Genomic DNA, 121,896 nt, shown 5'->3' with positions numbered 1-121,896 from the left:
CGTTGATGGTAAAACCTTACAACATCCGCTCGGACCCCAAAACGTTCCACAGGAGGTTTTGCAAGGCTAGCCCCAAAACTGAGGGAGTAGTTTGGGGATGGACAGACACACCTGTTTTATAATATAGATGTTTACCTTGATCCACAAATCCCAATGCCATTTAACCTTGCTCCTCCATGTTCTTCTCCACCACGTCTGATGCCATTTAGATGTTGTAATGGCGACGAAGTGCTCCATTTGAAACGTTTTTTTTGGATGTTTACAGCTTTTTTTCAGGTCCTTCATAAAATGAATGCCTCGGCTCTTGAATAAGAAGATTTGTATTGGTGTCAAATCCAGTGCCCAATTGCAAATTAATTTGGTGGGGGATAATGATTTTAGAAATCGTTAAAAAAATTCGTAAGTTTAGCGCTACTGAAGCACTTATACACCACCCTTATACAATCTAATAAACGACGTTGAGTCACAATTTACGAGATGGAGACTTTATTGATCATCATGGAACGCAGCACCAAACCGGCGTCGTACATGAGCCTTCGACGGCCTCCTCTTCTTCACTACAATACAGCACTCTCACTCTCACACAGGCCATGCCCACTTCCCAGGAGCTGCGTTTGACAGCTCATATTAGTTATGTTATGACAGACACCACGCCCTGTATAACTTGTCCCTGGGGTGTGTTCAGTTACCAAGCAGCTAGCTAGCGCTTGCCAATCCCCCCGTTCCTTATTCATTTGGCGGGCTTGTAGATTGTAATAAATTGCCTTTCGCCTTGTTTTCACTTCGTACCATTTTCAACACTGCAATATTAATCATTATTCATCTCTTTGTACACGACTCTTTAAAATAATGGACTCCTCGTTATTTTTTTTACACAACTGCTCCACAATGATGTCAGTATTTACCCATCTCTTTAAAACATGTATTGGCAACAAAAAAATCAACGCACTGGTTCCTCTGCTGAGACACAGGAAGTTATATTTTTAATCCTTATTTTCATCCAATCTGTGTAGAGACAATCGCCTTACATAAACTACTTTATAATAATAATAATAATACATTTATTTTGTATAGCGCTTTTCAAGAAACCCAAAGACGCTTTGACATAGTACGTAAAACAAAGAAAAAAATACATAATTAAATAACCAAACAGAAAGGAAGGAGGAGGAGAACTTTAGACATTAAAACTGCCGAAAGTGAACAAAGCTCCCGCCGAGTCCATTTTGTGACAACCGGAAGTAGATTTAAGGGCAAACACGTGAATAAGTGAAATAAACTGACAGGAAAAGAGCGGATGGGTAGGAAGCGTTCCGGCGAGGCGCGGGAAGACCCGCAACCGAAGGTGAGCAGATTACGGGTACCTGGACCTGGGCACGCACCTGCACCTGGACCTGCACCTGCACCTGCACCTGGACCTGGACCTGGACCTGGACCTGGACACGCACCTGGACACGCCACGCTCCGGGTTTATAACCACGCCAAGGCTGTGCGCGACGCGTTTGGATCGAAGGGGCTGTGCGTGCCTGGTATGTACCCATGTACGTACTGTATAATGTATTCATAGAGCATTAACGATACAAATGTTCGAATCCCGACCCGACTATAAACTGTCAGATTGGTGCTTCGCAGGCGCGGTGTTGCATCACGAAGCACGTCTCCCTCTCGTGGACACGGTAGACTTTGATTAAGTCGGGTTGTCCGTCTGCTGGTTTTAGTTTAGTCGGTATTTGGTGGACGTTAAAGGTCCCACGTGTTGTGGCGAGCGAGATCAAATTCCTAGCCTAACCTGCAGGGGGCACTGCATGATGGGCACAACGGTGCTCACTGAGCAATTGATGCAGGAGGATGCCATTCGGCCCATCCTGCCTGCCTGACACCAACCCAATCCCAGATACCATCACCCATCCACACACAAGCTACCTAGAAGTCCTGCCAATATCCTTGCCCTTCCCCATCTCCAACCCATTCGATACCCATCCAACTAATTTGAACCCATCTTTCCAAGGAGACCACACTTTCTGATTGAGCCCCTGTCCAATTTGTATTATATGTACGTGTTAACGAATGACTGTTAAAGTGTGTGTGTGTGTGTGTGCAGATGAAGGGCTGGAGGTGGATTGCCACCCCTTTCACCACTGCGTTATCTCAAACTTCCTCGAGGCTGAAGGAGACTTTTTTGAGAACCTCCAAAATGAGTTGCTTTCACTTCCCTTTCGACACAAGTCAAATGATCTCTACAAGTTCCAGCAGGTATTTCGATACATTTCTAAAATTACTGTAGGACTTTTGATTGAAGGGCTTGGATAAATGGTTAACAAGACGATGGAATATCCCTGCAGTTTCTTTGGTAAAGGCTTGTGTCACCTTGTGCCAGCAGATAAGTTAAACTGTGGATTTTGTCATACCACTAAATACCCACTCCTTCATTGAGGTAATTATGGTGGTGGTGAATATCTTGAACAATCCTATGATGTAATGTGTGGAGTAAAAATTGATTGGTAGTTGTGGTTGCCCCCCTCACTCCCCTTCCACCTCCTCATTAATGTTCAAATTTGACCGAAACTGGTATGTATATGATGAGACTCGGTAGTGTAATGGTTAGTGTCCTCACCAAGTAATACCTAAGACTTAAAGAACGGTACGTGCTGCTTCCTTGCTTGACGCTCAGCATTTAAAAGGATAGATCAGGGACAAACACCGCTTGGAGGACAATAGGAAACCGCCCAGCATCACCTTTGCCAAAAAACTGCTTTGGCAGCACCGACACTTTGCAAAAAGTATATGGTACATCAAATCAATATGCATACATTACGCTGCCGTTTGTCTGGGTAATTTCCCCCACCATCAGGAAGTAAGGGTCCAATTTGGCTCCTTGATACGCCAAGCTCGTGGGCAATATTTAGTGGAGATAAGCCGAGCTGTTTTAGATTATATAAGGTGCGTACAGTACATGCATAAGAAAGTACATATGATATCCGACAATAAAGTCCCAGGACTAATCATGATCATCATAATCATTGGGTCGATCTCGATCGGACACTACAGACAATCTTTTTCTGTTGTTCCCTTCTTGCCGTAAATTCAGGGAGGTCATGCCTGTTGATTTTTTGGTGTTGTGTTCCAGTGTATCAATGTAGGTTGTAGCGGGTAATCTTCTTGAGCGGTGACCATGAGAAGGTTCCCAGAAAAGTACCATCTTGGCCATCTCTCGATCACTTCTCCAGCAGTGCCCACTGAACCTGAGACGTTTCTGAAGTAGTCACTCCGATACTCTAGGGATCTTTCCATACAGCTGTTTGTTAGTCCAGTGTGCTCTCCATGAAATGTTAAGTGATGCCCTCAGTAGTCTGGTGTATACACCATCGAGCCTTTTGGACAGAATGTTGGTTATCGTCCAAGTTTCTGCTCTGTGCAGGAGAACACTCTTGACTGTGACATGAGGATTAAAGGATTAAATTAACCTAATTATTTCATATAATTAGATCCCAGGATAAAAGCAATATAAATTTTTTTTTGTAGAGACTGTGATCTCCCTGGGAGTCTATAAATGCTTGCCAACGTCACTGCCATGCTTCAAAGCACCCTTATAAGTCGTTGCCTGAAAGATAATTTAGCTCATTTGTCACAGCTCTCTGGATCTCTTTGATTGATACAAAATGAGTTCCTTTTATTGGAGTTTCGGACGATGGTCAAATCGGACCAACGTTGTCACTCTTTCGACATTTTTGTCTGTTTTGGCAAATGGCGATGGGCGTCCTGACCGCGTGTCATCATTCACCTCCGTTCTCCCTTCCGCAAACAACTTGGCCACTCAAACACACATGATCTTGACATTGCATCTTCCCCGTACACCAGCTTCAGCATGTTGAAAATGTCCATGCCACTTTCATTTAGTTTTACCAAAAACTTGATGATTCTCTGTTCCATAAGTTTTCCGTTCATCTTCAGAATACAATTGCAACATTTGTAATTTCAACAAAACTCCAGTACAGCTACAAAACACAACTGATGGATACAACGGCTAACACAGTACTGATAGGAAGATTATGATGCACATCCAATTACGAAACCCAAGCCAGTGCTGCAACCTCTCGAGAAAAAAAACCATCAGTCCTGGAACTTTATTGTCAGATTTTTTAAAAATTGTCATTATTACCCTCGCCGGAGGAGAGGGCATTGCATTTGAGTCATTTTGTCTGTCTGTTTGTTTGTGTCTGTTTTTCCGCACAGAATAAATATGATTTTCTCTGCAACTGTTGGTCCGATTGACAGGAAATTTTCACCATACAAAGTTTGCCTTCTCCTGTAGAATTTTTTATTGATAATTATGACGTCATAGGTCACATGGTATGGGCGCCATCTTGGAAAAAAACGAAAAACTTTGCACCTCTATCTCTGAAAGCGCTGCATAGAAAAAATTGAGACATGGCTCATTGTAAAGAACTCTAAATGGGGAATAAAATGTTTGATGATGTCATTGGTGCCTCTATTATGACGTCATAATTTGACAAGTACAAAAATTCATCCAATCAAGATGACATTTCTTGAGTGTCATCTTGGGATAAATTGGTGGAGAAAAAAAATGCCTACGTCATCAGCCATGTGGTTCGGCCGCCATATTTGTTTTAATACAAAAGCCTTTAAAAACACGTCCTGGCAAGGGTCTGCAATCTCTGATTGCTCTTTCTTCATCTCGGTGCATCTCGGACCTATGAATTGCTCGGAATGAAAAGTCTATTAATCAATTGGCTGAATTTTGTAAAGTTTGTATTCGATCAAAATGTGGTTATTTAACAAGAGACCTGCATAAGAAGTAACTCATTCGATATGTTTGAATCTTGGGTCTAAGACATGAACTAATTACCCCACGCTCATGAACCGAAAAGTGCGATTAAGCAGTTCGTTCACTTCTCTCTCCTCTCTCTCTCTCTCTCTCTCTCTCTCTCTCTCTCTCTCTGTCTCTGTCTATAAACGTCAGTTTATGATCGAGGTATAACTTAATTTTAATTGAGTGTTATCTTTTTAACACTAATCAGAAATTGAACCTGTAATTTATCAGTTCAGGTACTTTGGCTCTGAATTCATCCCGATTGCACCTGCACAGAGAGGAGTTTAAAAAAAAGAATGATCGTTTTAAGGCCATTTTCCCCACTAGAGCGAGGGTTAGCCTTGCGGGCCCCATGACAATCATGGTTCCCTGTTTGAGGCAATGTTTTTATGGCCGGATGCCTTTCCTGACGCCAACCCTTGGTCGCCTCTTACGATGCGCAGGGATACGGTGTACCTATTCTAAATCGGGGTACTCACCGTGATCATTCATCCCAGCAAGCTGGTACTCAATTTGCCGACCTCGGAAGGATGGCAGGCTTTGAGTCAACCCCTAGGCAACCCCCAGGCTTTGAGATGAGTCAACCCCCCTGGCGTTAATTCAGTGATCGACCGGGATTCAAACCCAGGATCCTAGGATCCCAAGCCGGCACCCTAACCGCTAAGCCAACACCAGGCTATCATATAGTCATATAAAACAATGCAGTGAATAAAACAAAACGAGTGAAAAACACCTCATTAAATGAACAATCAAACACTTCAACATACATTTAATAAAAACTCGTTTAACTTATCTTCATTCCCGTCATCAACAAAAAGAAAATTATTTTTTTCTTTAAATAAACCTTTAATGTCGGTTCATCAGTATTAATAATAAAATGAGAATCTCCAAACAAATCTCTTCAGATGAGATCCAACCCGATCACGTGAACCTTCGTCACAGTTACAGTCTGAGGTCTACAAGACCAGAGAGGAGTGAGATGATCTTTTTACTCTGCCTGTCTGGCAGTCAAACAAGATTGAAAATCATTTCAATCTGGAAACTTGCTGTTTTTAGGTATGTCATAAAGGATGCAAACAACAGGCATAAATAACTAATGTAAAACAAGGTGGTGTAAAAGATGCTGCATCAACGGTGGTGAACTTCCGGAATTTCTTTTTTATACAACCTTTAAAATCTTCATTTAAGTGATTCTTCATCATTGAGAGGGAGGGCCAAAAATGATACATAGCATGATATCTCAAACAGTTATGGATGGATTCGGGTGAAACCTGGTGGATGAGTCGGGTAGGTGACCAGAACAAGCTGCTTCGATTGTGGTGATGGTGCCAGTGCAGATCTGGCCTATGAGTGGGATACAAAACGTAAACTGTTCAGCCTGGCGGAGGTACGCGCCCTACCGAGTGCTGTTCTCGTTCTTTCTTAGTTTACACAGAAATAATAAACCTAAGGCTGAAGGAAACAGTTTATTTTCACTAATGTAGGGTAGGGAGAGAATTTGTAAAATTTGAAAAACTTTATTTTTATTTTTTTATTTTTACTTTTTTTTGTTCCATTTGAAGTTGAAATGTAAAATATAATTGTATACAGTATGTATATTACTCTAATCACTAATGCAATCTCAAATTGTAATGGAGTACTCTTATAGCCGAAAGTGGTCCCTCTGTGCTGTCTTTCCCTCGCGGTCCCTCTGTACTGTCTTTCCCTCGCGGTCCCTCTGTACTGTCTTTCCCTCGCGGTCCCTCTGTACTGTCTTTCCCTCGCGGTCCCTCTGTACTGTCTTTCCCTCGCAGTCCCAACTGTACTGTCTTTCCCTCGCGGTCCCTCTGTACTGTCTTTCCCTCACGGTCCCAACTGTACTGTCTTTCCCTCGCGGTCCCAACTGTGCTCTCTTTCCCTCGCGGTCTCTCTGTGCTCTCTTTCCCTCGCGGTCCCTCTGTGCTGTCTTTCCCTCACGGTCCCTCTGTGCTGTCTTTCCCTCGCGGTCCCTCTGTGCTGTCTTTCCCTCGCGGTCCCTCTGTACTGTCTTTCCCTCGCGGTCCCAACTGTACTGTCTTTCCCTCGCGGTCCCTTTGTGCTGTCTTTTCCTCACGGTCCCTCTGTGCTGTCTTTCCCTTGCGGTCCCCCTGTGCTGTCTTTCCCTCGCGGTCCCTCTGTGCTGTCTTTTCCTCATGGTCCCTCTGTACTGGCTTTCCCTCATGGTCCCTTTGTGCTGTCTTTCCCTCGCGGTCCCACTGTGCTGTCTTTCCCTCGCGGTCCCACTGTGCTGTCTTTTCCTCGCGGTCCCACTGTGCTGTCTTTTCCTCGCGGTCCCTCTGTGCTGTCTTTCCCTCGCGGTCCCACTGTGCTGTCTTTCCCTCGCGGTCCCACTGTGCTGTCTTTCCCTCGCGGCCCCTCTGTGCTGTCTTTCCCTCGTGGTGCCCTTGTGCTGTCTTTCCCTCGCGGGTCCCCCTGTGCTGTCTTTCCCTCGCGGGTCCCCCTGTGCTGTCTTTCCCTCGCGGGTCCCCCTGTGCTGTCTTTCCCTCGCGGTCCCCCTGTGCTGTCTTTCCCTCGCGGTCCCTCTGTGCTGTCTTTCCCTCGCGGTCCCCCTGTGCTGTCTTTCCCTCGCGGTCCCTCTGTGCTGTCTTTCCCTCGCGGTCCCTCTGTGCTGTCTTTCCCTCGCGGTCCCTCTGTGCTGTCTTTCCCTCGCGGTCCCTCTGTGTTGTCTTTCCCTCGCGGTCCCTCTGTGCTGTCTTTCCCTCGCGGTCCCTCTGTGCTGTCTTTCCCTCGCGGTCCCCCTGTGCTGTCTTTCCCTCGCGGGTCCCCCTGTGCTGTCTTTCCCTCGCGGTCCCCCTGTGCTGTCTTTCCCTCGCGGGTCCCCCTGTGCTGTCTTTCCCTCGCGGGTCCCCCTGTGCTGTCTTTCCCTCGCGGTCCCCCTGTGCTGTCTTTCCCTCGCGGGTCCCCCTGTGCTGTCTTTCCCTCGCGGGTCCCCCTGTGCTGTCTTTCCCTCGCGGTCCCCCTGTGCTGTCTTTCCCTCGCGGTCCCCCTGTGCTGTCTTTCCCTCGCGGTCCCCCTGTGCTGTCTTTCCCTCGCGGTCCCCCTGTGCTGTCTTTCCCTCGCGGTCCCCCTGTGCTGTCTTTCCCTCGCGGTCCCCCTGTGCTGTCTTTCCCTCGCGGTCCCCCTGTGCTGTCTTTCCCTCGCGGTCCCCCTGTGCTGTCTTTCCCTCGCGGTCCCCCTGTGCTGTCTTTCCCTCGCGGTCCGCCTGTGCTGTCTTTCCCTCGCGGTCCCCCTGTGCTGTCTTTCCCTCGCGGTCCCCCTGTGCTGTCTTTCCCTCGCGGTCCCCCTGTGCTGTCTTTCCCTCGCGGTCCCCCTGTGCTGTCTTTCCCTCGCGGTCCCCCTGTGCTGTCTTTCCCTCGCGGTCCCCCTGTACTGTCTTTCCCTCGCGGTTGTCAGCTCTTTCACGAGCCTTGATTCAGTATAATAAAAAAAAAAGAAAAAAAAAAAAAAGTAAAAAGTTTGATTGTATAACTTGGTAATGATAATATAATTCAATGTTTTGTAAGTTTTATTTATTTATTTATCCTATTCACCTTCCACACTAACCATGTGCATGTCGGTTCATCTGTGACAGTTTGAAGGGTTTATAATGTATATTACCACAAATTAACCTTTTTCATTGCAGTCTGATGATCTGGGAAAGATACAAGAACCCTGCATTTCCGCACTACGGTACGTTGTTACTTCAGTGGTTTCGTATCCAACAAAACAAACTCGTTGGTTTGATAATTACGGATCGTTTCTCTAAATTGAAGTTCTGCTTACCCGCAGAGTGTACCACAAGGCTAATAAAAATACTACACATTTTATGTTTAATTGAAGAGGCCGTAGCTTCAAAACAATTTTGAGATATCCTCGCAAAAAATGTTGTGTTGCTTGTCAACTTGGTATCGGTCACGAACCTGTTAGGATCACATTATGTATGGTTATAATTTTCAATACCAGTCAGATAAAATCATTCTGAACTTCAACCACAACACATTAATAGGGTACTCAAACTTATAGCGGATAGGTAAACGTTCCCCGTTCATAAAATACTTTTAATATTAAGGAGAGGTTACTGCTTGGACGACGTGTCCCCCGATCACCAGATTGTTTGTATTCATGATAGAGGTTGGGAACCACTGTGAGTTCAGTCTTGGTTCGTTCGGGTCGACTGTCAGGTGGGACATATTTGGAATTTGGCCAGGGTGTTTGGCTGTTTGCAAATTCTCATAAATGGGACACTCGGCTTAATGACCCATCCAAAGGGCGCTGTGCCCATTAGTGTCGCGTTTCCTGAGAAGCATGAGCATGACAGCCTGCCCCAGACTAGATGGTTCAAAGGCCCGTGTGATGTCTCTGATCTATTCTGTCAACTCTACTCATCCATCATATAATGTCACAAAATTAAACACCAACTGTGCTTTTTCAACAATAATCCTTGCACTGTTAATCCAAAGTGGCTTGTATTAGTAAATACCGTGGTTAAAAAATAGATGAAACCAAGTTGTTGTTGTTGTCATTACTGTGTAACGTCGGAGTGACAAAATATAGATTTGTTACTGTAGACTGATTAAAATTAAGTATTTTGAACAAATTTAGATAAATTCCCAAAATTTAAATTGGAATAAAAGATTTTTGGTGTGTTGTCAATACCTGGTGAAAAGTCTTCGTTTGGAAAAATCTGCTGTATTTGGTCTTCATTTCACCCTGTAAAAAAGACTTTCCTTGTATCGGTGCAGACAAATTTTGTACGAAGACTTCCGGTTTTGGCTCTCCGATGTCTTTGGCGTGACTCTAGAGACGACCGTGGATATGTTCTGCTCTAAGTACGAGCACACAGGTATATAACGCTCACTTCCATCTACCTCGTAACCATTTCTGCTTCAATTTTCACAGTACAACCCAGTGTGAAGTGAGTGTCGTGAATACTTCCTTGTACCTGGGGGAGAGTACAGTGCGATAAAGGCTGCAAAGCCATGTTTCTGAACGAAGAGCAGAGTCATTTCAGGTTGTACTGTGTACACAATGTTCCTGCATAGTTTAAAATTTCCGGAAGTGTGCCTCGTGTTTCTAAGGTTTGGCTGTCCTGGCCATTCTCACAGATGTATTGCTGTGCCATGATGATGAATTGGAAGGCAGACGTGTGGCGTACATCCTGTACATGGTGCCTCCATGGACTCGTGAAGATGGAGGGCAGCTGCAGCTGTTCAACGTCGATGGTATTGATCTTTAATTGTAGATTTTTATTGAGGGTACATGCAAACAGCTGTAACGACATCATATGTAGATGCCTCGGCCTATAATTTTGTTGTTTTTTCAAAGGACAACCTGCATATGATGTGTGGTCTGATCAGTTTTGGCCTTGCATGTGGACCGACTCCATTAAGTGCAGTACAGTACTTTAATCTGATGGTGCGTAATATAGGCCATGGGCTACTATAGCTGGCCGTGTACCCCCCCACAAACCTCTGACCCTATATTTTCTGATGCCCTAGAGTGTCCTGAACATGAAATCAAATGTTAACATTGCATACGTTGGGATGAACTTGTCATTTGGGGTCAATGTATGGGGGTACCCTCAAAACGTGACCAATTTCGCTTCGCCTCGTGATCCGTTGGCACATTTTCATATTTTGGTGAATTATGGGGTCATTATCGCAGCTACACATACATATAAGGTACCAAATGAAAGCTGAGCTTGTGTCAGTTCGTTTTAAACCCTCATAAGTAAGTTTCAGACATATTGTTACGGTCCGCGGATAAGGATGTTGTTTGCCGAGCGGAGGCACCGCGGCCGAACAGTTTCCCCGATTCACCCGATCCCCCGAACGTTGGCCGGATCGCGCCACAGATATTCAATTTGGAAACCTCTAAAGCGACCGAATGTAAAGAGGAAGAAGAATACGTACAGAAGAGTAACGGGATTTATTATTTACACACAAGCAAAAGGAGCAGTCAAAGTTATTTACAGGGAACATGGAAAAAGCAGGTGACACAGTGAAAATTACTAGCTTATCTACACAGGCTTAACTTATACCCTTGACAGAACAAACAGAGACGGACTCACACGAATGGGGAATGGAGGCAGGAACGATTGGCTGGACCGGGAGGAAGGTTCAGCTCGGACCACAAGCTGGAAGGCTTTGCAGGGCGCACAGCAAACCGGGCCTCGTCAGGCTGGGAGCGAGCAGGGTGACGTCGTGCACTTCTCTCAAGGCTTCCCCGCGCTTCTCTCGTGCACTTGTGTTAAAGGCTTCCTTCTCGCTTCTCTTCCCTCCTTGCGCACTTCTCTCTGAAGCTCGTCTCTTTGCAGAACTCAGAACTCATCTCTTGGGGAGCGTCCCGCAGCGGGTTATATAGGCCCCGCCCCTCAACCTTCGCGAACCTCCTCGATCGCTCTTCCTCTGCCCTCTCAAACCAAACCCCTCGTTCTTGGTTTGTTGTTCGGGGCTGGCTCACTCCTCCCCTCTATGACGAGGTGGAGACACACCCTTCTTCTCCGAGCCTACCTCGTGGCGAATGGAGTCGCGGAGGGAACAGTTGGCAATTGCGGTTTTTGGGAATGGGAATGAAAGGGGATCTATCTATTTCACTTGGTGCAATGGAGTGTCATTTTAATGGAAGACAAAGCCTTAACCTCATACACAGAATAAGGAAATAAACTACTGAACAAGGGTATTATAGTGTCCTTCAATGTATGCTTTATGGAATTAACTACCGGAACGCCCTTTGACCTTTATACAACAGACTGGAGCAAGGAGGGCTCAGAATAAAGCAATAATTCATAACAATTTACAATGCAATACAATACAATCAGAAAAATACAATCCTCATATCCGCAACACTGCACCCTCCTCCTCTTAGGCACGTCCTGGGCCTATAACTTTAATTTAGTGTGACACGTAGGTGTAGTTCCCTCTACTTTTAACCTGACCCTGAGTGCGACAGTTTTAAAACATAAATAAATATGTCCCGCTGCTCCATTGCACCCTACCTAACAGACTCACGCCCACAGCTAACCAAATTGCGGAATGGTCTTCAAACTATACATTGACAGTGGGGAGCATTATTTACAATTGACGCTACTTTTATTTACAAAACGCAACCCAGGACCTGTGATTGTTCTTTCTGGGGGGGAGACAGTCTGCTCTGCATCGACGCACCATGAAAGCACCCAAAACGCACCAACGCACCAACACACCCTCAAGCACCAATCGGTGCACAGTCATCACTGTTCATCAATAAAAATAAATCGACAACCCCTAACCCTGCAGGTGGTCTCTTGCTCTTCGGCTCCCTCTGCTGGCTATTGCTCTCTTCCAGATGTTGTCATTTTCTTTGCTGGCGGCCTATTTGCAATAAAACTTGCCCAAACGTGTCCATTTTTGTTTTATTTATGGCCCACAGGGGGCCGACTAGTGTGGTTCACCTGTGGGGCATCGGTGCCCTGTGATCAAGGTCCGCCAGCAAGATTTCGGGCCTTCATGGCCGGTTCCAGCAGAGGGGCCATGCTCCAACCCATGGGGTCCATCAGTGGTGCTCAGCCACAGACATGTGGTCCATAATGTGGTGCATCGATGCAGACAGCTGGTTCTGGGAGTTCCGGGCGCACAATGGCGGACTCACGCACGCTCCCCTCGGCACCCAGTGGTGCACAGGTCCTCATGTGGGAGACAAAGGGGGGGAGAGACAGATGAGCGAGGGGTAAGGTCACAAGGGTACACATCAATAAGGCAATGTAAGGCGAAGAGCGTACGGAGAGCGAAGTGAGAAAGCTCGTCCCTACCGTACGTCACCCCCCCTGTCACCTACTCTACCCTTGCCCTTACCCCATATTTACAAAATCTACACATTTACAAATCCGTCGCTACCGTCACGTCTTCCCCATATTTAAAATTCGTCTTCACTCCCTCTATCCAAAATTTGCCATCACCCAATTCATCATCAATCCTCACAAGGAGGAAGAGATGGAACACAAAGCACAATGTCACACCCACGTCATGATGCGTCTCACATTCCAAACATTTGCATCAATAAAAATAATAAAACATGGCATGGTGTGGAGTTACGTCACCTCAGGTGAGTGGATGCAGATGGTGCAAGGAGATTTTCATCCTAACTACTTTCTAAATGACATTAACACACTTTACACTACCCGGGGACTTTCCCTGCCAATCCATTGGCCAACTTACACTATGGGTTCTAAAAACCAATTCCCATTGACCAAACTGTGGTGCTTCTCAATTTGGGGTCTCACTCCCCCGATTCATCTCCCGGTGCCCTTGCACCATTTCTGGGCTGAGACGTGTAGCTCTCCCAGCAGGTCTACCCACCTGCACACCTCCACCACTGTAGTTGCCACCCGAGCTTACCTAGCTCCTCACCCTAACCTAACTAACTGGGGAAGGCCCCTCCTGGCTCTGTCACCCCTTGGTGCCCTCTGGCACTGGGCTACCCGGGTCCGTCCTCCGGATCCTCGGGCCCCATCCACAACTACTAGCTCCCAGAGCCCACCTGCGGCCTCACCTGGCCGACATCCTCACAGTGGTGGAGTGCCCAAACCAACTACACACACTAACAGGCTACACGCCCAGCCATTTCCACAACACTAATGCACCCATCCAAATACCATTCTTTCACCCGCACCACAGATGCCAATATCCAACGACAATTTACCTGTTCCCTCTACCTAACACTTACACTACCCGCCCCGGGTATTCGTGATGGGGGTCCATCCTTCCCCCATTCACACCTTCGCACCATCCACTCCATTCCATAGTTTCCACCATACTCACTCCACGATCATCCATTCCAATACTCCAGATATTCCACACTACCATTTATTCCACACAACCATTCTCCATACACCTGTTGTTGCACACCTGTGCAATCACACCTGGTGCCACCTGCACCCTCCTTCCTTCCTGGACCATTCGGTCAATACAACACTCATCACTATCACTCACTCATACACTGCTCCACACACCTGTTCAGTTGCACACCTGTGCAATCACACCTGTTCCTCACACACTTTTCACAATACACTTCTGGATACACTTCCAACACTCACACGGCATCATCTAATCTACCTGTTGCTCTGCTAACTTAGTGCTCCCCGTCTTCCCTTTAAACTAAGCACATACCACGTCATTATCATCCACTCTAATCTACCTGCGTCCCCACTACAGGTGTCATTGTCACTACCTAATCTTAACGTCACCTAAGGTCATCTTCTATGTCCCTATCATTATATCCTAACCCTCCCGGGCTAGTTTTCACTGCCATAAACCCCATAAGACTAGTGCTCCTTTGCCCCCGCTGTGAGGGATGACAGAGTTGCCATCCCACCACATCGGGCATCTCCCACTACCATCCCCCCAGTCCTCTGACGCTATGAGCCCCCGTCGCAAGAGGTACTGGGTCCTGCCTCGGCATCTAGAGCCGAGGCGATCCATGAGGCGCCTGCTCGCCGGCATAAGGTCTTATCTGTTCGGCATGGACGATCTGAGGGGGGGCCCGTGGCCCCATTTTGATCTTAACGACCACGTCACAGACTTGCGACAGGACGACTCCCGGGCCTTGCCAGGGGGAGGTGAGTTTTGGGCACCTGCCCTTCCGCCTCCGGGGATTAAAGAACCAAATCTTCATCCCCGGAGCGTATTGACTCCCCTGGCTCCGGTCGTCATACCTGCGCTTCATCTTGGCCCCCGCCAGATGGAGCTGGCGGCAGGCGAAGGCATGGACTCGCTCCATGCCTTCCTCCAGGTGACGTGCGTAACCCTCCCTCGGCGGTGTATCCGTGGTGTCTGGCACGGGACCGCATAGCAAGTCGGCGGGAGCCCGTAACTCCCGCCCATACATAAGCAACGCTGGACTGCATGCGGTGGCCCCGTGCTGGCTAGTTCGGTCGGCCATCAACAGGTACGGGAGATGTTCGTCCCAGTCATCCTGACGGGTGGTGGTGAACAATGCCAGTTGTTGGATCAATGTTCTGTTGAATCTTTCCACCATCCCGTCAGATTGTGGCCGCAAGGGCGTGGTTCTGGTTTTCCTAATTGACAGGAGTCTGCACACATCTTTTAATAATTGGCTCTCAAAATTTTGTCCCTGATCGGTGTGCAGCTCCTGTGGAATCCCATGCCGACATACAAATCCTTCCACGAAGGCCTGTGCTACCACCCCTGCTTCTTGGTTTGGGAGGGCATAGGCCTCCGGCCACTTGGTGAAATAGTCCATTACAACGAGGATATACTTATTACCTTGGTGGGTGCGGGGCAGCGGTCCTAGAATATCCATAGCCACCCGCTCAAGGGGGGCCCCCACCTGATGTAATTGAAGGGGGGCCCTCATCCTCCGTGCTGGTCCCTTTTTGGCGGAACAGGCATCGCATCTCCGACACCAGTCCTGTATGTCGCGCCCCATATTCACCCAATAGAACCTCCGGCGGACCCGAGATATTGTCTTTGTCCTGCCCAAATGGCCGCCGGAGCGGGTACCATGCACCTGTTGCAATATGACGTTCTTAAATTTGTCAGGGACTATCACCAGCCAGGAAGTTCTTTCAGAGGGAACCTCCACCCACTTGCGATATAAGATGTTGCCTTTCAACTCCAGGGTCTGCCACTGAGCCCAATACGCCTTTGTTTGCGCCCCGAGGGGGGTGACCTCTTCCCCCTTTGGTCTTTGCCCCAATTTGACCCAATTGAACACCGGTCCCCAGGACAGGATCCTCCTGCTGGGCCGTGCTCCAAGCCAAATCTCCAAATTCCTCGTCCGCGGTTAGTGGCAAAATTGGCCCTCTCACCCGGGTTGCCCGGACTACGAGAATCGGGGCAGAATCGCCCAATTGCTCCCTCTCCTCGTGTCTCGCACAAAATTTGCAGTTTTCCCCCAGACAAGGATGCCGAGAGAGTGCGTCCGCATTACCATGGGCCTTCCCGGCCCTATGGGCCACATTAAAATCGTACTGCTGCAACTTTTCCAACCACCTTGCAATTTGGCCCTCTGGTTCCTTGAACCGAAGGAGCCATTGCAAGGAGGAATGGTCAGTTCGAACCGAAAATTTCCACCCGTACCTGGTTCATGGCAGCCAGCATAGCCAATAACTCCTTGCGAGTGACACAATAATTTCGCTCGGGCCTACTTAAGGCCCGACTATAGTAACCAATCACTCTCTCCACGCCCTCCTGTGTCTGAGACAAAACTGCGCCCAATCCTTCCTGGCTCGCATCCGTGTCCAGGGTAAATGTCCCGTCACTAGTGGGGTAAGCTAGAAGGGGTGCGGATGTTAGACACCCCTTCAATTTTTGGAAGGCCTCGTGGCACTCCCTTGTCCAATTAAATCGCGTCCCCTTCTCCGTAAGCCGGTGGAGGGGACGGGCCAACTCCGCAAATTTCGCCACAAAGCGCCGGTAGTAGGAGCAGAGTCCTAAAAATCCCCGCACCTCTTTGATGGTACGTGGTGCGGGCCACTCCTCTCCCGCTTTAATTTTGTCTGGGTCCGTTTTTACCCCCTCGCGGCCGATAACGTGACCTAGATAGGCCACCTCTCTTGCAAACAAAGTGCACTTACTCAGGTTCAGCTTCAACCCTGCCTGTCTGAGGCACCCGAACACCTGGTCCAAATTAGTTACCGCCTGGGGGAAGGTCTTGGCATGTACCAGGACGTCATCCAGGTATACCAGGCATGATTGCCATGGCATGCCGCCTAGCACATGCTCCATTAATCGCTCAAAGGTGGCGGGGGCGTTACACAAACCAAACGGCATCACAGTGAACTGATACAGCCCCTTACCTGTGGAAAATGCCGTTTTCTCCTTCCCTGTCCGATCCATCTCCACCTGCCAATACCCACTCTTGAGGTCCAAAGTTGTGAACCAATTTGAGCCCGCAACGGCATCGAGGGTGTCATCAATCCTTGGCAGGGGATATGAGTCCTTGAGTGTCACGTTGTTTAGCTGGCGATAGTCCACGCAGAACCGCGTGGTCCCATCTTTCTTTTTGACCAGCACAACAGGTGACATCCAAGGACTTCCCGAGGGCTCGATCATGCCTGCGTCGAGCATTTTTTCAACCTGCTCGTCAGCTTCCGCCCTCTTGCTCAAAGGGAGCCGTCGGGCGGCCTGACGAATAGGCTGGGCCTCACCGGTGTGGATCTGATGTTTCACCAGGCCCGTACGTCCAATATCTTCGGTGGACAAGGAGAAGAGGTCCAAATGGGACCCAACCAGTTTGTGTAAGGCCTCCCTCTGGGTACCTCCCAACTCTATGCTACTCCGATTTACCATCTCGCAAATGGGATCGGGCCAATTCCTAGAACTTATTGAAGGCTCCGCCTGGGGCCGGCTCGGCTGGATGTTCTCGCCCCTCACTGACGCGACTTCTCTCACTGGGGTGCAGCCAGCTACCTTCGTGCCCCTCACTATAGTGCGTGGTTCGGTGCTAATATTAATTACTCGGACGGCCACGACTGGCCCGTCCGTTTTTACAAGGGTGCGGCCCACGATTAAACCAGGTATGGATCGTGCTGCCACCGGTTCGACCAGGCCGCAGGACTCCTGCCATGTCGGGCGAGCTGACCATCGGGCCGGCACTATGGCCTCGGCCCCCGGAGGGATGGTCACAGCCTCAGGAGCCTCCAGCTCCACCCTCTCGGCCGGGCTCACCCCCTCCAATTGTAGCTCTTCCACTCCCCATCGCAGGATCCCCCGGCTCAAGTCAATTTTACAACCGCTGGCAGGCAACAAATCCAACCCTATTAAGCACGGGTCGCACACCTCCGCCACCCAAACCTCTATCTCTTGCTTTACCGATCCCAACTTGAGGGTCACAAAACCACGCCCTATGATCGGAGCCGTTGCCCCGGTAGCCAGCTGCAAACTATGATTTTCCAGACGCTGGATTTTACCCCAGCCGTCTGCACTCGAATTAAGGACCACGGGGCTGATGATCGTGGCGCTGGCTCCCGTGTCCACCACGGCGTCTACCCCTACGCCGGCAATTTTGCACCGAATTGTCAAACTACCTGTTCCAATTTGGCCACAATGAATGACCTGTCGCGTCAACGAGGGCTTCTCTCCATCCCCTACTGCCGAACACCGCCCTGCATGCCCGGCATGTTCTAGTTTCCCGAGCCCTGGCGGGGGGGTGTCTGAGGTCGGCTAGGCCGATCGCTACGGGGCGGAGTTGAGGGCATCGGTTGGCGGGTAACGTCCCGGCGCGGAGCTCGACACTCCCACGCACGGTGACCCATCCGAGCACAATTATAGCACCTCACCTGGTAAGGTGCTTGCCTCCGGTATTCCAAATTTTCCCCCCTGTATGTCCGAATTGGGGTACTCTGTCGGGGACTACCGGGGGCCACCACTGGAGCCGCCTGCCATGGTCCAGGTCCCGCTAGACGCCGATCCACCAGCCTCCGAACCATGCTCTCCAGGTCAGGGCCCCTGTCGGGCTCGGGCCCCACCTGACGCACCGCCACTGCGTGGCGCTCGCCTCCCCGGGCCAGGGGCCTCGCTGCTTCCCAACGGGCTGCAGCGTCGGCCACCTGACTCATGGTCTGCGGGCGCCACATGGCGAGCTGTTGTCGGAGCTCCAGATCCGGAAGGGCCTGGATAAAGTGATCCAGCGCCAGGCTTTCCTGGGAACTCGCTGCCATGTCCGCGTGTGCAATCCCTACCACGCGGCGAATATCGTGCGCAAGTTCCCCGATGGTCTCCTGGGGCTTGCGTTTCCGCTGCGCAAGTTGAGCTTTAACAAGCTCACTTTGCTGCTCGATACCGAAACGATTAATTAAAGCCGCACGGAGAGCTGGCAGGGTGAGAGCACCCAGTGGTAAAGCTGTCAGCACCTCCGCCGCCGCACCGCGCAGTGCCCCTACCAGGTGTACTCCACCTTCGTCCGGATTCCAACCGTTGCCTTTACACACGTACTCAAACCGCCAGGTATGCCCTCAAATCGCTTTTGCCATCATACGGCGCGAGTGGGACCTTGTGGGCGCCCGAAGGTCGGACCCCGCGCGTCACTCCTTGCGGGATCAACGCGGGACCAAACCGTTCGGGCTCCCACAGTACGTTATTCCCGGGGGGCTCCCGCGCATCCCCCGTCCCTCCAAACACTACCCCTCCTGGTGTCGATGCCTGGGCCGCCCTTCCACAACCCGCTACCCACTCCATACCCGCACACCCTTGCTCACCAGCACCCCCCCTCACTCCCCATAGCCAGACCTCCTTGCACACCTCCTCTGTCCATACACTCCGGACCAGTCATACATCTCACCATTGGTCCCTCACGAACACCCGGATCCAAATCAACCCCCAAGCCGACTGAAGCTCCCCTCACATCATATGCATTTCCGAATATATCGCCACTCACCTTGGCACCTCGTCTCCGCACCTCCTCTGCCACCTACAAACTTTATTTGGTTAGTGAGCACATCATCACGATTCGAGCACAGACCTTGTACCACTTCCATTACCTCCTCCTTTATTTCCTTTTTAGTTTCCCTTCGTCTCTTCTTAATTTCACTCACCCCTTCTTCCACCTCCTCTAATTTTTCCTTTACCTCCTTCATCTCCCGGTGCGCCCCCTCTATCTCTTCCTCTAACGCCACTTTAACCGTTTCTATGTGCGTCCTTACCTCTCGGTCCTTCGTCTCCATTACTTCTGTCACCTCTTCCAACTTCTTCGTCAACCCCTCATGTACCATCTGACATTCCTTCTGTGTCGCTATTAATTCTTTTTTTATGTCTTTTTGTGTCGCTTTTAACCCCCCGATTATTGCAGTGTTCTTTTCCACTTGGTCTACGAGTTCCTTTTGTCCCACTGTCAGCTGTTCTACTCCCCTCGTCAGATCCTCTATTCCCCCTTGTAACCTCGCTGTATTATTCCTCACCTCTTTCTCCATACGCTTTTCACCTCGCTTTACCTCCTCGCGTACCCCCGAGACCTCCTCACTTACACCTCGTCGTATCTCCTCCTTCATCTCCTCCCTCTCCTTTGTAGATGCCACCCTCATCTGTCCCAATTCATCCCTCTGAGCATCCAATTTGGTTTCTACCCCGATTTTCACCTCCTCTATCTGGTTCCCCATCCGTTTGATTTCCCGGGCGGATTGCTCCCCTACTTCCCGCAATTTGTCGTCCATTGTGTTTTCTAACCCCCTTAACCCATTTTTCACCCCCTCTATCTGATTCTCCTGGGCAGCCATTCTATTTTCCACCCCCGTTAACCCATGTTTCACCTCTTCTATCCCATTGTCTAACCCCTCAAATTTCTTGTCTAACCCCTCAAATTTCTTGTCTAACCCCTCAAATTTCTTGTCTAACCCCTCACCGGTACCCCTCGCTTCGTCCCTCATTGCCCCCATACTGTTTTTCAAACCTCCAATTTGGTCTCCCAATCGCTCAATTTGGCTCCCCATATTCATCTGTACAGCTGCCTGTAGCTGCGCAATGAGGGCCTGAATGTCAATCCCTCCCACTTGTGCGGCGGGCGCGGCCGCCGTAGCCATGTGCGAGGCGCCATTTTGCGCGCCCGTAACCTCGTGCGCGAGAGCGCCATTTTGCGCGCCTGACACCTCCTCAACCACCTCCTCATTGCCCTCCTCCACATATATTTCCCCGAGGTCCTGGGTCGATTCTACCCCGTCTATATCTCCCACAGACATCCCGTCGCCTTGACCAGCCATGGCGCGATTTCAAAATTCGGGTTTTTCTTTAAAAACAAAACAATTTCCAGCAGCTCGTAATTTTGAGCGCGTTAAGCGCGCTTCGGGTCCGACCCCGCTCCCGACACCAATTGTTACTGCCAATAACACAATTGGTGTCCCAAAATTTGGGCTAAATAAATTTAGTCCCAGGTTCGAATCCCAACTCCTGACTACCAATTGTTACGGTCCGCGGATAAGGATGTTGTTTGCCGAGCGGAGGCACCGCGGCCGAACAGTTTCCCCGATTCACCCGATCCCCCGAACGTTGGCTGGATCGCGCCACAGATATTCAATTTGGAAACCTCTAAAGCGACCGAATGTAAAGAGGAAGAAGACGTACAGAAGAGTAACGGGATTTATTATTTACACACACAAGCAAAAGGAGCAGTCAAAGTTATTTACAGGGAACATGGAAAAAGCAGGTGACACACTGAAAATTACTAGCTTATCTACACAGGCTTAACTTATACCCTTGACAGAACAAACAGAGACGGACTCACATGAATGGGGAATGGAGGCAGGAACGATTGGCTGGACCGGGAGGAAGGTTCAGCTCGGACCACAAGCTGGAAGGCTTTGCAGGGCGCACAGCAAACCGGGCCTCGTCAGGCTGGGAGCGAGCAGGATGACGTCGTGCACTTCTCTCAAGGCTTCCCCGCGCTTCTCTCACGCACTTGTGTTAAAGGCTTCCTTCTCGCTTCTCTTCCCTCCTTGCGCAGTTCTCTCTGAAGCTCGTCTCTTTGCAGAACTCAGAACTCATCTCTTGGGGAGCGTCCCGCGGCGGGTTATATAGGCCCCGCCCCTCAACCTTCGCGAACCTCCTCGATCGCTCTCCCTCCGCCCTCTCAAACCAAACCCCTCGTGCTTGGTTGGTTGTTCGGGGCTGGCTCACTCCTCCCCTCTATGACGAGGTGGAGACACGCCCTTCTTCTCCGAGCCTACCTCGTGGCGAATGGAGTCGCGGAGGGAACAGTTGGCAATTGCGGTTTTTGGGAATGGGAATGAAAGGGGATCTATCTATTTCACTTGGTGCAATGGAGTGTCATTTTAATGGAAGACAAAGCCTTAACCTCATACACAGAATAAGGAAATAAACTACTGAACAAGGGTATAAAAGTGTCCTTCAATGTATGCTTTATGGAATTAACTACCGGAACGCCCTTTGACCTTTATACAACAGACTGGAGCAAGGAGGGCTCAGAATAAAGCAATAATTCATAACAATTTACAATACAATACAATACAATCAGAAAAATACAATCCTCATATCCGCAACAATATGTAATATGAGTTATTGGGGTACATATACACACACCCCTTATAGATATCCGGCACGTCACAAAAATAATCAAATTTCTACATTAAGTTTGTTTGAGGTATATCTGTGAGACTTTATTAGTTCAAATCATATTGTAAACTACACTGGGACCCAAGCGCGACCATTCAATACCACAACTATCATTCTAGGACATAAACTGACAAAGTTATGACAATTTAAAACTTGGCACTCGTTAATAGCGCAAACATGGCAAAGCAAGGACAATACGTTCCTATGATTCAATACATCAATAACTCCTGTACCAATTCTATGCTGTAAGACCCTCTCATGTACCATGATCATAGACATAACTAAATTTGATGCTTTCAAATACAACATTTTAAAAGAGTCCTTACATTCTTATAATCGTCTCTTTGGTACCATCATTTCATCAAAAACATTAGTGTTTGCTATAAAAAATCCGAAAATGATATAAGAATTTACATTCTCAACTTGAAAAAAAAAAAAAAGGTTTAGAAAAAAGTGTATGCCAAATTGTACAACGGGCATTTAAAGGGTTAAGCTGGCCGAATGTAATCATTACCAATATGATCAAATTATCACCCAACAATCAAAACAATAAACGGGCACATTCATTGGTGAACATTGTCATTCTTGGTCACTGTCCGTGCTTTCTCCGCCAAACGGATCTGGGATGTCTGGCAGCTGGAGTTCTGCATCCGAGTCATCCGAGTCCACGCCGTCAGAATCCAGTGGTTCGTCCATGATATCGATGAGCTGCTGTGGCAGAACATCGCCTGTGTACCACAGTGGTTCCAGCTTGCCATCCTTCAGCTCCCATCCATGGCCAACTCTTACGTCAGGAATATCTGGTTGAGCAATGTGAGCCCTCTTCCAGATTCCAACCTGATAGTTCACCCGCTGTATGTGCTGCTCGAGACTTCTTATACATGGGGGCAGTGTTCCCAGATCAACATTCTTTGAAGGATTGAGTTGATTATCCTTGGCACACAGCTCCTGTATGCAGATATATCGCAGCTCATTGACCTTGCGCACTCTAGCGCGACCATATATGGCGCAGGTAAACTCCTCTAGTTCATCAATAAGTTTTTCTGCCACGTCCCACGTTTCTCCCAATCTGGACAGTACAGCGGCATACTTTGGAGTTTTCTGGAGGGTCTTCATTGGGTTGATCTTTCCCAGGCCCTTGAAGGCACTGGTTGTATCACATCCAGTGTATGCATGGAGGCACATGAGTGCTGTTGTGTGTCGCCCTCTGCAAGCTCGGTGATGTTGATCAGCCTTTGCTTATTTCTCGTGCCAGTGTCGAAGAGAATGACTACATTTTCCAAAGTGAGGGCATAGTGCAGCAGGATAAAGAAGACATCGCTGTCTGGGATTTTAATCTTAATGTACTTGTATCCCTTGTCCTTGCCATACATACAGTATAGAACTACTCTGGAATCTGTTTCCTCTTGTGTCGAACGCAGAGTTTCAATTTCCATCTTATTCGTGGTGCACGGCCAGCTATAGTAGCCCATGGCCTAATACTATTTAATCGGAATATTGTTTGAAATTGAACATGGATTGACCTTTTTGAGTTCCCATCTTATGAAGACATGGTCATACAGATGCTGAGATTGAATGATTGAATGAATGAATGAATGAATGATTGTTTTTAAGGCCATTTTTACCCGCTAGAGCGGGGGTTAGCCTTGCGGGCCCCATGACAATCATGGTTCCCTGTTTGAGGCAATGTTTTTATGGCCGGATGCCGTTCCTGACGCCAACCCTTAATCACCTCTTACAATGCGCAGGGATACGGTGTACCTGTTCTAAATCGGGGTACACACTGGGATGTGTGTACTGTATAGTATAAAATACCATATACTGTGTTGATCTGTGCATTTATACACGTGTCCCTATGAATGAATATGAATGAATGATCGTTTTTAAGGCCATTTCCCCGCTAGAGCGGGGGGTGGCCTTGCGGGCCCCATGATAATCATAGTTCCCTGTTTGAGGCAATGTTTTTATGGCCGGGTGCCCTTCCTGACGCCAACCCTTGGTCACGCTCTTACGATGCGCAGGGATACGGTGTACCTATTCTAAATCGGGGTACACACCGTGATCATTCATCCCAGCAAGCTGGTACTCAATTTGCCGACCTCGGAAGGATGACAGGCTGAGTCAACCCCCCTGGCGTTAATTCAGCGATCGACCGGGATTCGAACCCAGGATCCTAGGATCCCAAGCCGGCACCCTAACCGCTAAGCCAACACCAGGCTATCATTTATCACCTGGCTATCACCAGGCTATCAGTCCCTATATTTTGTTATATTATACATACAGGGTGCTTCAAAAAAGTGGACGATTTGAGCAGCCTGATATTCTGTCGTTTCTAATGCTATAACCATCTCTCTTGCAGGTTATGTTGGTATGCCATTTCTAAAAAATAAAAAAAAAGTAGTCGGTATGACCCTACGTCAACTATAGTGTTCACAGTGGAACAAAAAGTGAAAATCATGACTTTGTGGTTTGAGACAAAATCCTACGTACAGGTGCGCCGACTATACCATCAGTATTACAATGTTCACACCCATAATGGACATTCCAATGGGAGCATTCAGTGGCTTGTGGAGCACTTCCAAACACATGGAGGAGTGACAAATCAAAATAAAGGCAACAGTGGCCGCTCACTAAGTGCTACCAAGAACCAAGGGAACATTGATCTTGAGAGATTCTGGTATTGAAACGCCTAAGAAATCCCACCATCGTCATTTTCGAGAACTGGTGATCTCAGCCTCATCTGTGTGGCGCATTCTCACTTCTGAACTCAAACGCTACCCCTACATCATATCTGTAAGGCATAAACTAACTCTACATGACATGGCAAGATGAGTAACAATGTGTGATTGGTTCATTGACCGAATGGAAAGGTACCCAAATTGGATCAACTCCTTGTGGTTCAGTGATGAAGCAAATTTCCATTTGAAAGGGGCTGTCAACAATCACAACAACATCTTCTGGGGTGCTGACCCTCCTGAGGATGTGTCTGAGATGTTTCCCAAGGGCCCCAAGTCCACTTGCTGCTGTGCATTGAATGCCAGATGGGGTATGCTGGGACCATATGGGTTAAAGGACACCAATGGTAAGACGGTGACGGTCAACGGCAAGCAGAACCATGAAGTCTTGCGCCAATTTCATGCTGATCTCGCTCAACTACTGTCTCCAAACCAACTCAGACTTGCATGGCTCATGCAGGACTGTGGCCCACTACACACACACTGCAGGTGAAACCATTGACTTGCTCCACCTGCTGTTTGTAAATTGTGTCATCATATGGGATGTGGGGCGCACATGAGTGTGCGCCCCACAGCCCATATTTGAATGCATTGGATTTTTCTTATTTTGGGGTGCGGCAAAAGGTCAAGTTTACGCCAACAAACCTCAAACTCTGACTGTCCTGAAGCAGGAGGTGGAGGACTACCGTCAGGGCACCACCCCAGCCACTTGCAGACGAGTTGTGGAGAATTTCTTAGTCAGGATCAAAACCTGTTTCAACAGAGGTGGAGCACACATTGAAAATGTTAATTACAAGTGCAGTATAATTATTTATTTGAAAATGGCATGGTATATGCTTTCCATCAATGTATCACTGAACTTGCTACCTTTTGTTATTCTTCTACAACAAAACGTTCAAATGGTTCACTTTTTTAAACACCCTGTTTATTAATGTGTCTTCATAGGAGATTCATAGGAGCCTGGTGTTGTTGGGCTAGCGGCTAGGGTGCCAGCTTAGGATCCAAGGATCCTGGGTTCGAATCCCGGTCGATCGCTGAATTAACGCCAGGGGGGTTGACTCAGCCTGTCATCCTTCCGAGGTCGGCAAATTGAGTACCAGTTCACTGGTAATTCCCTGTGTGTCGTAAAAAGGCGACAAACAGAGTTGGCGGCAGGAAGGGCATCCGGCCGTAAAACATTGCTTCAAAAAGGGGACCAAAAAACAACAACCATGGTCCCCGAAAAAGGCCAACCCCCGCTTTGCGGGGAAAAATGGCCTCTAAACGGTGGTTGGTTGGTATAGGAGATTGGTGTACTCCACCATGAGCTGGAGATAACCATATTAAGAAAATATATGGCAGATACAGAGTCCTAATGATAAAAGGTGTCAAACTATGCTTGACACAGACGGACAAAGCTTTGACGTTTGGTCCAAGATGTCAACTCGAGTAGCCAATTTAGAAACTGCTGCAAGGTCTTTTTGCAAAACGATTTCAAAAGTTATTCGTTTTTTGTTTTTTTTGGTGCTCGAGTAAAACCTAAGATATTATGAGTTGACATGAGGTGGGTTGGTTATTTGATGCGATCATTGCTAATACTCTTTCCTATCCCAAGCATAAGCTCAACCACTTCGCCTCATAAGACGCTTTTCTTCTTTTTTAACTCATCTGGTCATCTCTCCAATACAAGGAATTAGGTCCCCAATGGGAGATCAGATTTTGTGCATTGAAAATGATACCTGTCAACACCTTTACTTCCTTCCCACCTCCTTTTCCCTCGACTCATCCCTTTCCTGCTGCCATTTTCACAGCTCCTCATTTTTGTTGGCTATACACACCTTGTATTGCACATCGAGCTTGGTGTCATTTTTTATACTAGTAAGGAAGATATGAGCACAACTGATGTTATTTTGTTCGATCGTATTGAAACGTGGCTAACCCCCGCTCTTGCAGGGAAAATGGCCTTAAAATGCATGTTGTTGTTTTGAAACGTGTTACAGTCAGATCCTTTTGCATCCTCAGCTCACCTGAATCCCACAGACATCGCCAAATCATTGGTCCCGACAATGAACACATTGATTTTCTTTGAAGTCTCCCCAGTCTCTTACCACCAGGTTGGCTCATTAGAATTACCTTGCTTGCCATTGCAGGTGCTTGTTGTATAATTTGGTGAGCTGATTTTATCCGTTTTATTTTTTATTTTTAAATTAAATTATTTTCTGTTGTCACATGATAAACGACACATTATTATACGAAGGGCTTGGGTATTTGCATGCTAAGAAATATAGTAACAGTGTGCTGTGCTGTTAAAAAAATCTCCCCATGTGCGTCTTGTACAAACTCGAGGGTAGAAGACCAATGGTACATGTCCTCGTGTAAATTTCTCCCACTGCCAGTGAGTTTATAACTTGTCAGACGTGTTGAGCAACACAATACAAGGTAAAACTAATGGTGTAAGACTGTAGATGAAGTCATCAGGTAGTTGGCAAATAGCAACGATGGGTCAGCTTTCAGTAGTTACTTTTATTTATTTTAACTGAGTCTCTGAAATGCTTGCACAAGAAGAATACAAGGTGGGACCTTCCACTGAGAAATGGGGAAATTGTATTTTTCATAAGGGGCCACTTATATACACCATGTTGGTGCAATGCAACCTCTCCCCTCCCCGTCCCTCAGACCCAACCCCCACTTTCACCCCTATAGGCTTTCTCCATGCATTATTTTCTTTTTTTAACCGTTAATGTCCTTCCACCCTCATTTTTAGGTTTTTTTTTGCCATTTTCCCCATGTACATATCCTCAATTTTCTTTATCTTTCTTCAATTACTCGATCTTCTTATTTCCAACTAGCAAAAGTACCTGGGGGAAAGAGAGGGAAAGGGAGGAGGGCAAGGGGGTGGGGCTTGGGTTAGAGAGAGAGGAGAGGAGAGGAGAGGGCAACGGGAGGGAAGTGAAGGCAGCATAAGGAAAGGGGAAGGGGGAAGGCAGCATGAGGGAAGGAGAAGGTCTGGCAGCGCCATAGAATATGAGGGTTTGGCAAACTTAACAACAGGCATACAAAAACAACAACAGGCATTTTAAGGCCATTTTCCCTGCAAGAGTGGGGGTTAGCCTTGCGGTCCCCATGACAATCTTCTCCATTTTGCCCTATTTTCTGCAAAACAGGCATAAAATAACAAAATAATTAATAAAGGATGAATTTAATTATACAGACTTGGCATTTAATATGGAATATTTTTTTTGTGGGGGTGGACTTACTTTTCAAGATGTCTTAGAACCAAAAGTTCATTGGAATTATGTTGAAATTATTCTAGATTTTGTTAATGTGGCCTTTAAAAGAAACAAAAACCACATTTGACATTTCGAAACAAATAAATTGATCCTTGAAAGTGATGTAAACTGATATCGAACTCAATTCATGGACAGTACTGTGTTAAACTTCTGCACGTTTTCCAGAAGTATCTCTTTATTTTGCACATTAGCCAAAATTTTTTTTAACAAAAACAAAAGTTAAATTACGACTGGGATTATGGACAGTAAAATTACAGTTCAGTACTTCGTGTAACCCCCACGAGCATTCAGGAGAGCACGTACACGCGTTGAGGCATGCTGTTCACGAGATTTGCCAAGGGTTGGACAGGAATTGCTTGCCATGCAGTGACAATAGCCTGCTGCAATTCATGCACAGAGGTCGGCTGCTGGTCCAAGTGGTCGATTTGACGTGTTAATTCTGCCCACAAGTTCTCTATCGGATTCATATCCGGGGACATGGCAGGCCACTCCATATGCTCTACACCACGGTCAGCAAGAAAGTGTTGGATCATGCGAGCACGATGAGGCCGTGCATTGTCATCTTGGAAGACAAAGTTTCCTCGAAAGGCTGCACGAGCAAATGGAAGCAATGTTTCTTCCAGAATGGCCCTGTGCTTGAACTGGTTCAGGTTTCCATTCAGGACAACCAGGTCAGTTTTGCCCCCTGCATGAAAAGCAGCCCAAACGGTCACCCCACCACCTCCAGCTTGGACTCTTGGCACTATACAATCTTTGTTGTAGGCTTCATGCACTTGTCTGCACACTCGGACGCGACCATCTTGACGATAGACCAGAAATCTAGACTCGTCACTGAAGATCACGTGATTCCAGTGTCCTGGCTGCCATTGACGGTGCTCTCTGGCCCACTGCAATCGGCGCTGGCGGTGTTGTCTGGTCAGGCGTGGCTTTCTCAGGGGAGGCCTGGCACGATAGCCTGCTTGAACCAGTCGTTGGTTGACTAGCCTTCTGGATACAGGCACATTTGTCAGTTGCTGCCACTCAGCTCTAAGCCAATTAGCTGACTTGGTACGGCCATTGCGGACTAACCGGTGCAGCTGGCGATCATCCCTCCTTGTGGTTCTGCGGGGACGTCCTGGCCTCGGTATTGGAGTAGGGACACCCCTCTGAGCATTTCGTTTCAGGATCTTTGACACCTGACCTTGAGTGATGCCATACTGCTGAGCAATAGCACGCTGTTTCATGCCGTCATTTCGTAAAGCCACCACTCCATGACAAACAGCATTGTCGAGTTGACGGACCATCTCCAGAGGAAGCGGCAATAACTTTTGGAGACGTGCAGCAGTTGTTTTCCACTAATACAGAACGCAACAACCCTTGTATACCCGACTGTGAAGCCAATCATCAAATGCACCTGTCCGTACATTTTGCCACGCCACCTGTGATATAATCCTGTTGTTGACTTCTTGCTGCGACAGACAATCAGTGACATGGTTCTTTTAACAAATAAATCACCAAAGTGTAAAAGAAACTCACTAGATTGATATACTGAGTTAAGAAAGTAAACCTAAGTCAAGAAAAAAGAAAATATTCCATATTAAATGCAAAGTCTGTATATATATATATGTTTCTGTCTCCAGGTTTCTCCGGACAACCCGTTCAAACAGGATAGCAATACCACCGGTCATTTTCAAATAGCATGTACCATTTTAAAAGAGATAATAACATGGGTTTCCCTTGAGGAAAGCAACCTGAACTTACAGCTACCACCATGACATGTATCCAATATGAAGCTGGGCCTCTCGAGGCGAAGGCTACATTTTTAACTTTTGTCGGATTTAACTAAGACAATGGAACACACGTTTAATTTATCACCTTAATATTGTCTTGAATGTCAATTTGTAATTTTTTTTTTTTTAAATGACAAAAAAGTGAATTACAACTCTTCCCGACTCCCACCCAATCCCCTCCCTCATCCTACCATCTCCCTGCCTCTGGACTCCCACCCCATCACTTCCTCTCCCTCATCCCACTCCCTCCTTTTGGGCTCCCACCCTACCCTTTCCCCTTCTTCATCCCACTCCCTCTTTCTGGGCTCCCACCACACCCCCTTTCCTTCCCTCCTCCCACCTCCTCCAATCCCACCGCTGTCGACTGTCTTGTCGTGCAAACGAACAAACATCGAAGAATATCACTCAAAGTTGAGCAACAAAGCCATTCCAAATATTTACGCAAAATGAAAAGTAAAGAAATTGGTGAAATGGGCGTGTTCCATTACCAAGCATATTGCAGAACGCTCGCCAAGCTGATTAAGTACTCGAGCAAGCACTCCAACAAAATGGTTGACAAAGAACGGTTGATGGTATGTGAGGTATTCTTGGCAAGCGATTAGCGATTCGTCCTTGTGAAGAACAAGCATTCAATGATGAATACTTGGAGTTGACTTGTCTTTATGCTTTACTCATTCTAATTGTAACCGCTAGGGTTTATTTGATGGCTCCGTGAAACTACAACATGAGAAACAAACAGCAAATTACTAAAAAATCTCCATAATTGCAGTGCACACATTCGGCTTCAATACAAACAACCATACAGCAGTTTGTCCTTCTGTACGAGAAAACAGCAATGGCGAAATACAAACCGTTTGCAAAGCATTTACCTCACAAAGTGGCAAATGCACATCAAATCCATTTCTTACAGTTTAAGCAGTAAATGTATTATGTATCAAAGAAACAAATGAATTTACATACCAACTTTGGATCTTCAATTTATCTTTTGCAGCATTCAGTGTTTGACCTCTTTACACCGTTTTCATGCGTTCTTCATTTGGGCGTGCTCCAGCTCCCCACAACATGAAGCTTCTAAATACTTCACTAGTTAAAAGATGGAAATAACTATGAAGCCTAATGGAGTTGGTAGACGTTACAAAACAGAGATGCAAATTGCTGTTACGAAAAGCAAGATGTGAACTACCTTTAAAAATAAAACTCCCACAACAGCTACACTGCCACAACCACAGCACGGCAAAACTCCCCCCCCCCCCCAACCCCCCAAAAAACCTCAATTGCCACGAAAACGAATGTGCTCGGCAGCCATTACACCATTACAGTAATCCTCCCATTATGTTAATTGCTTTTTTTAAATTTGATCTTTAATTTGATTTATTTTGCCTTCCTAACTCTAGGGGAGGGGATTCCCCCCACTGAATACACAGGCGTGGCTGCGGCAGCCTTCATGGCGATTCTGCTGATGAATTTATATATTTTTATTGCACTTAATAGAGTTGTACTTTGGGCACATTTTTTGTGATGAGCAACCCTTAAGTGACCTTTAGAATGAGTGTTTAAACACACCCAAACACCCAGTTATCATTCATGCATTTCCTTGGAGTTCCCTTATTGTGCATGCAGAGTTGAGTCTCCTAGGTTTCACGGTTTTTGAGTTATGGAGGGCACATGCACATGCACACACACACAATAACTAACGGACAAACTGATCGACACACATTGCCTTTTATTATTATTATAGATTTGTTCCTTCCTTCCTTACGTTCTTTCCTTCTTATGCATTTAATGTTTTGATGCCCTCCTTAGGTTGCATCAACATGAAACTATTTGGTTAGCCATTAACTTCAATTTTGCTTGATACAAAGTAGAGAAAGGAAGAGGATCTTTTATGGACAGGAAATAAGGCATTGTGATGTTACTCGAGGTATTCAGATGTTCTACGAACGAGATGTTTTTACTCGACCAAGACGCAGCAAAAACAAAATGTTATCTTTTTCTTACTAAAATCATCGATGCTTGGATATTTGAGAACAAAAAAAGTACAGCTTGCCATCATTGCATGAGATTGAGATTTATGAACAGGCTGGTGCCATCTAGTCGATAAAAGGTGGTTATCGTCATAACCGGCAAGGGATTGGGGGAAGCGGGTAGACTTGTGGGACGGAGCATTCTTATAATGATTCATCTTGTGCATATACAAGACTAAGTAATCCCTGCCAAGAAAGGTAAACAGTACAGATACAACTGTAATGTTCTTTACATTTTACACCACTGGGGGTAATGTGTGATCTGTGTGATCTGTGTGATCTGTGTGATCTGTAACCCTCATGGGGAAAACTCTTTACCAGGTAGCTGAGGTGTTGAGCCAGAATAAATGTCGGCTGTCGGTGGGAGGGTGGTTCCATGGCCCAACCCTCCCACGTCCTCCACGGCAACCGGAGTCGACCCTTTCTCTCTGTTCACCAGTTACATCACATGTGAGCTTTTAATAACATTTCTCTTTGACTCTGTTTCCAAGTGTTGTTGTTGTTTAGCCCCGGACATTTCTCTCAAACAAGCCCACGGCACGGAGACAGCTGATCGATCTCACAGGAGCGACCCAGAGATCCCCCACATCCAGCATGGTGTACCCCCACCTTCACAAAGTCGGGGCCATGGCATGGTTAGAGAGAAAGAGAAAGAGAAAGAGAAAGAAAGAGACACACACAAGATGGAAAGAGCCGATCCATGTGGACCGGTTGGCTGTCCTGACAAATCCCAGGCAGCACGGAAGAATGGGGAAGATTTGGCTCCCAACTTGTTGTTGGGGTTGTATAACCACTGTGAAGAAGACTGAGACTGTATCCACATTTTCTTTTGCAACAAAACGTGTCCTTTATATTTTTAACTGTCACCATTATTCCTAAATCTCAGTATCCCAAAATAATATATGCTTTAATTAACAGAAATCACAAGTATTCTAAGCCTATGCCAATTAAACATGACTACATTACATTTTTTCCCATTTCTATCCCGACTGGCATGTCAGCACCTGGAGGTTGATGTTCCTCGGATCGATCGACTGAAAGGCGAATCTCATCAGGAGAGAAATTTACTTGCACGGAATGTACAACGAATAATAAGATGATAGCTCGGACTCCCAATGCACGTGTAACTCCCGATGCACGCCTTGGGAAGTGTCAAAGGTCAGCACAACTTCGAATCAAACCCTCTCGGTGCTCTCCATCTCCAAGTGCTGATATTGCTTGGTTCAGTGGGTTTATGATGTATGTTGTATGTTTATCTTCTGTCTGACTCGCACACTGAATGGGTTCACGATTGACCCGGCTCATGTGAAGCAAAGTACCTCATTGCAATATTCGCCTCAAAAGCCTTAGCGTCAGGGCTCTGGAAAGCCGCATGAATCCACCTGTTTCTCACTCGATCATGTGAAAGCTGAGACATGGCTGAATAAAGTATCATGTTGGCTGAGGAGAGCGTCTTCTGCTCTCACATTGCCAGCCTGCCAACTCACCTGCAGTTTCCACAGGCTGCTCATTGGTCTATTTCCACAGGCCCTCAACGATTTGTGCAACCCTGGTTCCAAAGGGTCATACCTGTACATCGACAAATCTGTTCTTTCCCTTCTCCCCACCTCTACACTCTAGCTGCTCTTCTTTCTTCCTTCACCTTTGTTTTCTTGGTTGTTGAAATGTTTTCCAATGTCTGTACAGTCTTGTTCCTCACCCCCCTCATTGAGTGGTTGCTCACCACCTCCTGTTATCGAGCCCCATCTCCATGTTTACCATTTTTACACCCTTCGTTCCACCAGATAATATCTGCATCTGTATTATCTTTGTCTATCGCTATCCTCTATGAACTCTGTTTGCCCACACGCCAACGTTTTATTTTTCCCTGTACTACTTTACCGATTGCTTTTTTTCTTGCTTCAACCTTCTCCACCCCTCTATGTCCATGTCCACTGACTTCAGCTATATTTTATGAGCCTTGGCCTCTGTATTTCATATTAGTCTCGCCACAAAGGGGAATGCAAGACTATTGCAATGAATGCCCTGTCCGTGTATATGTCCGCGTCCATATATATTTTTGCTTTAAAAACGTTTTTCTCTGCAACGGCTTGTCTGATCGATGCGAAACTTTACTCCATGGTGAATATTTTATTGCTAAGTCTGACATCATAGGTCACATTGTATGGCAGCTATGCTGGATTAAAAGGGGAAAAAAATGGGCATAGTTTTATCTGAAACTGCTCAACGAAAAAAAATTGAAACTTGGCATATGTCATCAACTCCCCATGGGGTATACAGGGTGATAACGATGACTCATCACCGAAGTGGTATTCCAGCCGTAATTGATTGAATTTAAATCTTTATCCGAAACTTCATATATCTGATCGACACCCAATGTGAATGAAGAATTAAATTTATGATGTTCGTAACACATGCCAATAAGCTATGTGTCACAACAGGGTGCATGGATGATATGGGTATTTAGGCCATAATAGCAGTGGGCCGTAATAGTAGCATGTTCAATTAACGATGGTATTTTATATTCAGAATGAACGCGTGAGGCAAGACTTTGTGCTCTACGCGTGCCGTTCTAGTTACCAAAGAAATTTTTTACCGTTTCAAAACAGGAATGGCAAGAAGTGATATTAATTCAAAATAAAGAAGCGTGGTGGAGGAGGATTAAGTGATGTTGATATGAAAGTGTTGAGATCACTTCCTGTGCACTAATTAACTTTTATAAATGTGTGCTGTGCCTTTGTAGGGATGGATTCTGGAAGAATGGGTGAGCCCAGTGTACTTTAGAGCGAGTACCCAGGTGGCAATTCGCAAACGCTTTCAACGAGACTCGGAGATTCAGCTCCACGACTTTCTTCGGGTAGGTTCCTGCGCAAAAGTGACCGACATGCCCAATGTGTTATATAAATAGCATGCTCAACCGTTCAGCCCAAGTGTGATGTGATGTCGTTCCACTGGCATGCGTCGTCAATCTGTTAAGTCGACGAGCAGCATTTTTTGTGCAAGTGATGTAATTTGAGATGCCGAGCGCAAATTCTTCTTGTGATTAGGAAATAATCCCAGTCCTCGTTCAAATCTCAGCCAAAAGTAAACATTTGGAGGTGCCTACTCCATGCCAGTGTAGACATCTCGACAGAAAACATGTTACCAAATGATCCTGCCATCTCAAACGTTTACAAGAGATCTATTCCTCCTCCTCATGTGCTGTCCTTTCCTGCTCCTCCTCCTCATGTCCTCTCCTCCATGTCCTCTCCTCCTCAAGTCCTCTCCTCTCATCCTCATGTCCTCTCATCTCATCCTTAATAGTTACCTTAATTCACAAGTTACCTTAATACCACATCACCTATGGTGGAACTTCTCACTCAGTTGTGACATTGTTTGGTATGAGTTTTAATGTATATACAGTCAAGGCTCGTGGAAAAACTAGTGCACAGAATGGATCCAGACGTAACAGGACAAAAGGAACAGTAGAGAGAGGTGGGAAACACAAAGATGAAGAAGAACCCTCCCCAAACCCACCTCTTTCCAAGTTTCCAGTTTTTCCTTCCTGAGGGTTTGCTTCTGTATCCATGCTGTTCACCTCCTGTGCCTCCTTCAGCCCTCATTGTTCCCCACATCCCATTATTACTCTAAGTCTCCCTCTATTTTGTCCCTCATACCTACTGTTGGTATTTTCCCCTCTTTTTCTACTGTGATGTCTGCCGAGACTTCAGTGTGCCTGTGTTCGGCAAGCAGATACAGACTTGGCATTTATTATGGAATATTTTTTTTGTGGGGGTGAACTTACTTTTCAAGATGACTTAGAACCAAAAGTTCATTGGAATTATGTTGAAATTATTCTAGATTTTGTTAATGTGACCTTTAAAAGAAACAAAAACCACATTTGACATTTCGAAACAAATAAATTGATCCTTGAAAGTGATGTAAACTGATAGCGAACTCAATTCACAGACAGTACTGTGTTAAACTTCTGTACGTTTTCCAGAAGTATCTCTTTATTTTGCAAATTAGCCAAAACAAATTTCAACAAAAACAAAAGCTAAATTATGACTGGGATTACGGACAGTAAAATTACAGTTCAGTACTTCGTGTAACCCCCACGAGCATTCAGGAGAGCACGTACACGTTGAGGCATGCTGTTCACGAGATTTGCCAAGGTTTGGACAGGAATCGCTTGCCATGCAGTGACAATAGTCTGCTGCAATTCACGCACAGAGGTAGGCTGCTGGTCCAAGTTGTCGATTTGACGCGTTAATTCTGCCCACAAGTTCTCTATCGGATTCATATCCGGGGACATTGTTAGGCCACTCCATATACTCTACACCACGGTCAGTAAGAAAGTGTTGGATCATGCGAGCACGATGAGGACGTGCATTGTCATCTTGGAAGACAAAGTTTCCTCGAAAGGCTGCACGAGCAAATGGAAGCAATGTTTCTTCCAGAATGACCCTGTACTTGAACTGGTTCAGGTTTCCATTCAGAACAACCAGGTCAGTTTTGCCCCCTGCATGAAAAGCAGCCCAAACGGTCACCCCACCACCTCCAGCTTGGACTCTTGGCACTATACAATCTTCGTTGTGGGCTTCATGCACTTGTCTGCGCACTCGGACGCGGCCATCTTGACGATAGACCAGAAATCTAGACTCGTGACTGAAGGTCACGTGATTCCAGTGTCCTGGCTGCCATTGACGGTGCTCTCTGGCCCACTGCAATCGGCGCTGGCTGTGTTCTCTGGTCAGGCGTGGCTTTCTCAGGGGATGCCTGGCACGATAGCCTGCTTGAACCAGTCATTGGTTGACTAGCCTTCTGGATACAGGCACATTTGTCAGTTGCTACCACTCAGCCCTAAGCCGATTAGCTGACTTGGTATGGCCATTGCAGAATAACCGGTGCAGCTGGCGATCATCTCTCCTTGTGGTTCTGCGTGGACGTCCTCGCCTCGGTATTGGAGTAGGGACACCCCTCTGAGCATTTCGTTTCAGGATCGTTGACACCTGACCTTGAGTGATGCCATACTGCCGAGCAATAGCACGCTGTTTCATGCCAGAATTTCGTAAAGCCACCACTCCATGACAAACAGCATTGTCAAGTTGACGGACCATCTCCAGAGGAAGCGGCAATAACTTTTGGAGACGTGCAGCAGTTGTTTTCCACTAATACAGAACGCAACAACCCTTATATACCTGATTGTGAAGCCAATCGTCAAATGTACCTGTCCTTACATTTTGTCACGCCACCTGTGATATAAACCTGTTATTGACTTCTTGCTGCGAAAGACAATCAGTGACATGGTTCTTTCAACAAAGACATCACCGAAGGGTAAAAGAAACTCACCAGATTGATATACTGAGTTCAGAAAGTAAACCCAAGTCGAGAAAAAAAAAATTCCATATTAAATGCCAAGTCTGTATAAAGATCTGTCTATTTTATAGCTCCTTCCTGATCCTCGACATTGTATACAAAAAATAAAATTATAATTCCTTTTTCTCAGCATTCGACTCTTGTTTTGTGTCTCAAACTTGATTGGCACCTGCACTTGGGCTCTTCCCAAACCTATTTCATGTTCACCATTGTGCAATTCACATCCTACATAGGCTTCCCTCCTTCTTTTTCCTTCAAGTTTGGTGAGAATAAGGGAAGTTGATCCTGTTTCGTGTGAGTGACCTCATCCCTTGGAGCTTGGTTTTGTGAAAGTCTGCCGTACTCAAACCCCACACAAAGTGAAGTCTCGTGGCATTATCAACGAGAAAATCTGTGCGGACATTCCCTTCGTGACACAATGAAGTATAAGCTGTGACAACACTAAAAATAATATCGGGAAGTTGACATTAACAGAGTTGGATCTTCTGCCAATAATTTTACAAGATTGATTTAAAAAGAGAATTAAATGGTTTATAAATTCGATCGTCCCTCTAGTTCTTGGTGATTTAAATTTTAAATAAAAGTCTGGTTTGTCTGACAAATTGTGATTTTTTTTCCCCATGACTTGTACCTGTGCACGCAGTCAGACAAGTTTGAGCTTATTTGTGGAGCGATGCACAATGCTCAGATCGTCTGGGAACCGTGTGGGCCTCCGAATCACAGGTAACAAACATCTCTCCGATCCTCTGTGATCTCGTGCCACACAATAGAAAAGCTATCCAGAAAGTCATAGAATTAGGCACAATTTTTAAGCGATGAAGCCGCTTCAATATTTGCCTATGCTCTTCCTTCCATCTGTCCATCTGTCCGTCAAAAATGAAGAAGAACCACCTTTTTAACCCACCGTTTTAAATTATAATGGTGTTCGTTTCTAGGCCTTGACGAGCTGCTTCCCTCAGACATGGGTGGGAATTTTTTTTCTTTTTGCAACACCCATGGGATGACTATGTCGGTTTATCTCAGGCCGTATCATCTGGTGGAATACCCCGTGCGCGTCATTTCAGAGGAGTTTGTTCATTCATTTTAGATTTTGTAGGTAATTGGTTATCTCGTGATTTTAATAGCGGCAATTTATTTTCTGAAAAAATATTTTAACTTTGAAGTTTATTTATTGTTTGAGGTTATTTTGAGTACAAAGCCTGAGAGGGTGGAAGTCAATGCCCTGATGGTGGAATAACACATGGATGCAATAAGGATGTATGTTTTGTCCCACAGGCATGGAGGAGGAGGAAGAGAGGACAGGAGGATGAGAGGAGAGGACAGGAGGATGAGAGGAGAGGACAGGAGGATGAGAGGAGAGGACAGGAGGATGAGAGGAGAGGACAGGAGGATGAGAGGAGAGGACAGGAGGATGAGAGGAGAGGACAGGAGGATGAGAGGAGAGGATGAGAGGAGAGGACAGGAGGATGAGAGGAGAGGACAGGAGGATGAGAGGAGAGGACAGGAGGATGAGAGGAGAGGACAGGAGGATGAGAGGAGAGGACAGGAGGATGAGAGGAGAGGACAGGAGGATGAGAGGAGAGGACAGGAGGATGAGATGAGAGGAGAGGACATGAGGAGGATGAGAGGAGAGGACATGAGGAGGATGAGAGGAGAGGACATGAGGAGGATGAGAGGAGAGGACATGAGGAGGATGAGAGGAGAGGACAAGAGGAGAGGACATGATGAGAGGACATGAGGAGGATGAGAGGAGAGGACAAGAGGAGAGGACATGATGAGAGGACATGAGGAGGATGAGAGGAGAGGACATGAGGAGGATGAGAGGAGAGGACACGAGGAGGATGAGAGGAGAGGACATGAGGAGGATGAGAGGAGAGGACATGAGGAGGATGAGAGGAGAGGACATGAGGAGGATGAGAGGAGAGGACATGAGGAGGATGAGAGGAGAGGACATGAGGAGGATGAGGGGAGAGGACATGAGGATGAGGAGGATAGGACATGAGAGGAGAGGACATGAGGATGATGAGAGGACAGGAGATGAGGATGAGAGGAGAGGACAGGAGATGAGGACGAGAGGAGAGGACAAGAGGAGAGGACATGATGAGAGGACATGAGGAGGATGAGAGGAGAGGACATGAGGAGGATGAGAGGAGAAGACATGAGGAGGGTGAGGGGAGAGGACATGAGGAGGATGAGAGGAGAGGACGGGACATGAGGAGGGTGAGAGGAGAGGACAGGACATGAGGGTGAGAGGAGAGGACATGAGGAGGGTGAGAGGAGAGGACAGGACATGAGGAGGGTGAGAGGACAGGACATGAGGAGGGTGAGAGGACAGGACATGAGGAGGGTGAGAGGACAGGACATGAGGAGGGTGAGAGGACAGGACATGAGGATGAGAGGAGAGGACATGAGGATGAGAGGAGAGGACATGAGGATGAGAGGAGAGGACATGAGGATGAGAGGAGAGGACATGAGGATGAGAGGAGAGGACATGAGGATGAGATGAGAGGACATGAGGATGAGAGGACATGAGGATGAGAGGAGAGGACATGAGGATGAGAGGAGAGGACATGAGGATGAGAGGAGAGGATGAGAGGAGAGGACTTGAGAGGACATGAGGAGGAGCAGGAAAGGGCAGCATATGAGGAGGAGGAATAGGTCTCTTGTGAACGTTTGAGATGGCAGGATCATTTGTGGCGGGCCACGTGAAAAGGGGAAAAGGGGGCTTATGGGTGTTCCTTGGGTAAACTGACTTTTCATCGTTTTCTGACCACCCGTAAGCCCCCTTTTTACGTGGCGCGCCACATGGTAACATGTTTGCTGTCGAGATGTATACACTGGCATTTGTTTTCAGACACAGTCAGGCATAACCAAAACTTCCGTACTGGAGGATTTCTATGGAGTGTGCTGCATTCAGGAGCAACTTGGATGGCACCTGAATTTGGCCGATTTATTGCATTTTGCTTGTGGATGTTAAAGGCCCCAGGCTATATTTTCAACGATCATTCTTTGCTGGTATGATGTCATACTAGCTGTATGACAGCTATGTAGCTGTCCTCTCCTTAGAACATACAGCTGTGTCAGTAACGTACAGCAGTATGTTAGAATTCTGTCATTCAGATTTGGAATGGTCATGATTGGTCAAATGGCTTTACCTGTTCCTTAAAGAGCACTTTCAATGATTCCAGTTACTTGTGTGTGTTAATCTGTATAACATTGCTAACCATTTCCCCGATGGCGTATTATTTGATCGTGTCATATTAAGTTTGTATTCGTAAACATTTGCACTAATCAAAGGAATTTTCATTTTTTGAAGTCTCCTCAAAACATGCCTAATAAGGCTCTCCTCGAACGATGTCGGGACGGTCGTTTCGCTGCGATGAGCCGGAAATGAGTCATCAAATATGTGGGAAGTTAATAAAAAAAATTGACATCAAATTGTTTTCCTCAAGTTCAAGAAGTACCATGTCGATCCTGTTGCGTTTGTCTGGAGCTATTTCGGGGAAACCTGCCCGTCAGCCTGCTCGGGAAATAGACTGAGAATGCTGCATTCCAGGTGTGGCACAGACCCGTGTTTCAACATTCTATTTGAATTAAACCCCATTTGAATGACGTGGGTACTGCGTCGTGTTAGTAGATTTGGGTGAAATTCTCCGAACCTGAAGTTCGCTGACAAACTTCACTCTGTGACCTTTCGAGGTCACCTCCGTTGGGAAGTTCAGCACGTTATGCCCGTTTAAGTGACTGTTTTTGCAGAATTTTGATCTTTCGCAAACAAAAGGGTAGAAACGATCATGGTTCTGGATTGGTGACGATCTGAGATGGTGGTGAACAGTTGTCTTGAAGACCTGGAGGGAAGAATGAGATTGAAGAGGATGTGGAAGCTCGTTCCACAGGTGTTCAAAAATAACAAATAAGCAGTGGTTCTGGATTTTTGGAGTTTCGCTAAAAGGGGGTTGATGGCGGACTGTGTCTGCCTTGCAGATACCTGGAGGTGGGGTAGTGGTGGGGGAGGGAGGACAAAGCACGGTGATGGCAGATAGACCGGAAATGTGGTGGAAGAAGACAGAGACCACTGTCCTGTCAGCGACGGCGAAGTGATCGGCCCATAGTCTAAGCTTCATCACGAGAGATTCCAATGATCTTGAAAGCCTTGCCTTCTATGTTGTCAAGCTGAGCAGGATGTGAGGCAGGGGAGCCAGCCCAGAGTGGAGAGCAGTACCCCATCAAGCTGCAGATGAAAGCCTTGCAGGTGGATAGGAGCGCAGGTGTGCCAAGGGAGAACGTTGCACCATGGAGGATGTCCTGCCGAAGACTGGCTTTGGAGGCCAATTTTGAAATGTGGTTTGTCCATTATGCTAAAACTTTTCCATAATCCCAAGTAGTGCATGAAATTCGCATTAATCATCGCTGGCAACGTTGGTACAGCGTTACTTACCAAAGAGATGAATTGGATGCATTGCAGGTCCACAGATTGTTACTTGCAAAATCGAATATTTTTCAAGTATATTGGTTGGTCTTGTGTGTTATTCTGTCTGTCTGTTTGTCTATCGCCTACAGGTTACAATTCTAAACCGATCTTCACGAAACTTCACCAAATGCTAGAATTGGTAATAAGGAAGAAGCCTATTGATTTTGAGGTCAAAGTTCATCTTGAGTTCAAATTTCTAAAATTGTCATTTTTCATACGATTGACTAGAAAGTTGAACAGCATTTGCATATTGTCACTAAATTGGAAAACCAACTATTTTTGAGATCAAAGGTTAACTCGAGGTCAAACTTCTAAAATCATCAATTTTAATCCAATTGACCCGTTTTTTTTTTGTGTTTTTTTTGTTTTTGGATACAAGATCGGGGCTCGTGAAAGAGCTAACATTAATCACACAAAAAGTCAAACCGACACACAAAACACAAAATAAGGGGAGCAGTAGACAAGATGGGGAGAGAGGGGGAAGGATGGACACAAACACAACATTTGAGAGCAAGGACATCGAGAGAACTGTGGGAGGGAGAGGGCTTGGGGGAGGTGGGAGAGGTATAAAACATATGGACACTGCAAGGACTTCCAGGAAAGAAGTTGGAATTTCAAAAAAGTGTATCTGGGGTGAATTAGCGGGGGTAGAAAAGATCAAGGTTTTGGATGGGGGAAGATAAGAGATGGTGGTGAACAGATTTGTGGTGAACAGACCCGAGCTTTGATTAAGATTGTCGATTTTAATATTGATGAAATGGACAATTTGATGTATCCATGGTAACTTTTTATTTTGGGGAGGGGTGAATTTTGCAAGTATTGTCTGCATGACGTCTTCTTCTTTTATTTTGTTCATCAGTCTTTTTGTTGAGCTTTTAACATGATAATTTGCTTATGTTTATCATTCAATTTCCAAGTTAGTCTTGTTGGTCATTCAAGTTCCAATTAATGGCTCCCCAAGAGCACAAGGGCTGGCACCTTTGAACTTTCTATAGTCTGGTTATGGAGTGATTTCTTGCACTATAAACTGTCATCATGGTACTTTGTAGACAGGTGTCCCTTCTGTGTTTAGCTGGTGGATGTGAAAGCTCCTTTGGTGCCTTTTGAAAAGAGTAGGCCAGTGTGTGTGTTGCTAACTTGGCCAAATTGCATATTTTTGTTTTAACCAAAAGCATCCTGGTGTGACGGAGTTGTGAACCATCTAGGGATTTTCTCAGCCACAATTGCTCATGACTTCCTGTTGGCACTCTGCTATATGCGCTAAAGGAGTATGGTCATGGTCAAGGATAGACACAAGCATGCAGGATGTTTCACACTGTGCGGCTCCCCAACCTGCTGTTAAGAATACCGCTTTGTTTAAACGATGCATTTGCAGCCTTGAAGCTCTCTCGCATGATTGTTGTTAGCTGAGATTAGGTTATAAATTAGCAGGTGCGAGGCTAGCAGGGTTTGGTGCAGACCAGCCAAGCGTGCATGTGCTGTCCAAGCTCAACCCTTCTCCCAGCACAGGTAGCGATGCACCACCGTCCAAGCCAATGTGACAGAGGCAGGCATACATCGCAGGTTGCTGAAGGTGCCATTATTTCATATTTTTACATCCATTTGATTTTGTATATATAATCTTGCTCGTACCAACCATACAATTTGTACACTTCATATATGCAAGTTTGTCTTGTTAAAAACATTATAGTTGTAATGTTTATCATGGTGATGGATAAAGTTATCATATTGCAGAAGGTCAGGTGTTTGCACATATGTTTTGTGGTAAGGTATTTGTGCACCTTTCATGAAGGTGTGCGGTATTGGATAGCTGAATTGTGACCAATTAGCTAAATGGCCTTTTAGCCGACTTCCAAGGGTGCTTGGAAAAATGGCAGCGACATTGGCAAGCGTGTATAGACTTCCAGGGAGATTACTTTGAAGGCGACGACAAAACACAATTGGTATATTTACAATAAAAATTTATATTGCTATAATCCTGGAACTTTATTGTCAGACCATTGCTGCTGTCAATAGAGTTCCAATTAGGTTGAAGTCTTGTTTGTAAAATGGCAGAAAGTCCTCCTCGTACCTTGGAGAAAGTCACAAGTGTTTGTGCTCCATCTCCTCCCAAATACCTTTCCGTACCTTCTCCACTCCTTCCATCTTCCTTTTCACAAATTTCTTTTTACCAAATGTTTTTTTCCCCCTTTTTGCATTTGTAAAATGTGTACAATGTATTGGTAGCCATTCTGTTATGTAACATTACTCAGTTTGTGTTTGGGATATTGTACAATGGAAATGCTTATTTTGTAGTTGATATAAACGGACACTTGGTGTAACTTCAACAGCATCGCATCATTCGTTTCTCACGTGACTGTTACAGGTGCTACGAAAAAGCAGTGGAATCCGATGTTCCCGACGTCTTGCGCTCTCTGCTGCACCTTCTGCACTCATCTGTTATGTTTGACCTTTTGGCTCGCCTAACGGGCCTAAAACTTGGAACTGGCATGGCCATGGAAGAGATGCGCCCTTTGGAGAGCAAAGAAAGGATCCTGGATGTAGATGCGGAGAAAGGCGCTATGAAAGTTTTCCGAAGCCCACACGATGACTCGGTTGAGCCATCAAGCGCTGACGATGTCAATACCTTAAAGAGAATGCAAAATAATAATTTTACAACACAAAAAGTGACTCGAAGTAAAGAAAATTCCAGCGAATCCAGCCCTCCGGAGCTTCAGGAAGCTCCTGCTGGTGAGTATTTGGTATCAGGAACTTGTGAAGTTGAGCCTAAAGACCAACAACTGTTTGAAGAATCTTCAAATGATGAACAATTTGATGAGGAGACTACGTCGGACTCCGAGACATCCGAAACATCTGATTCGGACCATGAAACGAGCAAAACAATTGGAGCTCCAGCCTGCTGTGGAGAGGTGCGCCGATGGCGTCATGGAGCCTACACATTGTTACACGATGGAGAAGGCACCAACTCTGATTTTGCTTTGGATCTCATCTTGTACACTTCTTGTCCTGGTATGTGCAACCGCACGGGCCTGAACTTGTGGCTTAGGCCACACCAACTAATTTTTTCTAACAGGATGCAAAGTCGGTTTTCACACATGTCACGTGTTAATTTCACACACTAATTAATGCACTGGAAATATTTTTGCAGTTAGTATTTTAAATTAATTTCTGTAACATTATTTTGACTGCACCAAACAAACCTGGGAAAACAAAAACGAACCTTACTTTATATCATCGGTGTCTTGTGATCATGTTCCACAAGTTTCTTGTAAACTAATCAAAGATGAAGGTCATCCCTGCCCACCGTTTGATTATTTTACCAGTTAAATCATAGCACAAGAACTTCTTCTTTTTTTTGAATGCAGCACAAGCTTCAGGGTAGCATCATCACCTGAGGTTGCGGCTGTGCTGCTGATGCAAATAGGGCACAACGATCGTTATGTGGTGTGGTGGGTGGAGGTTGGGAAAATGGCTATTGTTACTACTACTAATATAACCCCAATTATTTTCACCTTGTGTGGTTGGCCTGGGGATGTTTTTGGCCCAAGTCTTTTACGTACTGGCTGGTTCGGACTGATTGTGATTTGTGCAGGAATTTGGAACTTAGCCAGCGTGCTGGCACAAATGGCCACTGTTGCTTTATTCACAAGGAGTGCTTTATTACCTGTGCTCGTGGAACGAAAAGTGGGGTTAAGCGACTGGTTGGGTGTGTACGTGTGGCGTATGTACGTGTCTGCATTTTAAAAATTCATTTGCTCGGCCATCATTGGTCCGATTGACAGGGTAATTTGCACGATAGGAGCACCTCATCTTGTATAATTTTTAATGATAATTATGATGTTATAGGTCACCTGGTACAGGTGCCATCATGGAAAAACCGAAAAACGTTTCACCTCTATCTCCAAAACTGCTCCATGGAAAGAATTGAAACGTGGTGCATTGCCAAGTACTCTCCAAGGGGTATAAGATATGTTAATGATGATGTCATCGGTACCTTTATTAGGACGTCATAATTTGACAAGTACAACGCTTGATCTGATCAGTATGATTTTATTTATCTGCAACTGTTGGTCCGACGGACACAAAATTTTCACCATAGGAGTGCCTCTCCCTGTATATATTTTTTGATGATTGACGTCATAGGTCATGTGGTACAGGCACCATCTAGTAAAAACCGAAAAACGTTGCACCTCTATATCTCAAACTGCTCCATGGAAAACGAGCGTTACGCCTAGGTCCCCCGTCGGTGAAGTGATGCGAGTTGACAAAGTGGAAGACGCAAGGCGGCCATCTTGGATTTTGACGTGGCGACCCAATTTTCAATAGGGTTCTTCCTTATGCCTAGATACACCCACACACCAGATTATAAGTTGGTACTTCGCTTATTTTTCAAGATATTTCGCTCACAAGGTTCAGACATATATATCGTGGTGGCCATCTTGGATTTTGACGTGGCGACCCAATTTTCAACAGCGTTCTTCCTTATGACGAGATACACCGGCACACCAAATTAGAAGTTGGTACTTCGCTTATTTTTCAAGATATTCATCTCACATGGTTCAGACATACATGGCGGCATCCATCTTGGATTTTGACGTGGCGACCCATTTTTCAACAGCGTTCTTCCTTATGCCTAGATACTCCCACACACCAGATTAGAAGTTGGTACTTCGCTTATTTTTCAAGATATTTCGCTCACAAGGTTCAGACATATATATGGTGGCGGCCATCTTGTATTTTGACGTGGCGACCCAATTTTCAATAGCGTTCTTCCTTGTGCCTAGGTACACCCACACACCAGATTAGAAGTTGGTACTTCGCTTATTTTTCAAGATATTCAGCTCAAGGTTCAGACATACATGGCATCAGACATACATGGCGGCGGCCATCTTGGATTTTGACGTGGGTTGCACCCACACAACAAATTCGAATGCGGTCCTTCGCTTACGCACGCACGCCCGCCCGCACGCACGGACGGACGGACACACGGATGGAGGGGAAAACCATAGTCCCCCTTTCGCTCTGCGGTGCGATGGTGGACAAAAATTAAAACGTGGCTCATTGTAAAGAACTCCGCATGGGGAATATGTGTTGTTAACGATGACTTCATTGGTGCCTTAATTATGACGTCATAATTTGACAAGTACAACGCAAAGTCCGATCAGTTTGAAATTTATTGAGTGTGATCTTCGCAACAATTATATTGGAGGATATAAATTTATGATGCCTTCAGTCACATGGTCTGTCAGCCATATTGGATCAAAGAAAAAAAAAACACCTTAAATAAAAAGAGTTGGCTCGCACCAAGTTGACTGCATGGGGTAACTATTCTGTGAATACCATTTAGTTATTAGTTTTGTAATCTGACCAAATATGGCCGACTGGTGGCCTTTAACTCTGTACAGCAGAATTACTAAAACCACGGGGGCTATGACATTTTATGTCTTTTTCTCCTTATTTGTTGTAAACAAAAATGTAAGTGATTCAGGTCATCTTCATAAATATACGTCTTTTTTTTTCTTGCAGATTGGCCATCTGACTTTGGTGGCTTCACTTCATATGTGGCTAGAGATGAAGATGAGGAGGTGAGTTTAATGTTTATGAATGCCTTTCCACCTTTGTGTTTTATCTAAAAACTTTTACGGAGGGCTGGAACAACTTTACTAACTTTGTAGAGATCACGGTCATAAAACATAAGCCATTTCTCCGCCTGCTTCCATTCATCTTGCTGTGAATGCTGCTTATCTACTTTTGTGTATTTGGCGTCCCTCTTTAGAATACCGCTCGGCATTTGCTGGTCATGTGCTGTGCGATAATTTAACCCTTGCTGGTGAGGACTTGGACATTGTCCTGAAGTTGTGGAAAAAACAAATAATCACAACATTGAGCCCATTTTATGACCTCATCCACAGATGGGACGTACAAGGTCTGACAAAGTTCCAAGACTGATATTTTTGTCTCGAGAGGTTACAGCACGAGCTTGGATTTTGTAATTGTATGTGGATCATAATCTTCCTGTCAGTATTGCTACATTATCCGTTGTATCGATCGGTTGTATTTTGAAGCCGCACTGGAATTTTCTTACAATTGATTATGTCGAGTCTCCTCGGGCAATGATGGCATTGCCTTTCTATGGCTGGTACACATGGGTGTGGTGAGGGGGGGCTGACTTTTTCCCTGGTAAGGAGGGTGGACAGGTACTACACCTTGCCCAGATTGCAGTGTTGCAGTTGTGTTGTGAAGATGGACATTTATGAAACAGAGAATCAAGTTTTTGGTAGAACTAAACAAAATTGACACGGCCATTTTTGACAAGTTGAAATTGGAGTTCGTGGAAGACACAATGTCAAAATCACCCATGTTTGAGTGGGCCAAGGTTTGCAGAAGGGAGAATGGACGCGAATGATAAGTGGTCAGGATGAACTTCGATTGCCAAAACAGATGAAAATGTCAAGGATGAGAATATTGGACTGATCTGATGAACGTTTGACAGATGGATAGCGGACCAGTTGAACTTGAACAGAGAGACTGTTATGTTGATTTTAATCGTAAAACTCAACATGAGGAAGGTGTGTGTCAAGATGGTCTCAAATAACCTGAGCAACGAATAAAAAGAAGGGAGGCTCCAGGTTTGTTCTGACCTGTCAGACGTGTTGAATGTTGAACAAAATAATCACAGGAGATGAGACCTTGGTCTACCAGTACGACCCAGAAACGAAACGCCAGTCTGCAATGGAAAACAACTTCATCCTCAAGACTGAAAAAGCTCATGTCAAAAGTTAAAACGCTGCTGATTAATTTTTTCGACATCAAAGGGATTGTCTCCAAGGAGTTTATTCCTCCAGGCCAAACGGTGAACCAAGTGAGGTTTGTGAAGTTTTGGGAGGGGGTGAGGAAACGTGTTTTGCACTGAACAAGTGGATTCACCATCACAACAACGCTTCCGCACACACAGCACTCTGATGCAATTATTGACAGACAAACAAATCACTTTGCTGGAATATCCTCCCTACTCTCTTGACTTGGCTCCATGTGATTTTTTTGTTTTTGTTTCCAAGACTGAAAACTCCAATGAAAGGAACTCATTTTACATCAATACAAGAGATCCAGAGAGCTGGGACCAATTAGCTCAATGGCCTTTTAGCCGACTTCCAAGGGTGCTTGGAAAAATGGCAGCGACATTGGCAAGTGTGTATAGACTCCCAGGGAGATTACTTTGAAGGTGACCACAAAACACAATTGGTATATTTACAAGAAAATTTTATATTGCTCTAATCCTGGAACTTTGTCAGACCTCGTAGTCTGAGCCCTGTAAGAATTTTGAAGAAAGTGATGGACTAGCAGTGGGCTCGTCGACGAGGATGATGTGCTGCAGGTTTCTAATTGAGCTTTCTGCACCAGACAACTAAGTTTGGTCTTTTAAGGTTACTGCAGCAGTTCAAATCGAGGCCAGACAGGTATGTGAAGGCCTATTGGGTTGTGCTACCATTTAGTCGTGTCCCACCTGATGTGTGGTGCCCTTTTTCAAATGAACGTTTTTCTGACCATAACCCACGTCGTACAATTTGAGACCATATCAAACTTTCTGGCCTGCTGTATTGACAACTATCCATTCTGTTCATTCCCCTCAGCTACTCACCATATTGCCAAAGAACAATGCACTGGCATTGGTCTATCGAGACAGAGAGACACTCAAGTTTGTGAAGCACATCAATCACCGCTGTGTGGTCAGCTGTAAGGTGGAGAATGCAATGCAGAACAATCCCTCATTGACTTTTCATGACATTTCTTTTGTATATTATGAATAAGACAACGGGTTCCAAAGATCGAACCATCTGGGGTAAGTAGGCATGATGAAAGTTCTGATAATTATCAATCAGGTGGTCTTCGGAACGTTTACTTGAAGACAAATCTGTCGGTCTGTCAATAAAAATGAAGATTTTGCTGCTTTTTGTGTTTCATTGTCAAGCCATTTGAAAGGGCTTTGTAAATATTGTGCAAGTGACTGGCAAACACAATTGGAATAAGAAAGAAAATTGGACAATCACAAGTTTACAACTCAAAAAGTTGACAAACCTAGGTTTATGTTGCCAGTTTTTATGGGTTTTCCTCCATTCATGATGGGTTTTTGTGACCAAAATAACTTCAGAACGGCTGAAGGGATCTTAGTCAAACTTAGTGCAGATACAGTATGTATAATAATGTAAAGATTAACTGATAAGATTTTGGGGTCCTGAGGTGAAAGGCCAAGTAAGGTAAAATTGTGATAACTTGTGAACACAACAGGCATTTTAAGGCCATTTTCCCTGCTGGAGCGGGGGTTAGCTTTGCGAGACCCATGACAATTTTCTCCATCTCCTCTGCCCGCATTTCTTCTTCCACCACCTTTAGCCAAGTCTTTCTCGGTCTTCCCCATCCTCTACTTCCTTCTACATTCATTTCCATCACTCTTCTCAACCAGTCACTTTCATCCTTCCTCAACATGACCAAACCATCTCAACCTGTTTGTCTTCACAGGCTCTATTCATCATCTTTCGCAATTCATCATTTGTCTTTCTCGCTCAACGATACTCCGCACATCCACTGAACCATTCGCATTTCCACCCTTCGTTGCTGCTCTACGTTCATTACCCATGTCCCGCTCCCATAAATCACAACACTTCTCACACATGCAGCATACACTATTCCCTTCAGCTTCAAAGACAGCACTCCTCGTCAGCACGTCACTCGGTTCCCAAAACGTCTTCCATGTACATCTCATTCTAGCAACCATTGCAGTGTCTGATCCACCTTCTCCATTCAGCATGTCTCCTAGGTAGCAAAATGTTTTCACACCTTCCAGGTGGAAGCATATCAGGTGACCTCAGTGTTCGTTATTAACTAGACCGGCACTCAGTAGAGAGCATACCTCCGCCAGGTGAACAATTTACATTTTGTATCCGAGTAGACCAAAAAAAAAAAACACTTAATCGAAATACTTATTACAACATTCCACCCAATGTCAAAACATCACCAAAATCTATTCAATTTGTCGTCTTGCACCCAACCTGTCCATCAATTTTTGGCCCAATCTATCCATAACCTTTTAAGATATCCTGCTCACAGACAAAACAGTAGTGAAACAAGCTTTGATGGCAGAGGTATCTGTCTGTGTCCAAGTTTCCTTGTATCTGTCATTGCAATGACATTTATTAATTATTTTATTCAGAAAAATTCCATCAATTCTTCAGTCAAGTTTTAACTACAAATTGTAAGGAAGAATTATCATATTTCTTTGCCAAATAGCACTGATTGTCCTGAAGCATTTACTTACATCGACATGTTTAAAACTAGTTCATATTGGTATGAAAATAACGTTATACTAATTGTACAGTAGCTCGTCATTGAAACGTTATATACAAAAATAACATGTATCAAGTTTGTACAAAAAAATAACATGTATAAACTGCAATTACAATCATTTTCATAATGTGTGCAAATCGTTATAGCAGCGATTTGCGAATTGTCACATGCGAAGGGAAATGCAATTGCAGTTTCACCACAATAACCAAACCTACGCCGACCGTGTTCAACACGCTTCCTGCAAGTCGATTATGGGCTTTCACCACAAAAATAACCAGCAATGGACTGCGGCCTTGTCATTCAAATGGGTAGGATGAGATTACACACTGGACAGAGGAAGTACTCAAGCATTGCAAGACGATCGTGACAGCAGACACCATCGCTAGGAGATAAACCTTATTGGGTTGCCTGTGATTCGCAACTTTGGGGGAAAAAAAATTTTTTTTTTAGGATTGTATGTGGGATAACCAAATTGAAACTATTTTAAAACCACCTTTCTCTATGGATGAGTGAAATTGGTTTCCTTCCAAAGTAAATGGGTTTGTTTGTTTGCTGTGTTTCTGAACTTTGAAACATGCACTTGTTTGTCAATGACATTCCAACATGGATGGATCATAGATGTCATTGTCATACATGTCATGCCGGTGTTGATAGTTTGTCCTCGATAATACCAGATATGTATTGTCCATAAGTGCTGTTGCCTTTCGTTTTGTTTTTTGAACAGGAAACAAACAAACAAAAATTATATATATATATATATATATATATATATATATAATTAAAGGGGCAGGACCAGAGATCCCAATGGTGAGACCAGCCAACCAATTAATGATGATGAATGTCTCAATTCAAAGTGAAAAGTTAATGTTATTGTAACAAAAATAAAAACTTTGGCCAATTGATTTGAGCTTCTGTAGAAAGGAGGGCTGGTGTGACCTGCTTTCAAAGCTGCTTATTGTATTATTCCGTGTTAACCAGGATAAGAAATTCAAAATCCAGAAAGGATTTTGGAAACAGACTAGGTGGCTCCTCTACGCTTCTGCGTTGGACTTTCACCACGTGCAGAATTTCCAATCTTCTTGAGCACCACCTGGAAGGAGATAAAGTGCAGGGGCAGCTCAGTTTATCGTCATCTTGATATACACCAAACATCATAAATGTGATATGGTGATTTACAGGCAAAAAAAAAATGGATGATTTTAAAGTTGGTATTTTGCTTGAGAAAGGCTTCACATCCTTACTTGGGACATTTCACGCAGAACTGCTTTCTCTTTGTCACTCATATCGCCATCCTCATAGGGCTCGAGAATCCTGTTATTTAAATTTGGGCTGTTGGGCACCTGCAGGAGATAGGCCACACGTGGTGATTCGAAATTATACTGCACCACCATGTTACAAAGCAGAAATGAGAGACGATAAAAATAGTTTTAAAATGTGAAGAATAAAATGCAGGTATGATATAAACAATAATAAAAAGGAACATGAAGAACACAAGTTAAACTAGAATGGCACTCGGAGCACACAGTCTCGCCTCACGCTCATCCTAAACAAAAATACCTGTTAACTGAACACAACACGATTGTGGCCCATTATACCGACATCCATGCATCCTGTTAGTCCCATATATAGTCAGGTTCACTATGTTTTTTCGTTCAAAATTTTGGTAGATTAGCAAAACGATACATTTTTGGAATATTCAGAGCATGAGGAATCCAAAAATTAATGTTTACATTTGCGTAGACACCTTTGCGAAAATGACACTCAGGACAGTGATGAAGATCTGTAAAAGCATATTCCTGAACGGTATAGACCTCGTAGATCCTGTGTATAGGACTTATAGTTCAATCTGATACTACCTATAACTTCCTATAACAACCTATAACTTCAAAGGACTTGCAATATCATGTATTATGTAATAGTTATATCACAAATATAAAGACAATGGTTTTCAATTACCTTTGTTTGTTGCTTTTCTATAATCCTGAGCACTATTTTGAGGCCTTTATCGGATTCCTTGACCCAGAAAACATAGGATTAGCATATTTAATTAAGTCTCTAGGTTGACTAGAAGCCGAGATCGCGCAAAATATGTATTTTATGGCGGCCATTTTCAAAATCCAAAATGGCGGCCATGCATGGCTGTGCAAATGCCAACATTGATTTTCAGATTCTCCATGCTCTGAAGATTCCAAAAATGTACAGGTTTGCTAATCCCAAAATTTTGAAAGAAATTATGTTTGTTAACATAGTGAACCTGACTAATATTGCCATTATCTGTTGCTTTATTGATCGATTGCAGTATTAGGAAATTTAGCAACCACTTTTGTACACACAAAGGTTAAATTGCATCAATGAAGATGAATGTGAAAAAAATTTGCCCTATGACTAATCAATCATGTGCATGAAATTTAGTATCGGTACTTAGTGTTATCGGTATTTATCGGTATAAATCGGTATCGGTATAATCGGTATAAAATTATCGGTATATTATCGGTATCGGTATAATTATCGGTATAAGTATCGGTATAATTATCGGTATAAAATATCGGTATTTAGTGTTAAGCGGTTCTGGAGAAGATTTTTATTTCACTTTTTTTTTTTTCAATCTAATATGGCCACCAGACCATGTGACTAAACGTCATACATTTAATTCTTCACACATCAGGTCAGACCCACTTCATATCTTTAAATTTGAAGTTTGATATTTTTCCAATTATGGATTTTGATTCATAATCCATTTATGGCTGGACCAATTATGGCTGGAATATCACTTCAGTGATGACATCATTGTTATCACCCTACAAACCCCATGGGGAATTGATGTCATATGCTAAGTTTCAATTTTTTTTCGTTGAGCGGTTTTGGAGATATCCAAATTTTTCCTCGAATCAAATATGGATGTCATACCAAGTGACCTATGACATCAGAGTTAGCAATAAAATATCCTCCATGTGGAATCAGTCCTACGTTTAAAGTTTCACATCCATCCTTCCATCGGTAAAGCGGTTGCAGAGAAAACATTTAAAAAAGAAAAGCAAATATATGCACATGAACAGGGGCATTGTAATAGTCTCGCAACTCCTTCGAGGCGAGACCAATGTATACATTTCAATTTTGGGAACAGAAAAATGTACACCGATTGACGTTTGGTGATTGAAAACTCAGATGTCGTAACTGGTACATACAGTACATCCCACCATGCACTACCCAGTCTTGTCAAGTTACAAAGTTCATCGAGTCGTGCAATGCTGCTGGCAGGTACATTCTCTTTTCATGTCACTGTCAAACATTTGCCTCACTGTTTACAAGTTAATGTTTTGCTATTCCATGATCGAAATAAAAACTGATCAATATACCGTTTTGACATTCAATACGTTTTTGATTCAACAAATCTGGTAAATCCAAGTGCATGCTGGGAAACCACGTCTTGGAAACCCATGGCACAGAGTTGAGCTTTAATAATAAGTGTGGAACCATTAGCCGTGTGGAAGGGATGAAGTATTTATATTGTATGTTGCCAATAAACAGCAAAATCGCCTCTCCTGGAGTATTACAACATTCCACCCAATACTTATTAGAGGGGAAGGAGTGAGGAAGGCAAGTGGAGGGGGGAGGAAAATAGAGGTGGTGGATGCGGGAGGCAAGCGGAGGTGGATGCGGAAGGCAAGCGGAGGTGGATGCGGGAGGAAAGCGGAGGTGGATGCGGGAGGCAAGCGGAGGTGGATGCGGGAGGCAAGCGGAGGTGGATGCGGGAGGAAAGCGGAGGTGGATGAGGGAGGCAAGCGGAGGTGGATGAGGGAGGCAAGCGGAGGTGGATGCGGGAGGCAAGCGGAGGTGGATGCGGGAGGCAAGCGGAGGTGGATGCGGGAGGCAAGCGGAGGTGGATGCGGGAGGCAAGCGGAGGTGGATGCGGGAGGCAAGCGGAGGTGGATGCGGGAGGCAAGCGGAGGTGGATGCGGGAGGCAAGCGGAGGTGGATGCGGGAGGCAAGCGGAGGTGGATGCGGGAGGAAAGCGGAGGTGGATGCGGGAGGCAAGCGGAGGTGGATGCGGGAGGCAAGCGGAGGTGGATGCGGGAGGAAAGCGGAGGTGGATGAGGGAGGCAAGCGGAGGTGGATGAGGGAGGCAAGCGGAGGTGGATGTGGGAGGCAAGCGGAGGTGGATGTGGGAGGCAAGCGGAGGTGGATGTGGGAGGCAAGCGGAGGTGGATGCGGGAGGCAAGCGGAGGTGGATGCGGGAGGCAAGCGGAGGTGGATGCGGGAGGCAAGCGGAGGTGGATGCGGGAGGCAAGCGGAGGTGGATGAGGGAGGCAAGCGGAGGTGGATGCGGGAGGAAAGCGGAGGTGGATGCGGGAGGCAAGCGGAGGTGGATGCGGGAGGCAAGCGGAGGTGGATGCGGGAGGCAAGCGGAGGTGGATGCGGGAGGCAAGCGGAGGTGGATGCGGGAGGCAAGCGGAGGTGGATGCTGGAGGCAAGCGGAGGTGGATGCGGGAGGCAAGCGGAGGTGGATGCGGGAGGCAAGCGGAGGTGGATGCGGGAGGCAAGCGGAGGTGGATGCGGGAGGCAAGCGGAGGTGGATGCGGGAGGCAAGCGGAGGTGGATGCGGGAGGCAAGCGGAGGTGGATGCGGGAGGCAAGCGGAGGTGGATGCGGGAGGCAAGCGGAGGTGGATGCGGGAGGAAAGCGGAGGTGGATGCGGGAGGCAAGCGGAGGTGGATGCGGGAGGCAAGCGGAGGTGGATGCGGGAGGAAAGCGGAGGTGGATGAGGGAGGCAAGCGGAGGTGGATGAGGGAGGCAAGCGGAGGTGGATGCGGGAGGCAAGCGGAGGTGGATGCGGGAGGCAAGCGGCGGTGGATGCGGGAGGCAAGCGGAGGTGGATGAGGGAGGCAAGCGGAGGTGGATGTGGGAGGCAAGCGGCGGTGGATGTGGGAGGCAAGCGGCGGTGGATGTGGGAGGCAAGCGGAGGTGGATGTGGGAGGCAAGCGGAGGTGGATGTGGGAGGCAAGCGGAGGTGGATGTGGGAGGCAAGCGGAGGTGGATGTGGGAGGCAAGCGGAGGTGGATGTGGGAGGCAAGCGGAGGTGGATGTGGGAGGCAAGCGGAGGTGGATGCGGGAGGCAAGCGGAGGTGGATGAGGGAGGAAAGCGGAGGTGGATGCGGGAGGAAAGCGGAGGTGGATGCGGGAGGAAAGCGGAGGTGGATGCGGGAGGAAAGCGGAGGTGGATGCGGGAGGAAAGCGGAGGTGGATGCGGGAGGAAAGCGGAGGTGGATGCGGGAGGCAAGCGGAGGTGGATGCGGGAGGCAAGCGGAGGTGGATGCGGGAGGCAAGCGGAGGTGGATGCGGGAGGCAAGCGGAGGTGGATGCGGGAGGCAAGCGGAGGTGGATGCGGGAGGCAAGCGGAGGTGGATGCGGGAGGCAAGCGGAGGTGGATGCGGGAGGCAAGCGGAGGTGGATGCTGGAGGCAAGCGGAGGTGGATGCGGGAGGCAAGCGGAGGTGGATGCGGGAGGCAAGCGGAGGTGGATGCGGGAGGCAAGCGGAGGTGGATGCGGGAGGCAAGCGGAGGTGGATGCGGGAGGAAAGCGGAGGTGGATGCGGGAGGAAAGCGGAGGTGGATGTGGGAGGAAAGCGGAGGTGGATGTGGGAGGAAAGTGGAGGGGGTTGTGGAAGGAGATGGAGGGGGGCAAGTGGAAGGAGATGGGGGGGGGGGGGGTGGTTAAGTGAATGGAAAATGGGGAGAAGATGCAGAAGTGGGGAGTCTTTGTAATTGTATTGACAAGTGCGCCATCAATCACTCACCGATTACATTAAATATTAACATGAGAAAGGAGGAAGGAATGTCAACATCCATGGTGCGAGGATGTGCAAATTATTTTTAAACTCTATTTGATAAGTGGCAAATAGTTGGTCATTTTAAACATATTTGATAAGAAAACATTAGGAAAGACTGGGAATTATAGCGAGGCATTAGGAAGAGGAGAGAATCGTTCCATTAAGGGTTGGCCAGATCATGGTATCGGTGTAAGCGATGACCATTTCCGTACAGTACTGGACGACTATGAACATCCGGCACACGAGAAATCAGGCTCAAAGCACCTGCACCGAATATCTAATAATTTCATATAAAAATCATGCAAGGCCTGTCTTCCATAGGTTCTTGTAATGTGCAAGGCCAAATTAAAACAAGTAAATGCTGAAAAGGAAAAGCAGAAAAGCCATGAGAGATGAAACCAACCGCGGCATTCTCAGAGCATTATTTCATTGAAACCGAGTGCAGCACAACTTTGCGGACACGAAGAACAAATACCTTCATTGCATGGACCACAGCCTCAGGTTTCTGTGATACCGCAGGCTTCCTACCCAATGACCCCTGAGGATCACTGGCATGCTTCGCTCCCTGGGGATAATAAAGAACGTGTTACTTGCGACAGCCGGGTACACACAACAGGCATGACGTTTTGCACGCGTCACAATTTGTGCCAATACACATCACGCATGCTCACGTTGTCTGTACACAAAGTACATCCGAAATGGGAGCATCTCCAACATGTGTAATTGCTTCCAAGTCCAAGCTACTCAGCAACGGTCCAATGCAGATAAACGTGTACATGAACATGATCTCTAAATTTTATTCATCTTTTACTTGCTATCTGACTCTCACGGTCAATTTAAATCTATTAACATCCGCATGCCATTGCCTTCCATAATGATTCTCAAAGCGTGGAATTATGCTAGGGTACCAGCATTGAGAGATAGAGGGATCTGTGTCGAGAGAGAGGGATCTGGGAAGTTAGACCGTGTCCTCAATAATAAGTCATAGGACCAAATCCTCTTCCACACAGATGTTGTGGACATCGAGACGTGACTGCATCTCTTTCTCACCTACACAGTAAGCATCTAATATCGTACGCATGTCCACACCCATGGGACACGACCACAATTGGTGGGGATATGGTACGGATGTGTTGGACAGAAATGCCATTTACCTCGTGATTAGGGAGTGCTCGTGTTTAGGGTGTGTACTCTGTTACATGTGTTGCTCACAATACGGTGCATTCACCTGGGGCTTGTCAGGCAGGTTTGGCAGCTTGGAAGATGACAGGGTTTTGTGGTCAGGACGGAAAGCCACCACCCCAGGAGGACGCTATCAAAATGGAGAAGAATGAACAGCATGTGAACACTGACAGAGCAATACATTCCAATCACCTTGTCACGACACCTTCTGCCATGCCCCACAATACCTGCACGTTGGAATTAAACATAGAAAGAAGCATGCACATACCTTTGGGAAAGACTCGATTCCTTCCAGCTGTTTTAGTTTATTCTCCAGGAATTTTATGTACAACATTTCTTGGGAGGGGAAAAACACAAAAACATGAAACGGTAGTGTGAGAACCTGGCATGACTTGTTAAAAACAAACAAAAAGACCCAACAAATTCCAGGTTTTCGCCACAGGCAATTTGGTGTTTAGTAATGCAATTATTCTGTGATTTGCGGAGTGACTGTGCTGTGCAACATATTGAGTGATGCAAATGAGTGGCCAAAAAAATGCAGATTGCTCAATTCCTTCATTCCAAGATTACCCACTTTCTGGATAAGATACCCCTTCACCGTTTCAGTAGGCCTGCTGTTTCACTCTCACGTGGTCCACAAACAGCACTTCATAAACAACTTGGTCTACCATTTGGCTCCTGGAATAGGAGAGCTATCTATTCATGACCATGATAACATCTGGCAGGAAGAATTCAGAGAATGTACATAATGTATGTGGGACAAATCGTTGTGGACCCAGATGGAATTAAAGGAAGATGGAAAAGATATATGGAAATACTGTTGAATGCAGAGAATGAATGGGATGGCAACATAGAGAGTAACCCAGTTTTAGGACCGGCAGAGAAGATAACCGAGAAGGAAGTTGAGGAAGCGATAAAAGCAATGAAGAGTGGAAAAGCGGGAGGGCCGACGGGAGTTTTGGGAGATATGTTGAAGGCAGCAGGAAGTTGGGGTATGAAGAGAATGACAGAGATCTGCAAACTGGTGGTGAAAGAAGGCCGCATTCCAGTGGATTGGGAACCGAGTACCCTCGTCCCTCTATACAAGGGGAAAGGTGACCCTCTGGACTGTGGCTCGTATCGAGCGATAAAGTTATTGGAGCATGGAATGAAGGTATTGGAAAGGGTGTTGGAGAGGAGGATAAGGAAGAAAGTGAAGATCGACGAAATGCAGTTTGGATTTATGCCAGGAAGAGGAACAACAGACATGCTTTCTATTGTGAGGCAGTTGCAGGAGAAGTACATGGAGAAGAGGAAGAAGTTGTTTCTTGGGTGTGTTGATCTGGAGAAAGCATTCGATAGGGTTCCACGTGAAGTATTGACATGGGCATTGAGGAAGTTAGGAGTGGAGGAATGGTTGATCAGAGTAGTGATGGCAATGTACAAAAGAGCACGCACAGCTGTAAGGACGAAGGCCGGGAACAGTGGTGAGTTTGAGGTGTTGGTGAGAGTGCATCAGGGGTCGGTACTAAGTCCACTACTATTTGTAGCTGTGATGGTGCTTGCTCGGAACGTAAAGGAGGGTTTACCGTGGGAGTTGTTGTGTGCAGGTGATCTGGTGTCGATTGCAGAAAGTATGGATGGACTGAAGGAGAAGATGAACAAGTGGAAGGAATGTATGGAGACAAAAGGTCTGAAGGTGAATATCGGAAAAACGAAGGTGATGGCAAGTGGTAAAGCATGTGGTGAGGTGGAAAGAACTGGGAAGTGGCCATGTGATGTGTGAAGGAAGGGTGTCGGAGTGAATTCCATTCAATGTACAATGCGCGCTGAGTGGGTTCATCAAAAGGTAGTGGTTTGAGAGGGTCATTAACCAGTGTAGCAGCTACATTCAAGTGTAAGGTGTGCACAGAGGGAGCTGCAGATGGAGGAAATGTTGAGTTGGATCTTGGAGACGGCATGAAGCTGGAAGGTATGAAAACATTTTGTTACCTAGGAGACATGCTGAATGGAGAAGGTGGATCAGATTCGGCAACGGTTTCTGGAGTGAGATGTGCATGGAAGAAGTTTCGGGAACTGAGTGGCATGCTGATGAGGAGTGTCGTTGAAGCTGAAGGGAAAGGTGCATGCTGCATGTGTGAGAAGTGTTATGATTTATGGGAGCAAGACATGGGTAATGAATGTAGAGCAGCAACGAAGGCTGGAAAGGGTGGAAATGCGAACGGTTCGACGGATGTGCGGAGTATCGTTGAGAGAGAGGAAGACAAATGATGAATTGCGAAAGATGATGGGAATAGAGTCTGTGATTGATGCTGTGAAGAGAAACAGGTTGAGATGGTTTTGTCATGTGTTGAGGAAGGATGAAAGTGACTGGTTGAGAAGAGTGATGGAAATGAATGTAGAAGGAAGTAGAGGACAGGGAAGACCGAGAAAGACTTGGCTAAAGATGGTGGAAGAAGAAATGCGGGCAAGGGGGTTAACAAGGAGAGATGCAGAAAATAGGGCAAAATGGAGAAGATTGTCATGGGGATCGCAAGGCTAACCCTCACTCTTTTAGGGAAAATGGCCTTAAAATGCCTGTTGTTGTACATAACGTATGTACCATACCCGAAAGAGATCATTGATGCTGCCAAAGTAGTCTTGGAATGGGGTATGTTGGTTGTTTTGCCATTGCCTTCCCTGCAGGCAGTCAGGGCAGAAATTTTTTAATTTGGCCAGGGTGCCGGTAATAGCTCGCCTCCTCGAGGCCAAAAGCACTGTGGGATCTTGAACATTCATCAACTAATGCTGGCAGATGGGATATGCCCAATTTAACGTCCATCCGAGGGATGGCACCCATATTGATGCCTCGCCCCACCTGCGAAACACCAGGGTTGCAGTTTGTAGTTGGGTCGAGATTCGGCACCAAGCTTAGACAGCTGAGAGGCGAGTGCTCATTTCCAGACTATCCTGCCAGCTCTGACGGGGCACACTCACACATGAGTGGGGCATGTTTGCAGTCAGCAAGTGGAAAACTAAAGCAATTAAAGGAAGAATGAGTGAGAAGGGGGCACGTTCCGTTAGCCAGTGGCTTGCTATCACTTGCCAAGCAAGCTGTTCTGTGCCAATCGCTTTGCAGGCCGCTTGCCTAGCCACCGGAGGTGATTAAGAGAGGTGCCTTGCGAGGGCCAAGCGAGCTGCTCGTAAACGGAACGCCTCTGGATGTTAGCAAAAATGGCTGCCATAGTAGAATTCAAAACGATTGGTGGCTAGAATCCTCAATTTTGCTATCAGAGGACATTCATATAAAAACGTGCAGTTCATATTTTTGTTACTTCAAATTAAATGAGAATTGTAGTAGATACAGTTTATATAAATAATGAAATACAATACTTAAGTATGCACTGTGACATTTATCGGAGTCAGGGGCGCCGCCAGGGATTTTGGGCCCCATGAAATGATATCACAATCACAATGGGCCCCTATGAAGCACGCGCACACATTTTTCCAAAAGACATTTTTGCCAGGAGATTGAAACAACGCTTATATTTTTGCATAAGGTATGGAATTCACGATTTGATGCAAGACTGATACCCACACAAGAAATGTGCTCAAGGCCATATTTTATAGTCTAAATGTAATTTTAATGGTAAGAATTACAACATACATTACAACATACAGCATTAACCTCTCTTCAATTAAAATAAATTAACATTATCATCTATAGAATGATATAACAAACAAAATAATAAAATCAGCAGCAGAGTATACATACAAGTGTACATAGCAAGTGTAGTGATCCAATATCCATAGCCATGCCATTTAGTCATCACTGGTCCTTGCTCAGCCTCGCACACCAAGAGCCCAGCGCCGAGCCTCGTTGCTCGCAGTCACTGATCAAGTCTTTGAAGTCCAGCTTTCTAGCCAACTGACTTTCAATGGACAGCATGGCAAGACTGCAAAGCCTGGTAAATAATTTAATATTGAGAATTTTTACCTAATGTTCTAATAATTTTTAGGGCCCCTGTCAGTGCAGGGCCCTTGGAATCATCCAAACTTCCCCCCCCCCCCCCCCCCTTACAGCGCCCCCTGACCGGAGTACACCGTAGGTAAACGATAAACCTGGACTTCTTGAACCATGGCGCCCGATGCAAGCTCACGTGACGCAGCATTGTCTGGTCACGTGACTCTCCACCGGCCGATTTTTTCCAGATATTTTCATTTGCTGACATTTTTGTGATTTCTTTTTACTGGAGTATTTGCGTTGAGCTGTACCAGTGTGCAAAGTTTCAACTTTCTAGGCCACCTAAAAATTATTCAACATTTATATCCATGTGCGAGTCAGTGAGTGGTTAAAAAGAGCTTAATATATTACGGTCGATATGTTTTGCGACAAAAACAAACCGGTTGTTGCGAGAAACAAACATCGACATTAGAGTAACAAACTCCCTCTTGCTTTGAATGGAAGGAAGAGTTCATGAAATCTGAATTTTGGTTTTCCTGAATCGGTCTTAGAATGGTCTTAGACTTCCATTTAGTTAACAAATCTTGCCAAGGTGGATAAAAAAAAATAAATAGAGTGAGTTATGGTTAAAAATAAGCAGAAATACAGGATTATTTTGTACATTTTGAGTTCAAAGTCTTCCTGGTGAAACCGAGATACAAGCCTCGGAAGATCTCATTCTCGTACTGTGATTGGACAACTCAGGTAAAACTAGATGGTATTCATAGAATACTTACCCTGCGCAGTCAACTTGGTGCAAGCCGACTCTTGTTTTTGAAGGATTTTTTTTTCACTTTGATCCAATATGGCTGCCAGACCAAGTGAGCGATGACATCATAAATTTATATTTTCTAATATAATTGTTGCATAGATCACGTTTGATAAATTTCAAACTGATCAGACTAAGCGTTGTCCCTGTCGAATTATGACGTCATAATTAAGGCACCGATGACATCATAATTAACATAGCTTATTCCCCATGGGGGAGTAGTTGAAAATGAGCCATGTTTCAATTCTTTCTATTGAGCAGTTGGGAGATAGAGGTGTAACGTTTTTCCAAGATGGCGTCCGTACCATGTGACCTATGACGTCATAATTATGAATAAAAAAATTCTACAGGCTAAGGCACTCCTATGGTAAAATTTCGTGCCAATCGGACCGACGGTTGCCGAGAAAATGAATTTTAAAAAATGCAGACACGTACGCACGCCGTACGTAACCGAATGCTTAACCCTGCTTTTCGCTTCATGAGCGCAGGGTAATTAATTCTATTTTTGAAACATAGAATGCTCAGTTTCTGCTTCCAGCAGGACTGTTTAGGGCTTGGGACACAAACTGTGCGATCGGTGCTTCACAGACAGGATCCTGCAGCACAAAATGTTCCCCCCTCGCTTATATGTTAGACAGGGTAACCGTCTGCTAACAGGTCGATTGACGCCAAAATATCCCACTGTGTCTTTCAAGAGGAGTCGCAGTTATTTCCAGCATCCTGAACAAATTGCAAGTTCCTGCCCAAATCAGCTCCAGTTCAATGTCAAAGCCTGGCCAGCCAGTTCGTGAAAGACAGACCAAAATTCCCCCAGGGCTGATTCCACAAGGTGACAATAAATGGGGCCATTAAAGTAGTCGTAGTAGTAGTAATAATAGTAGTAGTAGTAATAATAGTAGTAGTAGTAATAATAATAATAGTAGTAGTAATAATAGTAGTAGTAGTAGTAATAATAGTAGTAGTAATAATAGTAGTAGTAGTAATAATAGTAGTAGTAGTAATAATAGTAGTAATAATAGTAGTAGTAGTAGTAATAACAATAGTAGTTGTAATAACAATAGTAGTAGTAATAACAATAGTAGTAGTAATAACAATAGTAGTAGTAGTAATCACAGTAGTACTAATAATAATGGTAATAGTAGTAGTAAGAGCAGTAGTAATAGCAGTAGTAGTAATAATAGTAGTAGCAACAGCAGCAACAATAGTACTACTACTACACTGTACCCTTCCCCAGAACACAAACCTACAAGCAAAATAACTTTCTGCTGCAATCCATAAAAGTTCTTCAAATTCCATCAGCTTGGAAATCAGCCAACATTACCGCTTTACACAAAAATGGTGCAAAAACATGTCCTTGCAACGACAGACCAATCAGCCTGCTCCCAATATTCAGCAAAGTCATGGAATACATACATCATTGCTTCGGAAATCAAATCCTTCCTCTTCTCCAATGGCTTGATCTCTGATCATCAATTTGGTTTCAGACCAGGTTACTCTACGCTGGACATGCTGCTTCTGCTGTCTAAACAATGGATGGAGGTCCTCAATGCCAAACAGGAAATCGGAGTCCGTCTCCCTTGACATATCACGTGCCTTTGATATGGTCTGGCACCATGCTCTACTCACCAAACTCTCCTCCTATGGTATCCATGGAAATCTCCACGCATGGCTTGCGGACTTCCTCTCTGGTCGCAGTCAACGTGTGGCCCTGAATGGATTTCTCTCATCTCACCTTACTGTTCAGGCTGGAGTTCCCCAAGGTAGTGTTCTGGACCCTGTGTTTTTTTCTGGTCTTCATCAATGATCTCTTCGACTCTCTGGAAAATGCTCTCTATCTCTTTGCTGACGACTCCACTCTATGCCGCTCCATACCTCATCCCTCAGATCGGCAGTCTGCAGCCTCCTCACTCTCTGCAGACCTGGACAAAATCAGACTGGTCAAACAAGTGGAACATGTCTTTCAATCCTGACATATCTCACACTCTCACCATGTCTCTCCGAAAAGACCGACTGGACAACCCTCCAATCTACTTTCGCAACAGTCCTCTCCAAGAAGTTCTGTCACTCAAACTTTTGGGTCCCACTATCTGCCATGATCTTTTCTGGGAAAACCACATATCCAAGCTGGCCTGCAAAGCCAGTCGCCGACTGGGCATCCTCCGTCGTGCGAAGTCCTTCCTTGGCAAACCTGAGCTCCTCACCACATACAAGGCTTTCATCCACAGCTCAATGCAATACTGCTCTCCCCTCTGGGCTGGTGCTCCTGCCTCACACCTAGCTCGGCTTCACGCTGTTGAAACCAAAGCTTTCAGCATCATTGGAATCTCCCATGATGAAGCTATCTCTGAGGGCCTTTCACTCACTCACCGCAGGCAGCTTGGTGGTCTGTCTTCTCCCGACACCTCTCCGGCCTTGCTTCCCCAGCGCTGTCTGTGCTTTGTCCCCCAAATGTTCCTACAGGTCGCACAAGAGCTGCTTGCAACTCTCTTCTCATGAAACTGCCAAAATCAAGACTCTCTGCTCACCTTCACTTTCATTTCTCTTTTCTCACACCTCTGGAACAAATTCCCTCTCTCTTCAATCCCTCTCCTCCCTCCAAGTCTTTAAAACAGCTGTTCACCACCATCCCCAATCCAAAACCTTGATCTTTTCTACCCCCGTTAATTCACCCCAGATCCACTTTTTTAATAGAAACTTCTTTCCTGGAAGTCCTAGCAGTGTCCATGTGTTTTATCTCTCCCACCCCCACCCCTTCCCACGTCTCCTCCTCCCCCCCTCCCCCCAAGCCCTCTCCCTCCCAAATATCTCCCGATGTCTCTGCTCTCAAATGTTGTACTTTTGTGCTTCCGTCTCTCCCAATCTTGTCTCCCATTCCCTTTATCATATGTTTTATGTGTCCGTTTGTTTTTTTGTGATTAATGTTGGCTCTCACACGAGCCTCGATCGTGTATACAAAAGAAAAAGAAAAAGCACTCTGAAACCCGACAATCAGGAGGGAGATCACAATAATACAAATGCGAAAATTAGAGAAAATTGAGGGGTGACAGTGATTGCAAGGGTAAATATGTGGGTATTTATGATCAATTTAAAAACAAATGCATGTTTGTGTTCAGGACTACTCAGCGTCGCCAATCCAGCTTTAGCTCTAATTGGGAAGACGTTCGTCATTCAACCCGCTTGTTTTTACCCCTAAATGTATCGATGTGAAAAACAAATAAATAAAAAATAGCCTCCACCTATCCACATCTCAAATAATTTCCCCATTCTCCTACCCTTGCTCCGTCCCATGAGGTTTGTCACCACACTTGTAGCTTTTGAAGTTAAAAAGTCTGCAGATCAGAAATTTTCACGTTTACCTTCTTATTTACTGATTATATCTGGCAAATACCAGGTTTATCATGCTATTTGTTTCACTCCAGGAATGAAAACAACATCTCGTACCAAGGACGCGGATGTGGCAGAAAGCTTCAGCGAAGATGAAATCAGAACTCTTGTTAAGTCCACAGTGATGCAGAAAAAAACCAATTAGAAAGCATCCCAAAAATGCAAAGCCCGTCCCCGTATCAGCGCTGTACTCCAACTAAACTTGACGAAAACAACACCTGAGTATGTAAAATGTATTAACTCGTGTTCGCTATATTCTCATGAGATTGTTGAAAAATTGATAAAACCTCAAATGTTAAACGACGAAATGCAAGTGGACAAAATAATGAAACATGAAAGTGACTAATAAATCCAGTCGTCTCGTGCCGAAAAGGTGGCGGATTGGCTGATAAGGACTATTTGTCCTTTATTTATTTCTTTTTTGTATACAAGATCGAGGCTCGTGTGAGAGCTAACATTAATCACCAAAAAAAACAAAAAAACGGCCACATATAACATAATAAAGGGAGCGGGAGACAAGACGGGGAGAGAGAGGGAAGCACACAAGTATAACAGTAGAGAACAGGGACATCGGGAGATCTGTGGGAGGGAGAGGGCTTGGGGGAAGGGAGCAGGGAAAAGGGGGGGGGGGGGGGGCGGATGTGGTATAAGACAAATGGACATGCTAGGACTTCCAGGAAAGAAGTCGGTATTTCAAAAAGGTGGATCTGGGGTGAATTAATGGGGTTAGAAAAAGCTTAAGGTTTTGGATGGGGAAGATAAGAGATGGTGGTGAACAGCTGTTTTAAAGACCTGGAGGGAGAAGTGGGATTGATGAGAGGCAGTTTGTTCCAGAGGCGGGAGTAAAGAGGAATGAAAGAGTGAAGGTGAATAGAGAGTCTTGATTTTGGCAGTTTCACCAGAAGAGGGTTGCTGGCAGATCTTCTGCGACCTGAAGGAATATTTGGGGGACGGAGCACAGACAGAGTAGGGGGGGCTAGGCCGGACAGAAAGACCACCAACCTGCCTGCGGTGAGTGAGTGAAAGGCCCTCAGTCAGCTTCATCACAGGAGATGAAGTTCTGTCAAAGCCATTTACTGTGGCTTTGTCCACTTCCGTTCGAGGGGAAACCTTAAAAGGAACATTTCCGATCAATTGTAAATGAGTCCGAGAATCCTTTGGCCGTACAATGTGATGCAATTGCTAGGGAAGTTTTGAGTTTATCAAGGTTTGTTTGTGTACATTCTTCTGGGGTTAAACCGGTGCAGGATTGGGAATGTTTTACGAACTGGGAAAACGAGGATTGATTTTGGAAGAGAAACCATAGTTCAGCAAGACAAGTAGAGTGCCCGATTATAATGAAAATCGTGTTAATAAAAGGACAATCCTGAGGGATGACACTGTGGGTGGGATGTATTGCATTTTATGAACATGGGTGTGAAATGCTCACAGCATTTCATGAGGAGCACGAAGACGACGACATGCAATGGAACACGGACTAAGTTAGAGTAAATTCGCTTCAGTTGTGTTCATCGCTTCAGTAAATAACTACAGATGAAAAGGCTCTACCTACCAAAACTTGGTAGGTAGAGCCTTTTCATCTGTAGTCATTTTCAAGTTTGCTTGGGCCTTGTTCAAACTTTTACATTGCTCAAGGTATTGTTGCGGAGTTGCAATGGTGAAACAAAATTATGTACTGAAATGCAGAAATATCTACAGTGCCTTCAGAAAGTATTCACACCCCCTTGACTATTTCCATATTTGGTTGTGTTACAGCCTGAATGTAAAATGGATTAAATCGTTTTTCTGTCACTGATCTACCACATAATACCCCATAATTGGGTATTTCTTTTAGACACTTCAACAAAATAATTAAATAAAAAGGAAAAGCTGAAATGTCTTGAGTCAATAATTATTCAACACCTTTGTTATGACACTCCAAATTGAGCTCAGGTGCATCCAATTTCCTTTGATCATCCTTGAGATGTCGTCTACCACTTCATTTGACTCCACCTCTGGCCAATTCAATTGATTGGACATGATTTATGAAGAAACACACCTTTCTATGCAAGGTCCCACAGTTGACAGCGCATGTCAGAGCAGAAACTACCATGAAATCCCAGGAACTGTCGATTTAACTTCGAGATAGAATTGTGAGGAGGCATAGATCTGGGAATGGTATAAAATAATTTCTGGAGCGTTGAAAGTTCTCAAGAGCACAGTGACCTCTATAATTAGGAAATGGAAAGAATATGGACCTACCCAGACTCCACCTAGACCTGGCCGTCTGACCAAACCGGGAAAGAAGGACCTCAGTCAGGGAGGTGACAAAGAACCCAATGACCACTCTGACAGAACTACAGAGTTCCTTGACTGAGATGGGAGAACCTGCCAGAAGGACAACATTCTCTGCAACGCTTCACAAATCCAAGCTTTATGGGAGAGTGGCCAGACAGAAGCTATTCCTGAGAAAAAGGCACATGACAGCACGACTGGAGTTTGCAAAAGTCACGTGAAAGACCGAGCATGAGGTAAAAGATTCCATGGTCTGATAAGATGAGAATTGAACTGTTTGGCCTGAATGCAAAGTGCCATGTCTGGTGGAAACGAAGCACAGCTCATCACCCATCTAACACCATCCCTACTGTTAAGCATGGTGGTGGTGGTGGTGGCATCATGCTATGAGGATGCTTTTCAGCAGCAGGGACTGGGAGACTTGCAAGGACAGAGGGAACAATGAATGTCGCGAAACAGGCAAATCCTTGAGGAGAACCTGCTTCAGAGTGCAAAAGGTTTTAGACCGAGGTGAAGATTGATGCTCCAACAGGACAATGACCCCAAGCATGCAGCCAAAGCAACACTATGGCTTCAGAACAAGAACGTGAAAGTCCTTGAATGGCCCAGCCAAAGCCCAGACTTGCATCCCACTGAGAATATGTGTAAAGACCTGAAGATTGCTGTTCACCGACGCTCCACATCAAACTGGACAGGGCTTGAGCAAATTTGCAAGATAGTATGGGAGAAACTCCCCAAATCCAGATGTGCCAAGCTGATACAGAAATACCCAAGATGATTAAAAGCTGTAATCATTGCCAAAGGTGCTTCTACGAAGTATTAACCCAGGGGGTTGAATACTTATGTAAATTAGATATTTCTGTATTTCATTTTCAATAAATCTGTACAATTTCTAAAAACATGTTTTCACTGTCATTATGAGGTATTTTGTATAGATTGGTGACAAAAAAAAAAAATCTAAGTTTAATCCATTTCGAATTCAGGCTGCAACAACAAAATGTGAAAAAGTCAAGGGGTGTGAATATTTCTGAAGGTGCTGTGTAGGGTTTTGATCAAAGTTTGTGTCCAATTCCCTATTGAAAATTACAGTTTCCATCGCATCGTGTAACCAGCTATGTTGAACGAAAAAAAACAAACTTTGGGACTCAATCTCAACAAATGGACACTTGAGACCAAATGGAGACCATACAACAAATAGCAGCACACAATGGCTTGGTGGACATTTTCCTACACAGGCATGAAATTACCATCATGGATGAAGAAAAGCATCACAGTGTTGATAGAAGGAAGACTTCGCATTCGCGGCACATTGACATGGTTGACATGCACATACAACAATAACACAAGCAGGATACGGGTCAAGAGGGTGATGCTCAACATATTGCAAAGTTGCCCATTGTAGCTGAAGACAGTTGTTTGCATGTGACATGTGAGCAACCTGGGAGCAGGAAGTTGTTTATGGTGTGGCAGCGTGTCAATCTTCCTAAAAGGCTTTCATCCACAGATCGAGTACTGCTCTCCCCTCTGGGTCAGCGCCCCTCTGCCTTACAGCTTGTTCCGCTTGACGCCGTGGAAAACAAGGTCTTCAAGATCATTGGAATCTCCCGCGACGAAGCAGTCTAAAGGCCTATCACTTTCACATCGCAGACACGTAGGTGGTCCGTCTTCGACTGTTGGTCTTGCACCCTTCTGCCCTTTCCATGCTCTGCCTCCCCCCCAACCCCCCCAGGTTTCTATAGGGTGCACACAATCTGCCGGTACCTGCGAAATGATGAAGCTCTCAAAACCCAGAACCGTTGTTCACCTCCTCCACTCATTTGTTCCTCTTTTCTCACCTTTGGAACCAACTTCCTCAGTCTCTTCAATCCCATTTTCCCCTCCATTGCTTCAAGACAGCTATCCACTACCATCTCATCCCCATCCACACTCTTGATCTTTTCTACCCTAATTAACCTCCCTCAAGCCCACATCTTTGAGTTTCTAGTTTATCAGTTGGCCTTCATGAAAAACAACTTGGGAACTTTAACGTTCACAAACGACCAGTGCTGGCGGATCAGGCCTCTGGCTTAGTGTCCATCTATGAATCACCCTGTCTGGACCTTATGTATTAAGATTTTAAGGCAAAAACTTATCAGACCCTGTGTGTGGTTAGAGTGTCCGCTCGGAATCTGGTGGATCTGGGGTTCGATTCTGACCCTGGCAAAGTCGCACGAAAGAGACTTCATAAATTGCACGAGCCGTTTCCCAACATGACACTGGTTCAGCATTCCCAGAATCGAAACAGAGCACCGATAAAACCCCATGGGTTGGCTTGTGGGTCCACTCAGCTTTCCACTGGGAGTGACATTTGTCCTTAAACTTAACTGCTGACTGCAGATATAAAAGCCCAGTCACCAGATTGCATTGCCAGCACCTAAAGAACCCCAGGAAGTTACTCCCACCAAAGTCAACGGCTACATTTGCCTCCTGTTAAAAGTCCTCAAGTCTCATGAGCCTTAGACCATGTAAACAAATAAACGCGTTTCTTTAACTGGGTGCCATGCAGTTTTCTGGAAGGATGCTTTTGTCCGACTTTCTAAGGTGAATGAAAATGATCCGAAACGGAACAAGCAATTAAAGTTCCGACGCTTCACTGACAAAAACGGTGTACTCTTACAAACCACACAAAGCGGTGACGCGTGCGCCGGGTCCATGGTCAACACCGAAGCTGCTGATTTGTGACTAAGTCTTCCATATTTTCAAAACATCACAGTGTTGCCAAAATAATATGCCCAGTGTGCGACATTATTCCTCACCATCAAAAGGTCAAGGTCAAACTCCCGGGATGAAGATGTTTTCTTGGGTACACTGAAAAAAAATCACCCAAATGAGATCCATCCTGGTGCACCTGCTGACGGTACGGTGTTCGAAGTTACCTTTTTGCAGTTAATGGTTCATGTACGGGAGTACAAGTGCAAGTCCGCCACAAAGCCGCTATTCCTAGTTTCTAATCTGAAGGAATTTTATTCCAGACCAAGTGAGATCTAATCCTACGACTCTGGGCTTGTTAGCAGTCTCGGTTCCGAGCACGCCGATCCGTTGGATTATGGTCATAAAATATCCCAAAAGAACTTCCTACATTAACAGTAGTTGTACAGCACGTGTGCCGATATCCTGGGCGTATTCCTAAAGCATCGTCTATTTATTACATACGAACAAGGTTGAGGAGTGTCGATTTGAGGAAATCGAAGTTTTTTGTTTTTTTAAAATTGTAAATACAGGTATCAAAGTTCAACAAGCATTCTGATTATTGCGCTGCAATACATGTCCCCTACTGGCAATCTGTCGTCCGGAATACTGTTGGGGAACTTACCAAAGTTCAAAGTGCCATAACTGTCAAAAATGATCGAAACGTCGTGAAGTTCGAACTTGATCTGTAACTTATCATGAGGAAACCATGTACCAAGTTTGAAATCATTAGCATCAAGAGTTTAGAAAAAAAAGTCCGGAAAGCTGTTCTTTGCGTGACGGACTGACGGACGGAGGGACGGAGTGCAAACCTATAGTCCCCTCCGGTGTACACCGGTAGGGGACTAATAAGAAGCCTGGAGAACAGGTGACACTAAGGTCACAGATACAAAATGGAGTGAAGGGAAAACACGGGAAGAACATATGGAGGCATCACAGCACGGAAGGAGAGAAGTTGCGGGTTAAACTGGGACAGGATGGAGTGAAGCGTAAAGGTAGAAATGGGAGAGACCACAAGGTGGTGATGGGCTTCAGACTTGAAATCCTAGAGGAAAGACCTTGAGGACGACAAATTCAGGAAAACTTCCACAGGCAGAAGGTTGAATGAATGGAACTGCGTGCGGAGTTTAGACTTGGTAAAGCTTACAAGAAAAGGTTTTTTTATTTGTACAAAGTCGAGGCTCATGGAAGAGCTGTGTGATGGACAGTAGAGGGCAACGCACTGAAAGTGGCACAACACTGCGACACAATTAAGGAGAGAGAAGAGGGAAGGAAGCATAACACGTAAGCAGCAACAAAGTGAGGAGTACACAGACATTATGGAATTTTAATAAAGAGGGAGTTGCTGGAAGAATGTGATTGGGTTGGAGAGAGTTGCAAGGCCACTCACTGATCTGCCTGTGGTGAAGAAGAAGCTTTACCTGTCATTGAAAAAAAAAAAAGTGAGAGAAGGGAATGTGGCAGCAAAAAGAAGGGTAGCCAAGGGTATGGCACGGTAGAGGGAGTAGGAATAGTGATTTGAGAGGAAATGTTGTCGTTTCGTATACAGCCTGTGGTTGCATCATTTCTGGAAGCTCAGTTGTGACGCTGATGCAGTGCCCCCTATTATCAGTAAGCTGGTACTCATTTTGCAGACCGCAGAATGATGACAGGCTGAGTCAACCCAGCTGGTGTTTATTTAATGGCATGACAGGGGCTCAAACCCAAGACCCCAAGATCTTAAGGCAGCCACCTTAACCGGTAAACCAACACCAGTCTAGAGGAAATGAATGGGAATGATGCATGCATTCTCAGAGAGGAGGTTCAAATTTGGGAATTGAGCAGTAAAAGTAATAATATTAATAGGGTGAAGGGAAGGGGCACGTTCGCAGCACCTACCGTTACCGTGTAGGTCCTCAGGTGTGACGTCTCGAGAACCCGCGTGGACGTGCTCGGTGCTCAGGTCTCCGGTCAAGCTGCTTCCATCACCAAAGTCCCGCGTTTGACCCCGGAGGACCTCCAGACTCCCAGGAGCGTCCACGTGACCTCGCTCCTCGTCCAGCATGAGGCAGATGTCCGTGAGCTCCTGGTTGTTCCGCAGCACCTGCTCCTGCCGTCGCTCCAGCTCGCGGAGCCTTTCCAATTGCGCTGCGATCTCGGGTCCGAACATTCCGACCGCGTGGCGACCAAAGCGATGCCACTCGGTCGCCGCTTTCTTGCTCTTCTGCCTGTCGTCGTCCAGGAAGCAGCAGAGCTCCCGCAGCTCGTGGTTCTCCCCTTGGAGACGCAGGTTCGCCTCCTTGAGGGCGCGGATCTCCTGCAGGTGCACCTGGAGCGTGCGGTTCACCTCCTTGATGGTGGTTTGCTGACCCACTAGAGCCGACACCTTGCCCATGTCCGCCCGTCTCAGGAGCTTCACCAGGTCTTCCTTCCTCAACTTGACGAGTTCTGCATCGCTCAGGGCCGCCGACTCGTCCCTGGGGCCACCTGCAAATCTCACTGCCATGACGTGGTCTTCACGTCAAAGACTCAGGTAATGACGCATTAGACGCGGACTCGCAAGAAATGGACCGAGTACAGGACGAGAATCCGAAGCAGGTTACGAATCTTAAAAGGTAAACTTGGGTCGTGTTCGAACGTCCGTGATAACCCGACACAAATGACCTTCTCCTACCCCGAGCACCATCAACTGCCACTGAATACGTGACCCCGCCCACCTGCAGCTCGATTCCAATCAGCCAACCCGCGCCGAACCTGCATGCGTGACGTAGAAATAGGGCGTGGCACAAGCCTGCAAGGTAAAAGGCGTTTTCACCGTTCTCAACTGGAAATAGTAAACCGTGGCTCATAGGTATAAATAATCTTTAACGCAATCACAGAATTAATGCAAAACGAACACACAACCATGTCCGATAAATCAGCGGTGATGCAACCACCGTGACGTCTTGGTGAAGTCACGCGAGGGTCGGAACGCAACACAACACCTGTGCGCACTTCATACCACCAATATTATATATAGATGGACTCACCAGGAACGGTCCCGTTCGTATGGACTTGTTTTTCATCCAGTATCGCGGCACCTGGGCGAGGTGCGTACACCATGTCGATGACGGCAAGGACAAGCATCATGTTATCGTAACTAATCTTAATAATTCACATCAAACGAACGTCGTTGCTATCGCGTCTCGGATTGTAACACGTGATCGCTGCGGCGATTTGCCAACAAACAGCTCCATACCTGATCCAAGGTGTGGTAAACAGTGTGTAAACAAGAATGTATCAATTGAATGCAGGTTTATTAGCAACAACGATGAACAATCAATCTGCAAGACAAAGAAAGCGATGGTAGATATTAGAATAAGATAATAGATACAGAATATGCAAATAACAATGCGCAGTATTACACAAGATGAGAACGCAATAGAGAACAGCACCATACAAGAGTTGTCTATCTCCCTTTCCGAAAAACGTTCAATTGTGACACAGAATAGAACGAAAACTGGAGACCGAGAAAAAGGATCACACGAGTTTATAGTTGATATTGTTCTGAATTGAATCGGGCTGGTGGTTTGATAATTCGCTTCGGGCGGCCCGTCACCACCCGATCAATCGTCGGAGTCCTCTGAGGGCAGTTCGTAATTTCCTGGTCCATTGTGGGAGTCTTCGGTGGGTGGTTCACTATCGCCCTGTCCGACGCCGGAGTCCCCTCCAGCTGGTCCATCATCACCCGAACCGTCAAGGGGGCAGAAATAGGCAGTGACTGTGGAGGTGTGGCGGTGGTCTGCACATGTGGTTGGTTAGCGACTCTCGCGGGTGGTGTCATCGCGGTGGTGGAGCGGAGTGTCTGTGATGGTAAGCCCGGCGCAATGACAAGTGTTCACCCTTCTGGGGAGTGGTAACAGGATTGAGACAGACTCTTGGAGCGGCGATGGGTTGGGTACCAGACATTAAGTATTTCGGTACGATTGGCATAACACTTGGCATAACGCTTGGCAGCATGCCACTTTTGCCAGTCGTAGTGGGAGTTGTCATGCTGAAAGGCGTAAAACGTCGCAGGAACTTACGATTCCGGAGAGTGATTCTTCCGGAGCCATCCACCTTGACAACGTATTGATCGAATTGTTTTACTTCAATCACGGTTCCGGTCCGGTCCCATTTTCGTGGTTCCAGGCCGGTCTGGTTCTGGATCCGGACATGGTCCCCGACGGCCAGTGGAGGTAGTTTTGTCGTGTGTTCAGAGAGTCTTTCGATCTCCCTGGCATGCCGAATGCGCAAAGCTTCCTCACGATTGTTACATGTTTCCCGCCAGGTGTCCGATGGCAAGTATCTGCCTGGGATGATGGGTATGAAGTCCTTGACTGGCCTCTTGAAGATGATCATGGCTGGAGACAACCTAGTGTCCTGATCCGGTGCATTCCGGTACTGGAGTATTGCACGTTGGAACCGATCAGTGTCTAGTTCACCATTGGAACCAGTATTATCGGTGATCATTCTTTTCGATGTTTTGACTGCGATCTCGGCACGACAGTTGCTGTGTGGGAAGGCAGTGGATGACAACCGATGGTTAACGCCCCACCGACGCAAGAAGTCTTGGGTGTCATGTGCCGTGAATTCTGGCCCACCGTCAGATGCCAATTCGTCGGGGATACCATAAGTGGCGAAGTTCGACCGCAGACATTTCACTAGGCCTTGTGCCCCGCCAGTTGTTAGCTGAATGATTGGCCAATTAGAGTAACGATCAACGGTGACCAAATAACTCCGACCCTTGTGATGAAAGTAATCTGAACAAACGTACTGGAAAGGGTAGGCAAGTTCAGCTGAGGCTGTAGGTGGAGCGCTTGGTTGCGATGGGGCCATCCGATTGCAGTGTGAGCAGCGATTGCGCATCTCATGAATCTGGGGAGTGATTTCAGGCCAAAAGATCGAGCTGCTGGCCCGGGTGGTCATAGCCGTGACTCCTTGGTGAGCAGCATGAAGATTCTCAAGGACAAGCTTCCGTAGCTTCGGTGGGATGATAATCCTCCCCTTGTAGACCACTATGCCATCAATAGTGTAGAGGTGTTCACGGAAGGGAAAGTATTCCAAAATGGACACAGGGAAATCGTCCCGACTGGCAGGTAGACCCTGCTCAATAGAATTGAGTAACTGCAGCATCTGAGTGTCACTTGCTGTTTCGTCCCGAACATCGTCCCAAGTGACGGACCGCACAGAATCGAGCGTCTTGATGGCTGCCATAGAAATAGCCATTTCCATGCCAGTGTCGTCATCTGTGGTCCACAGCCCAGTCAAGGTGTGCTGTCTTCGTGTAGTCGATGTGGCCACATCCATAATGGAGGAAATGTCATCCACCAGTGGCAGTCGTTCCGATGGTCTGGCACCCGACGGATGTCGTGAAATCGCATCTGGTACGCAGTGTCGTTTTCCCGGGATGTGGATAATTCGGAAACGATATGCGAGAGTCCTTTCTTTCAAGTTGGCAAGCCGCGTGTTATGGATGTCCTCTAATCGTCTGTCGCCAAGAAGCTTGATTAAGGGCTTGTGATCGACGGCAATAATCAGGTTCTTGCATCCCAACACAAAATACTTTACTTTTTCCAGGCTGTCCGCCACTGCTAGAGCTTCGCCCTCTATCGGAGCATAGCGCGACTCCGCTGCATGGGTGAAGCGGCCTCCAGCAAGGGTGATTTTCCAGCCATCGGGGCAGCACTGTGGGGTTTCACCAGGGCATCTGCAGTGTTTTTGGAGGAGCCAGAAGCCGATCCCATCCTTCGACCAGTCAGTTGCGAGACATGTTGTCCGTTCCTTGTCAAAGATCCGGACCCCATTTGCGACTTCAGATATGATGAGTCGTTTTGATTCTTCGAATAGGGATTGTAGTGTTGCATCCCAGTAGAAGGGGGTGGGTGGTTTTAGGAGGTCCCGAAAAGGTCGCATCCTCTCGGTCATGCTGAAGCAGTATGTTACCTGATTGACTAGCCCAAACCAGGAGCGAATGTCAGTAATTGTTTTAGGTGTGGGGAAGTCCTGTATCGCTTGGAGATACTTTTGGCATGGTCGTACACTGTCCATGGTGATCTCGAATCCAGCGAATTCGACCGTGTCCTGACCAAAATGGAATTTCGTCGGATTTTGCGTAATCCCATTACGGCCGCACAGGTCGAGCCAGTTACATGTCTGAAAAAAGCTCTCTTCCAATGTGTCGCTCCACATGATGGTATCATCAATACATTTGGACTTGTTTTTGAAGTCCGATACAATTTCGTCAAATAGTCTGGAGTATCCATCACCTGAAGCGATGTAACCTTGGGGAGTGGTGCAGTAACGGTATCGGCCCCATGGTGTGATGAACGTTGTCAGATGGCGGTCACATTCTCTGATTGGAACGCTGTGATAGCCATTCCAGGCGTCTGTTACCGTCTTTTTGGTGTTATGTGGCACCGCCATTGCTTGATGGAAGGGTGACTGGGTGTGGTGGGTCTCACGTGTGCAGTGCGCATTCAGTGGTTGCAGATCAACTGTCCTCCGTGGGGTCCCATCCTTCTTTGGACAGACGACCATTCTGCTGCACCATGTCACTGGTTCACCAATTGGCACCGGTTCCAGAACCCCTAACCTGATGTCGCGATCGATACCAGCCTTGACTTCTGCCTGCCAGTGTAAGGGGACAGGCACTGGGGTGTGCACCGCTTTTGGTGTTGCCTCGGGGTCAACCATCAGTGTGAGAGGCGGACCTTCCATGTGGGGTAGTGGCTGGTGTTCGCAGACATTGAATGTGCTGCTTTTGTAGTACTCCAGTAGCCATTTCTCCAGCCTCTCTCGGTTCTCGTCAGTGGCCGGAAATGGGATAGATGTAGGCAGTGTAGGGGGAAGCGATCTTTCCGGGCAGTTACAATTTGCATCGATAACTGCTGCCACTGCAGCACCAACTGTGTTGGATTCGCCAATGGTTGGGAAGCTACTAGACACGAGGCCTAGATCGACGCATGCTTCACGACTGAGATACATGTTCCGTGTGTCAGGTGAGATGTAGCAGATTTGTCGGGTTTCAATACATTGGCTGTGCGACCAGACAGGTGTAGGAGCATGGCGCCGATAATCCGGACCCTCCACTGTTAACAGCATTCATCTTCAGGTTGACAGGTAACAGGTCTTCATTACGCAGCCCGAGTTTGTGGAAAATATTAAGTCCTGTGAGGCAGCTTTGACAGCCAGTGTCGGCCATGGCCTGGAGCCTGGCCGATTTTGGTCGGGATGACAGTGGCTGGCCGAAATGGTCATAAGCTTCCTTATCGATCCGTGCTATGAGTTTTATGTACGGCTGTGGTTGAGACTTCTTCTTGGTCCAGCCAGAGAGGTGGTCAAATATATGGTGGTCGAGGTGTAGTGGAGTTGACAAGGTGGCCATGGCCCTTTTAATTTGCGGCTTCCAAATGGCCATTTCTCGTTCCGTGACAGAGCAGAGGAGATCGTGGACCTGGCTGCTTTCTTCCACATCATGAGCATCCATTGATTTGTCCGTAGGTTTGTTGTCCGCCTTTTTCGTGCCTCCCCGGCAGACATGTGCAAAATGGCCGCGAGTGGCGCATTTACTGCATGTTTTCCCGTAGGCATTGCAGAATTGACGCCTTTGGTCGATGTTCGGCTGTTTGCCATGACCAGTTTTGCCGCAATAACTACAAATGGCCGCCTGCTTGTCGGTAGTGATCAGGGCTCTTTTGTTCTTCCAGTTTTTGTATTGGCTTGCGCCATGAGCGCCTTCACTATCGAGCAAGGCATTCTGGGAACGTTTCCCTGCTTCCTTGGCCTCGACGAAAGTGAGAACTTCCTCCAAGCTCATGTTCTGATTTTGATCGCCGAGAATGTCCTGTTGTATATCTTGATCGGCGAGTCCCCGACATAGGACATCGCGAACCATGTCCTTGGTGTAGTTGACATCAGTAGGGGGATTGCATGAGCATACAACAGAAAACTTGCAGATCTCAGCTTGACCAGCCAGACGGGCTGCGTAGGTACGAATTGGTTCTTCTCGGTCCTGTCGCATGTTGTGGAGGTTGACGCGGGACACCATAGTATTCTCCTCTCGGACAGCACGGGACCGAATGGCTTGTAGTATAGCTGCCTCGTCCTTGATTTCAATGCGTGGGTTGCTGCGGTGGAGGTCACGTCGTAGGTTATCATCACAACATTCAAGGAGTTGAACGCGAACATCATGGCCGATTATCTGGGTCGCTGCCTTGTAACCATCCCATCTTCTGGTGAAATATTGCCAATCTTCACTGGTGCCGCCGGTTTGGATACGAGGACGGCTGACTTTGTCCGGTTTGGCTGGTGCAATGGACGTGTGAGTCATGGCGTGGATGGAGAGCTGGATAGCAGCAACGGCATTGTCGGTGCTGTCAGTAACGTAGACACAGCTCGGGAAGGGGCAGACTGCAGCAGGCATCTTCAGATGCGTTGATTGTTCATAAACAAGAATGTATCAATTGAATGCAGGTTTATTAGCAACAACGATGAACAATCAATCTGCAAGACAAAGAAAGCGATGGTAGATATTAGAATAAGATAATAGATACAGAATATGCAAATAACAATGCGCAGTATTACACAAGATGAGAACGCAATAGAGAACAGCACCATACAAGAGTTGTCTAGTGTGAGCTCCTCGCTATTAGCCCAGGTGTGTTCAGTCACCAAGCTGCTAGCTAGCGCTCGCCAAGCGGGTCAAGCACTCAAGCAAGCACTCCATTGGACACTGTCGATAAGGAATGGCTGGCTTGATTAGCGCTATTATACAGACTAGAGAAATACCCGTGCTACACACGGGTGGGAGGCCAGAAGCAAACAGGCAATGCAGATACGGTGAATGCTAAAGCATGAAACCAATAAATTCCACATTCCTGTAGCACCTTCAGTCGCACGTCAGGCATGGACAACAAGTTCGTGAAGGACTTCCATGAAAAACGTACCTGTTCGCAAACAAACGGGTACGTTGACGTAGAGAAACATCGATCGTGGGTCCGTGGCAAATTTGCATATGGCGATGGCAAAATATCAGAAATTGAAGGTTTTATTTTATTTTAAACGATTCATATAAACATCCGTTGGATTAAAGCGCGGCGTTACGCGCGCTGCTTGTGAGCAAGGAGGAAGCGGACAAGCGGTAACATATGAACGTCTTTATTGTAAGACTACACTGTAACACTGAACTCTTCCGGGCTGGTCGCCCGGTGTATATCCTGAGGCCACGCCTACCCCTCGGGCGTGGCCACCGCCCACTTGGTGCGTGGAATGATGTCACCACGCCAGTGGGCTTTTGTGTCCGCCACACGCGCCCCCCCAGAATTCCCGCGCACCTGGAGGGCCAGTTTGCGGGGCAGACGAATGACCCGGCCGAAGCGCCCCCTGGCGATCGGCGGCGTCTGGGGTGCAGGGATACCAGGTGGGATGCCCCTGGCTGCCCCTGGGATGGGTGCAGGACCGGGGGGCGCCGTGGCGGCGGGGCTGGGCGGTGCCGGGGGTCCGCCCGCAGGAGGGCGGCCCCGACGTGGGGGTCGGGCCACTGGCGGTGGATGGTCCACATCGAGGTGGGCCGGCTTGAGGCGGTCTACCGAAACGCGGTCAGGAGTACCGCCGATGTCCAGGGTGAAGTGCTTCGCCCCGGTCTCCAGCACGCGGAAAGGCCCGTCGTACGGGGGCCGCAGTGGTGTCCGATGGGCATCGTGGCGGACGAAGACGTACTCCGCCGTGCGAAGCTCCGGGGCGACGTGCGTCGGTGGGTGCCCGTGGCATGCCGTTGGCACCGGGGCGAACCTCTGGGCGGTCTCTTGCAGAGCGGAGCGCTGCTGTGCCGCGGACCATGGTGCCGTGGAGTCGGGGAGGAACTCGCCCGGCACCCGCAGCGGTTGCCCGAAGACCAACTCCGCCGCGGATGCGCGCAGGTCCTCCTTGGGCGCCGTCCGGAGGCCCAGCAGGACCCAGGGGAGCCTGTCGACCCAGCCGCCGTCGCGGAGGGTGGCCCGGAGCGCGGCCTTCAATGAGCGGTGAAATCGCTCACACAGGCCGTTAGCCTGGGGGTGGTAGGCCGTGGTTCGGTGCAGCCGGACCCCGAGCCCCTGCGCAACCGCCCCCCAGAGCTCCGAGGTGAACTGGGGGCCGCGGTCGGATGAGATGTCTGAGGGGGCGCCGAACCGGGCGACCCAGGTGGCGATGAAAGCCTGCGCGACATCGGCCGCCGTTGTCGACGCCAAGGGCACGGCCTCCGGCCACCGGGTGGTGCGGTCCACCATGGTGAGGACGTGGGTGAAACCCCGCGAGGGGGGCAGAGGTCCCACCAGGTCCACGTGGACGTGGTCAAACCGGCGTTCCGGCACCGTGACCGGGGCCAACGGGGCCTGGGTGTGCCGGTGCACCTTGGCGCGCTGGCACGCGAGGCATGTCCTGGCCCAGCCGCGGACGGCCTTCCGGAGGCCATGCCAGACGAACTTGTCGGCGATCAGCCTTTGGGAGGCCCTCGCGCCCGGGTGGGACAGGCCGTGGATGGCGTCAAACACCTGGCGCTGCCAGCCCGCGGGCACAATGGGGCGAGGACGCCCGAGGGAGACGTCGCACAAGAGGGCCGCGCCCGCGCCGTCGAACGGCACCTCGGTGACGCGGAGGCCCATGACGGCGGTCCGCAAGGCCTGGACTTCGGGGTCAGCGGCCTGGTCCGCTGCCATCCGGGCATAGTCGATGCCGAGGTGGACTGCGTGGGCGACGGCCCGGGAAAGGCAATCCGCCACCGGGTTGTCCTTCCCCGCGACGTGCTGGATGTCCGTCGTGTACTCGGACACGGCCGAGAGGTGACGCTGCTGCCGGGCCGACCACGGCTCGGTGACCTTGCCCATCGCGAAGATCAGCGGCTTGTGGTCGACGAAGGCAGTGAACGCCCGGCCCTCGAGCAGATGGCGGAAGTGCCTGACCGCCAAGTGAAGTCCGAGCAACTCGCGGTCGAAGGTACTGTAACGGCGTTCGGGCGGGCGAAGCTGCCGGCAAAAGAACGCCAGCGGTTGCCAAGCTCCACGCACCCATTGCTCGTGCACCGCGCCCACCGCGTAGTCCGAGGCATCGGTGGTGAGGGCGATCGGTGCATCGGGCGCCGGGTGCGCGAGCATGGTGGCGTTAGCCAAGGCGAGCTTCGCGCCCGTGAACGCCGTGTCCATCTGCTCGGTCCAGGTAACGTCGCCTTTGCCCGGCTTACCTCGGAGAGCTTCGTGCAGGGGGCGCAGGAGCTGGGCGATATGGGGCAGGAACCGATGGTAAAAGTTCACCATGCCCAGGAACTCCTGCAGCCCTCTGATCGTGCGGGGGCGCGGAAACCCCTTCACCGCCTCCACCTTGGCCGGCAGGGGGACCGCTCCGTGCCTGGTGACACGGTGCCCCAGAAAATCGATTGTGGCGGCGCCGAACCGGCACTTTGCGGGGTTCACAATCAGGCCATGCTGGCCCAGGCATTCGAAGAGCGTGCGGAGGTGGCGTAGGTGCTCTTCGCGGGACGCGCTGGTGACGAGGATATCGTCCAGGTAGACGTAGACAAAATCCAAGTCGCGCAGGACGCTGTCCATCAGTCGCTGGAACGCCTGAGCCGCATTCTTCAGACCGAAGGGCATGCGCAGGAACTCGAAGAGTCCGAATGGCGTGATGACCGCCGTCTTCGGGACGTCCTCCGGCCTGACGGGGACCTGATGGTAGCCGCGTATGAGGTCCACCTTCGAGAAGAAGGACCTGCCCGCCAAACGGGCGGAAAAGTCCTGAATGTGGGGGACGGGGTAGCGGTCGGGAGTCGTGGCGTCATTGAGACGGCGATAGTCCCCGCACGGTCGCCATCCCCCGCCGGGCTTCGGCACGATGTGCAGCGGCGACGCGCAAGCGCTCTCTGAGCGCCGAACGATGCCGAGTCGCTCCAGGGTAGCGAACTCCGCTTTTGCCACCGCCAGCTTCGTCGGCTCGAGGCGGCGTGCCCGGGCGTAGACCGGTGGCCCGACGGTGGGGATGTGATGGGCCACCCCGTGCTTGACGGCCCCCGCCGAGAAGGTGGGCCGCGTGAGGGCCGGGAAGCCGGCGAGGAGGCGGGTGAATGCGTCCGCTGCCGGAAGCGTACAGACCAACGTGTCCGGAACCGAATCGTTCGGCAAGCCGCTTGGCAAGCCGCTCGTTGAGCTGGGCAACGCACATGCGAGCGAGCTGAACGTCTCGGCCTGGACAAGCCGTCTGCGCTTGACGTCGACCAGGAGCCCATTAGCGCACAGGAAGTCCGCGCCAAGCAGTGCCATGGGCACGTCGGCGGTGACGAACGTCCATCGGAAAACCTGCCCTCCAAACCGCAGAGAGAGGCAGCGTTTTCCATACGTACGGATGGGCGTCCCGTTCGCGGCAAGCAGCGCGGGGCCCCCACCCGCGGCGTGCTTGTCTGACGTGCCGGCGGGAATGACACTCACCTGTGCTCCCGTGTCGCACAGGTAACGGCGCCCGGAGAAGGTGTCCGTTATGAACAGCAGGCTGCTCGAACGGCCGGCGCTCATCGCCACAATTGAGCGCCGGCCCGGGCGTTTCCCGACCCGTTGAAGGAGCACGGCGGATGACACCGCCGAGCTTCGTGGCCGAACTTGGCGTGGAACCAGCACCAGGTGGTGGAGCTGGAGGAGCGCGGCTGGCTCCGCCAGGCCGGTGGAGTCGACGGGTTTCCCCGCGGTGGCGGTTTTCGCCGCGGCGGTGGGCGGGGCGTGGCGGCGTTCACGAGGTGCGTATCAGCATGCTGCTGAAACTCAGCGTGCTGTAGAAGATGATGCTGTGGAACAGCAGCGTCGAAGGCCGTGACGGCCACGCCAACGCTCGCCCGCGTGTCCGAAGCGGCGAAGTACTTGTCCGCCTCGGCCGCCAATGCTCGGGGTTCCTTTAGCCCGGTCCCGGCCAACGCGAGGCGAACCTGCGCTGGAAGTTGGCGACGGAAAAGCGCCCGGAATAGCGAACCGGGGGCTTCGTCGCCCAACAGTGACAGCATATGGTCCATTCGGACCGACGGGCACGTCTCACCGAGCTCGGGGAGATCCAGGAGGCGGTCGGCCCGTGCGTCGTCCGTGAGGCTGAACGTGGCTAGGAGTAGCCGCTTGAGTGCCTCGTACTTGTGGCCGTCCGGTGGGTGGCGAAGGACGGACACAACTCGAGCGGCCGTGCCGGGCCCGAGGGAGGCGACGACATGGCAGTAGCGCAGGTCGTCGTTGGTGAGGCGCCGAAGCTGAAATTGGGCTTCGGCTTGAACGAACCAGACCTCGGCCTGGGCCTCCCAAAATTCGGGAAGTTTAATCGCCATTGACTTGTCGTTGGCCATTGCAATGGCGTCGTGTTCGGAAGGATCGCTACGGCAGATCCAACGTCGAGGGTCACCAGTAAAGCGCGGCGTTACGCGCGCTGCTTGTGAGCAAGGAGGAAGCGGACAAGCGGTAACCTATGAACGTCTTTATTGTAAGACTACACTGTAACACTGAACTCTTCCGGGCTGGTCGCCCGGTGTATATCCTGAGGCCACGCCTACCCCTCGGGCGTGGCCACCGCCCACTTGGTGCGTGGAATGATGTCACCACGCCAGTGGGCTTTTGTGTCCGCCACAGGATCATATAACACGCAAATCATCAAAATCTAAACAGTATCTTTAGAATTTCAATAAAGGCCACATCACTGTTCATATCGGTAAATATTATTCCATTGTGGAGCTATGCTCTCACGATAAAGCCGGACAAAATGGACGACACCATAGTAAGGGAAACATATGAAAATCTGTTAACTAAATTGTTACCAAAAAATTTCTTCACCAATATGTTTGTAAAGGTGTGTAATAACATGTGTTAAAATGTTGAAGGTCAACTCCCGTGGGAAACCCAGAAAAAAAGCTGTTGAATTCGGGTACCGAAAATTATTTTCGAGAATTTTTATTTTTTTAAATCGGCCCTTAAGTAACTTATGAGGGGTCAATAAGGGTTTTTCATGATTCTGAGTTGATTGTTAACATTTATATTTCACCACAGACACTCCTTTGTGGAAAAATAATTTCTAAATATATCTCATTTTCTACTTTGCAGGACATGGAGTCTAGCAATATGGATGAAGACGTTACTCCACCTGTGCTCAATTGCTTCATCTGTGCACGCTCGGATACACCAGCTGAAAGGCTCATACAGGCAACTCCAAAGGGATACTCAACTTTATTGAAACAAGCAGAAACTGTCGAAAATGTTACTGTTGTGGAACGTATGAAGGAGGCTCAAAAGGAAGGAAAACTGAGGTACCACCAGAAGTGTAAAAATGATCTGTACAACAACTTTGTTGCAACCACCAAGAAGTCAGCTCAAGCATCAAAGGCAGAGAAAGAGTCATCAAAGTTGAAGAGAAGACGCACTAATTGTGAGTTCAGTTCATCAACTGGCTGCAGTTCTAGAAGATCACAGTCAGTTGACCTCCTGTATAAGGATGTATGCATTCTTTGCAACCAACCAGCCCAGCTCTACAAAAATAATCCAGCACAAGCTAGAAAGAAATACAGAGTGCCAGATAATTTGACTGCAGATACACTGAAGGCAAGCTTGCTGAAGACAGCACGGAGTCGCGGGGATGACTGGGGCACTGAAGTCACTGGACGCCTGGAAGGGATCAACGACTTGGTAGCAGAAGAAACACTGTACCATTTGCGATGCAAACTTATGTTTGCGAGAGGTGACAGTTTGTCCAAGACTGATGAGGAAGGAAAAAGGAAGAGAGGACAGAGGAGTATTGATGAGGAGCGAGAGGCAGTTTTTATTGAATTCTGCGAATGGTTAGACTCAGAATTAGAGCATGGGGTAATGAACATGGACCAAGTCCATGAAAAGCTGCAGGAGTTTGATCAGTCACCAGAGAAGAGCCTTTCTTATTCAAAGCATTGGCTAAAGATAAAACTTCTAGAGAAATACGAAGACACCTTGTATTTCACAACACAGGAAAGAAGGGCAGATGTACTCTGTCTCAAAGATGGCACCGACAATATTCTGCGAGCGCATCATGCTAATCTTGACCATGGAGATGAGAAGACTCAGATCATAAAGACGGCACTCAAGTTCATATCCAATGATATTGCCTTGATTGATTTAGGTCCAAAGTCATACCCCACCACACACAGTATGACTGACATCGATAGTCAGCTGACACTTGTTCCTGCAAGCCTTCAGATGTTCTTGAGACCGATTGTCAAGACAGACGAAAGAGTTGCCGTTTGGGGGCAGAATTTTATTAAGGCCTGTCGACCTCGGCCTGGAGTATTGCCACACCAAATGGGGCTTGCCATACAACTTGATCATAGATTTGGGTCAAAATGGATGCTCAACAAGTTCCACCGGCTGGGATACACTGAGTCTTACACGGAGACACAAAACTACAAATACTGCTTCCTTAATAGTAGGAGTGGAGATGATGTTCCAGATACTTCTGGCACTCTTGACACCATTGTGGAGGAAACCGATGAACAGATCAATGATGAGGTTGCGGTTGATGCTGCGCTTGAGGATCAATCAGTGATGACAGCCAAAGTGCCAGCCAGTGAAAGTGAATTGTCAAGTAATGATCAGGTGGTCTTTATGGAGGTTGGGGAAACAAACAATGCAGTCACTCAGTTTGTTGGAGACAATATAGATTTAAACATTGTCTCTATTCACGGAAACACTCCCTTTCACTCAATGGGTTGGATCGAAGTCACCTCTCCGGCACCACCTTTGCCAGATCCACAGACAACAGCAGCTTTCCCCCAGGTGAAGTTGAAGGCACTCGACAAAGCTAAGATCCTGAGAGGAACTGAAGTAAAGATTATTCCATTAATACTCAATTAGTCGACCTCGGAAGGATGACAGGCTGAGTCAACCCCCCTGGCGTTAATTCAGCGATCGCTCGGGATTCGAACCCAGGATCCTGGGATCCTAAGTTGGCACCCTAGCCGCTAGCCCAACACCAGGGTTAAACAAGCCGCTAGCCCCCAACACCAACGCTAGCCCAACTTCCAGTCTGCATTGCCAACTGCAATTGCCGCCATTGAACACACGGCCAGCTCGGAGAAGAAAGGCGCGTCTCCACCCTTCGTCATCGGAAGGAGGAGTGAGCCAGCCCCGATCAACCAAACAAGCACGAGGGGTTTGGCTTGAGAGGGCGGGGAAAGAACGATCGGGCGGTTTCGCGAAGATTCCAGGGTGTGGCGCTATATAACCCGTCACGCGACGGCCCCACAAGAGATGCGTCAGAGAGTTGGAAGTCCACCGCCGCTTTGAACAAACCGCAGCTTTGAACAAACCGCAGCTTTGAACCAACAGCAGTTTTGACCACCACAGCTTTGAGCGTCGACAGCGGTGACGGCAGTTGCGGCCACAAAGCGCTGCCGCCGTGCGAACATGCCTGCGGAGGGGCGGCGGCTGCTCACTCCCGGCCTGACCATTCTCCTGCTCCAGCTGAACCTTCCTCTCCTTCCAGCCATTTGTTCCTGCCTTCATTCCCCATTCGTGTAAGTCTGATTGTCGTCTGTTTTGTGTGTCTTGTCCCTGGGTATAAGTCAAGCTTGTTTAGATAAGTTAGTATTTGCACTGTGTCTTCTGGTCCTTCCATCCTTCTGTAAATTAATTTCGTATCTTTCCTTCTCCTTGGTTACTTTTGATTGTGTACATAATAGTTAGTAATAAAGCCTGTTCTTCCTACCTTGCCGCCTTCTTCCCTTTACATCCGTTTCGTTTTAGTGATTTCCCCATTGGATACCTGTGGCACGATTTGGCCAACGTTTCAGAATCGGGTCTAGTTACTTGCTAATGGTTCGTGCCGCGGCTGCTAATCTGCTCGGCAATTAACATCCTGTCCACGGTCGCGAACGGGGTTGCTCACCTGCCTCTCCGGAGGGAGCCGAGCAATTTCAGGGCTCACGTCGGTCAGTCATAGACGAGGGGATTAATCCCCCCTCGATAAGGGGGAAAGAGGCCGATGTTGGGTTCCGCAACAATTGATGTCAGGAGCGAGATTCGGACCTGAAGTGCGCTTAATGCACTCGAAATTACGAGTGGCCCAAAATTTTATTTTATTTAACATCCTAAATTTAAAATTGTGCCATGGATAGTCAAGGCGATCGGATGCTGGTGGGTGAATTAGAAGAGGGGTTAGAATCAACCCAGGACCCCAGGGAGGAGGTGGGAGTAATAATGGAGGATTAGAGAAATGAGGATGTGGTTGCAGAGGTTTCAGGTGCACAAAATGGCGCCCTCGCGCACGAGGTTGCAGCGGCACCAAATGTCGCCGCGCCCGTGACCGTAGCAGCGCCGCCAATGGACTGGGGCCTATTCATGCTGCAAATGCAGGCCTTCATGGCCAAGGCGGATGAGGAGAGGGAAAGCAATAGGGGGCTGGGAAACCAACTTGTGGGATTGAGGGCTGATAGTGAGCAATTGGGAAACCAAATCGAAGGGATGGAAAGCAGAATGAGGGACGAAGCGCGGGGTACCAGTGAACGATTGGAAAATCAATTTGGGGGGCTGGAAGCCAAATTTGGGGGATTAGAAAATCAAAGAGGGGAATTGAGGAATGATATGGGAAGCCAAATCGGGGGGCTCGATGGCAAAATCGGGGGGCTAGAAGCCAAATTTGAGGGATTGGACAACAGGTTGGAAGGGCTAGAAGGTAAATTAGGGGGACACCTGGAGGACATGGGTAATCAAATGGGGGAAATGAAGGAAGGGTTAACGGGGTTTGGAAAACAGAATGTCTGCCCAGGAGAACCAGATGGAAGGGGTGAAGAATGGGTTAGGGGGGTTAGAAAACACAATGGAAGGAAAATTGAGGGAAATAGTGGAGCAATCCGCCCGGGAAATTAAACAAATTGGAGAGCAGATAGAGGAGATGAAAATCGGGTTAGAAACCAAATTGGATGCCCAGAGGAATGATTTGGAACAGATGAGGGCAGCATCTACCAAAGAGATGGGAGAAATGGGGGAGGAGATCAGACGAGGTGTGGGCGAGGAGGTCGCGGGGGTATGCGAGGAGGTAAAGCGAGGTGAGGAGCGTATGGAGAAAGAGGTGAGAAATAGTACGGCTAGGTTACAGGGGGGCATAGAGGATCTGATGAGGGGAGTAGAACAGCTGACGGTGGGACAAAAGGAATTAGTGGAGCAAGTGGAAAAGAACACTGCGGTAATCGGGGGGTTAAAGGCGACACAGAAAAAAAAAAAAAGGAACTGATAGCGACAAAGAGGGAATGTCAGATGGTACATGAGGGATTGACAAAGAGGTTGGATGAGGTAACGGAAGCAATGGAGACGAAAGAACGGGAGGTGAGGACGCACATAGAAACGATCAAGGTGGCCTTAGAGGACAAAATTGAGGGGGCGCACCAGGAAATGAAAGAGGTGAAGCAAAAATTTGAGGATGTGGAAGAGGGGGTAAGTGAAATTAAGAAGAGACGGAGGAAACTAAGAGAGCGATAAAGGAGGAGGTGATGGAATTGGTGCAAGGTCTGTGCTCAAATCGTGATGATGTGCTTACTAACCAAATAAAGAGTTTGCAGGTGGCGGAAGAGGAGCGACGACGAGGTGCCGAGGTGAGTGGCGATATACTCGGAAATGTATATGGTGTGAGGGGAGATTCAGTCGGCTTGGGTGTTGGTTTAGACCCGGGTGTTCGTGAGAGACCGCTGATAAGGTGTGCGACAGGTACAGAGTGTGAAGGAGGAGGTGTGCGAGGATGTCCGACTATGGGGTGTGTGAGGAAAAAGTGCACGCTGAGGAGTGAGTGTGCTGTCGAGAGTGAGTTAGTCGTGGCGCAGGTGCGAGAGGGCACATGGAAGCGCGTGATGGGGAGTGTTACAGGGGATGTAGCGGAAGAGTGCACACCTGTGGTGAGTGTTACGGAGGACGTAACGGGAGAGTGTGCACAAGAGGATGCACGAGAAAAGTGTGTAACGGACGGGTGCATGATAACAGAGTGGGCTGTCGAGAGTAAGGATGAATGCGCGACCGAGTGTGGTGGTGAGAGTAGTGAGAGTGACACGGAGCACGAGTTGGTTGTAGCAGGTGAGAGAGGATGCACACCTGCAATGGAAGGATGCACACCTGGAATGGTCGAGTGCGTGTGGGAATGCACACTTGAGTTGGTAGTGAAGCATGTGATTGGGTGTGCAGGTGAGTGCACACCCGTGGTTGTCACAGAGGATGTGACCGAGGAGTGGGCGCGAAAGAGGTGTGTTGGTGAGGTGTACGAACGACGATTGTGTGCCAAGGTGTGCGGTGGTCAGGTGTGTGACGAAGTCTATGAGTGTACCTGGGGGGTGTGCAAGAGAAGATGCAATGACGGAGAGTGTGGAGACAGCTGGATGTGTGAGCAAGGAACGGATCGCGTGGTGTGAGCATGCAAGTGAAGCATCGACGTTAAACAAAGCAGCGGTTAGATCGACTTGTAGCCGAAGCGAGCCCCCGGTTCGTGCCAGGCTTTGTGTGCAGCGGGAACCAACGGGGATCGTAACCATGGCGGTTTCGAAAGAACCGCTGTACGCGATCCACGCCGGGCCTCGCTCTGCACGGTCGCGTCCGTGCTCCGCTAAGCAGAGCGGGCGGCCTGGTTCGAGGACACCTAGGAAGGGTCGACACGGCGACCCCTTGTGGTTGCAGTGATCCGGCCGGCCGAGATTGGGGCATCGGACGGTTCCGTGCCGAGATGGTGCGTGGAATCTCGGCCCGAGTAAACCTCCTTCCCTGCACCGAATGCCGGACGGACCCAACCGCCGGCAACGAACCACCCGCATGCATCGAAGCCGAGATTTGCGAAGGTAACGACGCACCGAGGCTCAAGTTAAAGGACATTTGGTAGGGATAGGGAATTTGTGATTGGAAAATTTTTGATTGGTTGGAATTGGATGAGCCAAATTGATAGTGGGAGATAGCCGATGTGATGGGATGGCAACTCTGCCATCCCTCACATACGGGGCACATGAGCACTAGCTATGGGGTTTATGGCAGTGTAAGCTCGCCGAGGGAGGGTTAGGATAATGTATAGGGACCTAGAGATGACCATAGGTAACGGTAAGGTTAAGTAGCGACATTGGACAGGTAGTCAGGGACATAGAGAGGTTAGAATGGTTGTTAATGACGTGGTATGTGCTTAGTTTAAAGGGAAGACGGGGAGCACCAAGTTAGAGGGAAACCAGGTAGATCAGATGATGCCGTGTGTTTGAGAATCGAAAGTGTATTCGGAAGTGTATTGTCAAAAGTGTATGAGTGAGTGAGGTGATTGTGGATTGTATTGAGCGTGGAAGTGTATGGAGCAGTGCATGAGGAACAATTGTGGTTGTGCATTGTATTGAGTGATTGAAGAAGCCTGGGAGGAAGGAGGGTGCAGGAAGCACCAGGTGTGATTGCACAGGTGTGCAAGTGAACAGGTGTATGGAGCAGTGCATGAGTGAGTAATGGTGATTGAGTGTTGTGTTCAGCAAATGGCCCTGGAGGAAAGAGGGTGCAGGAAGCACCAGGAGTGATGGCACAGGTGTGCAAATACAGGTGTATGGAGAATGGTTGTGTGGAATACATGGAGTATGGAATATATGGAGTATGGAATGGATGGTGTGGAGTGAGTATGGTGGAAACTGTGGAGTGGAGTGGATGGTGCGGAGGTGTGAATGGGGGAAAAGTGGACCCCTATCACGAATACCCGGGGAGGGTAGTTTAAGAGTTAGGTAGAGGGAGTAGGTAAATTGTGGTTGGATATTGGCATCTGTGGTGCGTGGTGGAAGAATGGTGTTTGGATGGGTGCATTAGTGACGTGGAAATGGCTGGGCGTGTGGCCTGTTAGGGTGTGTAGTTAAATGGGCACTCCGCCACTGTTAGGATGTCGGCCAGGTGAGGCTGCAGGTGGGCTCTGGGAGCCGTTAGAGTTGTTGTGGATGGGGCCCGAGGATCCGGAGGACGGACCCGGGTAGCCCAGTGCCAGAGAGGGCACCGAGTGGGGAGAGCGCCAGCGGGCCTTCCCCAGTTAGATAGGTTAGGGTAAGGAGCAGGTAAGCTCGGAGGCAGCTGCAGTGGTGGAGGTGTGCAGGTGGGTAGACCTGCTGGGAGAGCCACACGACCCAGTCCTGAAATTGTGCAAAGGCGCAGGGAGTTGAATCGGGGGAGTGAGACCCCAAATTGATGAAGCACCACAGTTTGGTCAATGGGAATTTGGTTCTTAAAACCGCATAGAGTAAGACGGCCAATGGTTTGGCAGGGAAAGACCCCGGGCAGTGTAAAGTGTGTAAATGTCATTTAGAAGGTAGATAGGATGGAAATCTCCTTGCACCATCTACATCCTCTCACCTGAGGTAATGACGGTGCTCCACACCATGCCATGGTTTGTTGTTGTTATTTTTTTGTGCAAATGTTTGGATTGTGAGACGCATCATGACGTGGGTGTGACATTGTGCTGATGTTCCATCTCTCCCTCCTTATGAGGATTGATGATGAATTGGTGAAGGCAAATTTTGGATTAGTGGGATTGTGACGAATTTGGTATAGGGGAAATATGGGGAAGACGTGACGGTAGTGACGGATTTGTAATGTGTAAATTGTTGTAAATATGGGGTAAGGGCAAGGGTAGGGTAGGTAACAGGGGGGGGGGTGACGTACGGTAGGGACGAGCTTTTCTCCACTCGGTCTCCAGGCGCACCTCACCTTGCATTGCCTTTATTGATGTGTACCCTTGTGACCTTACCCCTCACTCACCTGTCTTCTCTGTCTTCCTTCCCCGACCCATGGATCATGCTCTCAGGGCACCGAGGGGAGCGTGTGGGAGTCCGCCATTGTGTGCCCGAACCCCCGCAACCAGCTGCTTGCATCGATGCACCACTTATGGACCACATGTCTGTGGCTGAGCACCACTCATGGACCCCACGGGTTGGGGCATGGCCCCTCTGCTGGAACCAGCCAGGTTGGCCAGAGGAAGATCTTGCTTGCGGTCCTCGGTAACGTGGCACCTATGCCACACAGGTGAACCTCTCATAGTCGGCCCCTGTGGGCCATAAATAAAAAGTGGACATGTTTTGTGCTTTTTATTATGTCCAAATAGGCAGCAACCAAGAAGATGAAGAAAGACAACATCTGGAAGAACATTGGCCAGGAGAGGGAGCCGAAGAGCAAGACACCAACAGGGGTTTGTTTTTTATTTTGAACTGTGGTGACTGTGCACTCCGGTGCGTTTTTGGTGCTTTATGGTGCTCTTTGTTGGTGCTGGTGCGTCGATGCAGTGCAGGCTGTTTCCCCCCCCCCCCCAAAAGAACAATCACAGGTCCTGGGTTGCGTTTTGTAAATACAATTAGCGTCACTTGTAAATAATGCTCCCCACCGTTCATGTATAGTTTGAGAACCATTCCGCAATTCGGTTAGCTGTGGGCATGAATCTGTTAGGTAGGGTGCAATGCAGCAGAGGGACATACTTATTTGTGTTTTAAAACTGTCACACTCAGGGTCAGGTTCATTGTAGAGGGAACTACACCTACGTGTCACACTAAGTAAAGTTTTATAGGCCCGGGACGTGCCTAGAGGATGAGGGTGCAGTGTTGCGGATTTGAGAATCCTGTGTTTTTTTATTGTTGTAAATATCACCCTGAGTAGTGTAATGATTCCTTGAAAATATCTCCGTTTTGTGTGTAAAGGTCAAAGGTCATCCTCTTAGTTAGTCCATATACATGCACGTAGGCCAACATATACCCTTCTAAATAGTTATTTCCTTATTATGTGTATTAGTTTAAGGCTGTGTCTCCCATTAATTGACTCTGCATTGCACCAAATTGAAATAAGATAGATTCCCTTTCATTCCCCAAAGCCTCCATCCACAAAACCTCCATTTTCCAACTGTCTGCATTGCCAACTGCAATTGCCGCCATTGTACACGCGGCCAGCTCGGAGAAGAAAGGCGTGTCTCCGCCCCTCGTCATCGGAAGGAGGAGTGAGCCAGCCCCGATCAACCAACCAAGCATGAGGGGTTTGGCTTGAGAGGGCGGGGAAAGAACGATCGGGCGGCTTCACGAAGATTCCAGGGTGTGGCGCTATATAACCTGTCAGGCGACGCCCCCACAAGAGATGCGTCAGAGAGTTGGAAGTCCACCGCAGCTTTGAACAATCTGCAGCTTTGAACAAACTGCAAATTTGAACCAACAGCAGTTTTGACCACCGCAGCTTTGAGCGTCAACAGCGGTGACGGCAGTTGCGGCCACAAAGCGATGCTGCCATGCGAACACGCTTGCCGAGGGGCGGCGGATGCTCACTCCCGGCCCGACCATTCTCCTGCTCCAGCTGAACCTTCCTCTCCTTCCAGCCATTCGTTCCTGCCTTCATTCCCAATTCGTGTAAGTCTGATTGTCGTCTGTTTTGTGTGTCTTGTCCCTGGGTATAAGTTAAGCCTGTTTAGATAAGTTAGTATTTGCACTGTGTCTTCTGGTCCTTCCATCCTTCTGTAAATTAATTTCGTATCTTTCCTTCTCCTTGGTTACTTTTGATTGTGTGAATAATAGTTAGTAATAAATCCTGTTCTTCCTACCTTGCCTTCTTTCCTTTACATCCGTTTCGTTTTAGTGATTTCCCCATTGGATACCTGTGGCACGATTTGGCCAACGTTTCAGAATCGGGTCTAGTTACTTGCTAATGGTTAGTGCCGCGGCTGCTAATCCGCTCGGCAATTAACATCTTTTCCGCGGTCACGAACGTGGTTGCTCACCTGCCTCTCCGGAGGGAGCCGAGCAACTTCAGGGCTCATGTCGGTCAGTCATCGATGAGGGGCTTAATCCCCCCATCGATAAGGGGGAAAGAGACCGACGTTGGGTTTCACTAACAATATACAGACTTGGCATTTAATATGGAATATATATTTTTTCTTGACTTGGGTTTACTTTCTGAACTCGGTATATCAATCTGGTGAGTTTCTTTTACGCTTCGGTGATTTCTTTGTTAAAAGAACCATGTCACTGATTGTCTGTCGCAGCAAGAAGTCAATAACACGATTATATCACAGGTGGCGTGACAAAATGTACGGACAGGTACATTTGACGATTGGCTTCACAATCGGGTATATAAGGGTTGTTGCGTTCTGTATTAGTGGAAAACAACTGCTGCACATCTACAAAAGTTATTTCCGTTTCCCCTGGAGATGGTCCGTCAACTCGACAATGCTGTTTGTCATATAGTGGTGGCTTTACGAATATCCGGCATGAAACAGCGTGCTATTGCTCGGCAGTATGGCATCACTCAAGGTCAGGTGTCAAAGATCCTGAAAAGAAATGCTCAGAGGGGTGTCCCTACGCCAGTACCGAGATCAGGACGTCCCCGCAGAACCACAAGGAGGGATGATCGCCAGCTGCACCGGTTAGTCCGCAATGGCCGTACAAATTCATCTAATCGGCTCAGGGCTGAGTGGCAGAAACTGACAAATGTGCCTGTATCCAGAAGGCTAGTCAACCAACGACTGGTTCAAGCAGGCTATCGTGCCAGGCATCCCCTGAGAAAGCCACGTCTGACCAGACAACACCGCCAGCGCCGATTGCAGTGGGCCAGAGAGCACCGTCAATGGCAGCCAGGACACTGGAATCACGTGATCTTCAGTGACGAGTCTAGATTTCTGGTCTATCATCAAGATGGCCGCGTCCGAGTGCGCAGACAAGTGCATGAAGCCTACAACAAAGATTGTATAGTGCCAAGAGTCCAAGCTGGAGGTGGTGTGGTGACCGTTTGGGCTGCTTTTCATGCAGGGGGCAAAACTGGCCTGGTTGTTCTGAATGGAAACCTGAACCAGTTCAAGCACAGGGCCATTCTGGAGGAAACATTGCTTCCATTTGCTCGTGCAGCCTTTCGAGGAAACTTTGTCTTCCATGATGACAATGCACGCCCTCATCATGCTCGCATGATCCAACACTTTCTTGCTGACTGTGGTGTAGAGCATATGGAGTGGCCTGCCATGTCCCCGGATATGAATCCGATAGAGAACTTGTGGGCAGAATTAACGCGTCAAATCGACAACTTGGACCAGCAGCCTGCCTCTGTGCATGAATTGCAGCAGGCTATTGTAACTGCATGGCAAGCGATTCCTGTCCAAACCTTGGCAAATCTCGTGAACAGCATGCCTCAACGTGTACGTGCTCTCCTGAATGCTTGTGGGGGTTACACGAAGTCCTGAACTGTAATTTTACTGTCCGTAATCGCAGTCGAAATGTAACTTTTGTTATTGTTAAAAAATTTTTTTGGCTAATGTGCAAAATAAAGAGATACTTCTGGAAAACGCAAAGAAGTTTAACACAGTACTGTCCGTGAATTGAGTTCGATATCAGTTTACATCACTTTCAAGGATCAATTTATTTGCTTCGAAATGTCAAATGTGGTTTTTGTTTCTTTTAAAGGTCACATTAACAAAATCTAGAATAATTTCAACATAATTCCAATGAACTTTTGGTTCTAAGTCATCTTGAAAAGTAAGTTCACCCCCACAAAAAAATATTCCATATTAAATGCCAAGTCTGTATATATATATATATATATATATATATATATATATATATATATATATATATATATATATATATATATATATATATATATATATATATATAAATATATATATATATATATATATATATATATATATATATATATATATATATATATATATATATATATGTTGCGGATATGGGATTTGGCCTCCATCCATATCCGCTTGTAAATATTCCCCTATTTCCCCAATACTCCCCAACTATCCCCAATCCCCCATTCCCTAGTCCCATTGTCTGTAAACAACACTCTGTAGCCCCGACCTTCCCCTTTTTCCCCCATTAAATGTCGTGCCCAGGTTCACCGCATCTCACGTAGACAACTATAGGACATCTTGCTAGTTATTCTTAGTCTATGTCAGTTAAGGACTCGTTTCCATTAATTCTGACTCTTCGTTGCACCAGAATGTGATTGTATGGCACCGTTAGTAAGTTTAGGACCTTCCAATACCTCCCCGCATCTCTTCCTCATGGAACAACAACACCAACAACAACAACAGCAGCGGCGGCGCGGCGGCGGCGCGGGGAGTGTGCGTCCTCACACCGGCTTGGTTAGCCGCCATTGACCATGTGCTCCGACGGGGTTACCACGCAGGGGCTCACTGTCAGCTCCTCGTCAAGGGCGGAGCCCGGTAACCCCCCGCACCCAATAAGAAGCGGCGGACCGATTCCATCTGGGGCGGAGCTAACGAGCCGAGGGCGTGTCACTCCCCGCTGGACATGCGCAGGAAGACGGAGGTGACGTCAGATGCGCCTCAGCTACGAAGTAGAAAGGACGCCACCTCCTAGCGCTGAGAGATACCTCCCGCATCTCTGGACCGGACCGGGTCGATTCTGCCCCTGAGCCAAGGTGCACCTTGAGCTATCGACTACCTGCCCTTCCTTGCCATCAATCCGTGTGTGAGTCAGTCTTGTCCCGTTTGTCTGTGGTCTGTCGGGGCTAAGATAAGACCGTGTCTAAGTGCCCACCTTTCTGTGCTGTACCTCTTGTGCCGTGTAATCTAAACGTTCTGCATACCCCATATTATATCCTCCTGCGGAGGTCTTGAGAACTGTACCCCTGGTGTCGTGTCATTTAACCCAGCCGTTGTGTCCTTTCCTTCATTGATTTAGCATAGCGCGATTCGGCCAACGTTCGAGTGTAATCGGGTAACTTGTGCGAACACGGCGGCCATTCCGCTCGGTCAAGCAACATCTAAGTCGTGTCCGTAACAATATATATATATATATATAAATATATATAAATATATATATATATATATATGTCGAGAATAGAACCATGTTCCACACCTTGAGTTCAAGAGATAACAAGATTTAATGATGAACCAATATCACAGCGCTGTGGAGGGTGTAAGAGTCATACCATTCACAAATGAACAGCATGGCCACATACACTCCTGAGTTCCTTACAGAAAGAACTTCCTTATATACTTGCAGAGTGTGATAAAAATCTCCGCTAATTTTGGCAAGTTTCAGCAGTATAATACACAATGGGGGAAACGTTGACCAGTACCCCCACCCTTGTCCTATCTTCTTTGGCATGAGCAAAGGGCAAGATGCGGGAGGGAGAAAGAGCACCGTGACATTCTCAAAACTTATCTTCCATGTTGGCTTTTGGTCAAGGACAGACAGACGCGTTTTCACTAGGGGGTCTAACGGAGCAAGCGGTTTCACTATCTTTCTACATTTTTTGGCACAGTTGGACAATAAAACATAGTTCAAAACAAGAGGGAACATAGTAAGCTTAATCCTTTTCACAAAGCAACCATTATTAAATGCAAACCACAATTACATAAGGCACAATAAAAGGCATGATCTCGACATTCCCCCATTTGGTCTCTACGAGACTACGTATCACAGAGACCAGGCCACATCGGCTTTATTTGCAAAGCAAAAGAGTATAGTGTTATATGTGGCCACATCGGGCTTTATTGAGTGTTGTATGTGTGTCCTCCAAGGGCATGCCACGCACATAAAGTACCTTGCATGCATGTTTGAAAGGTGTCATGTTGTGCGTGTTTGGAACATGAAGGCTCAGAACATGAAAGTCCATTAACGTTTCGGATCCACAACGAAGGCGTCTGGTCCAGATGAGGTTCTGCTCCGCCAGGGGGCCAACAACCTCCCCTGCGGAACTTGCTCCCCCCACCCTTTGCAGATGCGGTCCTTGCAGATCTTCGAAGTTAATCAACGATCATGCCCATGAGATCTCTCACGTGCTGCTGTTCTGGGGAATACATAATGTTGTCAGTATCTTGTGTCTCATGTTCCTGGTCAGGGTACAGAGCGTTAAAATCCGAATCACTTGAAGCAAAGAGATCCGAAACATTTGAAGCAAAGAGAGGGACTTCCTTTATGTCAAAGTCTCCCATGGACGCCTGGTCGGCTTGCGGGTCTAGGATATCCATGTCGGGTCCCTCGACTGCCAGACCCAGCGTCGCAATCAGATCCATAGTTGGGTCGGAAGGGGGTGTACAGCTGTGAGCTTGTAATACATAAGAGGCGTTAGCCAGTACACGCAAGGGGTTTACCACACAAGTATCACAGTCATCACAAACATCAATACAGGCATCAGCCAGTTCCCACAAGGGATTTTCAACACAAGTATCACAGTCATCACAAAAATCAATACAATCTTCTGAAGCGCCGGTCACATCTGCCTTGTTGTAGGACCCATTCAGGTCGACGGCCTCTGTGGTCAAGATCATGGTCTTCCGACGGCGGTTTCTTCATCGTCCATCCTGAAAAATACTTTCTTACACACACCATGATCAAATTCCTAGCCCCCCGTCCCACCAATTGGCATTTAGTTACCTTATCTCTCAGATGGTTGGCTTATTCATAGCTGCATTTTCTGTGTCGTGTCTGGAAATTCAAATGCCATATTTACTTTCACCAATTTCCGAAAATACCTTCCTTTTAATCATCTTCCCTACATCTAATAATACATGATTTACCAACCATTTCCCCCCCATTTGGTCAATGGAAATAATCGGTATTCTCCCCTTCAAAATTTCACTGTTATCCTATCAATACCTGGACATTTTTTCCCTTCCTTCCTAGATACGCGAATTTCACACCAGTATAAACCCACTGGAAAAATTATCTGAAAAAATAACGAAATCGTCTCCAAGTTCTCTAGCTAATCTCCATCCGCAATCACCAACTTTACCCTCCTATGCATTTTGCCTTAGGTTTTAGAACCTAGAGTCTACCAAAACAACAACAACTAGCCTCCCAAAGCCATTTCTCTGCAAGAGCGGGGGTTAGCCTTGCGGTCCCCATGACAATTTTCTTCATTTTGCTCTATCACCTCCCTTTGAGCAATAATTCAATTGATGTGATTCCCACATACCTGGTGGAGTTTGTTCACCTGGTCTGCAGAGCCGTGATCCAATCTTCACCAGCCCCCAATCACCTCCTCGATTGGGGTCATTCTGCATGTAGCAATCTAACACAACGTTTTTAAACTTTACATTCATTGGTCCCCCCAGTGCAAGCCAACCCCTTGTATCACCTTCTTATCTCAAAAACAACAGTCCATAACTAACCACTTTCCTTTATTTCCTGTCTTTTCCATTAACATTTTACAACCTTTTCCTCTACTTCCTCAACAATTCCTGCAGTCACCTGTCATTGACAAATAATCCATCTGAGTCGACTTTCCAATCCAATCATCTTTGCACTTTCCACGACCTTCTTCACACTTCCTCCCAAACCTTTCCTTCAGACACAACCCACATGAGTTATGAATACAATTTCCCCTTTCAGGCGCGTGTCTAGCCACTCACAAAGTGTCCACAAGACAAAATCATCATATTTCACACCTCAGCTCTCGAGACCACCCAGGGGTCCCTTGAGAGATGCATCATAATGTTAATCAGCTCTCGAGAGCTCAATTTTGAACAGGGGTAAAACCAGCAATACTCAATTCTGCCAAGCAAGAGGCCAGAGCAGTATCACCCCTCTTCCCTCTGCCCACCATAACTGGCAGACAGACAATGGCGAGCCACAAGCCCCAACCCTACAAGGCTCCAGCTCCCATCCAAAGGACACAAACTCCCTCAGACTGGCATAATCTCTTTGCCAGCTTATGTACGAACCAAGATTGCAAACAAATAGTTTTCCAAACAAAACTCAGTTGTCACCCTATTGCACCATATTGGCAGAATTCACTTCAGCTCTCTACCACTCTTGTGTCGAGTGGTGCCCAAAATGACATTGCACGAACCCTTTCAATACCTGTTTAAACCTACTGCCATTTAACGACGCTTCCCAGACGACGGTTCCCCATACACTATTCTGGCACAAAATTGTTGCATCCCACAGATGCCACGATTATTTGAACAAACTCATTTTCCTAATCCACCTTTTCAATTTTCATTTCAATTTAAAGTTAATCCAATGTCCTCTAATACCTCTCTTAGCATCCCATGCACCTGTTGCAGACACCTGTTTTAGCCTCTGGCCCAATAGCTGCCCAATAAACAAATAATAAAAAGAAAATAACCTGATCTATTTATTGAAATAGACCTAATTCTCATGTTGGTCAATTTTTTCACCCACTGTGACTCTCGCGTCAATCCTGCCATTCCCAACCACATTTCCAGCGAGGATGACGTCACTATTTCACACCTTTCCTCCCTTGAACAGCGGGAGTCCTCCAAGAGATGCATTCCGATGTAAATCACTTCAAAGTGCCTAATTGGCCCTCTCTGGAATCGCACCTTTAACGTTACCGGCACCGCCCTTTCTTGGTTCAAATCCTACCTCTGACAGACACAAATCCACTGCTCAACTCTATCCTGACGGACTGCATCACTGAAATAAATCCTGGCTTCAAATCAACTTGATCAAACTTAACTATGATAAATCTGAAATAATCGCATCATCTTCCTTCGAACTCAGAGCACACCGACCAGTATACATCAAACATTGGATTCATATTTCCACAGACCTCCACCACTCTGTTAAATCCTAAACATGCCCAATGGGCAATCCCCTCTGCTCAGGGCTGCAAAATGCTGGATTCTAACCTTCCCAAACACAGCTCTTGTCCGCCAGGCTGCAAATTCAAAGCATTTTCAGTCCCCCTTTTTCCCATACACTAGCCAGTGTAAGTCAGCCAAACATAAACAAAGAGGTTCCAGCGAGCTGTGACCTCCATAACTCTAAACAACTCCACTGGCACTTTTTAAAACAAACTTTCCCAGTCACTTACTAAAATAAAGTGCAGCTCTTGTCCGTAGATATACGTTAACCAAGGTTACATGAGACTTGACAACAATAGTACTGCCCCGTGGAGCAAGGCATCAGAGACAACTCCCCTCCACCTTGACTTACCCCAGGTAGAATTTGGCTACCTACAGAGAAAGTACCTGCACAACACATTTACAAACCAATTCGTCCCCTCGTATTAGGGGACATCACAAATGTTCCACCACAATTCACAGCAGGTGACCACCCACCTGCCTTCTGTCGAAGTCCAGTTCAATTTTCTGAGTTTCCATTCACAGACAGACAGACAGACGAACCCCCAACGTACTAACAGGATGGTCTCACAGAGGCCATTCCATTCAAATCTGTAGGCTGCCACGATTCTTCCCGCCAGGACACACCATCATAGTCACCATAGTCACACGACATGTCAGCAGACACAGTGAATGACATTCGATACCATAACAGACACCGCAGACACTGCTCCTCCTTGATCCATATCTGCAGACGCAGTCAGACACACCCAGTCGGACAGACAGACTGGCTCCACATTACAACTGCAAACATCCGAAATGACAACAGCTAACACCAAATATTTATTGTCCCCCTTTCAGGGAAGTCAAATCAACCACCATTAAAGCACAAAACAGAAAACGACCATATACTCAGAGTATATACCATATACTCAGAGTGAGACCCGAAAATCAAGCAGACAGACCGACAATCGAACCTGTCTTTCGACACTGCCGAACGACAAGTCTGCAGACACTGAGGGAGTGACTTTCGACCCCCAGTAAACACCGCGGACACCGCTTTGGTCCGCACCTGCAACTCCATCACGCGCCTCCAACTTCTTTTTCGGCGCATCGATCAACACAAATGTACCGACGCATCTTATATTCTACACATTGCTATCCAACCTTTCGCCACAGTCCCATCACAAACAATGTATCTCTCGCGGCATGCATGGCGGGAATCACACTCGTATTGCACCAACATGGAATTCGAGCACATTCCATAGTTGCGAAAATATTGTGCTGGACAAGACATTATTATCATTGACTTGCGCTTTCACACGCATGGCAAAGTCCACGGATGTACAAAGTCGAAGTGCCCTCTCCCTTAATTGATCCACACTGCACCTCGGCACACATCCTCAGATAATTAAATACATGTTTTAATCCAAGCGTGCATCCTCGCACCGCTCCACCATCACCTTCCAACCACCGCAGGTGCACCTGAACTCCATGGCACACCCGCAACTCCCTCAAAATCAGTGTTCAAAGACATGACTCCATGGACAGCCAGAAAGCCAGACAAATACGGACACATACACACAGAGATAGACACAGGTGGGTTATCGCCTGCATTCTGTACAAATTCCAAAGTACTCATCCGGATTGCCCAACGCCTGCAGGCAATTTGGGGAACCCCTTGTCAATCAATGACACACATCAATGACACACACACAATAAACACAAATACACGCTGCAATGACAGATCATTCATTCCCTTATACACACATACCATGTGACTGACCCTTCATTCTCCATACAATACAGTATAAATTCATGCACACTCATGCACACTCCAATCCTACCTACCTGTGAACTTACCTGGCTCCTTGCTGTGATGTGAGCCTATCCATCCCTTGGTTTCTACCTGGATTTTTTTCTTCCTGTGCTTTTGAAGTCTCAGCACTTCTCCTGCCTTTCTCCTATCTGGTACCTGCGCTTTTCTGATTCCAGTTTAATTTATCCCTCTCCAAAAATCACATAAACATTTCCTATTTCCACATATAAGAAATAACCAATATCTCCCTTGAGATACAAAACAAAACGCTTCCAACTCTAGCATCCCAAAGTCTTCCTTGGAAGCATGCTCGACAATGCAGCACTGCTTCCACTCAGCACACAACATACATGTGCTCACTCCAACACATCACTTCAAGCTACCTCATCACTCGCATTGTTCACACACACGAATGCGTCCCCTGCTTGTGCACAGCATGGTCCGCATTCCTGTCTCGATTCTGTCCCACCTCGCTGTTCCCCGCGAGGCAGCTACTCCGTTGCCCCGGTAACCTGCCTGCATGTCTCGGCTCGCGTGTTCACAGCTGGATTCCACACACCTCGTACATTATAATCCTCTCTGTTTTATTTCTCCAGATCTAACCTCATCTCTTGTCCAGAAAGAGCTAATACTTGACCTGCCTATAGCATATTGTCAGAACTCCTTCCTTTGGGTAAAAACTGCACCGGATGTGCATGCCTTAAATCCTGAGACAGGACAAAGAAGGCCTTGAGGGGGGGGGGGGGGGGGGGGTTTATCAGATACACACATCCAGTGCGTAGCTTAACTTAAAATACTCATCGTCCTACCTTTCTTGGGCTAGTCCCTCCAGCGGGTCGAAGATCGGGCCGCCCCCCGATCTGTAATACCCTTCTCTTAACACAGTACTCACGCCGGAGTATTCTTAACACCAATATCTATTACCCATTCTTATCCTTATTCTTCCATATCCTTATAAAGGTGCAACCAGCCGCATCTTACCTGGCTCATTTTAATCCTTTATTCGCCTGACTCGGCCACCCGAATGCATCGAATACACGCACTCCGTCTCCAGAACTCAAATCATTCTAGTTTACTTCAGATTGAGTATTACTCCGACATACCTTAATCTCCCTTAAGATATTTAATTAACGTGCACGGAACATTTTCCCGTCCATGCGCCCAGGCGGTCGCTCCCAGCGCACGGCAGCACGACCCCCATTTGCAAGAAGCAGCTCGTGATGCGTACAAGGCGCAAGGAAGCGCCCCGAGGCCATCCACCGAAAAATCCTGCCTTCTAGTTTACCGCGCCGATATTTCCCTCATCCGGTCCTCCCGTGGCGCTAACTCGCGGTCAATGCTTGTATAGCGCTTCTAACTTGTCTAACTTATCACCCATGCCAGGGCTTTCCTAAAGGGGTTCTCCCTTCTTAACTTAGCTTAACACTTATCCTGGCCATCCTCCTTGGGTCCCCTCCGTTAGTCCGCAGCCAATACTTTCTCTGGTTACTATCAACCCCATCAACTCCATCTTGTCTCTAGACTGCCCTGCCTGGGAAGTTCTTGGCTTTACCAAGAAGTCCCCCCCTTTTGCTAACTGACCCCCATTTCTTGGTTCATCAATAGACAACTTGTTACCCGAGCCAAATAGGCCTGTACTTACACACCAGATTCCAATTTGTTCGTGATCCAAGCACGGAACGACGAAATGGAAGACAGACAGCCTGAGTGAGTGAACGGAGCTCAATTTGGAAAGACCCCTCAGTATGAAAACTCACGTTAATCGAATCAGTGCTGGCCAGCCTCTCCGCTGAGTCCCCACAGGGTCTGCCTCCCAAATATCGCTCAGAGTCGGATCCCACTTCTGACACCAAAACTGTCGAGAATAGAACCATGTTCCACACCTTGAGTTCAAGAGATAACAAGATTTAATGATGAACCAATATCACAGCGCTGTGGAGGGTGTAAGAGTCATACCATTCACAAATGAACAGCATGGCCACATACACTCCTGAGTTCCTTACAGAAAGAACTTCCTTATATACTTGCAGAGTGTGATAAAAATCTCCGCTAATTTTGGCAAGTTTCAGCAGTATAATACACAATGGGGGAAATGTTGACCAGTACCCCCACCCTTGTCCTATCTTCTTTGGCATGAGCAAAGGGCAAGATGCGGGAGGGAGAAAGAGCACCATGACATTCTCAAAACTTATCTTCCATGTTGGCTTTTGGTCAAGGACAGACAGACGCGTTTTCACTAGGGGGTCTAACGGAGCAAGCGGTTTCACTATCTTTCTACATTTTTTGGCACAGTTGGACAATAAAACATAGTTCAAAACAAGAGGGAACATAGTAAGCTTAATCCTTTTCACAAAGCAACCATTATTAAATGCAAACCACAATTACATAAGGCACAATAAAAGGCATGATCTCGACATATATATATATATATATATATATATATATATATATATATATATATATATATATATATATATATATATATATATATATATATATGTATACCTCTGTGTTCAAAAAGTATCCGACCTTTATTTTTCGTGCGTAAAAAAGAAGAAGCTAGGGAGGCATTGATTGGTGCACGTATGTAGGCGATCCTAATGCACACGCGTGAATTTTTTCCCACCTGCAGAAGTTGTCATTCGACGGCAGACCGCCGATGAGTGAGTACATGTAGGTGAGCGCCGTCAGATTTTCGTTTTTGACAAAATGACGGAAAAACTTGAACAACGCTACTGCATCAAATTTTGTGTAAAGCTTGGCGATTCCCAAGTGGAAACGATCCGCAAGATTCAACACCGTTCATTCCATTATGAAGGAGGATTTGGGCTTTTTTTATTTTTTATTTTATTTTATTTTTTTGTATACAAGATCGAGGCTCGTGAAAGAGCGAACATTAATCACACAGAAAGACAAACAGACACACAAAACAAATAACATCGGGAGCGGTAGACAAGATGGGGAGAGAGGGGGAAGGACACAAACACAACATTTGAGAGCAGGGACCGAGAGACATGGAGACATCGAGAGAACTGTGGGAGGGAGAGGGCTTTGGGGGGGGAGGCATGGGAAGGGGGGGGGGGGGGGTGGGAGAGGTATAAAACATATGGACACTGCCAAGACTTCCAGGAAAGAAGTTGGAATTTCAAACAAGGTGGATCTGGGGGTGAATTAGTGGGGGTAGAAAAGATCAAGGTTTTGGATGGGGGAAGATAAGAGATGGTGGTGAACAGCTGTTTTGAAGACCTGGAGGGAGGAGTGTGATTGAAGTGAGTGTGGGAGTTTGTTCCAGAGGCGGGAGAAAAGAGGAATGAAAGAGTGAAGGTGAGCGGAGAGCCGAGATTTCGGCAGTTTAACCATCAGAGGGTGGCTGGCAGATCTTGTGCGACCTGTAGGAATATTTGGGGGACAGAGCACAGAGAGAGCTGGGGGTGCAAGGCCGGAGAGGAGTCGGTAGAAGACAGGAAGACCACCTACCTGCCTGCGGTGAGTGAGTGAAAGGCCCTCAGAGATAGCTTCATCGCGGGAGATTCCAATGATTCTGAAAGCTTTGGATTCAACAGCGTGAAGCCGAGCCAGGTGTGAGGCAGGAGCACCAGTACATAGGGGAGAACAGTATTCCATTGAGCTGCGGATGAAAGCCTTGTATGTGGTGAGGAGCTCAGGTGTGCCTAGGAAGGACTTCGCACGACGGAGGATGCCCAGTCGGCGACTGGCTTTGGAGGCCAGCTTGGAAATGTGGTTTTCCCAAGAAAGATCATGGCAGATGGTGAGACCCAAAAGCTTGAGCGACAGAACTTCTTGGAGAGGATTGTTGAGAAAGTAGATTGGAGGGTTGTCCAGTCGGTCTTTTCGGAGAGACATGGTGAGAGTGTGAGATATGTCAGGATTGAAAGACATGTTCCACTTGTTTGACCAGTCTGATTTTGTCCAGGTCTGCAGAGTGAGGAGACTGCAGACTGCCGATCTGAGGGATGAGGTATGGAGCGGCATAGAGTGGAGTCGTCAGCAAAGAGATAGAGAGCATTTTCCAGAGAGTCGAAGAGATCATTGATGAAGACCAGAAAAAAACACAGGGTCCAGAACACTGCCTTGGGGAACTCCAGCCTGAACAGTAAGGTGAGATGAGAGAAATCCATTCAGGGCCACACGTTGACTGCGACCAGAGAGGAAGTCCGCAAGCCATGCATGGAGATTTCCATGGATACCATAGGAGGAGAGTTTGGTGAGCAGAGCTGGGTGCCAGACCGTATCGAAGGCACGTGATATGTCAAGGGAGACAGCTCTGATTTCCTGTTTGGCATTGAGGACCTCCATCCATTGTTGAGACAGCAGAAGCAGCATGTCCAGAGTAGAGTGACCTGGTCTGAAACCAAATTGATGATCAGAGATCAAGCCATTGGAGAAGAGGAAAGATTTCATATCCGAAGCAATGATGGATTCCATGACTTTGCTGATAATTGGGAGCAGGCTGATTGGTCTGTAGTTGCAAGGATCTGTTTTTGCACCTTTTTTGTGTAAAGCGGTAATGTTTGCTGATTTCCAGGATGCTGGCAGATGACCTTGAGCAAAGGATAGGGTGAAAATAACAGAGAGAGGGTGAGATAGAGCGGCAGAGCAGGATTTTAGGACCCGTGGGCTGATGCCATTTGGTCCAGTTGCAGAATCAGAGTCGAGGTTTGACAAAAACTCCTCCACCTTGTCAGGAGAGAAGGTCACAGAGTCCAGGAGCAGTTTGGTTCGACTGGGAAAGGTGGGAACAGAGAGAGATGGGTTTGGGACTAAGGATTTTGAGGCAAACACAGAGTTGAGGCATTCGGCTTTGTCACGTGCGATGTCAACTGTGTGGCCATTTGAGGTAAGGGAGGGGATGGAGGGGGAACAAACACCAGAAACGGATTTGACCAGACGCCACCAGGATTTGGAGGAAGGAGACAGGTTTGAGAGTTCATTCTTGAGTGAGGAGAGATAGTGCTTCCTGGCACTCCTGAGGGTAGACACACACTTGTTCCGAGCTTGGTGGAAGGAACTGAGATTTCCTTCAGTTGGATTAGCCTTCCAAGAGGCAAAGGCAAGTTGTTTCAGGGCAACTGCCTCACCACAAGATTCAGTGTACCATGGACGGGAGGAAGGGTAAGACAACTGAAGGCGAGATGGGATAAATCTGTGTATGAGAGAGATCAGTTTGCTTTGGAAGAATTCCCAGGAAGAATTGATGTCAGAGGCAGTGGAGATTGGAGACCAATCCAGACGATTGATGGCTGCTTGAAGACCGTCCCAGTCGGCCTGAGTGAAATGCCAGACTCGTCGACGCTGAGGAGGCTCTCTGAGAATGGCCAGAGAGATGTCCACTTTGACAAGCACATGATCAGAAGAACCGATTGGAGCAGAAGAAGAGCAGCAGACATTAGCAGGGAAGTTAGTCATAACCAAGTCTAGAAGAGAAGATACTCCATTGGCTGAGATCCGGGTCGGGAAATTGACAGATTGTGTCAATCCCAGTGAGTCACAGAAGTCCTTTGCTGAGGTGCCATGACTGGTGAGAGAGGAACCCACACCCAACCAGGTGGCATGATGACAATTGAAGTCACCACATATGAGGAAGAGAGAGTTGGGATGAGTGGATAGAAGTTGGTCCATGTTGTCAGACAGTGAAATGTAGATGGAGTCATCACTGTTTGGGGGACGGTACAGAACACATATGAACAAAAGGTGGGAGCGGAGAGGAAGCCGTAGCCAGAGGTACTCCTGGGGGCGAGGAGGAGAGAGGGCAGTGCAAGGAGAGTGAGGAAGAGAGTTTTTGATAAAGATAGCCACCCCACCACCAGGCCGAGGCTCAGGTCTATCATACCGGAGGAGGGAGTAACCAGGAAGAGATATTAAGGAATCAGAGACATCTTGAAGGAGGAAAGTCTCTGTTAAGCAGATCAAGTCTGGATTGTCAGAAGCAACCTGTATGGAGAGATCAGTCAGGTTTGAGCGAAGGCCCCGGATGTTTGAGGTCCATACCGTTAATGAAGAGAGAGGGGGAGCATCGGGTACAGGACAGGGGAGCGGAGGAGTAGGGTAAGATGAAGGATGAGAGGGGGAGGTAGGGAGAGCAGTTGTTAGTGTGTCAGCGATTGCAGAAGAGTTCCAGAAAGGGAAGGATGAGGAGGATGAAAGGTTTGAAGGTGAAGGGATGAGGCACAGAGAGGGGTTTGTTGAGGGGGGGGGCAGAGGAAAGAAGAAGGTTGGCGGGGGGGGGGGGGGGGGTGGAGGTATGAGATAGAAGGGAGACGAAGTGGGGAGGAGGCAGCTTTGAGGAGGAGGGGGGAGGAGGGAGAATTGGAGAGGAATGGTATGGGGGGAGATTTGAATGGGAGGGGTTGGGGGGGAGTTTTGAAGGGGAGGAGTGAGGGGGGAGTTTAGGAGGGGAAGGGCAAGGGGGGAGTTCAGGAGTGGAAGGGCAAGGGGGGAGTTCAGGAGTGGAGGGGTAGGGGGGGAGTTTAAGAGTGACGGGGCAAGGGGGGAGTTTAGGAGTGTAGGTGCAAGGGGAGGGATTTGGATGGGAGGGGCAAGAGGGGAGTTTAGAAAGTGGATGATTAATGAAAGACGAACATTGAAAACAAATTGGGTTTGTTGTGATTTTCAAGTTAGCAATCCGGTTCAGAATGATGGAGGAGGGATGGAATGAATGTGAATTTAGACCATGTAGTGAGGGAGACGTATAAGATATTGAATTTCTTTTTTTTGAGGTGGAATGAGTTGGAGAGGAAATTGAGAAAAGCCTTTTAAATAGGAAGAAAAACAGCGTGTTGTAAAATACCACTGAGTAAAACACTGAAGGGGAAAGGTTATACATATTTAAATAATATTTAAACAGAACCGTGAACAATCTTATGTGCACAAAAATACCAACGGGGGGAGAGCCGAGAGGGACCACCATGAGTCACGTGAAGGGCAAACGGTCAACCCGGTGCCGGGTACTTCCCATGGCCAGCTTCAGGAGAATCTCAGCGAAGTTCGTACCAAAGCTGCTAACGATTGAGCAGAAGCAACTCCGTTTGGAGATCGCACAGGACATGCTGGAGACTGTGAACAGCGATCCCAGCTTCTTCAACACAGTGATCACTGGCGATGAGTCCTGGGTTTATGGGTACGACCCAGAAACCAAGTTGCAGTCATCACAATGGAAGCATCCAACATCCCCGAGGCCAAAAAACACCAAATTTGATGCAGTAGCATTGTTCAAGTTTTTCCGTCATTTTGTCAAAAACGAAAATCCGACGGCGCTCACTTATATGTCCTCACTCATCGGCGGTCTGCCGTCGAATGACAGCTTCTGCAGTTGGGAAAAAATTCACGCGTGTGCATTAGGATCGCCTACATACGTGCACCAATCAACGCCTCCCTAGCTTCTTTTTTTTTACGCACGAAAAATAAAGGTCGGATACTTTTTGAACACACGACGTATATATATATAATATAAAGGAGGAGTGTCTGTGTGTGTGTGTGTGTGTGTGTCTGTCTGGATGTCCTCTTATAACTCAATAACTACACATCGGAGAAAAGTTTTAGACACAGATTCGGAATCAGCATAAAATCCCGGTGGTTTTAGGCTACGTTTTATTTTAATATCAATGGTTTAAAAAAACTGCGCCAGCTGCAATTCCATGGTGTAGTTTGTGGTGGCACTAGACGTTCGGGGTGTATTGCAATGGTTTGTCGGGTTTGGCTGTGGGTCCAGAATAGCTCCCATTTCCTTATGTTCTTACACTTTTATTTTGATTCTTCTGTTACAACGCCTTCCTTATCTACCTTATATCCCCCCGACGAGGCCTCTACATAATTTCATGCGGCAGAATTTCGTGCATTTTGAGTGAAAGAAGTGAGACGAAGTTGTAGGAGGAAGAAGAGGCACGGTCACTGTGGAGGCCTCGATCGTGAGTGGAAATGGCGGGAATTGCGTTTGTATCGCAAAGTAAAGGATCTGCATTCATTTCTGAACTTGCATTGGTGGATTGTTATACATCTGCATTACTTTTCATAAAAAACTTTATGTTGAACTTGAAGGCTCCAAGCACGGACTACATATATAGCCCTCATTGAGGTAAAAATAAAAGTAAAAAGCCTGCTATCGCTTGCCAAGCTAGCCGTTCCCTCCTCCCCTTCCCCTCCCCCTCCCCCTCCCCTCCCCCTCCCCCTCCCACTCCCCTCCCCCCTTCCCCCCTCCCCTCCCCCCTTCCCCCCTCCCCTCCCCCTTCCACCTCCCCCCCTCCCCTCCCCCCCTTCCACCTCCCCCCCTTCCCCTCCACTCCCCCTCTCCTCCCCCCTCACCTCCCCCTCCCCTCCTCCTCCCCTCCTCCCCTCCTCCTCCCCTCCTCCTCCCCTCCCCCCTCCCCTCCCCCTCCCCCTTCCCTCCTACTCTCCCTCCCCCCTCCCCCTCCCCTCCCCCTCCCCCTCCCCTCCCCCCTCCCCCTCCCCTCCCACCTCCCCTCCCACCTCCCCTCCCCCTCCCCTCCCCCCTCCCCTCCCCCTCCCCTCCCCCCCTCCCCTCCCCTCCCCTCCCCCCTCCCCTCCCCCCTCACCTCCCCTCCCCCTCCCCCTCCCACTCCCCTCCCCCCTCACCCTCACCTCCCTCCTCCCCCTCACCTCCCCCCCATCCCCCTCCCCTCCCCCTCCCCCTCACCTTTCCCCCTCCCCCTCCCCCCTCACCTCCCCCCTCCCCTCTCCTCCTCCCCCTCCCTCCTCTTCTCCCCTCTCCTCCGCCCCCTCCCTCCTCTTCTCCCCTCTCCTCCTCCCCCTCCCTCCTCTTCTCCCCCTCCCCCCTCTTCTCTCCTCCCCCCTCTTCTCCCCTCCCCCCTCTTCTCCCCTCCCCCCTCTTCTTCCCTCCCCCCTCTTCTCCCCTCCCCACCATCTCCTCCCCTACCTCCTCCCCTCCCTTCCCCGGCCCAGCAATGCCGGGTACTTCCCATGGCCAGCTGTACGTTACGTGGGCTGCTCGAGGGTTGGAAAACCAAGCAATCTTTATGTCTTGGCACCAAGTAAGAAAACCAGAAATGTTGTATACCAAGAGGTTTTGAGAAATTGAAAATTGACAAAACGTCATGTATGAAATGTACTGTGATATTGCTCTAAAATATACATGTTCTTTTCATCATATATTTGTATTATTCTTATTCAACCCGGGCGAAGCCGGGTTCCTCAGCTAGTATATATATATATATCTCTAAATATAAAGGAGTGTCTGTGTGTGTGTGTGTCTGTCTGTATGTCCGCTTATAACTCAAGAACTATACATCGGAGAAAAGTTTTAGACACAGATTCGGAATCAGCATAAAATCCCGGTGGTTTTAGGCTACGTTTTATTTTAATATCAATGGTTTAAAAAAACCGCGCCAGCTGCAATTCCATGGTGTAGTTTGTGGCGGCGCTAGACGTTCGGGGTGTATTGCAATGGTTTGTCGGGTTTGGCTGTGGGTCCAGAATAGCTCCCATTTCCTTATGTTCTTACACTTTTATTTTGATTCTTCTGTTACAACGCCTTCCTTATCTACCTTATATCCCCCCGACGAGGCCTCTACATAATTTCATGCAGCAGAATTTCGTGCATTTTGAGTGAAAGAAGTGAGACGAAGTTGTAGGAGGAAGAAGAGGCGCGGTCACTGTGGAGGCTTCGATCGTGAGTGGAAATGGCGGGAATTGCGTTTGTATCACAAAGTAAAGGATCTGCATTCATTTCTGAACTTGCATTGGTGGATTGTTATACATCTGCATTATTTTTCATAAAAAAACTTTATGTTGAACTTGAAGGCTCCAAGCACGGACTATATATATAGCCCTCATTGAGGTAAAAATAAAAGTAAAAAGCCTGCTATCGCTTGCCAAGCTAGCGGTCCCCCCCTCCTCCCTCACCCTCCTCCCCCTCCCCCTCCCTCCCCCTCCCCCCTTCCCCTCCACTCCCCCTCCCCTCCCCCTCCCCCTCCACTCCTCCCTCCCCCTCCCCCCTTCCCCTCCCCCTCCCCCCTTCCCCTCCACTCCCCCTCCCCCTCCACTCCCCCTCCCCCTCCCCCTACCCTCCCCCCTCCCCTCCTCCTCCTCCCTCCTCTTCTCCCCTCTCCTCCTCCCCCTCCCTCCTCTTCTCCCCTCCCCCCCTCTTCTCCCCTCCCCCCCTCTTCTCCCCTCCCCCGCTCTTCTCCCCTCCCCCACTCTTCTCCCCTCCCCACCCTCTCCTCCCCTCCCCCCCCCCTGTTCCCCTCCCCTCCCCTTCCTCCTCCCCTCCCTTCCCCCGCCCGGCAATGCCGGGTACTTCCCATGGCCAGCTGTACGTGGGCTGCTCGAGGGTTGGAAAACCAAGCAATCTTTATGTGTTGGCACCAAGTAAGAAAACCAGAAATGTTGAAAAGCAAGAGGTTTTGAGAAATTGAAAATTGACAAAACGTCATGTAGGAAATGTACTGTGATATTGCTCTAAAATATACATGTTCTTTTCATCATATATTTGTATTATTCTTATTCAACCCGGGCGAAGCCAGGTACCTCAGCTAGTATATATATATATATATATATATATATATATATATATATATATATATATATATATATATATATATATATATATATATATATATATATATATATATATGTATATAAACAGAAATCGGGTGCTCATTCCTGTTTATAAAAGATATATATATATATATATATACTCGTATATATATATATATATATATATATATATATATATATATATATATATATATATATTGTTGCGGATCTTCGAAGCCCGTTCCCGTTACAAAGGGGAGATGAAACCCCTTTTTCCCCCTGGGTCTTCGAAACCGCGAGACCGAGTCGCCACTTCCGGGAAAACGTGGAAAAGGGTTTCGGGACAACTTCGCACGTACCTTTGGTACCCACGCCACAGCGGGAGCGGGGATCGAGTCTCGCATAACCCACGCTTTATTGAGTACGCCCGAGCGGAATGCGTATCATGGGACTCGTGCTGTTACCTTTCTATTGGAACCCGATTAGAGCGATTCTTATTCGCACCATGCGAGGTCAATGATGGAAAAGACAAGACGGTCGAATCAGATGGAAGAACAGGGTTTATTTACACTATTTACAGGAATTGGTAGAAGGAAAGGGACACAGGGCAGAACTAAGTCAATCTTATACTTAAAACCCAGACAATGGCCCACTTACACACACGGGGAGATGGAGGAAGAGGAGCTCGTGCCCAAACGCGCCTGCTTCAGTCACTCCTGGAACAGCTCACCCGGCGTGGCCCTCGTGCGGTCATGGCACGTATCCCGGCGAAGGCAGGCAGGAGGAAAATTGCGTGTCTGTGGCCCGGCGCGGGTCGTTCTCTACAGCGCACGATTAATACTGCGTGGAGCGCGGGGAACAGGGCAAAATTAGTATACAACGAGGTGATTCAGTTCATGGGCGATACGACTCAATACGAAGCAATCTCACGCGCGTTCTCAACTCCTTCCATGGGCTGCGCAACTCATCTTCTCATCTGCACTCATCTCATCTGCACTGAGGCGGGGGCTCGGGGCAGGTTTATATGGCCCCGCCCCAGCCCGACTCAAATGTTCCAAACCCCACCTCTTGCCGCAGTGGTAAGTCACTCCCCTCGAGCCCTGATTGGCGGCTCGTGCTTACCGATGGCTCCTCCTCCGCCTTCCTTTGGCCTCGGTCGACTTGTTCAGGCCTGCCGCATGGTATTTCGGCGCCAATACCAAACCAAAGTGCCATAAGGACACCCAATCTCACTAACCAACTCAACGCAAAACTAAACACAGGAAAAGGTCTACACTTACATTTACGAAGAAATAACTGAACTATCGCGAGGCTACATGTTGTAGTGTAACTAACTAAGAGGGGAAATTAACCTTTATTACAAAACCGCAACAATATATATATATATATATATATATACAACAACAACAATAACAACATGCATTTTAAAGGCCATTTTCCCTACTAGAGCGGGGGTTAGCCTTGCGGTCCCCATGACAATCTTCTCCATTTTGCCCTATTTTCTGCATCTCTCCTTGTTAACCCCTTGCCCGCATTTCTTCTTCCACCATCTTTAGCCAAGTCTTTCTCGGTCTTCCCCGTCCTCTACTTCCTTCTACATTCATTTCCATCACTCTTCTCAACCAGTCACTTTCATCCTTCCTCAACACATGACAAAACCATCTCAACCTGTTCCTCTTCACAGCATCAATCACAGGCTCTATTCCCATCATCTTTCGCAATTCATCATTTGTCTTCCTCTCTCTCAACAATACTCCGCACATCCGTCGAACCATTCGCATTTCCACCCTTTCCAACCTTCGTTGCTGCTCGACGTTCATTACCCATGTCTCGCTCCCATAAATCATAACACTTCTCACACATGCAGCATACACCTTTCCCTTCAGCTTCAACGACACTCCCCTCATCATCAGCATGCCACTCAGTTCCCGAAACGTCTTCCATGCACATCTCACTCTAGCAACCGTTGCCGAGTCTGATCCACCTTCTCCATTCAGCATGTCTCCGAGGTAGCAAAATGTTTTCACACCTTCCAGCTTCACACCGTCTCTAAGATCCAACTCAACATTTCCTCCATCTGCAGCTCCCTCTGTGCACACCTTACATTTGAATGTAGCTGCCACACTGGTTAATGACCTTCTCAGACCACTACATTTTTGATGAACCCACGCAGCGCACATTGTACATTGAATGGAGTTCACTCCGACACCCTTCCTGCACACAACACAGGGCCACTTCCCAGTCCTTTCCACCTCACCACATGCTTTACCACTTGCCATCACCTTCGTCTTTCCGATATTCACCTTCAGACCTTTTGTCTCCATACATTCCTTCCACTTGTTCATCTTTTCCTTCAGTCCATCCATACTTTCCGCTATCAACACCAGATCATCTGCAAACAACAACTCCCACGGTAAACCCTCCTTTACGTTCTGAGTCAGCACCTCCATCACAGCTACAAATAGTAGTGGACTTAGTACCGACCCCTGATGCACTCCCACCTTCACCTCAAACTCACCACTGTTCCCGTCCTTCGTCCTTACAGCTGTGTGCGCTCTTTTGTACATTGCCATCACTAGTCTGATCAACCATTCCTCCACTCCTAACTTCCTCAATGCCCATGTCAATACTTTGCGTGGAACCCGATCGAATGCTTTCTCCAGATCAACAAACCCAAGAAACAACTTCTTCCTCTTCTCCATGTACTTCTCCTGCAACTGCCTCACAATGAAAAGCGCGTCTGTCATTCCTCTTCCTGGCATAAATCCAAACTGCATTTCGTCGATCTTCACTTTCTTCCTTATCCTCCTCTCCAACACCCTTTCCAATACCTTCATTCCATGCTCCAATAACTTTATCGCTCGGTACGAGCCACACCCCATAGGGTCACCTTTCCCCTTGTATAGAGGGACGAGGGTACTCAGTTCCCAATCCACTGGAATGCGGCCTTATTTCACCACCAGATTACAGATCTCTGTCATTCTCTTCACACCCCAACTTCCTGCTGCCTTCAACATATCCCCCACAACTCCCATCAGCCCTTTCCATTTCCATTTCCACCAAATCTTTCACGAGCCTCGATCTTGTATACAAAAAAAAAAAAAAAAAAAAAAAAAAAGCCCTCCCGCTTTTCTACCCTTCATTGCTTTTATCGCTTCCTCAACTTCCTTCTCAGTTATCTTCTCTGCCGGTCCTAAAACTGGGTTACTCTCTATGATGCCATCCCATTCATTCTCTGTATTCAACAGCATTTCCATATATCTTTTCCATCTTCCTTTAATTCCATCTGGGTCGACAACGATATGTCCCACTTCATCCTTCAAGCAACTCACCCCCATCACATCACACCTCTCTTTCGCTATCTGCTTTGCAATCCTGAATACTGCTTTCTGACCCTCTTCCAAATCCAAGCGTTCTCCGAACATTTTCCTACATGCCTCCTGCGCCTTTGCTACCTCTTTCTTTGCAGCCTTCCTGGCTGCCTTATAACTTTCATGCTCTGCTGTTTCTGCTCCCGTACCCTTCGCCTTCTACCACTCCTTGAACTTCTTCCTCTTCTCGTCAATCCTCTTTCCAACTTCATCATCACACCACCATGTTTCCGAGTGCCTCGGTGGTCCTTTTGTCCATCCACATACCTCAACAACGGCTCCCAACAGACTAGCTTTCATTGACATCCAACCACTTTCAAGCTCAACCACATCATCCTCGACCCTACTCAGCCTCTCTTTTAATGCCTCCCTTACTGTCACCTCTTTCAACCTCCACACCTACATTCTCGGTTGGTACTTCACCCGCCGAGCTCTCCTCGCACCTTTCACCCTTATGTCGCAGACAACCAAGTGGTGCTGTGAAACAGCCTCCTCCCCTGGGATCACCTTTGTGTCCCGGAGGTGCCCCCTATCCCGCCTACGCACCATCAGGTCGTCAACGGTTGTCGTCGACCCACCTGACGTGTATGTACCGAGCTTATTATCCTCTTTCTGGAACTGAGTATTACAAATCAACAAATCAGCTCCATCAGTAAACTCCAAAATCCTTTCACCTTCTCCATTTCTCACACCATATCCATAACCCCCATGAACTCCGTCAAAACCATCCATACTCCTTCCCACATGTCCATTTAGGTCTCCTCCCACCACAACAACTTCCTCATCTTTCACGTTTTCCATCAGCTTCTCTATCGCACACCAGAACTTGTCCTTCTCTTCATCACTTCGACCAACCACTATCCCGAGATGACGTTCACCAAGAGCTTTCCAATCATCATTTTCACCATCATCAACCTATCACTTACTCTAGTCACACTCACCACACTGTCTACAAACTCCTCAGAAAACAGGACACCAACACTATTCATGCCCTCCAGGCACACTTGCCACATAAACTTGTATTTCTGTCCCTGCCTACCCTTCAACATTCTCACACCACTTCCCTTCCATCTCGTCTCTTGCACACAACATATGTCCACTCTTCTTCTGACCAATGCTTCCACCACTTCTCCTGATCTCCCTGTCATTGTCCCTACATTCCATGTCCCAAACCTCAGAAACCGATCTCCACTTCTTGCTGTACCCTGCCCATATGTAGTTGTAATTGTCATGGTTCTCTTTTTGAGGCAATGTTTTTTATGGCCGGATGGCCTTCCTGACGCCAACCCTCTTAGTCATCTCTTACGACACGCAGGGATACGGTGTACCTATTCTAATCCAGGGTACACACTGGGTCTGTATATATATATATATATATATATATGTATGTATATATATATATATATATATATATATATATATATATATATATATATATATATATATATATATATATATATATATATATATACAGACTCGTATTTAATATGGAATATATTTTTTTTTCTTGACTTGGGTTTACTTTCTTAACTCAGTATATCAATCTGGTGAGTTTCTTTTACACTTTGGTGATTTATTTGTTAAAAGAACCATGTCACTGATTGTCTGTCGCAGCAAGAAGTCAACAACAGGATTATATCACAGGTGGCGTGGTAAAATGTACGGACAGGTGCATTTGATGATTGGCTTCACAGTCGGGTATACAAGGGTTGTTGCATTCTGTATTAGTGGAAAACAACTGCTGCACGTCTCCAAAAGTTATTGCCGCTTCCTCTGGAGATGGTCCGTCAACTCGACAATGCTGTTTGTCATGGAGTGGTGGCTTTACGAAATTACGGCATGAAACAGCGTGCTATTGCTCGGCAGTATGGCATCACTCAAGGTCAGGTGTCAAAGATCCTGAAACGAAATGCTCAGAGACGTGTCCCTACTCCAATACCGAGGCCAGAATTACCCGCAGAACCACAAGGAGGGATGATCGCCAGCTGCACCGGTTAGTCTGCAATGGCCGTACCAAGTCAGCTAATCGGCTTAGGGCTGAGTGGCAGCAACTGACAAATGTGCCTGTATCCAGAAGGCTAGTCAACCAACGACTGGTTCAAGCAGGCTATCGTGCCAGGCGTCCACTGAGAAAGCCATGCCTGACCAGACAACACCGCCAGCGCCGATTGCAGTGGGCCAGAGAGCACTGTCAATGGCAGCCAGGACACTGGAATCACGTGATCTTCAGTGACGAGTCTAGATTTCTGGTCTATCGTCAAGATGGCCACGTCCGAGTGTGCAGACAAGTGCATGAAGCCTACAACAAAGATTGTATAGTGCCAAGAGTCCAAGCTGGAGGTGGTGGGCTGAACGTTTGGGCTGCTTTTCATGCAGGGGGCAAAACTGACCTGGTTGTTCTGAATGGAAACCTGAACCAGTTCAAGTACAGGGTCATTCTGGAAGAAACATTGCTTCCATTTGCTCGCGCAGCCTTTCGAGGAAACTTTGTCTTCCAAGATGACAATGCACGGCCTCAGCGTGCTCGCATGATCCAACACTTTCTTGCTGACCGTGGTGTAGAGCATATGGAGTGGCCTGCCATGTCCCCGGATATGAATCCGATAGAGAACTTGTGGGCAGAATTAACGCGTCAAATCGACAGCTTGGATCAGCAGCCTGCCTCTGTGCGTGAATTGCAGCAGGCTATTGTTACTGCATGGCAAGCGATTCCTGTCCAAGCCTTGGCAAATCTTGTGAACAACATGCCTCAACGTGTACGTGCTCTCCTGAATGCTCGTGGGGGTTACACGAAGTACTGAACTGTAATTTTACTGTCCGGAATCCCAGTCGTAATTTAACTTTTGTTTTTGTTAAAAACATTTTTGGCTAATGTGCAAAATCAAGAGATACTTCTGGAAAACATACCGAAGTTTAACACAGTACTGTCCATGAATTGAGTTCGATATCAGTTTACATCACTTTCAAGGAGCAATTTATTTGTTTCGAAATGTCAAATGTGGTTTTTGTTTCTTTTAATGGTCACATTAACAAAATCTAGAATAATTTCAACATAATTCCAATGAACTTTTGGTTTGAAGACATCTTGAAAAGTAAGTTCACCCCCACAAAAAAAATATTCCATATTAAATGCCAAGTCTGTATATATATATAGTGTTGCAAAACACTATATATATATACTGTGTTAGTGTTGCAAAACCACTTTACCCACTTGAGGTCGTGTTGCAAAACCATTTTCCACACTTGTGTTGGTGTTGCATAACCACTTTCCACACTTGTGCTGGCAATGCAAAACCACTTTTCGCACTTGTTTACTTGTTGCAAAACCACTTTTTGCGCTTCTGTTAGTGTTGAAATCCACTTTTCGCACTTCTGTTCGTGTTGCAAAATCACTTGCCACACTTGTGTTAGTGTAGAAAACTACTTTTCGCACTGATGTTATTGTTGAAAACCACTTTTAACACTTGTGTTGGTGTTGCATAACCACTTTCCCCACTTGTGCTGGCAATGCAAAACCACTTTTCGCACTTGTGTAATTGTTGCAAAACCACACCTGTGCTTGTTATGCAAAACGACTTTTCGCACTTGTGTTTGTGTTGAAAACTACTTTTCGCACTTGTGTTAGTGTTACAGAACCAATTTCCGCACTTGAGGTAATGTTGCAAAACCACTTTCCCCACTTGTGGTCGTGTTGCAGAACCACTTTCCACACTTGTGGTGGCATTGAAAACCACTTTCCACACTTGTGTTGGTGTTGCATAACCACTTTCCACACTTGTGCTGGCAATGCAAAACCACTTTTCGCACTTGTGCGAGTATTGCAAAGCCACTTTCCCCACTTTTGTTGGTGTTGCAAAACCACTTTACACACTTGTGCTGGTGATGCAAAACCACTTTTCGCACTTGTGTTCGTGTTGAAAACCACGTTTCGCACTTGTGTTAGTGTTGCAAAACCACTTTACCCACTTGAGGTCGTGTTGCAAAACCATTTTTCACACTTGTGTTGGTGTTGCACAACCACTTCCACACTTGTGCTGGCAATGCAAAACCACTTTTCGCACTTGTTTACTTGTTGCAAAACCACTTTTCGCACTTCTGTTAGTGTTGAAATCCACTTTTCGCACTTCTGTTCGTGTTGCAAAACCACTTTCCACACTTGTGCTGGTGATGCAAAACCACTTTCCACACTTGTGTTTGTGTTGCAAAACCACTTTCCACACTTGTTCTATCAATGCAAAAGCACTTTTCGCACTGGTGTTAGTGTTGAAAACCACTTTTCACACTTGTGTTAGTGTGGCAGAACCACTTTCCGCACTTGTGTTGGTGTGGCAAAACCACTTTCCACACTTGTGCTGGTGATGCAAAACCACTTTTCACGCTCCTGATGGTGTTGAAATCCACTTTTCGCACTTGTGTTAGTGTTGAAAACCACTTTTTACACATGTGTTAGTGTTGCAGAACCACTTTCCGCACTTGTGTTGGTGTTGCATAACCACTTTCCACACTTGTGCTGGCAATGCAAAACCACTTTTCGCATTTGTGCGAGTATTGCAAAGCCACTTTCCCCACTTTTGTTGGTGTTGCAAAACCACTTTACACACTTGTGCTAGTAATGCAAAACCACTTTTCGCACTTGTGTTCGTGTTGGAAA

The 121,896-nt window shown here is 47.3% G+C and overlaps 2 protein-coding genes across 6 annotated transcripts; one reads left to right on the top strand and one right to left on the bottom strand.

Annotated features, from left to right (window-relative positions):
- The first annotated feature begins 1,166 nt into the window (after positions 1-1,166).
- Positions 1,167-49,480, top strand: OGFOD1 (2-oxoglutarate and iron dependent oxygenase domain containing 1). 5 transcript variants are annotated; one of them, XM_068129324.2, is made up of 12 exons: positions 1,238-1,538; positions 2,099-2,250; positions 8,490-8,536; positions 9,589-9,689; positions 9,952-10,068; positions 26,643-26,734; positions 32,025-32,153; positions 34,447-34,560; positions 37,705-37,784; positions 43,898-44,541; positions 47,059-47,117; positions 49,164-49,480. In XM_068129324.2, exons 1-12 carry the CDS (start codon positions 1,295-1,297, stop codon positions 49,338-49,340), a joined length of 1,956 nt encoding a protein of 651 aa, XP_067985425.2. In that variant the 5' UTR covers positions 1,238-1,294; the 3' UTR covers positions 49,341-49,480. The 5 variants fall into 5 exon arrangements, with proteins under 5 accessions (XP_067985427.2, XP_067985425.2, XP_067985426.2 ...); XM_068129325.2 differs by having other exon boundaries at positions 1,295-1,526; XM_068129326.2 differs by lacking the exon at positions 32,025-32,153 and having other exon boundaries at positions 1,167-1,538.
- A 1,211-nt stretch (positions 49,481-50,691) lies between these two features.
- LOC137435492 (coiled-coil domain-containing protein 85B) lies at positions 50,692-73,681 on the bottom strand. The gene is made up of 6 exons (XM_068129327.2): positions 72,876-73,681; positions 58,151-58,218; positions 57,929-58,012; positions 57,176-57,265; positions 52,116-52,214; positions 50,692-51,964 (listed from the first exon to the last, which is right to left on the bottom strand). The coding sequence occupies exons 1-6, from the start codon at positions 73,480-73,482 to the stop codon at positions 51,893-51,895; spliced, it is 1,020 nt and encodes a 339-aa protein (XP_067985428.1). The 5' UTR covers positions 73,483-73,681; the 3' UTR covers positions 50,692-51,892.
- Positions 73,682-121,896: the final 48,215 nt, after the last annotated feature.

The sequence above is a fragment of the Myxine glutinosa genome, chromosome 9, assembly GCF_964187855.1.
Source record: "Myxine glutinosa chromosome 9, kmMyxGlut1.1, whole genome shotgun sequence".
In the NCBI taxonomy this organism is placed as follows: domain Eukaryota; kingdom Metazoa; phylum Chordata; class Myxini; order Myxiniformes; family Myxinidae; genus Myxine; species Myxine glutinosa.
The sequence above is the reverse complement of the archived record's forward strand: the minus strand, read 5'-3'. Positions and strand labels throughout refer to the sequence as shown.

Excerpts from the sequence above, each read along its gene's own strand:
- OGFOD1 (XM_068129324.2), top strand. The coding sequence starts at position 1,295 with ATGGGTAGGAAGCGTTCCGGCGAGGCGCGGGAAGACCCGCAACCGAAG. Across the intron at positions 10,069-26,642 it reads GCAGCTGTTCAACGTCGATG|CTCACCTGAATCCCACAGAC; the intron begins GTATTGATCTTT and ends TTGCATCCTCAG. Across the intron at positions 47,118-49,163 it reads CTAGAGATGAAGATGAGGAG|CTACTCACCATATTGCCAAA; the intron begins GTGAGTTTAATG and ends CATTCCCCTCAG.
- LOC137435492 (XM_068129327.2), bottom strand. The coding sequence starts at position 73,482 with ATGGCAGTGAGATTTGCAGGTGGCCCCAGGGACGAGTCGGCGGCCCTG. Across the intron at positions 58,013-58,150 it reads GAATCGAGTCTTTCCCAAAG|CGTCCTCCTGGGGTGGTGGC; the intron begins GTATGTGCATGC and ends CCATTTTGATAG. Across the intron at positions 51,965-52,115 it reads TTCTGCGTGAAATGTCCCAA|GTGGTGCTCAAGAAGATTGG; the intron begins GTAAGGATGTGA and ends ATCTCCTTCCAG.